The following is a 144,179-nucleotide window of genomic DNA, read 5'->3' as shown; positions in this document are numbered from 1 at the left end:
GATCAAAGCCAAAATTCCATCTTTTTATAGGTTTCAGAGAGTGTCCAAAAGCAATTGACAATGATCCAGTTTCTGATATTCCCCAGTGCCTTTTAAAAATTACATTGACAGGTTCCTGTACTCTTGACTGCCATTCAAGTGTCACAGCCAATACCTCTAAAACTCAGAAGTTCAAGGGCCCAACGGCTGATGAACACACCCGCTGCCTCCATGTCCTCAAACTCTTGACGTGCCCACAGGTCTAAAATAGCCTTGAGGAATTTATCTCAAGAGCATTTCTCTCCATACTATCAATACCTTTCTTCCCTAAACAACACCTTTTGTCTGTACATCATGATTCTAGTGACGTACCAGAGGAGCTGAGCAAAGAAACTGTGAAAAGACTGATGTACTGGCATGGAAGTTAAGAGGAAGAACCATATGAGGCCCCGGATTCCATGAGAAAGGGGACATTACAGTTTCATAAAACAATGCTTTTCAGGCAATTCCAGAGAAATTCGCTGGGAAGCAGATTGTACAGACCGTACGGACACAGATCTACTGACATCATTAACAACCTTTCTATGTGTTACAGTGCAGTTTTGAATTGCATGATGAAAGGAGAAACAGTGCTTGAAGGAGAGGGATGTTTTGGAGAAGAATATTTTTTTGGCTACCAGCAGAGGTATTCCCAGCTTTTGGTGTATATTCCAGGTTTGGCCTGTATTTCATCTGTTAAGGCTGCACTGCCAAGGCTATTTAGAGTTCTGTCATACAAAGAATTACACCCTTCAAGAGCCTACTCATTCTTGCTCTCTCTGGCACCCTCAAAGAAATTACCTCCTTGGCACAGATCTTTCTATATCGGTGATACTCTACTGTGCAGCTGTGCCAAGCGGGGCACACGAGACAGAAGGGGATTTCCTTACTCCTTTCTGCAGTGGGTACGTATTCCAACCAAAATGGGGCATGCCCAAAAAAAGTCACAACACATGTTACTCTTCTTTTAAAATGGATTAATTACTCCATTTGAATAACTCAAATAATAATATCTCAATTTGAATCACTCCTTTTATTTTTATGGATAAGTACTCAGAACAGCGAGCTAGATGTTGAAGTCCTTTTCCCACACACCACATTAGTGTAAGTTTCTCCAGTGCCACGGCATTTTCTCTGTACCTTGCTTGTCACCTGGGGAGGCTGATGTGAGTCAGGCAGCCCAGACTTTCTCCTTCCTTATTGGAAAGTGTTTATGGACAGACAGCCCTGTCTTCTGATGGGAAAGACAACTACCCAGGAAATGTCTTAAAGAACTCTGGGTATTAGGAACTATTTTTTAACATAGAGATGTTTCAATACTCATCGGGATGAGCAATTGCTGTCATCCATAACCCTGCAATTGCAGTGTACGCAGCTTTCCACACAGCTTTTCAGTGAAACCCAATACTGTCCTCTATTTTCAGCGACACCGTAAGCACATGGAGTTTTTTGGCATTTAATCTACTTTCCAGAAAGCCTTCCACAGAAATGTTAGAGCGGGAAGGAAACCTCTCTGCAGTTCTTTATTCCACATCCTCACAGAGCAACCTCTTTACTCATATGAAACCCAGACCAGACCTTACAGATGAGTATCATCTCCAGTGATGGTGACGTCTCCACCTTACTCAGCAGACTGTCCCCGTGTCCAGCGTTGGGGTGAGGTTTTTTTTAGTTTATGCAATCACGGAAACTTGTACACAGTGACACGTGTACAAGCCACTTTTCTCCTGCTCCAGCCAGGGCACTGCTTTCACCACATCTTATTGAAATGTAAAAATAAAATAAATGCAGGCAATTTCATGAGCTCCTAGAGGACAGCAGTTTCAAAAATCTGTAAGCTAGCTTTATTTTTAATGCTGGAGATGAATATTAGAAACATATGAATAACAAGCACTTCTTCTCTTAATGATGCCTTTGAAAGGGTGGTGGGCAGCTCAGACAGGTCTAGCTGACTTCCAGGTTGCTCAGTTCTAGAAGATGGATCCAATGGAGTAAGAAATGACTGCTTTAGAAGCAGCGCTAAACTCACAGTGTCTACACCAGGCAAAAGAGCAGTAAGTTGGGCATACAGAGGCATCAGTAGTAACCGAGCAACAGTTTTTAGAGCATGTATGATTCCAAAAGCAAATCCAACCTACCTTTTTTGAAGCTGAATCCTTCGAAAGACTTCAAACCCCCCAGGGAGAGACCAACCTTCATTCTGACCAGCCAGGCTGCTCCATCTCTATGGTTTTCCAAAACCAGTGAAGCTCTGAGCTCATACAGTGAGGCACACAGAAGCTGACTGTGTACCAAGCTATCTGAAAAGAGAGGAAAGCGGTGTGTGCATCACCTAACTTTCAAAAGTCAGCTCTGTGCTTAAGCATCTGCCCCTTAAGTAAGACTGGTTCCTCTGAGAATCTGATCCAGGACAGGAATCATTCAGGAGCTTCAGCTCTCCCTCTCTAGGGACCCCTTTAACCCTAACTTTTTAGGAGTCCAGAGGCATTAGATTGCTCACTTCGTGCTTAAAAACAGGCAATGTATGTTTTCTTCTTACCAATGCGAGGATGCACAGTCAATTGAAGCACTGTAAAATTAGCATTATATTGAAACAACTTCTATTTAATAACTTTCCCTTATATATGTATATATTTGCAGGCATGAATGTCTTGCTTCTGGCTTCCTATCTATGGGGGAAAAAACCTAGCTCTCTTTACCTCAAATCTACTGGTTTTAATTATGAAAGCTTTTATTATTTTTATTGCTCTCCTCTGCATTCTCTCCCACGTTGTCAGCTTTGCTTTCATAACTTTTGTGGTTGCAGATGACCAGCATCACAATAACTCCTGCTTACAGTTTCTTTCCAAAAAGACTGGTCCAGAGATTTTTACAAGTTGAATGTACTGACACATATCTGCTTGCCCAATGCCCAGCTTCAGGAAAGCCAAAGTCATCATGGACACATCACCACAGGTATGTGGCCCAACTGCTAAAAGATCAGTTCCGTGTATGTCACAGCTTTTTGGGCAGCCTTCCAGTCTGATAGCTTGAGAGGATCCATTTCAAAACAAACAACAAAGAGAAGAGGTAGATGGGAATAGATGGCTTTGAAATAAAACCCATGCAGCAACCAGTTGGTCACTATTTGTGAACTATTTTACCTCTCAACCCTTGCCAGCAAGTGAACATACATATATGCTATGAGAATACCTTGTGCCCTGGGAGCCTGAAGACAGAGTAGGAGTCTCCAAGTCAGGTCAGTACAACAGCTTTGAGAAAGATGTGATAAATCCAAAAGTGGAATAAATAAAGAAATCCTACAACTACATTCCAGGTAAGATGAAAAGGTACTGCTTGAAAACTCTTACGTTCTTGTCTGGGAAACATGAAGAGAATTTGAAAGAAAAGCTATCCCTTTATTGTGGCTATGATGTTTCTAATATTCAGAACGGGAAATATTCAAATGGGAGGAGTGCAGCTGACCAGCTGAGCCACGTCTTGAGGGTGTATAAAAACATAATCGGGGAACCAGGGAGTATTAGCAAAGGTACCAGCAGTAATTAGCAAATCAGCCAGTATCAAGGCAAAGAGGAGGCTCTGTAAGGATGAAAGAGCCAACTGGTGAGTTATTTGGCTGCAGACAAAGAGTTTCAAGGAGGTATTCATGTTGGCTTTTATTCTAGCCCTCTCTTCCTCACTCTTCCTTCCAAATCTGTAAAGAACAGACTGCAGGGACAAGCCAGTCAACTTGGAGATGCCTGAAATCCAGCTTTGACCTCAGAGCTTTACTGCACAAGGTAACACAGAACTGTAGCCATGAGAAGGCCCAAAGAGAACAAATGGCCTTGAAGAGCTCTCACAGATCACTTACAGTTCTTCTACTACCCCACAGCCAAATGACTTTCTGAGGGATCTGATAGCTTAGATATTTAACCAATCTCACAACCACAGATGCAAGGGAAACAAAGGCGAGTCTGTGATGCAGAGTGATCGCTTTGAATACAGAACAATACACAAAGGAACAGAAGTGTCCTGGGTAATTCCGTATTACCATCAAAGAACACTTTCCCAAAGGAAATCAGCACATTGGCAAGGAGCTGTTACCACACCAGATTTGTATCAGGGATGGAGAACTGACATTTTAGGTGCTCTCACCTAACACTGCACAGAGCTGGCTTGACACAGTCCTTGAATGGAGAGACCTTCAGGGAGCCACCAAGAGCCTGCTTGGAACTGGTCCCATGCCAGTGGGATCAAAGAAGTGCCAATAGACACGGGAAATTCTTGCAAAGTATCCTGAGTTCCTTCTAGACTAGTTTTGAGTAAGTGTCATGCAAAGACCTGATCTGACGCAGCAACAATGTTCAGCTACAGCTTGATTCAAACTAGCCCAACACCAGGGAGCAGCCAAGGAGATTTAAAAAGCTAAGATTTTATTCAAAGTTGTTATTGAAATTCAGGGCAGTCCCTCTTTACCAATTTTTTGGCATTTTAGCTCCAGTCTAGTGTGCTCACAGTATTTTCCAGATCAACACCAATACAGGAATGGCTACACAAAGTCACACGACTGCTTTAGCAACCCATCTGTGAAGGGGACAAGGACCTTTTAGGAAGTGACATACAGCTTCTAATGACTTTCCTTTATTTCAAGTGCATTTAGCAGAAGTTTCAGACTAATTTAGAAGCTGTATATTTCCACCTGCAGTAGCTCAAGGCCTCTGAGAGGCATAGTCTTCATCACCAAGAGGACAGGGCCAGGAGAAATCCACAGCAACAAGGAACACATCAAGGCACAAAGGAACAGCAGGATGGAAAGTCATAGGGACTGGAAGGAGTGAGGGCAAGACCTGCTGCTGTGAAGAACCACCTGTCTCCCGGCCAAGCAGCGCTGCTCTACAGTCACTCCCATCACTGCCTTAGCATCAGGCTCAGCTCTCCAGCAATCTGGAATAAGAAATGAGGCCACAGGGTAACTTCTGCTCTTGGCAACTACCTTGTCTATGTGTGAAGCTGAGATGGGTTTTGCCACAAGTTGAAAGCCCCTCACTCAGAGCTGAAATTTGGCACTCCTTCCTGAATATTACTGTAAAGCTGGCATACACATATAAAATTAGATATGTTTCACCAAAGTCAAACCAAGCCTGAGGAAGCTTGGATAATTTTGGATAAAGCTTTCTTAAAAAATGATTGTTACCTTTGTTACTCTCTTACCATCTCTCACCTTATCTTGTCCTTCAAGCAGTTATAATTAACCCATAGAATATTAGTTAGCCTGGCTTGTTTACTCAAGGTTTCTTCCAAGTTTCACATTGAGCAAGAGCAATGCTGCTGAGACCTTGAGCCAAACCTCATGAAATCCATAAAAAAAAGCTGCATCAATTTTTATGGGCTTTGCAACAGGTCTCAGCTATTTCAAGAGAAAAAGTGCTGCATTCCTACAGTCACAGCATTGGCAGAAGGATGACGGCACTTTGGCCAAATGGCACAAAGATGTGGGGACCTAGCCCGGGCTATGATCAGTGGACCTCAGCTGGAATTCCTAATTCCAGTAGTTAAAACTGGGCTTCTGCTCCAGTGTACAGCCTGTCAGCAGAGGAATTATCACTGTCAAGACACTGGAGCTATTATCTAAATGAAATTTTAAAGAGTGGAGTAGCTTACATGGTAGAGGCTCAGAGTCACTAGGCATAGAGCCTTTGCTATTTCCCTCAAGAATATTGTAGAACAAATGCATTTAATTTCCACATGTCTTTACTGGGTGGATGGGAGGAAGCTGTTTAAGTCTATGAACCAAGACCTTCTTAATCATTCCTCCCCATCATCCCTGTGAGGCTGTAGTAGAAGCCCTTCCTTCATTAGACAGTAAACATCTGCATGGGAGACAGCCAGTACTACTGTCCCAGACACAAGAAGATCCCTAAGCAGGTTTTGCACCTTATTACAAAGAAGAAAAAAACACGGAGGCATGAACTCAGAGGAGACTGGGCACCCCCTGCGCTACTCTGCTCCCTAGAGAAACCAACCACTTGTGTCCAAGGCAAATGCTGGCCCAGTTCACCTCTCACTGGACTCGAGCAACTCAGGCATCATCCCAGCCATCACAATGGGGCTGCATGCCTCAGAAACAAGTCTTACAGCGCCTGCACTTTAACAAATGGGAATTATATTTTTCCCCTAGTATTGGCCATTCATATGGGTTACCACATTTCACCCACTCTTCTTCAGAAAAAGTCTTCTTTATTCATCTGTGGGGTAATGTTGCCTAATGCTATCCATCCACCATAGGTACTCACAATCAAAGGTATCTCAGCATCCTCCAACACATCACCGGGCAGCACAGCCAGCATCTGTTAGTCTCTCTTTGTCCCAGCCCAGCAGGAAAAGTGAGTCCGTAGCATTTTCCATGAGCAGGGTTGTTTGTGTTGCACCTCTGCGTTTCTTGATGCATTGAAAGCACACTTTAAGCCAAGCCCTGCACAGGATGGCGACTGATGGAGCGATGCGAGTGAGTAATTGTAATTCTTCAAAGTGCCCTGGGATCATAGCACTCAGTGTGTGTAAATCACTCCTCAGAGCAACTGGAGTAAAGCCTGTGACTGGCAGCGCAGGATCCTGAAATGTATCTAAAGTGCTCGGGAAGGTTTTGCAGTGACACAGCTTTCCCTGCACGGAAACACGCGTGTTGAAGCTTGGTAAGCCTGGTCGTCCATTCCTCTCGATAGCTTTGAAAGAGACCAAGACAAATGGTATATTTGCGCTTAGTCTCTGCTGATGCAGAAGGAATCGTTTTCTGGAATTCTTTCTTTATTACTATGAAAGTACCACCCCAAATATTTATGTTCATTCTTTTTCTGTTTCAGAGTGTGGAATTCTCCCACTGGTCTATTTATTTTTCCTAATACCACTAAATATATACTGAAAACTGACTGAAATAACCCAGCTTCTTTAAGAGACGAGATGTCAGAGGTGATGGGAAGTGTGAGAAGGAGGAACGCTCCTTGAGCTACCAAGGAGAGCTGAGTGTGGTCAGAGAGCCAAGGCTCTCAGTTTTTTGCTGCAAGATGCCATTTCAAATCTAGCCCATATGAAAAATGAGCCTTAAGTAACTGTCCATGCGAAATGAACTGGCAATGCACCCTAGCTAGTGGCAGAGAGGGGTCTACCGCAGCAAGCACAGGCCAGTTTACATTGATTTGTAACCTCTGTCTTCCAGCAGGCAAAATGGGTCTGCCACAACAACACCGCATGCACAAGCACATCTGTGTTTCTCAGGGCTCTGCTGCCGTGCTGCTGGGCTCATTAATGAACCGTCCAGTTCCGGCGTGCCAGGACACTTCCTAAGGAAGTGCTACTACAGGGTAAGACTGAGCAACAAAAGCACAAGCTCCCACCCAAAACACTACAGCTCAACCCGTCACTGGCTTGTACCAAGGACTGCAGAGCCCACAAATGAAAGTGACACTTTGGCATCAGATAGATTCCTAAATGCACAAAGAAGAAGACAACAACATGATTTTTTCCCTTCCCCGCTGGTAGAAGGTTCATATTTCAGCAGGTGCCATTAGTGCAGAGGTTTCAGAGATGAAAAAAACAGGGGAAAGTCAGCAGAGAAGCCCCAACAAGCCAGGGGGGAGACGTACCATATAGAAATCAGTGGGATTCAGGGTTGCCAAAACCAGCACCCTGCCAGGGAGCCACACAGGGCTGCCAGAGGAGTGAAGAACAGCTAGGTATCAAGGGTGGCCCTGGACGGCTGGTCCATCGCAGAAGGCTGCAGTCCCAACGGCTGAATGTGGGATGCAGGGCTGGAAAGGGCGTCCGTTGATGGCCCTGCAAGGGGTGAACCAGTTCCAGGGTGCCCAGACAGGAGCAGGTACGGCCAGAGCCAGTTCATATTTCAGCATGTATCATTAGTGTAGAGATTTCAGAGATGAAATTTCAGAGCCAAGTCTGCAACATGGCACCAATGGGGTCCAGCCAAGAGACAGGGCTGAAGACAGGCCCACCAACACCTCAGTTCAGAAACAGGCTGGGTTTCTGGCCTGGACTGAAATAAGCTCCCAAGCCCATGGTGGGACTGGGCGCCCAGGTGAAGCCAGGCAGGGCCATGAAGACCCATTAGTGCACTCAGGGTCCCACTCAGGTCTTTTCTGCTGTTGCTTCTGACTGCAGTGGGTAACTGGGCTCTGCTGCATGTCTCACCAATGGGCCGTGGCAGCAGAAAAGCAGTTATACAGCCCTTCAGGCTGACCACCCTCTGACAGTAGCAGGGCTGCTTCAAAGGGACTGCTCCTGACCCAGGAGACAATTCTTGCTTTGCTCTCTGCAGCAAAAAATGGACTCTGCCTGACATTTCAGCCCCTGCAAGAGAGGGAAGCTTGGGCTGTAAAGGAAACATTGACTGTACACTGAGCATACTTCACTGGTCCCTTGGGAAGAGTAACTTTGCCAGGTCACAGCATGTGGGATCGGCAGCTGGCTTAAATCAGGTCCAGTTCAGGCTCACCCCTGGCTAACCACATGGTCTCAAAGAGTTTTGCTGGCCAGCCTTTTAAATTGCACTCCCTTTTGTCAGGTTACCTCCATTAGGAGCCTTAATTGGAGGCAGCAGATGATGCTAGTATCAGTGGCCCAGACCCCAGCTGGGCTCAATGACATTTGTAGGCGACCTGCACCTCTGATGGTCGGGCCCAAGTGCCTCTCATTAGACACTAAAATGAGTACATCACACTGCTTGCAGGACTCAAAGTTGTAAATCTTCTGATAGAAGCATATCATATAATTAACTTTCTGATGCTACGGTTTACTCTACAATAAAAGAAGCTCTGACCTTTACAAGTAAGTTTGCTGTGCGTTTCACCATCCTTGCTCACAGACTGATAGCTTTTTGTTGTAGCTATTGATTGGTTTTTCTTCCATTAAATACTCTCGATACAGTACATTTTTTGAACTTTGCCATTCCTCGGTTGCCTTCAGAAGATCGATGCTCTGTAGGGTCTTTTTTCCCCCACCACCAGCCCCTTGACCACAGCAGCCCCGTGGAGCTGCCGGAGCTGCCTCCAGCCACCGGGAATGCAAAGGCCCCGCTCGCTGCTGGAGCAACGCTGCTCTCTGCTGGGGAACCCTCGCCTCTGCCTGCTGCGGCCCTCCCAGCTTCAGCCTGCTTCAGGTTTTTGTTTTGTTGGGCCAGAGCAGGATACCTAGGCTGGGATAAACCCCTTTTCATGTTTACTATGTCGAGTAATGCTTAGGTATAAGAGGCAACCGCAGAGGGAGTATTCACACAAACATATGTGTGTGTACAACTGTCTTCCAGCCATTGCGTGCTCAGCAGGAGAGATCAACGGCAGTTTTCCCCGTGTAGAAATATTCTTTAACATATAACCCTTTAATATAGCTCCAGCGTGCTGCTGCGTTGCCTCCCTTACATAGACACACACAGGAGACAAATGTTCCATCCCTCCTTTCTTGACACAAGGGCTTTGTTCACTTGCTCTCAGAGTCTTCATCCCCTCTTCGATCCCATATCACAAGCAGGACCAGGTCTCTAACTTCCTCCTAGCTGGATTTCAAAGAATCATAGAGTCATGGATTAGTTTGGGTTAGAAGAGACCTTTAAGGGTCATCTAGTCCAACCTTCCCTTCAATGAGGAGTGACATCTTCAAGTAGTTCAGGTTGATCAGAGCCCCCTCCAACGTGACCTTAAATCTTTCCAGGGGTGGGGATTTCTGCTCGATCTGGACAGCCTTTGGTCCACCTCCTCCAACAGCTCCCACTACCTCTTTGTTTTTCAACATCTTAGCACTTAAGTAATGTCTTGAGGCAAAGCACCCTAGACCTTTCTCACTCTGCTGCTCACCAGCCCTTAGCATAGAATCACAGAATTTCCAGGGGTGTCAACTTCACAGATGCCCACCATTAATTGCTCTCAGTAAGATTTCCATGTCTTCATGGAAAGAGCCTTGTGACTCTTGCTCTTACCCTCGTCTCTCCTTCCATTTCACAGGAAACCAGCCTGCTGCCAGTCCCTGCCCAGTGAGGGGTTTTCACAGCACAAAGCCCCACTTCCCCATGTCTGGTTCCCTTTCCCTGGCCAGACAGACACTCTGCCACTATATCCTCTGTCAACCTGTCAGCCCTTAAATCCCCTGATCCATACACCTCAAATGTGTCTCCTATAGAGACCGAGTCCAGGATCTTGCTGATAATGGTCGATGTCAAAGGAAGAAGTTGGGGATCCTGCAAATATCCTGAGGTTTCTGCCGCTTATATTGTTTTTTCCACAATGTCTGTCCCACACACCTTCCCTGACACCTGCCTCTAAAGCCCTGCTGCAGGTATCTGGTCCCTTTTTACAAACTCAGATGGCCACAGTATGCCCCTGATATTCCTATTTCTCCTCACAGATTGTGAACTCAGCCCCAGACCTTCAAACCACCTGATGCTCTCCGGTGTTTGTTTGTCACCTTTCTACCTCCACATGCACGCCACAATACCTTTCTTACTGGGGGAGGAGAGGGAGAGGGAGAGGGAGAGGGAGAGGGAGAGGGAGAGGGAGAGGGAGAGGGAGAGGGAGAGGGAGAGGGAGAGGAGAGGAGAGGAGAGGAGAGGAGAGGAGAGGAGAGGAGAGGAGAGGAGAGGAGAGGAGAGGAGAGGAGAGGAGAGGAGAGGAGAGGAGAGGAGAGGAGAGGAGAGGAGAGGCTTTGTTCTCTCCAGTCTTCACAATATGCCACCTGCTGACCGCAACTCTCCAGTCTTTGGGGAAAGCCACAAGATCCTCTCCTTGAAAGTACCTGAGGAAAGGAAATCTTTCCAGGCAGTAATGGCATTGCCAGGGCTGGGCACCATGTGTGACAATGAAAACCTCTTGGCTCCTACTGCTCAGCTGGCATTCAGCAAATCATGGTCCATGGCTGGAGTCTGATGTGTCCCATAACACAGTGTGGGAACATGCTGGGATGTCTCCAATATCTGCTGCCTCTGAACGGGACTGCCCGAGGCTGCAGCTGCACACAGTAGTGGAGTGAGGGCCCTGGAGAGAGGACTACTCCTGGTGCCTGGAGAAAGCCCAGCCCCACCACCTCATCAAGCATCTTCACATCCCTGAGACAAGCAAGGAGCTGGTGGCTCCCTTGCAGCAGTGACACACGCAATTTTATCAGCTGGAGGGTGTGAATGCAAAAAGGAAAACCTCTAATGCTAAGTTGGGGACCAAACTGATCCCAGGCTGGACAGAAGGGAAACACTGAAATACCTCTTACTTACCTCTACCGTTGATCCTTTTCCAGATCACAGTGGAGAGTAAAGAAGCCTTTTGTCCAAATTAAACCTTTTCTTCTGAACAAAAGTTGGTCACAGATTTCACACATTTTCTTGGGCAAAACAAGGTTAAAACTGGCTTTTTTATGACACTGGAGTATCTTCCTCAGGCTGGATCTCTGCAGGGCTGTCTGGTCTGTCCAAACAGTGTGCGAGCAGTGACGAGTTTAACACTTGCCCTTAGAGTCAAAAGAGACTTGTGTCACTGGGAAGTACATCTAATATGGGGAAAACTGACACTCTCAAATGAGATAAACACTGTTTACTCAGCAGATCTCAGTGCGTGAAAAACACACTCCAGGTCCTTGCAACGTTTGGATTTTTGCTAAAAGCCCCAGACAAACCACCCCAGCGTGCTGCTGCCAGGGCTTTCTGCACAGGTGCACTGGTGGCTGCTCAACCCAGCAAGTGGGCACCATTGGAAGTAAGGATGGGAAATTAAAAGAAACACAGACACAGACATTCCTCCAAGCCAAAAAAACTGTTGTCCACAGCTCAGGGCTCCTGCACACACAGAGCTGCAGGTCAGCTTGCACGGTTTGCTGTGCCCACTGCTCCGACCCCGGCTGAGCTGCAAATGTGGTGAGAGAATTCACAAGAGGATCCATATCGTTGCATTTGAACAGGGAATGAAACCAAGGATTATTTTTTTTTCCTACTTAAAAAAAAATAAAGATCTCATTTCCAAGCTATTACTGGAAACAGTAACAGGTTCTGAGGCTTTTAAAGAGAAAAAAACAAAAAGACAGAACTAAAAGCTGTTTTGCTAACATGAGTAATGTTTTTCAGCATTTGTAATGAAGTTAAGCTACTGATTGTTTCTCCGAGTAGAAAAGAGTAATTTCCACTGAAGAAGTACAGGGAGCAGCATTTCAACAAACTGCAATTCATCAACATCGCTCTTGCTTTTCTGCTCACCTCCAAACCCTCCTCCTTCGCCTTCCTGTATCACACACACCAGAGGTGCTAAATCCTTATTCTCCAGCTGATGTAAAACACATTGGGGCTGCGTTTCTTGGGTACCGCTGTGGATGTAGCGAGGCAGCAGAAAGGAGGGAGAGGGCAGAGAGGGAGATCCAGCCCCTTGCCAGAACACCTGCTGGCAATGTGTGGGCTCCTCACCGCATCACCCAGCCTCACCGGTGGTCCCAAGAGCCTCAGAAACATGCTCATCACTACAGACTCCTCTCGGCTCTCCCTGGAGGAGTACCGAGGTGTTATTAGAACAAAAGCCCTTTGCTTGGGTATTCAAGTCTAAAAACTGTTTTGAAGGATTCCACCTAAGTGGTTTAGCCAAGACTAACAAGCCTGTGGCATAAGGAAGGCTGGAGTTTCTGATTCCCAGTCCCTCGTGTTCTATTTTTAGCTCTGAAATCAGATAAACAATAAAAACCAGAACCGACCAAGCAAACAGAAAACCTACTGAAAATTAGCAGTTGTGTACTTTTGGCTTTCTTCCACAGGTAACTAGCTTTAAGTAATAATAACAACAACAAAAATTAAAAGACACAGAAACTAAATAGATCATGAACTGTTTTACAGGCTTGTCATCCGGGTGGTTAGGAAAACTACATTTTACATCCCGCTCTCAAAGAGTGGCTGCCCACCCAAATGCAGGTGCTGGGCTTGCTTTTCAGATGCCTCTTAACCCTTGACGTACCTACACTTGCTTTTGTGAAGCAGTAAGGGTACCGGCCTGCTTGTTCTTTTTAAGTTTGTTTTAACCCATTTCCATATTTAACCCATATTTTAACCAGCATGATGAAAACTTTCGAGTTCCCAGTAAATTACAGTAAATGCTAAACAAAATATTTTGAGATTCATCAAGCTGGAAGCTTGACATTCTTATTCTGAATTTTAGACAGCAACTGACAATCCTTAGCAGATGTTGCCCTCAGTAATAAGAGCACCTTTGAGTAACCAAGAATCAGCTTTCAGTAGTTCAAAAGTAAGAGCTTACCTTGAAAGAGGGAAAAAATTACATTTTTATTGTCGAACTTGCACAGGCAGTACAAGAAACATATTCCTGGGCAACAAATTGGCACAGATCAATGATAAAACAATGATAAAATGAATCAACAAGTATTTTCAAAATTTCAAGGGAAAATATACTTTTTCATACATATCTAATTAGATTAGTCCATTCTAGCATGTATGCTGTGAAAAAAATAATATTTGATCACATTGTCAAGAAATGCGTCATAATACAAATGTATCAGGAAGCTTAATTTTGGCACTCTTTGACTTTTTAATGTTTGATTATTTTAGGTTTTTGAGCGTGAGAGAGAATCTTTTGATCTTATTTATAGTTTAGTAGTGCCCAAAGAGCATTGGAGGTCAGAAAAACACAGCAGGATGCAAACATTTATTTTAAGCTATCTTGCTTTTAAGACTTTACAGAGCACCCAGAAATGGCCAGTTGTCTTTTTTCATTGCAGAATAATAGTAGCATCTGTAGAGAAGCTAGAACAGAGCTATAATGGATCACCTTGAAACTGAACAACAGCATGGATTTCATTATAGAAAAAACGTCAGAGACATATTTTTATGGCTTAGAGGACAATCTGAAGTAGCCCAGAGATGATGTTTTTATAGACTCTATTACCTTTCAGACTTGACCTAAAAGCTCCATAAGAAGCAAAGTTATTTAAAATAATTTGATTTTTAAATGATGTCCATAAACTATAACTTTGCCACAGGCAGTGGCAAAGTGACAAGCAATACTGTTAACACTGTCAATGCTAAATATTTTGTAAAATGAGATAACTCTCCATTTTAATACCAGCATTAAAGTCCATATATTAAAACTAAACCCTAAAGTGAAAAATAAATAACCACAAGGTATAGAAGTGGTTAATTAATTGGGGCAATTTCCTGGAAATCAGAATAATATACACAGAGTAACTTTTTTCAAAATTTGAAATAAATGTTTCGGAAAAGGTAAGCTTTTAACTGCTAAAATTATACATATAGATACTGTGATATCAAAACTTAAGACATTTGCAGGTTTTAAGGAGAAATCAATTGAACATTACAGAAATGAGAGCAGCAGAAGTGTAGCAAGGCTCCTGACAATGGTTTCCTTTTGCATTTTTTAAGGTTTTTTAACAAGTCTTTGGGATTCTCTCCCTTCAGAACATCTTTTCTGTTAAGTTCTGCCAGAGGGTTCAGGCTCCAGGGAACCAGCGTTGCCATCCAGGTCTGTAGGATTCTTTCCCATGAAAGACATTCGAAGAAAATGATCCCCAGCAATACCAAGAAATTCGCTGTCTCTGAACAAAGCCATTTCTGGAGGTTGGGCATGGTTTGCTGACCTACTTTGGACAAGGATTTATTTCGACACCCAAGGCTACAGCCCGCCTCCTCTGAGGCTGCCGGGCGAGCCCGATGTGCAGCTGCCGACGGGATAGTGATTAATTTGATTGTCACCAGCATGGCTCTGAACATAAGGTTTGTTCAGGAGGCACATAAAAGGCAACTCAGTGCAGTCACTTGGGTTTTGCTGCTAAGAGAGCGAGGGAAGCAGAAAAACAAATCCCAGCACTATTTAAGACTTCAGCCAGTCGAAGACAAGGCCAGCCTCTCCAGCACAGTAGTGTTGTTTGTACTGGTCTGCAGTCACGGTGTGGGTATCGCATGGTACAACTGGCTTGGGGACAATCACTGATAATATATAGTTAGTCCTTCAGTGGGTGTGAAGCCACCATACCTTACCCAGAGCATGAAAATGACAGTGGGACCAACAGAGAGAGTATGTCATAGAGGCGTCCTTCTGCCCCACCAGCAGAACCAGGCTGGTTCTTCAAACCACTTTGACTATTTGCACTGGTAGACACCATGAAGGTGCACTGCAGAGCTGCATGGCAAAACCAGCAGGCTGCAAAGTGGGAGTTTTCAGATTACGGTGAGCTACACTCTATACACATCAGCTACACCCCATGACCTAGGCAAGAAAACCTATGGGTCAAATGGTCAACCTCTGTCAACTGGAAGTAATTTCCCTTACTGTCTAGGGAGGTGTGCAGGTGTGGCAACCACAATGACAGTACAGGGGATACAGCTATAATTTGTAGTGTCTAATACAGGCATTTATGATATTGAATCACAGGACCCGAGTCTTTATTATCTTCCTCCTTTTGTCATCATTTCAAGCTGCTCCAAAGAGACTGTGCAATGTTGCAAAGTCATCTCTCCAACTAATTTACTAGTAATGTTTACTCTCGTTTTGCACATCGCTGCTCAAACTGGAATGCAACAGAGACATTTTCACACCAGTTTGTGCCTTCCAACTTTGTAGCACAACGCCACTTGTCCACAGACATATCTGAAGGAGGTGTCATGGGGGAGGTAAGATGAGGTTTCAAGAACCTACAGTGAGGAATGGAAGACTCCTACAACCATGCCAGTCCAAATCCCAAGATGACACAGTCACGTGTGCAGTAAATGTTCCTCCTAGAGAACAATCAGGCAACATTATCTGTGTTTCAACTGAAGATGAAAAAAACAGCTGAGTATCGAAGCATTGAGGATAAAATGTTCTTCAGTGGCACCTACTTGGAGTGCTCACCTCAGCAAAGGTGCGAGCCTAACCCTGTGGGTAAAACCTAGACTGTGGGAGGGTTTGATGCCAGAGGGTGTATTTGAGATAAAAACCAGAAATAGTACAAGAAGTTTTGAAAACTGTACAAAGTACATATTCTTACAACAAATATAGAATAAATATTTTACCAGGTATTATTTCAGCCAACAGGAGAAAATGAAGGAAAAATATCATGTTTCAGTAAAAATACCTGAAAGGAGGAAACATGAAATCTAGTCTAAGGTAGCCTAATTTGCTAAAGATGGGGATTAATTTCAAGTGGATGAACGTCTATGTCCCTATGACAGAGCTAGTCAATACCCTTTATCTTTCTTCCTGTACCTCTGAATGAGACTTGCCTGCAGTTGTTTGCAGGCAAGGAGAGGTTGATTGTTTACTTTACTGGTTCAGATGAGAATTTGACTTCCTCTTGAAAACTGAAGGGAAAAATATAAAGCTGCTCTTGGCAAATTATTTTCAGAAATAAAAAATTATTTTCCAGGTACTGATTTTCAGGGTTCCTTTCTCTGGATATCTTATTTTTTTTCAAGAAGCAATGCTTATACAAGCAATGCTGTCTAGAACAAAGACCCTTTAATAGTGCTGTGTAAGTTCTCCAGCCATTATTCATTCTATTACAAAGAATTTGGAATTTATAGAAGCTCCATCTCCCCGGCTGGCACAGTTTCCTTATTACAAATTAATTCCCTGCCAAAAATGTTTTGTTTTTATCTGATGATCCAAAGCAGTTCCTTTGATAGAACAGTAAAAGAATTTAATCATCTATTTATTAAACTAACCCACAATTTGGAAGAGGAAAAAGAAGTAGGCAACTGGTTTCTTGTGAGACTTCAAAGTTGAAGTACGTTGTTATAATAACCAGATACTTGGAGTTTGCTCAAGTTGATACTATTTATATATTAAGAACTAATCAAATCTTGTAATTTTAAAGAAAGTCTGTTGGTTGATTTCCCAAAAGCTTGTAAGGCTCCTATGGACAAACCAGGAGCAGGAATCCTTCCAAGTTTTTTTCTTACAGCAATATTATTTGGGTAATGCAAACCTATCTGAGGTCTCACAGCCCAAAGTTACAGGTCAGTGTCCAGTAATGCATAACCATAAATACGATATTAGATATAAGCTGAAAAGTGTTCGTTACCTCCCTGATTTTATTTATTTATGCATGTGGTGTTATGTTTGCATTCTGTCAAGTAGAGTTTGGTAGTGATGCAATGTGGACTCTCTCCAAAATTTGAATACTTCCATAACACCAATAAATGGTCTAAACACTTTCCTACAGTCTGGTATCCCCCACAAAACAGTTATTGAATATGACCTGCCTCCAATTAACATGTCGCTCTGAATCACAGCCTCACAGTAAGAATCCAATGAGCTCAGCTTTTATGGAGCTGAAGCCATCCTGCAGACAACACTGAGACTCGGCCAACATAAAATGTGGGCAATGAAGGCTAAGGGTGGAACTTAGTATTTCACATTACTGCTATCTCCTATAACATAGGAATCAAAAACCATAAACAGAAGTCTGTAAGTGATTGCTAATTCCCAGAGTACCAATAAGGGTGCTGTGATCCAAACTAATTGTTTGTAGAGTGATCCATTAGTTATGAGAAATGTAAAATAGACAGCATAACTAAACCAAAGCTCTGGTTCTAACTCCACTCTGTTTTTCAGATTAAGCTCTAGCTTCCTTTTCACTTGTTCTATAATCTTTCCTTGTACTGTGCCTGTTAATGATTTTTACGTCTTGTGTATTTTCTGTCTAGTACATTGTTTTTCAAGTGTGATGCAAACTTCCAAAGTAATTAGAAGTTTCACTCTGTGTAGAGAGACATAAACAAAAGGAGCACCAACACAAATTTTGAAAGAGAAGGCAGGGTATTTATATATCCTGGTAACACCCAAAAGGACATAAAAGGTTCATGGGCCCATTACACTGGGCATTAAGCAAATAAAAGTGAGATTGAGTTGTTGCCCAATCTCAGACATCTGAGGGTTGGAATGAACTGATAAGCCAATTTCCATTTCTCTTCAGTCTTAAAAAGATTTGGCAGCGGTCTACTTCTTGCTCTGTTTTCAAGAGATTAGAATCACAGAGAAATGGAGCAGACACTTAATTAAACTATTTCCTTTTTTACGTCATTTTCTGTTCATAACCTCCTTCTGCATCTGTCCTCGCTGCATAATATTATAATCCCCATTCTCCTTTCCTCTTTTCTGGCACATGAAATCCTTTTCATCCAGGCTCCATCCCATGGTATCTTTCTAATTCTTCTCTCATTACAGTTAAGCTAATGAGAGTTTCACTGCACTTCATGGAATGATCTGTTTCACAAGCTGGGTCCTAGCTTCAGCTATAGGTATTTTAATAATGACCAGATAAGCACTCACGACACAGAAGTTCCCACAACATGGGTGACAGCCGTTCTACACGCTCACAAGCAGCACTTGTCTGCTGTCTGAGAAATACTCCTATGTTTGAAAACCCTAGGGTGACAGTAAAAATTGTCAGATCATGCAAAATGAGATCACTCCTATTATGATAAATCTAAGTTGTGTGCCTGTTTGTTGCAAGGGTTGAATCATTTAGCCCAGCCTCAAAAGGTTTCCTGCCATACTGGCACACCATTGCTCTATGGAAAGTTTCCAGACCTGTTATTTTCTTGGTCTTTTTCTAAATACATTGCAAAACAAAAATATTCCACAAATCACTCTCCTCCAGTATGTTCTCCACAAAGCCAATTCACCTGAAGTGTTCAAATTGCTGTCAATAGGAAGCGATGATGATGTACTGCAAAACTCCAAGGAACTATAACCAGATAAGAGCTTCTTTTAGTGGGTACACGCAACTGAGGAACTGTAGTAGCAGTCTGTAATAATTGTCACTTCTGGTCACCATGGGAACCAACCGGCGGTCTTCTTTGCAGAAAACAGATCAGCAGTGACTCACTGAGTGCTTGGGAAGCATGATTATTGAGAATCACTAGACTTGTGTGGGTGACAAGGAACAATACACCAGTGATGCCAGTTCAACCACAGTCCGATATAGCAGAAACTCCTCTGCTAGACATGCAGGATGAAACCAAGTAACTTATTACTTTGCCTTTGTGTTCATAAGGGACAAATTTCACCTTTATGTTTTTCTGCAGCTTCAGCCTTGTGTGAACTCTTTGCTATGAGAGGATTTCACTTCTAGTGAATAAAGTACTGACTGAGCTTACACTGGGCTTTACTAGGTCTTCTGCAAAACCCTTAGTGACATATTTAACCCCTGAGTGGCACAAAGGTTTAAAGCCATATCACATCCTCTGAACTACACTGTGATGTGGATGGACATGTGAGACGGGCAGTCTCTCTATCTGGACTACCCAGATAACAAGAAGCCAGGTCCTTACAATCAAGCTCCAGGTCCTGCATTAGGAAGAAAGCAAAATAAATGTACTGTCTTATCAGTGTAATTCAAAGGAGCAGCTGTCTTTGAAGTTAAATAGTTTGTACTACTAGGCTAAACTTCACAATACAACAAGATATTTGGATTGCTTTTCAGCTAATCACAAACTGTAGTTTCAGTTCTATGCTTTGATACTCCAGAATTTCTCAAGATTGAGTTGTCTGAGTTATGTGAATTCAAGAGTAATATTTCTGGGCTGTCAAAGAATACCAAATTGGAGTGTCTGAGATTATAAAGCCTGAATCCACTGTCTTTGCTAAACTATTTTCACTGGCTCCTCAGCTCTGGCTGGAGAAAGAGTGACAACTGCAAAGGAAATGGTATTACAGCCCCAACATTTAAATGTTTCTTCTTTACAAATGGTAATTCAAGATGTTTTAACAAAACCAAAGTATATTCCTTAATAATAACTCTGCCATTCAATGGCTCCTTGTGTTCTGTTCTCAATTCTCACATTGAACCATCATTTGAGTGCCTAAATATCCTTCAAGGATGCCATCAAATGCACAGCTGGCAGCTGGCATATAGGGCTTCTTTTGTGTTCCTCTTCCTAACAGAAATATCCATAGATTGTGAGTTTTGAAAGCGCAGATATACTCATTTCTCCATGAAATGTCATGTGCTTTTATCAACAAAGGCTTAAGAAATACTGCTCACCATAGAGGAATTTTGATGAGCAGAAAATCAGTTTCCCAAGTGGAATTTGGCCAAGATGGAATACAGTGTCCTGTCACAGAGTTTCTAGATCTGTGGGTCCTTGGGAAAATAAAAGGCAAGAGTCTGCAAATCTAAGACAAGGGCATGGCCCCTGCTTTTCAGTTTGATGGGTACAGTCCCGCATGGCATAATATAATGTGTATCTATTGCAGAGGCTCCAGTCCATGATACTGAAACATTTGTCAGTTGATCAGTAAGCTTTTGAGATTAAAAGATGCAGAGGAACAAAAACATTAAGAAACCACCATACCTCCCACACATTCAGAGGATGACTCATTAAGAGGCCAATTCTGCAAAGTGCTCCACACTTCTCTGCAGATCTGCACAGGAAAAATTAAGTAATGACGTAAAACAAGAAAGAGTACCCTTTGCAACTGTCCCACCACCAACTGCTAGGAGCTACTCAATAAAGATCACCTCCTTCTCTCCTTAGCCCACATATGTCAGTAGCAGAACAAGTGATGTCTGAATTTAGTCCTGTATACCTTTTTGATGACTCTTCCCTGAAATTGAAGGATAGAAGCGGACAAATAACTGGGGAGATAAGTGGCATCTGTTGCTGGCTTTTCAAGCATTAGCTGAACTACAACGTATCCTAGGATGACTGGTGTTTTTTCTGCCTTGGGAAAGGCAATTGTGATCAGATCAGGCATGGGCCTAATTGCTTTGTACTAAGTAAACTAGTGCTGTGCAAACTGTTTCAGACCATTTGTGGAACATGATGTGGAAGCTACACCCTTATGCTACAGGAAGCAGGCGGGAAGCAAACCTGCATGTTTATTACCCAGTGTTATTTGAGTTCTCATCAGCTTGCCATCCAAGAACAAGACTCTACCAATGTAATCTACAGTCATTCATTCATAGTGAGATATTTTAATACCACCTCTTAATCTTCAAGCTTATTTCATCTCAGTTCAATGTTGAGCAAGCATATGTCTATTTGTCTTCAGAAGCTGGAAGCCTGAAATTGTTGATAACCCAAGTGGCAGATTTCTAGAGAACAGCAGTAAATAATGTCACAAATACTTAAAAGAGGATAAGCAAGGAATACTTTTAAATACTTCTTTTAACAAGCCTAGTACTTATTTTAAAGCCAGTGCTTCAAGTTCTGGAAATCATAGTCAATGGTTATCCATTGGTCTTAACAGATATCAGTGAAACGGGCAGTAATTTCATGGTTTACAGCATTTCACTTCTTCATGTACAAGTTTTCTGTTTTGCTCTTTTCTTTTAATTTTAGAAGTGGTCATTAATCTCCAGTAATATGTTAATGTGGTGTGGGTTGGGGTTTTTTGGTTTGTTTATTTAAAGTGTATGGCATATCATGTCCTACTAAAAAAGTTTGACTAAAGAATTATGCAAAAGGCTTTAATAATTTAAATACTTGTTCAGCCATATGGAAATGTACAATCTGTTTTATGTTCTGTGGGAAACCTACAGTTTCTATAAACTTAATGAATTTTCAAATCTCCCATCTATTATTTAATACAACAATTTGCTAAAATAGTAACACCACTCATTCCGTTACAGTTTGGTGTACTGGATATGCTTAGAGATGGGATATAAAACTCTAATAGTGATCAAAAATCCTCTACAGCTCAGGAAGATGAAGCACTGGAGTTTAGCCCTGCTGTCCTTGAAAATACTATCACTTTATCCTTACATGAGGAAATGTCATAATAATATTACACAGAATGGAAGACATGACATAACAGTTTGGTTCATTAGTATTTTTTTTCCATGTAATGCTTTATAAAAGAGATAAAGCTGGAGAAAATAAAAACAGACATGTAAATATTATGCTGAAGTACATTGTTCTTATTTAAATAGATTTCCTTGAGCAGTATCTTCTTAAAAGGTGAAAATTAAAGACTAATATTTGTCTCACTGTATAAAAGTGACGGTAGTAATTATAAAGAACCTGATGGTCTTATGCTCGTTTCATCCTATTCTTAAGTTTTCACAGCAAAAATATTAAAATTTGCAATATTACCAAAAAGATGTAAACTTGTCAAATATATTACTCTGAAGTAAATTAACAATTAATTTATAGGAACCTACCATAGGAACTATTAAGTGGACAGTAGTAATGATTTTCTATATAAAATCTATCAAAAATTGTTGGAGAAAATATATGAAGCGTAGCTGATAGCTGATGAAATCTGCAATATGGCCACAGAGAAATAAGTTGCAGATCATCAAAGTTAGCTCTTGTGCAGAAACATCCACCGTGAGTTCACCGATTTCATTTGTCACTGGAGAACAGCAGGAGGTTTCCATAATGCAACCAACCATCATAGGAAACTGATTCAACGCTGTACTTTAAGCTTTACCCATAGTTGGAACTTGCAACGGTTTAGATTTTTTTGGTGCTCTGATCTCTCTTGCTCTCCAGAAGGCTATGTAAGTATAAAAATCTTCAGCACAAAGACAGCTCTCTCTAAAGCACTGGCAACTGGTCTTAGTAGAAGACTGTTCAAAAAAAGAAAGGAACAAACAGCTTTAGACAGACTGGTAAAGCAATACAGTAACACTATACATAAACCAGAGAACTAGGTCATCATTAGAAGCTGAGAGATTTGTAGCTCAGAGGACCCTTTGCAGATTTAAAGGTGCTCATCTGTGTAAGTCTTTTTTTAGCCTGAGTCAGCAGCCAAGACCTGATCTTGCACAAATGAAGGCAAAGTGCACTTTCAACTCTTCTGAATAGCAAAAAATGTCAAGGGATTGATTCTACCCAACTTCAGGCATTTAACTAAAGCACCTCAACATGGACCTAATTAACCCAGGCTCTGTTCATCAACCACAGATGGGAAGCTGCAACCTCAAGAAGGTGCTTCAATTTTGTCCAGGTCAAGGGTGATGGTATTCCTAGCTTAGACATCTCAGCCAGGTTACTGAAATCAAGTGTGATGACCAGCTGAAGGTCTCCCTGTATATGAGTGCTCCTAGCAAAGTCTATGGAGCTTTAACCATTCACATGATTAAAGATAATCAGGATATGTGTGTTCTGCTCTACTACACCTGCATCCAGCAGCAAGACCAGACAGAACTGTTTCTGGCTCTTCACCTAAATTAGGAAAGGGTTCTGCTTCCTATGGAAATTGTTGGTATCTTTATAATTTCCCCCTGCCCACTGGCTAGACATCAAAACAGTTCCCTTTAGAAAGCTGTCAGTGTTTATTTAGTTCAAATTCTGAATGGAAACTTAGCTTCTTTTATTTTTCTTCAGACATGAACTTGTAAGGGACTTTTTTAGTTAGTTGAAACTCTTAAGTCAGGAATAGGGACTATAAATTTTCACTGCCCTGTTCTAGCTGGTGGAGAACAAAGCCTCACAGATTCTCCCACAGCAAGAGGAAAGCTCCAGTAGGTTACTTAATGGGTGCCTCACTTTGGTCCTCAAGGTCCTCCCCAAAATGGAGAGGATGTTTTGTAACTGCAAACTACTCATTTCTGCAAAAAGGTTTATCTCTACAGAAGCTGGTCTACACACTGCTGACGCACCTCACATCTCACGGGATGTCTTAGTACCGCTGCAGGATTAGCTGTGGTGTGGTTGAAGACAAATACAATGACATTTGATTTTTATTTATTCCCAAATGGAGTAATACAGAGTTTCCTTACTTCTCACCAAGATGACTTCACCCACTTTCTGATTTATGTCTGCACCACTGAGAGCTGGCCCCTGGTCCAGCCTTTAGAAGAATTATGCTGCAGCTGGAGAAACAACCAGGTAATTCCCAGACCACCCGAGAGCAGCACAGGGAGCATTGCCACCTTGCTTCTGTTCAACGAATACATGCCAAGCACATAACGTTAATTAAGACATACTGTACCTCCAGCTGTTTGCATCTTGATGTGTTTATTTCCTTCTAATCTTAATTAGAAAGTAAAAGATAAAGATGGTTAAAACTTCGCAACATATCACTAATTTAGAACACTGTTTAAAAAAAACAACCATGCAACAAAGGTACTACTGTTCCAAAATCAGCTACTATTATTTTGGTTAAGTGTTATTTTTCTTCATTTTTTTTTTTGCTTTGCAGGAAATTTTGGAAGCACCATCCAGTGACTAAACTCTGTGCTGTACGTACGTGACAGCAGCGTTTTGCTGTATTAAATCTAAGCAATACTACATGATTTCATAAATATATGTTGACAAATTGCTTATTAAGTACCTATAAACCTAATGCTTTCTCCCACTGTTCAAAAATATCACATGGAAAAGAAACAGTTTCCACTGGGTTTCATATAAGAACAGAAATAAACCTGAAAGCAAGCATTTACTAACTGCTATTACTGGAATTCACCACAATGCAAGTAAACACCTTCTGAACTAAAAATAGCGCTGAGGCTCTGCAAGTGCATCTATCACAGCCTCTTAGTCCTAACAGGGTTTTGTTTTCTTTGAACTCACAGAGTGCTCAGAGCATGGAGAAGCTGTTCAGAAGACAATGTACCACATTGTCAGCATCTGCTCTAAGATCCTTCTGCAAAAGTAAGTGTGTTAAAATTTAAATATACAGGAACAATGTTGTTAACGATTATAAATAGCCCCACTGCCTTAAGAGGCTCCAAGGCTAGCCAGTCTGTCTGAAATAATAATTGATTTTTAAAGGAAATACATCCTACTAGATAAAATTAAACTGAGAAAGCAGGAGAAGTGCAATACGCAACCTTCCAATACCTTTCGGTGCAGCTTTCGTCTGACTGGAAACCATGGCAGCTGCGTCCGATGGCAGGCCAACATACACACCACCGTAGTTCCTGATTTAAAGAAACAGTTAAAGAGACATCAGGGCTTAATTGTAACATTTCTTCCTATAACCTTAACATCACGCAGCAGCATTACAAAGACCATGGATGGTCAGGGAGGAGGGTACCTCTGCACAAGCATCCTCAGAGGAGTCCTCCTCTCCCATGGCTATGGGAAGAGTGCATTTGAAGTGCTGGGTGCTTGCTAAAATGGTGCCAGGAAAAAAAAACATTGAGGCTAGCTGTAACTCTTAAGTGGGACCCAAGCCTGTGAAAGGAGATGTTTATTACTCAAGTTCCTAATATTTTTCATTAAATCCCAACCGTGTTGTGACAATAAACACCACTGGCCCAGCTTCTTCTAGACACCAAATATATCCAGCTGAGGACAGAGCCAGTCTGATAGTTCAACACTGGGACCACTGAAGCACCTCACTTCAAACAATGCATACCAATTAAACAGCACTTTGACCTCTCTTTGTTAATAAATAGGATCTGCATCCCGCTGTTTAGGGACACACTTGGAGAAAACCGTTAGTCTCTCCCCTTCATGGCCTTGCAGAGTGTATTTTCTAGCTCCAAGGCCTGTATGAAAAGCAGGGACTAATGCAAGGAGGTGAAAAACTGGGTCCTTATGAGCCTCTGCTGCGCCTGAAGCTACTTGCAGAGACTCCCATTACCTTGCTCTGCCCCTTTTGGTGCCAGACTAAGAACACCTCCTCCAGCCCTCAGGTCTCTGACCTGATTCCTGATTTGTTTGATGATAGAGTCACACTTTCTTCCATTTCCAGCCTAGCGGAGATCTCCCACAAGTGCTAATGTCATCTTCTGGGCTGGTATGAAGGCAGAGGTCATTGGCCCTTATCAAGCACATCACCTACAGCTGTCAGATAATGTAGTCTTCTTCCACAAAGTTCCTCCTCCCCAGCTCACTAAAGGGGTGGGTGGACTCATCAATACTGGGCTCTGTAAGAGATTTCTAACTCCCTTTTCTTTATTTTTTTTCTTCTTTTTTTTTCTTTTTTTCTCCTCTGCTTTGGTAGCGTTGGTGGGAATTAGGAGGAGGAAAGGAAGGATGTACATCTGGTAGCAGAGCTCACTGCAGCCTATTGCAAATAAAGCCAGTCCCAGTAGAGCACCTACCTCCTTTTGTCATCATCTGATACGGATTCTTCTGCTCTGTAACATCAAAAGATATAAAGCAAATTAGCACATTGTTTCTTTCAGATGCCCCATCACCATCTGGGTAGATTCAGGAGCAAGGGAAGAAGGGGATTATTACTGGTCCCAGTTTAATTCAGGTCATTCACAACTCAATAAAATACACAGGCATCAAAAGAGTTAAAATTTTCCAATCTAATGTACAGAAGAAAGAAAAGGTTTGAGAATAGATGCGGCTTAGTTTTCATGACCCTCACAAGTGATGCCTGAAACAGATAAATTAACGCTTTTCCTGAGCGAGTCCCCACACTGCTCCACACATAACATGAAATATAAAGGCTTTGCATGTAAACAGGAACAAGTCCGGGTTGCTATTCCACCAAAAGAGTCCTGGGCATCCATGGGAATGGGATGTCCATGGGAATGAGGATGAAGACAGATAAGCTTTCACAGCGGCTGTGCCAAAATATGTTACAGACCCTCTCCGTAAAATGAGGTACTGCAATTCCTGAAGTCAGAGTTGTTAGCAAACCAAGTAACTGTTACTAATCCTTTATAAATGGGCAATCACTTCTCTTTTACCTTTAGATGGGGCAGGGAATAAAGTAATCAGCATCAATGTGAAGGCAAATGTAGTATGGAAAAGATAAAAACCTTATTTTTACTCCCTGAGGGTATAGGGCCTGCGCTGCAGTCAGTGCCCCAGCATCAGTCTTCACACAAACAACTTGCCCACCTTTGATTAAATATTTGGACTTTGAACTCTGCTGGCATGGCTGGGCATGGATCAGGGCAGCAGCTGCATCTCAGCTTGGTCTGCAACCTACCAACCTAGCAATAGAAAATAGAGGCAAGATAACTTGAGTGCTGTTAAATCCACAGACATCCTTCACCCCTTCCCTGTGGGGCAACTGTGACAACTGCCTGAGAAGGAGTCCTGCGCCGTGGCTGCTCAGGGAGCTATGAGACATGGCCACAGAAGTGCCCAGGGAAGGCTACCAACAGTGAAGGAGGCACCACGAGCCAAGGAGGGCCCCACTGTGGAAATGCTCACACACAGGCTGTTCACCCAGATATCCTCACCTTAAAGACCAATTGGACTATGGGGGCAGTGCAAAGATACTCCCTATCATGAGCTGATCCATGAATTTCTGATCTGCTCCCTAGGTGATAAAACTGAGAGCTGGCCTTTACCCAGCGTTAGGGCTAAATCCATTCTATAGCCTTGAAAGGCATTTCTGAACTATGATATTTAACAATAATATATGACATTTGTTCCTGTAATTTATTTATTCTACAAGGTAGATGTGCCTACTGTTTAATCATCAGGGCTGTATGACCCCTGAAGTCAATGTCATTTTGGCCCAAAATGCAGAGAGCTCATAGCAAGATGCATCCTTAAATGCAAGGAAACTCCCCTTAAACCTCAGTCAGCGCTCTCCTGGAAGGGTAGCAAATGCCTTAAAAATACTACTACAAATTGGAAATTTTCTTACACTTATCTTCTTTCTAAGTGGCAGAACATTACAGACTATCCTTTCTGCATCACCACAGTAAGGGTAATAAGGGTACACAGGTCCTTTTAATAGTAGAGGCTTGGGGTAAATTTAAGTATGCTGCAGTTTTTCTAAGTGATATTCACGCATTGAGTGGGGTGAGCCTCCTCATCTGCTTTCTTTGCCTACATCTTACCGCCCAAGAGAGACAGAGCAATAAACTCCTCATTCTCTGGCCCTCCTGCCACTCCTCCCTGGAGGACCTAGTGCCATTTCAGAAGGCATCTGCCATCTCCTCTGATCCCATGTAGCCTCAGTGACCTTGCAGTCCTCACGCATGCGGCCAGAAAATGCAGAGACAACTTTCCTTGAGGACTGTGAAGCTGCTCTGAACTAGTGTGGGCCAATTCCAGCTGAAGAAAGTGCTAAGCCTGTGGATATCACTCAGTAGAAGTCAGCCTTGTATTTTTAGTAAAAAAAAAAAAATAAAATAATGACAACACTTTAAGAAAGGGACTTTGGGTGCCAAAAGATCACAAACAATCATTTCTGTTGAAACAACTGAATGTGTCACAGGATTGATTTTCTCAAACAACTGGAAACATTTTCTATAATCTAGATTAACCATTATCCAGAGAAAAGAATCCTTTGAAGGTGCTGGCAACTTCATGCGCAGCACAAAGCCTCTGAAATAGAATTGTAAGAATAATAATCAATATTGTCCAACAGGAAATTAATGTCAATGTTTAAGAAAAAACAACCTCTACTAGGCAACAGGGCTATTTTCTTCTGTTCTAGAAATGTTTTGTAACGGGGCATCACTGGGCCATTACTGTCATTCTCTCAACAAAACAAATTATCCAGGTCTACGATTAAGCAGACTAGTTTTTTTTAAAACATTTTGCTTTCTTCCATTCCTCTTAATAGCTACAAATCAAAGTCTAATTTTGTGGTACCTTTTCCCTTAAATGTGCAACAGCAAATACAATCTGGGATTGTACAGGCCACAGCTCTTGGGCTGGGTGATGACTGGGTGCAATCTGTTGTAGTCCTGCTAGGAAAGAGGAGGGGAGCAGAAATAGGCAGAACGTGGAAGCATGAGATGGGGGGGCGGGGACACAAAAAAAAAAAAAAAAAAAAAAAATTCTGGTGATGGCACTTAAAGAAGAGGCCATTTTCAACCCCTTTCTTGGGACTCCTTTCTAAGCAGGATGGGAAGGAGTGTGGCTGCAGTTGATGCATTAGGCGTATTCACACACCTCTTGCCTTCACACACTGTAGCATAAAGCCCCATTTTGAAAGATACCTGCAAATTTCACTTGTTCAAACATCCAGGTGCCAGCTGAACCACTGTGTCAGGTGCTGCTTCTGTGCCCAGACTGGGTGAACGTGGGTGGCTCCGAGGAGCAGAGCTACAATGACAACACTCAACCACATGGAAATGAGAATGGAAAGAAGCTCCTTTGGTTTCAGCAGTGCTCCCATTGCCACATCTCCCAGACTCACAGGGAGGATATGGGGATATGGGAGTCTAGCACACCCTTTCTCTCTCCCTCGGACACATCTTTAGTTTCTTCTTACGTCAGGGATGAAGAACCTAACATAAAAAAATATCTTTAAATATCACCATTTGCAAGGTCCTCCAAGAAGAGCAAGCTAGGATAAGTTTTTCTGCACCAGGAATAGATGGCAAAAGGAACTTAGCAGTTTGATGTGCTTTGTACTGATGTGCTGCCGTGTCGCTACATCTTCCCTCAGACCTTGTTGACATCTACTGAAGAGGAACTGAGAGCACATTTTTCAGCAGGTAGTGTAGGTGGAGTCCTTTAGCCAGGAGGTGGATTTAACAGCAAATCCACATAACAGCATTCTATTTTCAGCTAGAATAAATGTTTCTTTTGGTAAGGATTTGTCAGTCCCAAGAGGCTTCCTGTCACCCTCATAAGTCTGAAAAATATACTTGGTTCAACTGTCGGTTTTCACATCCATCAGTCCTATGTCCATTTGATGGTAAAAGAAGCTGCCATGTTTCATAATATTTTAAGTATCAAATGACAGGCATTCACATTAATTTATTCCATCCACATTTTTCTTACCTCAGCTTTTACAACTCTGTTCATGCCAAGCATTATATAGACCCTTTCTAGCCATGCTCAGTTGTCCCACCAGAAATGATTCACTAAACTTTGCACAAGTGACAGACTACTCCTCAGTTTCTCAGCATTTCTTGGGAGCAAGGGCTTATGATTTGTATTAGATGGATTTCTTCCCAATATTTTGAAACAGGCTTGAACTGCTGTGTCTTTTCCTTCCCACTGTTACTAATCTTCCTCTGAACTTAGCCACACTCTGAATATCACAGGCACTGCATTTTCTAGCATATGCTTAACCCTCCTATATCTAAGCTTCTCCAGTTAGCAGTGATGAACTTCTCTGTATTAGTGGGGCTGGAGCATTGGCTGAAGCTGGTCAACAGATTCACTGTTGATTTGAGGGTTGCAGTACACAGGGAGAGATCACGTTCCCAGATCATACGTCCTTCTTGTCGCTGCACGGCGCTCAGTCTCACAGCACTTTGCGTAGGAAGATCATACATATTATCATCCCTATCTTACTGGTGGGGAAACTCAAGGCCCAGAGGGAAAAGGAGCTTCCCCATCGTCAGCCAGGAGGGCTCAGAGCAGGATCCAGCCCTCTCTCCTTCCACCCAGCTGCTCACTCCAGGAGACGCTGGTGTCTAGGCAATGAGTCACAGTCAAGAAATGAGAAATCTCTTGAATTAGAATAATCGAATTCTGTATCAAAAAGCATGCTGTAAATAAGGACACACCTAAATACTTTTCTAGACCAGAATCGATATGACCGAAATTTGACCGCAAAACCAATTTGGGTTTTTTAAAGAGAATTTTTTTAATCTTTAGCTGGTAAAAGTGAGAATGTGTAAAATAAAAGCTTGCGTGGATTTATAATGTTAGTTACTATAAATCTGTTAATTTCCATGAAACTAAAATAGTTTTTCTTGTATTTTACTTCCTTTGTAAAAATCTGCTGTTAAATATTAGATTGATTTAGGACTTTTCAGGTCACCACTGCCGTTCCTCATTAGCAGATCTGTGTTTCTAACGTCTGACGAGAAGGCTCAACCATGCTATTACTCACACAGGTTGTTCAGCTGGCTCCACTATACTAATCTGAATGAGTAATAGTCCCAGGACTGACCCTTTCACTTTGTTGATGTCTGCACTAGTAATTAGTTTTTTCTAAGTTATCCCAACGCTTTTTTGAAACATGACAGGTGATCTAACACTAAGTAGGATGTCCCCAGTTTAACTCCTAAAGCCTGGCTCTACAAATGCTTACACACACATAAATGCAGACCTACATATACCCATCCATACCTTTAAGCACAGAAACACACCTACTAAATTCGTAAGTTAACAGTGCTTGCAATTTCAAAGTTTAAAACTACCAAAGAGGAAAGAAAGAGATGCAGTTCTAAGCCAGTTACTTAAATTATCTACATTGAACAACAAAAAAAGGCCCTAATATATATTAAAAACAGTGGGTTTATATATATAAAAGTGCTGAGGGCATGCATGCTGCAGGCTCTACCAAGAAGAGGTTCCCCATAAGCTTGCCTTCTGTAATTTGTTTACTGTCTGACACTGCAAACCCAGAAAACAGACTACACAAGTAACTCAGATCCCAGGAGTACCTGTGAAACAGCATTCATCTGCCAAGTGAGACCTGTCGTTAGTTCTCAGCTGTGCTCTAATAGCAAGGACAAGCCTGTTGTTAAGCTTTTCTCTCCACTTGTTTATCTGACTTGACAGCCCTCATTTCTACACCAGGATTCCTCCATCTAATTAGAGTAGTTACTCTAAATGAACTAAATAAAACTGAAGAATGTTCCTATTGCATAACATGAAAATCTTTCCCAGGCCCCTCAGTCTCAAACTCTAGTGGCAAATAGCAATTATATGAAATAAAAGAAGCCAAGACCTCGGGAGGACTTCTTTAATGTTTCCTTTGATAGGAAATTAAATTTATGGCTGAATAAAGCTCTTCCTGCACATTTCTGCATCAGCAAATGAAAAATGGGCTGAAAAAGGCTTATCTTTTGCTGCTGCTTTTCTGAAAGCCAGAAGTTAGCAAGAGGCAACAGGACAATAGAGGTTCAGACCTTCCACATGTAGAGAAAAACAGGATGGGTAGGGCTGCCCTCTGCTACTCAGCGTCAGAGGAGCTGATAGATACTATCTTCAATGTGGAGAACATCTAGAGAAGGTGGGTACTTTGAAAAGGAAGTCTGGATAGGTTACTGGGTCTCCTGCTGCAAAGAGGGGAAATTTGCCTCAGTGGCTCTTTAAATCTCTCAGAGGGCTTGGTGGAAATTTCTGTGGTCACTTCACACAATGACATGGCCTTTGGAAAAAGGTGTACTGGTACGTGACAGGGAAGAGTAGTCTGAAGTAACTTGACCACATCTGGGAGACAACTTTCTCAACAGAAGCAGAGAGAAGACATTTCTATTAGAGAAATAACAAGGGAAAGAATCTGTAGAAAAGTAAACAAGACATGAAGTTTTTTTGTAGAGATGGAAGCTGTCACTAAAGACAATAAACATCTGGTGGTGTTGATTATATGTTAGGAGCCAGATGAATCATGTATAACTAAATCTAGTATAAGGCTGGTAGGACTGAAGATAAGTCCACAGTTACAAATTTGAAAGAGTGGAGTAAGTACTTACACATCTTTAGTAGTTCCTGTGGCACCTAGAATGAAAAAAAGCACATGTTTACAAGATAATGGCATAATCCTCTAAACCAATAATAGTATAGTAAGCACTTTTCTGCCTTTCTGTCCTGAACAATGCAGAAAGAGCAACAGGAATTTTCTATTGTCAGAGAACAGCTTTCTCATGATTGTCTAGTTTATTATCCCTAATGATTATCTGTATTACCCCTTAAGTCTATCATACACAGCTTTGGGCCAGATTCTCAGTGGGTGAAAATGATGCTGCTGTGGACCAGTGCCCAGGTGCAGTCACTCAGGATGAGAGCAACATAAGATAAAATTCACCCTTTTGAATTTTGGATGCTTCACTTTGCTCAGTCTTGTGGTTTTGTCTGCTACAAAGTCGCCACAATTACCCAAGCAGTTACTCCTAAATGCCTGTTTATTTTGCTGTTTGATTCAGTTGTTGGCACTACATGTGTAAAATGTTGCTCCATTCTTCCTGCCAGATAAACAAAGTTTTATAAAACAACTAGACAGAACTAATATAAACATTGGGATACAATCCATCCAAAGCCCCAGACATCTAAAGGGAGTAACCACCTCTTAATTCATCTTGCTATTTAACAAAAAGGCAAAAAGACAAAAGCTACCACCTGGCCGCCTGATCTCAGCAATTGATTTTTTTTTTTTTTTTTTGGTGACTCAGATGCTTCTTGCTGGGAGAGGAACATTCACTCAAGTACAAACTCTTTCCTGTTCCTCCCAAGTTATTAATGCCATGTTGCTATTGCTGGTATATCATTCAGCTGAGTAACCAGCAAATTATTCTTTCTATTAATTACACAAGCTAGGGTAGATATTGGAAAACCTTTCACTTCTTTTCCTCTTCCTCTCAGTACTTAGCTGGAAGAGCGTATCTGAGCTCACTGAAGAAATTACAGTTGTCAAACCAAAAGATTTTGTGGGTTTGGTGGTAGGTTGGGTTGTGCTTTTTTCAGCCATGGCACTTCATTTCTCGAAAAACTTTATTTTTGCTGCTGAAAAATATCCATAAATATAAAATATCTTTTGTTTCACTCTGATATACAAGAATATGCTTTCTGCATCCTTATTTTAAATGCAGAGAGGAAGAAACAGTCCTGCAAGGCCTTCCAGCACTGTCTACCTGAATGGATGGCAGGAAACATCTCCCTTTACAGCTAACTCTTGAGCATAATATCACTCCCAATTCCTATAACTTGACTATCCCTCCTTTTCCCAGCAACAACATAGACTAGATTTGTATAAGACTGTACACATTAGTTCTGTTAGTATTGCTTCCAGAGTCAGCAAAATCTCAGTACAGCTATGTGTATCAGCAGAAACTCATAATTAAGCTGGAGGGAGTACTTCTATGCACAGTAAGATCAGGTCCTTGCTTTAAAACTTTATTCTGCCTGGCAGCTTTCTGAGACTTTTCGGCTCATATATACTACATATAACTCACTTATACTACGTTTAAACCCCCCAAATTAATTGTGTCCAGATGGGAGGTTGGCACTGCAGCGCTGCATGCAAACTTGATCTCAGCTGATGGAGGGAGACATCTTCTGCTACCCAGGGTCTAGCTCACCCAGAGCCAGCTCAGCTGTGTACCTTCAGGGCACAACCCCACACATCTAGACAGAGCCTAGGCACCAGCAATGCCTCAGACAACATACGTTTTGAAAAGCCTAGCTCCATTACTAGCAGGATTTATTTCTTCTTCCAGAAGAAACTATTCCTGTTCTGTGTCTGTTCTGCACCAAAACCATGACTTTCTCATTTTCTCAGCCTAGGCTCACCACAAACAAACTCAGTTTCTCCAAAAAGGTTCATGGTCCTTCATGAGGCCTTTGCCGAGCCTTTTCTGAGTCTGAGATGAGGTCTCAGCACTTTGGATTCTCATTTAAAGAGCTAATGCCTTCCTTGCAGGAAGTATACCAAAAGTAAAAAGTGTTTAATACACAAACTGAAACCTTAGCTGAGTGAGAACAACTGTGGGTCTACAGTACTGCTACATCTCCCAGTGGAGATACTCAAGTTCCAGTCAGTCACCACGCATGCTTCAATGCCATGTCCCTGTTCAATGCCATAGCTGTCTTCAGTGCATTATGGTACATACACATTCACATTCTGGGGACAGGAGCTGTCTCTCAGACTTGTCAACTCAGGCTTCATGAAATGCACCTCACACAAAAACGTTGAGAACTAAATATGGTAAAACAAATTCACTTTTTAAGAGATCATTTTTACTATTTATAATAAGTAAATACATATAATAAACAAACAGCTTGTTTTCTGTTGGTTTTATAAGCCCAAAGAACTAGGTTATCCTCACTTCCACTGATGGGATTCCATTGATTTTAGTGCTGTTATTTCTCAATTTCACTAGCAAAAGTGAAACAAGAGTTTGGTCCAAATTCACTTGAGTACCACTAAAGTACCTGAATATAGATATGGAAGTGTTTCCAGTTCACAAAGCAGTTTTTTTCCTGGAAGAATTTTGAGCTTACAAATGAACATCACTTCAGCTAGGTGACCCACACGTACCTCTATGTAAAAACTCATAAGGTTTTCTTCATTAGGGAGCCTGAACACTCCTTATACACAGATTTTATTTCACAAGGAACCCAATAACATCTCAGTTTGTACAGAAATGTTTGTTTTTAAAGTCCAATCCATTCACCCTCACCCCTGTTACTTCACTGACATTTCTCTAACTCTTCCATGTTTAGTGAGCAACACATTATTTTACAGCTACTCAAGTTCCTCCTGCCAGAAATTCAGCCAAAGAATCTTGTTTACTACTGGTTCACAAACAGTGCATAGCTGTTCCACAGCAGCAAGGCTTAGTGCTCTTGTAGCCACGATGTTTTAGATATGTGACTTGAGAAAAGCATCACAAATTTGAGAGCTTGTCCATTTTTTCCCACTCTACCAGCTTGGCCTAAAAAAAGGCAGCACTTGACCCTACAACCCTACTCCCAATAGGCTCATGTTGGTTTGGTTTTCCAAAACCTGTCTAACTTCAGTAATAGGGGTAGCCAGGGAGCTGCATTCACAAAAAAATAGGCAGTACTGAGCTATCCTGAATGACATTGCTGCTCACATCATCTACACAGTAGGACCATGGGTGCATTTTGGCATTTTAGAGCTGCAAAAGGAGAAGGAAGGGTACAGTCTGCAGAATAAACGAGGCCCATTCAGCCATACACCACCCTCAGCCCATGTGATTACAAGGAAAAAACATTTCATCTAGCGTAGTAGAGCTGTGATCCCTCAAAAAACCCCATAGCATTTAAACAGTCACAAATGAAGGAGGACAAAAACGTATCCCAAAGCATCTTCCATTCAGTGAGAGGGGGTTTTGCACTTTCAAAACAACAGCAGCGTTTTATGGTGACCCTGCAGGATTTCAGTAAATGCAGGACAAATGCAAGAGATGGTTGAAAGAAATGGATAGCCACAGTCAATATTCCTCTGCGGTGAGAAAAGCATCATGACTGAACATGGAAGACAAAAACTTCAGAAAAACATAAAAGGATGAGAGGCAACCACTGACATGAATAAAAACATGGATACAAAAAATGCCAGTATCTGACGTTAGAGCAGATTATGAAACATCTTCCCATTAATTTCCTACAATATTTTCCTGCAAGTACTTCAAATTGCTACAAAAAGCAAATAAAAACTTCAAAATTATGCATACATGCATGCAACAGTTAAGATTATGAATGAGTTTTCTGTTCTAGGCTCCTTTCTGATTTGCTTAAAAAGACAGCAATATGGAACCAACTCCTAACATCAATGAATTTATTCTATTTATACCCCAGTGTAACCGAGGACAGAATTACATCAATTTACTTCAAATTGATTACTTCTTCAACTCATCAGTTGGCAGTTCTGTACATAGACTTGACCTGATCAAGCATTAATTTTAAAAATTAGTTGATTTTAAATAGAATGGCAGGATGGTTTCCTCGGCATTCCACCAAACTTGAAATTTATAATTCTATTTAAACTTTATGTGAAAGTTCTCCTGCATCATAATTTGGCTGTATTTGAAGCTCCACACAGACTAACAGCTTCTCTGTACATTTAAATTAAGGCTAGACTGCCAGCCTCCATCGAGTACCATAATTCAAGGTGCTGTCATTGCTACTACAATTGATACAGAAAGGAGGAGGCAGCTAAAAATTGTAACAATTCTAACTACTCTAGAATGAAGGGAAATGCCTTAACTCAGAAAAAAAAGTAAATTAATGTTTAAGGGCATATTTTTAAGAGACCGAAAAAAGAGCTATTTGGAGCTTCTAAAACACCAGGAAATAACATGAAAGAAGGATATGTAAAGCAAGGTAACAAAACATCAGGAAAATAGAAATTTGTTAATAGTCTTCTATGGGTAATGGGAAATTGAAAAAATAAGTATAATCCATATTTAACACATAAAATATCTAGGTGAGTTAAGAAGGGTGCGTATACATCAGTTTACTTGGATCACAGAAGTTGCCATTTCTCAACTGAGGATCCTTTTGCCAGTGTCTGATGCTCTGGAAGGAAAATCTAAACTCTGTGAGTTGTACTAGTGTTCTGGAGTTCTGCACCACAGACAGAAACGTTATTCTAGATCACGTCTATTAGTTTAGATCTTGCAGACCATGGGGCTGATAGCTCCTCTGATGTCATTCTAGCCATGCAACAGAAGATAATATCATTAGCTGAACTATCATTACATGTATCGTCTGCTTAGGAAAAATCAAGTTAGGCTACAATAGAAATTTTACCAGAGTAAGAAAATGGGGACTAGTGTAACACGTCTAATGTATTCTGTGAAGCATGCTACAATATTATCCTTAGTCATATAATACGACAGAGAGTGTTACAGGTTAATTATATGTTATGTACCTCTAGCTTTGACATTATTGACTGTAGAATAGTCATAACTGTAGCATTAAAGATGTAGTCATGCTGTGCAAGCCACAAAATTAATTTGTATTTACACAGTATTCACGTCTTTTGGGAAAATATTGAGAGTTACACTTCCCTTAAGAGCTCTAGAATTCTGATTTAAAATGGTACATCTTCTCCTTCCCCTACTTCAAATAATTTTATTAGACACACTTTGTAAAAAAATGCTAAATGGAAAAAACTACATAGTAGGCATCTGACTTCTTAGTTTTATTACCAGTTGTTGGTTATTATCACACCATAGATTGCATAGAGTTATTCCTGATTGACAGCGGTGAAAGTGAGAAGAGAACCTGACCTTTCAGAGCTGTATTTGCTTTGGAAAGGTTTATCAGGGCAACGGTAATAATTCCATTATAATAGTTATGTGTTTTACATGGCATTGTTGGGTTTTACTTGCACTAAACCATTGGAGATCAATGGACTATTTCTAAAGAGTATGCAAAAGGCTGCCACAAAATGCAAGTTCAAATGTATGATGAATAACCATGCACTTAAGTTAAACTACTGAAGAGGCCGTGCCTTCAGTAAAACTAATTGAATCTACAAGCCAAAGCCTGTTGCAAATAGCTGCCTTTAATGCAACAGAAGACACATTTATTTAAGCAAACGAACTTCTAGTTCAATATAATTCACTAAATACTACTGCTGTCAGAACTGGTGTACCGGACATTATCCATTTGTGTCCTGGTACAAGTTCCACAGGGTGGCCAGATCAACATTAATCGAGAAGCTACCACAACGGGACTAATAATCAACTCGAAATTTTCCTCTGAAGTTCTCTGATACTTGCTCTGGTGCTTTTACCCAGCAAAGAGAAATGCTATGTGAACAACCATCACCCCAGCAGCACGAAACTACACCGGTCATACACTGACACAACTTTGTCACAGGAGTCAACTAATGGGAGAGAATTCATGTCTGCAAACATGACAGCTCTAATAAGAGTGCTGGAAATTCAAGCAAATTCATATAGTGCATTCTTTATGGATGAGAGGCCTTTGATACATACACCTAATTTATAATCATTTAACAGAAATTAAGTAAGCAATAATGGCAGAAAAGCCTCCTCTACCTCTAAGAGTGCGAAGTGCAGGGATTAGGGGAGAAACCAGCAACACACCACACAAACATAGACACATACGTACAACTTGGAGAAGGCATCATCATTCACACTCAAAGATATGCTCAGTTCTGCAAATTGGGACTGGCACCACCCGAGACACCACTGAAGCTCTGGATAAAGTAAGTGAAAACGTTAAGGGACGGAGACCCAGTAATTGTAACTGATCTGGCTACTATTTTGGTGTGTATTTTCAAGAGGTTATGAAGCTAACAAGTGCATCTGAAAGACTTACTACAGGAACTGAAACAGGTGGCAATGTTTGCCAAGTGCAGTTAGGATGAGAAATGATCGAGAAATGCTCACATTTATAACTATACGGTGAAAGTCCACTTAATCAATTTTCATATACTTTCCTTTTTTTTGTGGGGGCTGGGGGGAGGAAGAGCACAAACAGCATCATCTTCCCAGATCTTATCTCTTTTGAAAATAACAATGAACAAATAAGGGAGGCAGCTGGACACACCAGCCAGCGGTACACATTAACATGCAAGAAACCTCAATCTTGGAATATCCTCCAACTTCTCCAGCAAGCAGAGGAGAAGAAGTGGCACAAATTCATTTCAGAAGTGGCATTCGTGGCCTTATAGGGAAGCAAAGAGGATGGAACTTACACCCCCGGTGGGATCCTTACGTCCAGCTCCTGGCCTGGGCTCCCCGTGCCTAGGAGGGCTACTGTCGGAGGCGGCGACCCCAACGACTACCCGGCCACCAGAAAGCCTCCGGTGCCCCCCGGAGAGCCACATCACCTTCTCTCTCCCCTGGGCAAGCGAATCAGCCTTGGGAAAGGAAGATGCTCTTGCAGGAGCGCGGGCAGCGACTTCCGCGGGCATCCCCCAAACCGAGGGAAGGGGGGATGCAGCCCCACCGGAGATGAGTGGCTGCGTGTCCCCCGCCGGCCCCCGGCAGGGCTGACCGTGGGGATGCTCGCTCCCTCCCACCCGGCCCGGCCCCGCATCGCCCGTCCAGCGCCGCCGCCGCCCTACCTCGCCCGCCCGCGCCGCCGGCCGTGGAGTTGCCGCAGCCCATGGGCGCTGCCGTGTCCGCCGCTGCGCCCGGCGGTGCGGAGCGGCGAGGCGACGGGAGGCAGCCGGCGGCGGGCGGAGCCCGGTGGGAGATAAAGCCACGGGGACCCCTCCTCCTCCTTCTCTTCCTCCTCCTCCTCTCCCTCCTCTCCCCACCCATCGCCCAGGAAACCGCCGGCCCCGAGCGCCGCCGCCCGGCCCCGGCCCCGGCCCCGGCCCCTCACTGCAGCCCCCGTCCATCCCCGGAGGAAAGCCACCCCCTACCTTCGCGGGCTTTCCCCTAGTCTCCCTGGGGACTGTTAAACCGGAGATAAGGCTTCACACAGGCATGAGCCTGCAGGACCCCGAACGACCCGCACAGGAGTGCAGCAAGCGAGGAGTCACCCCGAAATGCCCCTTGTCTGTCTCACACGTTCGGCGGCAGCTTTGGGACACCCCTCTTTCACCGCAGGGGACGGGCGTCACCACAGGTTCAGGCTGCGACCCCTACACCTGCTATCAATAACACCCACTTTGCTATTTTAAGCAAATATTTATTGGTTGCTTCAGTATTTCTCTTCTTAGAGAAACATGATGGCGAAAGTAAAGACCCACTGAGTTGGTAAGAGCTACAGGTTCGCTTTTCCCAATTAATGTCAAAAACACTGAGAAATGGGCAAGATGAGTTTGCAAAGCCTGCAAGAAATCTTTTTCTTTATTCAAAATTTTTACCATTCCCCCAAAACAATTTGACTTATTTTCTGCTAACCTGAACCTTTCTTCCAGACACAGAAGTAAAAAACTTCCAGACCTTGATGGTTTACTCTCATACAGTCCTCTCAAATGACTGGGAGCTGAAATCCAATGGATACAACTGGATGCAACCAGAAATATTCTAGCTAGCTAGATATTACTGCTACAACAAATCTGTTTAAGGGCTCAGAAAGATGTTTCGGGGATGCCATATATACACCAGTATGAGCATCACGGTTGCATATGACTTTAACTGTCTTTACTACAAAAGGACCAGATATAAAATGCTGCTACCTGATCTTTCAGTCTATTCAGAGAAGGGAGAGAAAGACATCACAGTTCTCTTACAGACTTCCCAAAAAGCACATATCAAAACCAAGCAGCTCCATAACCACCAAAGTCGACACTGTCCAGTCTCCTATGGATTGATGCCTTGGGGAGGCACACCTGCATGGGTTCGCTGATGTCTAACCAGCAGTGTGACCACCTCAGAGCAGGGTGGGAATTTGTAGGACCTGCCTCCTCTGGCTGGCCACCTATTTTCATGATATTTGTAGAAAGTCAATATTTTCAGGGTCTTTGCCTATACCTTCCTGACAAGTTGCCTGAACTGAACAATCAGTTAAAAATTTAATAAAGCAGGGCTATCAGGCACATACACATGGCTACACATCTTCTTCACCACCACCAGCCCCCAAGCATGCAGGCAGCACGATTGTGTGCATTTTGCTTCAGAAAAAAAATCTCAAAGGTTCACTGCCACATTTTTTTGATGATCGATTTTCTGAAAATCAAGTATAGAAAAATAAATCCTCAGGATGAGATTTCAAGTGCCAAGCATCAGCCCAAAGTGAATTTTTAACAGCAGAGTTAAGAAGGAAGAAAGGGTGCTACGAAAGCAAGGCTGAAAGACACACTGCATAAAATCCCATATGGTTTTCTAATACAAAACCAAACAAAAAATCCCAGCAACCCACGCGGACCACAGGCTTGCCACACTGTGGAATAATCAATGAACATGGTTTTAATATATAATTTACCTGGGAGGAAGCAGTTGTGGTGAGCACAGAAACCGAGCCATCTCCTCACATATTAGAAGAAGCAGCTGGGAGGCAAAAATTCCCTGGAGATGCCTTCACACCAAGCCATTACCCTGGCCACAAGGAGAAGATATGAGGTTGGTTCAGAAACCTGCAATAGTATTAAGGATAACAAAAGGATGCTGTCACTTCCTTCTAAGTGCTCTCACCCATCTTACAAGTTCAGTGTATCATACATAAGCTGAGAGCCCTGTGTGCACAAACTAAGGGCTGCACTGAGTTCAGTAAGGCAAGAAACTTCCAGCACACCCATCCAAAGCTGGAGATAGTAGCAGTTCCAGGGGACTTGGACAAAGCGCATGTGACATATTCCTCTCTACACTGTCTGGGATTGGAATGAATCAGCCCCTCCTGAACCTTTTTAAAGAGGAGCCCGTAGGCAAACTTTCTCTCTTGGCAGCTGTATTGTAGGTGCCTCCTATTTCAAATGAAAAGACAGAATCACAGAATGATTTAGTTTCAACTTTACCTGTGTTCTACACAAACTGAGCATTTAACTTCATTACTGAAAATAACTGGTAGCAAAACACAGTGGCATAAGCAGGTTAATAAAATGAATGCTTTACATTAAAGGAATGGAGTCCTCAGAGCAGTACGTTCCCTGCATTAATGAACTTCCAGTGTCTCCCATCATATACCCTGCATACTCCATCTTCTCTGAGGAAGATTTGGAGATGTATGGATGTGAGCTTCTGTAAGTATTTCAAAAGGTGTAGTGAGAAACGACTTTGTTATTCTTTCCCTAAATCAACCTAAAATTTACCCAGCTGGGAAAACAGGTTAGTTAATGGGATTATCCAAGTCTGAAATTCCACTGATTTTCTCTTTTTGGACATTTTGGCTAGTCTGAGTGTTTGAAATCCAAACAAACTGTCTGTCAAGCTGGTATGCAGGTCTATGGAGAAGGATTTTTAAATCCCATAGTTACTTCTGGGAATTAGGAAGCAGCCCTTATTTGTACATGAATGTATACTTTCCCAAAGTCTTTTTTATCTAGGCATACATATAGAAACCTGGTTTGCTCATGATTTTTTCTAACAAAACACTTGCTTCCAAAGGCTTGTATCCCAGCTCATGCAAGTATAGAAAAAATATAGTGCAAATTACCATCTTCTGTGTATTTTCTTTTGGAGAATGTCTTTTAGATATGTATGTTCTCAAAACCACAAGTGTCCTGAAAAAAAAAGTCAGTTCTTCAGCAGTAGTTACATCCTGAGATTATTTTTTTCCTAATCAAATTTACAACAGGGATATAATTTAGACAAAACTTTCCCACTTTAAGAGTTGCACTACAAATCCATTGTCAGAGTTAACAGCGCAACCACCTTGTTCATGGTGGATTCTCCATTCCAGTGTTTTCAAGTTCAAATTCCAGTGTTTTCAGGCTACTGTGTACTATTGTTTCTCCCTGGACAATTTTACAGTCTTGCTACAGCACTGTTGTTCTATAGCTAGCAACCTGGACTAGTAGTTTTCACTGACATGTTCAAATATCATGGTGCTGCACAGATGGTGGTTGTGACCATTTAGCCACCAAAGGTCAGCCAGATAAACCCCAATTTCCCAGTAAAACTGCAAGGATAATTCTGCTTGAAAAAAATCATTAGTCCATGCCTCAGTTTACCATGGACAAAAGCACTCTTGGATCAACTGGGGGTTGTTTGCTTTTAGATGTCAGTAAACAAAGTCAAATGTATCAAGATATCCAATTATTTTCAATATTATAAAGAAAAAAGCAGACCAAGAACTTATTAGTAAAAGCTATCATGATTCCACAACTGTTGAAGGTGCGCACTACGTGGCAGTGGGAAATGCTTCAGAATTTTACATACAGAGAAGATCTCTGCATTGCTGTGAGCATTTTCAGAAAAAACATCGCACTCTTAACAAAAATTTTTAACAAACTTGATTTGGGGAACAGAAGCCAAATGACAATTATAACAAAACCCAGAGGCCACCAAAAAGAAATCCCCCATGTTTCTATAGTATTTCCTAGCAATGCTTATATTGTGATAGCACTTGATGATCACACCAGTCTGGCCCCAACTGTGCAAGGTACTACCTGGACATGTAATGAATTTCCTTATTTAATGGAAGACAGAAAGACAAGAAATAGCTTATGGGTGAGATAACCGAGAAGCCAAAATAGGAAGCAGTGGGATGGGATTACTATTTAAAAAAGCAAACAAACAAACAAAAAGGATAAAAAAGGATGTGCTTAACAGAACATATAAAACCTATAGCACGTCAAAGCAAAGATCTGCCTTGCTCAGGATCCTGTCTCTGACAGCAGCTGAAAGAACAGAGGAAACTCTCATGGTGTGTTCCCCCCAAATTCTCCCATTTTCTAGCATTTGCAGATCAGCCTTCCTGAGACAGACACGGTTGCTATATATTTAGCATTTCTCTTCTATGAACCTGTCCTGCCCATCCTTGAACGCGTGTAAGCCCTCGGCACCCAAAGCATCCTGTGTTCTCCTTCTCAGTCACATGATTTGAAGAACACCCTTTTGCTTGCTTTAACCCTGGCTCCTGCCCTCTTCAGCCGTTCACGGTTTGTTCTTTTTATCAGGATAAACACTGAAGAATCAATCCCCTACTCCACACCATTCATGATTTTTGTTCTTCAGAGTAGTATAAACAGCAAAGAATCAATATGCCATATCCCCCATCCTAATCTTCAGTTAGCAGCAGTGATGGTAAACTGTCATTTCCTGGCAGCTGTATCAAGAGGTAGTTAAAATACTTCAAAAGGGATTTTCTGTGAAAGGATTAGAAAAAAAAACCAAACACCCAAACATTCTAGAGACTAAATTCTGCTAGTAATAGCAAGCTTATACAAGGAGCAGTGCAAGGACCCTGCATGGAGGCAGCAGCCAAACTGCTTTGCACATCACAGACTTACTGCGATCCACACAGTGTGTTCCCCTGTCCCCCTCCCTTGCACTGAGAAAATGTGGATAAAGAGCTTTCCATACGATCTCCCCCTCTCCCTTCCTCTGCCTGGGAGCCCCCCGCTCACTGTGGGAGCTTCTCAGCACAAAACCCACACTCCTCTGACCCCTGAGCTGTTCTTGCCTCGCCTTGAACCCACCAGTGATGTGAGCAGCCCACAGGTGGGCAAGCTACCAGCTAGCCTTAAATCATCTATGCGACGTTATTTATCATGGCAATACAGCGGAGAACAGACTCAAACTACAAGAATTTAGAAGAGAAGGAAAAGCGATTTGCCTTTCTCCTTGCAGTGATAAGGGAAAACTTGACAAGAGTATTTCTTTTAAATCAAAATGATGACTCCTTCTATTTTAAACACAAAATCAAGTAGAACGTATCCTTTTATAATGGTCCGTGGAAGCTGACTTAAAATAAACCACCACATTTATACTTTTCACTTTACAGAAAAGAGCATTTGTCAAGAACAAGGGGTTTTTTTCTTTCTAAGGCAAGAAGATTGTCATACATCTATCTGTTCCCGCTTTCATGGAAGTCACAAATAAAATTTCCATTATTGAGCCAAATCAGACATGGACTGGGTCAAAATCAATGACATTCATGAAACTGCAGCATCCCTTAAAATACCTGGCAAGAAATGAACACAGAACCCACTGGGCAGCCAGGGAGAAATGCAAGCTTATCGCTAAGTGGAGGGCCAATATATGTTGAACAAATGTGACTATTCGGTTAGCAAATATGCCAGCTTTACAAAAAATCCCCCCCAAATCTCTGACAGAATGAATAGTAATTAATTTTGCAATAATTCTTTCTGAATGTGATTATTGTTCATAGTTATGAAAATCCCTTTTGTTTTTAAAAGCTAACAGTCCAGGGCATATGATTCTTAGCTGATTCACAAGGTAGAGATAGAATTCAAGAATAAAACTTTCAAAGGTAAGTTCATAGGGAAGAAATAAGTGATAATTCAACACTAGCATGTTCACATCAGTGTCACGTCTGTTCCTAAAAATGTCTAGATTTTAGCACACAGACCTGCACAGAGCTTTTGAAGAATTTGCTCCTGAGCTCAGCTATTACCCATTCCCTGTCAGATTTTTCTTTCAGAGCCATAAGGATGATTCAGTTTTGGGCTGTGTAACCAAGCATTCTCCAAGCTCATGGGATCCCTGTCTGAGTGAGGATCACTATATCAACCCCAAAGCTGATTTAGAAGGTATATTTTACCAGTGTCCTTAAACAGCTGCATTCATATCAGTGCCAGTAAAATACAGTTCCAATATCTGCAGCACGTTCAGGCCCAGGAGAGTGAATTACCAGCTTTCAAGAAATGGTTACATTTGAGACATCAGAGTCCTCCCTGGGAAAGGCAGAGGAAAACGAGAAAACCTCCCTGGAGATCTTTACCCAAACGCAAATTCTGACCTCCCATGTCTTATTTCTTCAGAATCGGTTAGGTGACTACCTCGCCCTTTCCCTTTCCAGCTACAAATAGAGGATCCCTGTAACTTTTAATTAATAAAATTCTAAATTCATGGGCACATTTTTCTTAATTCCCTTTCTGTTTGAAAAAGATGATTGGCTTAGTGTTGGTGCATTTGCTGCTACAATCCAAGGCAGGTGAAAATAACAAACAACAAACGCTTATACTGTATATTCAGAAACAGTTTGGAATCCTTTCTGAGTCCAAAAGGTTGATATATATGTTGTATTAGATCCTTCTATTAAAGGTCCTATAAAAATACAGGAGATATGTAACAGTGATTTCTACCTCTGAGGTCACTCAAACTTCATTTTACTATTGCTGATAACAAACACTCTCCCGAAGCTCTGTTGTGGAGGAGAAAAGCATCTTACTCTATTTTTTTAATATGCTATGCAGACAGAGTAATCTCTTTCCCCCGTCTCTCACTACATAAATTAATTGGCAAGACGCAGCTAAACCAGCTTTTTCAAACAAAGAAGGAATCACAACAAGGAAAAGATTAAAAAATGGCAAAATGCTAGAGAAATGGGCTTTCTACTGAGATGTCACTGAGATGCTGGTGCAGCAGTGCATCCCTTCAAAACAAAGCACTGCTTCACTTCAGGCATATGCTTAATTGCACTTATGTGTACTTAACAGTCACTTGCACCATTTGATGAGCCTAAACCAGTACTCAAGTAGTGTCAGACAACTTTATCGAGATCCCTGAGAGGAAACTCTCCCTGCCTCAAAAATGTTTATGGGCAAAGGCACGCCTCTCAGGAGAAGGTGCTCTGCCCAACACCCTGTTCCACCTTAGGGAGCCCCACACTTTCATTTCGAGAGAGGCCCTTCTGCACACAAGGTTCTTTTTCGCTCAGTGTCATGGGAAGATGGCATCCCTCCTTTATTTTCTTTCCATTTTCACGCACTTTTTCAGATGCAAATTCTTCCTCTGTTGTTGACACAGATTTTCATTATAGTTTTCCACACATAGTAATTGTTTTTGCCGTACATTGGTAACAAAGCCAAATAGCACAGTCACTGCCTTGCCTCTGTAGGCAGAGTACCTGCAGATTGTAGAAACAGAAGACACATCCTCATGACAAAAAATGTCTTTATCAAACCTATGTATCTGATTATTTAACACCTTATCTTTCGATAGGCTATAGATAGGCTATACATAATTTACTCTGGGTGGAACTTTCATAACTTTTATGTGCCATTTTATTGAAAAAATGGAATTCTGCTTCAGCAAATACCAGCTAGGTTAGAAAAAGAGAAAAAAATCTATATCCGTTAAAACAGCACCTCTTTATCTAAATATGCGTGTAATACAAGAGGATGCTAATCATTTTGATTAATCGAAACTTCTGTTGTAGTAGGTATAGGGTAAACAGAAACTGTTCATACAGTTAGCAACATGGAAGCAGCGTGTGTTAGCTTATTCACAAAAGACACCCACGTATGCCAATTATATTATTTTGCACTGACTGACAAAGAGCAAAAGTATGTTTTTAACATTGAATTTTAATCAGAATGTGATTTTTGACAGATAAAATACTAGTAATTTTTAAGCACTTAGAGAAGGCTTTTGTATACATAATTTGAAATATTTGTAAGAGCAGAGTATTTGTACACATGAAATAAAACAAACCGTAAGCAATTGGTATGTGTAGGTACACAATGTTCTCATAGGAGACATCCTTTTAGCACCTATATAAAGGTGACAATTTCCTCTCCCTTACATTAATAAAGATGAAGCAATTCACCCTTGTTCTAACATGAAGTCAGCTTCTGGATCCAGTAGAGGCAAAGGGGAGAGAGAAACACAGAAATGCAGGGAGTCTGGGAATCTCTGCATTAAACACTTCATCTAGTTTCATTCATTCCAGGTTTAACAACATAATGGAGGCAACACACCAAAACCCAAGACCAGCTGTTCCTCAATATATCCTTGGAATCACTCCCAAAACACTAGTATTTTGTTTACTAGTATTTGAATCTGCAAATGTGTCCAAAAATAACGACTTGGGGCTCTTAAAATGCATGGGATTGCATAAAAATTATGAACTTAGCTTAAAATAATGGCTGTGGAGATTTACTTCTTTGATTTCTAATCAGTGAACATTTAGGTTTTGAGGACTTGCATTTGCTCTTTCCTCCACAATGATAATGCTTAGTCCTTTTCCAGCAAAACCAAAATCTCTCTTATCTTTAGCTTGGGGAAGAGAAGGCTGAGGGGAGACCTTATTAATGCTTACAAGTATCTAAAGGGTGGGCTGAAGGAGGATGGAGCCAGACTCTTTTCAATGGTTCCCTGTGACAGGATGAGGGGCAATGGGCACAAGCTGGAACATAGGAAGTTCCATTCGAATATGAGAAAAAACTTTTTTACGGTGAGAGCGACAGAGCACTGGAACAGGCTGCCCAGGGAGGTCATGGAGTCCCCTTCTCTGGAGATTTTCAAGACCCACCTGGATGCAGTCCTGAGTAATGTGCTCTAGGCAATCCTGCTTTAGCAGGGGAGTTAGACTAGATGATCTCTAGAGGTCCCTTCCTACTCCGACAATTCCATGATTTCCGTGACTTCTGTGACTCATAACAAGAAGCACACATCGCTCGGGGAAGCTCTGATGGGGAGAGGACAGCCCCAGTAGCCCCTCGCAGCAAACCTGCCCCAGAAGGCTGTGACACGAGACCACGTGTGCCAGCAGCACCGATCCAAATGTACAACAGTGTGAATGAGGAGAGATCTGGACTCAAATCTAACAATAACCAGAGCACTTATTTAAAACCAAGCCCCTCTTTCTCAATTTACTTTTCAAAGTACTGAACATTGCTCCATTTGGCAATGCTACAATGCAGTGCAAATCAAATGTAACAAAACCTCTGAAGTACTGTACGCACAAGCAGCTCTGTTCAGGCAAGGGCTGAAAAACTCTGCAGACTTTTATTTTGTCATAGATTTCCTTCAAAGCAATTAAGTCAGTTTAAATGCTGACGAGAACATTTTCCATTGCATTATTATTCATGTTCTCCTAGTCACAGATATGCGTTGCTGTTCTGATTGGGGCTTTTTAATTTTTGCTATTTCATACAGGTTTGATATAAGAGGGCAAAAAACTAATTAGGAACCATTGGTCCCATCTAAGAAAAACTGATGTATATTATTAGGTCCAATTGACTCTGTCTGCTGTACATGTCTGAACGCTTCATAAAGACAGATGCTTGCTGACCTAGAATCTTGTCAGCACTTACGTTTACAGAGTATTTAAAGATAATGACTGTATGTGACCCTTGAACTAAATGTTCTGTTTTTAAAAAGTGAAAGAAAAACAAAGATAAGCAATGCGTTACCATAAATGAATTTGAAAGAACTGGAAAACTATTTACTGATCCAGCCAACATTTATATGCCTGATTAATCTCCAGCAATTTGACAGGCAAAACACAAGTTTCTATGTTTGCAGGGCTGGAGCCAGGTAGTTAAGTGCACAGATAACATACGGCATTGTTACAAAACACCTGCCTGCATCGCAAATCTCACGGTGGAAAGCAAAAGGGCAGGGCAACTTCCCTGCTCCAAGGCAAACTCAGGAGAAGTTGATGTGAGGTGCTCAGTCACGAGGTGAGCAGTTTAGAGCCAGCAAGCTGCCCGCAGCCCGGTGAGATAATTCATCTTGCTTGTACCTTGCTAACAGTGGCCTTTATCCTGGGAAAAAACTGAGAGATTTGCCAACTGAAGAATTACTTTGATAGCGGCATCAGTCTGGCCCTGACCAGCCTTCCTGGGGGCCATGCTCTGCAGCCTTCCTAGGGGTCATGCTCTTACCCCATGTTGTTGTAAGACCAGCGCATCTCTGACAAGACGCTCCAAGAGCTACAAAGCTATCAAAGGTAATAACGATACATGGCTTGCAAGCTCCACTATAATCGTTCAGTTCTGCTCCCCTTGTACTCCTGACTGGCCCCCACGTAAGCAAGCCACCAGCATGCCCGGGTGACCATCCTGCCACCAGCAGCAATGCTGGATGGAGCCTCTCAGTGCACACACTGCACAATTCTGGCTGTCTGGCAAGCCCTGCATTTGCAACAGTAGGTCCAGTCATATGATAGGGAAGGGTTTCCAGTATTTGGCTTTCTCCAGACAGCAGAAGAACTTCTAAGTGGCTGTCACGGGATGAAAAATTGGAAACGTCTGATCCTGTGAAGCTGGAAATGGCTGAGCACTGTGGAGGAACACAGAGATCAGTGAGACGGTTATTGCTGAGCTAGATTGGGGGTACCCAAACCTTCTGCCTGGGCAGTGCATTTTCCTGGTATGCCAGCACTTGCTTGTGTATGCGTTGGTGACACTTCCTTGGCAGCCTGCCCAGAGGAGTCACTCACCTTCAGGAAACAAACAGATGGTGATATCAGTGCCCATTTGGGCGCTGCCTAGAGTTTCCTTATTGCTTTCTGCCTCATCCTTTGTTTTTTTTTCTGCTGTTTCTCTAAAAACACAAACCGACAATCTGTTGCACCACCAGGTCCTGCTCTGCCTTTGCCTGGGGGGCTCTGCTCAAGGGGGACACAACCAGGAGAGAGCTATTTGGGGCCCCTGTGGTCTGCAGTAGCCTCAGTTATGGACCAGGACCCCCTGTGCTGCACCACGTCCCCAGAACAAAAAGAGCCCAAACAGGACGCAGGAAGGCCAAAAGGGATATAACAATGCTCGTAGACTTTTGTGGACTTCTAATAGGCCTTGGGATATGTTCTACTATCTGTTATAAAGTGTTCTGACTTTATCGTGCAGCTTTTTTAGCCCAAGCAGCCGTGGAAAGATGCCAAGGGAAGGTGAATCAAAGGGAGTGATCGAGTTAAGACAACACAGACTTTTCAATTCTGTTGCTCAGAAGGAAACACAGAGTGCAGTGCCTGGTTAGTTCAGGTGATCTCATGATAAAAAATTAGGCTAAAAGCTGACTTTAGACACAGTGACAACATTAAGTGCATTTGCTTCCGATATTTGTATTAATGTTGTATTTTAAATACTGTAACAGAAGGGCTCTGAGCCAGTGTCCCCTCTGAGGCTAAATTGACAGTCCTACCTGCAGACCTGCATTTGCAACATGGTATTCTGAACTTTGGCAACCTTTACACCTAGCAGGTTACTTATTAGCATTTCATAAAACAATTACACACCAGGCATTAGATGTCTCCTATTTTAATCTACAGAATCATACCACATGCATGTTTGTTCTTTTTTTTTTTTTTGATCAAGCACTTGTATTATTCTTTCAGTCACTTGTATTTCAGAGTGAGATTTTTCACTATACCTTAGATACCACTGCAATCCATTGAACCGTCACCTGAAACGGGAGAAGCGTCTGCTAGGTTAGGGAGTAACACACATTATAAGAAGCACAGCTAAAAGGAGAAAGTAGCCTGTATCTTAGCATTTGCACTGCAAAAACTGTGGACAAAAAGTAATAATATTAGCTTAAAATATTTCAATACTTCTCAGAGCACCCATCTCTGCTTGCTCCTCTCCCTTGCAAAGCAAATGCAAACTGTTAAATCAGATGCCCTTCAGCAGGCAGGCTCCCAAACAAAGGGTTGTGCCAACGCCAGCGGAGGCCAGGCACCGCAGGGCAGAGGCAGGCATGGGGGAAGTGGTGGCAATGCCCCTAGCTGGTATTGTCATCAGAGAATCCGCCTTTTGAAATAAGAATATTCTTATTCTGAACCTCGATGGAGGCTGCTGCTGTACTTGGTTACATGAGGGAACTTAATTGTCCTTAAATTACATGGAATTAAAGATGGCAGTTACACTCTTCACCTTCAAAGAGATTTTAATTCGATCCACTCCACTAGCCAGTACATCTGTACGTACCCATTTTGGCGTATTACTAATGTGTTTAATGGAAATAAACAAAGCCATGTGTTTTATGTTAAAACAGAGCATGAGATCCTGGTTACATGGCAATTAATAATTTCAGTGGGATTTTATTTCAGCCTGGTATTATCTTGTGGGTCATACACAGAATCACAAGATACTCCTTCTCCATGTGTCCAAGACTTCTCCTGTGCATTAGATGCCCCATTATTAATTTAACCAGCAATTTATTCAGATACTATTAAAAAAACGTTTTGTGATGTTTCTGGTAGTAAGAGCAGTGACAGCCTTTTTCAAACCTTTCACTTGTAAAGAATTAATGTGAAGCAATTTGTTGCTATTATCATTTAATATGCCCTCTATATTTATGCAGGAGAGCTGCACAACTTAGGGTAAACTATTACACCTCTAAAAGTCATATGTAGTTCAAAGATTTCTTTGTTACTGAGCACGAAGAAGAATAAGAATATTAGACACTGTGTCAAATGCAATAAATAGACTCAGCTGACTTAGCAAACATGTGACTAGCACACTGCTGCTCAGAAATTTCTTGTAAAGTATAAGGTATGAAGCCAAAAAGGAAGTATAACGCAATATGTTCTTTAAAGTTATAATGGAACATATGAGAAAGAAAACACAATGCAATATGACTTACTCTGTAACTAGTCTAACCAGAAAAAATAATTATAGTCAGCTCTCCATTAATGCTGGGTGGATTATCAAATTTGGAAATAAATTATGCTAAGGATGCACAACAGCTGCCTTGTTTCCAAACAGGCCAATTAAAGCTGGCAGGGCTTATTAACTCACTCACAGCACTGTCCAGGTTCAGCATTCCTGCTTCCAGCCCCGAGCTGGCTGTTAAGTGGAAAAGCACTTGGGCAAACCTGGAAGCGTGGCACCGAGACCCTGCGGTCCTGCAGAAGGCACAGTCCCAGCTGCATCTCATGCTGTGGTACCTTCTGTCTCTTGAGCAAAGGCAGTGAGAGGAGGACCAGACTTGACTGGCTGGTTACCAAGGGATATTCCTGACCAGACTCAAACAGGAACAAGGCTGTCACACGCAAAACCCCAAATTCAAGTTTGAAGATTCACTAATTTCTGCAAAACTGCAGTAGTGCTGGAAGATTTTACATCACTTTGCCAAGAGGTACATAAAGCAGACAAATCTCAAGTTTACAGATCAATCCAAACTTTATTCTTCTTTCCTTTAAAATTGTTCATTCTCTCGATTATGAGATTTTTGGGCTACATTCAGGCTTTTGCTGGAAAGAAGCACCATCTTTTCTTAGAAACAGTACAATTAGCTCATGTAATGAATTACTTCATACTCAATGCTCAATTATTTATTGATTTTATTTGATACCATTCCTATTAGTTTTATTAGCAATATGTATCAATTTCATTTTGGCCATTCCAGGGTTTTTCCCCGAAGTTCTCACATTCTAAGAAGCATTTATCTTAACATAACCAAGTCACCTGTAGGTTACAGAATATGCACATAAAAATTAATTGGACTGCTTACTGGAAACGTTCTCCAGCTCAGCTCATACGGCCGTGAAAGGTTTTTTGAACATTCAGGTGATTGATTCTAGGTACTGTGTCTGCTGTTTCCCTGTTCTCTTTCCGTATGTACAATGTTCCCATTAAATCTGACTTCAAAGACATCAGATTATAAGAGTGCTTTTCACTAGCAAGACTTTTTGCAGTAAACTGAGTATTGCATTCAGTATCTGGATTTAGAAGACAGAAGTGTTGTTAGTCTGCTGCTAGCACTGCCCAGTGCAGTGAGCAACTCCTGGACCACATGACAAGATAAATGCCGCTTCTCTTCCAGATGGGGATGAAGTACTGTGCAATGTAAAGCTACAGAAATCCATGAAATCCAGAGGTGGTGTCTTCTCGTGCCAGAGGCTTAGATACCCCCTACCCAAAGGTCTGCCTATGCACAAAAGTACCCGATTTTCTTATAGTATCACTACTGTTGTACAAAGAAATTGTTGAAATGTTTGGTGGTAGTACTATGGGTTATTGTAATTATTTTCAAAACATTATTTGAAGTTACTACAACTGAAGAAAAATTCTTGAGACCTAATACAACTAGGTGACTGGGAAATTAATTGCAATTATCAGTAATACACAGAAAAGGTAATTTCAATTATTAGTAGGCAAAATTTTTTTTCTTTTTAAATTCAAAACCACCTGGACTGTATTGGGAAAGTTCAAAACAAAATTTTTGATCACTATAAATAAGCAATCCACCAAGACTATAGCTGTGTAAGGAATGATGCAAAAAAGAATGACGGATAGTAAAAGCATGACCCTTCAGTGGTTACTGAAGCGCTTTTTGTTTTATTTAAATAAAACTAGTAGAACCAGTTCTGGAAATAGCTATCCTTAATTTTGAATGACAACAGGCTTCCACACTTGAACCTTAGACTAAACAAAGCCACCAAGAGGAACAAGATAAGGCCTTAAGGGTTATCCCTCCTTATAGCTCTGGGAGGGAAGACAATGTGAAATAAAAACACAAACCACCCCGATGTTTTCTTGGTGAAGGAAATACTTCAAACCAATGGGGAAGAGCTGTTGCTGAACTATTTCAAGACTAGAGGGGGAAAGAAAAGGGCAAAGTTCTAACAGAAGTATTTGGGAAATATTAAAAAATGCCCTAAGCTACTTTAACAGATACAAAAAATCTGATAGAGCATGGTCTTCTCTTCCTCAGTGAACTTCAAATAATGTCTTCAGAACTTCTGAAGAAAGAAAAATAAGACTTTAATGCAGATGAACAAAATTGGCTCAGAAGCAGTCATGGATTCTTAACTCTAATGCCTAGCTAGTGCCTAACTTCATATTCTGTAGGCAAAAAATATTCTCTGACCTCTCTCTGAAACAACATTATTATGATAAAGCCATATCTATTTTTGTTTTCTCATTATGTAAATACATACTGTCATACTTGGTATTTTTGGTACTAGCCAGTGAGTTTTATTATGGCTCAGTGTCTTTATTCAGGCAGGAAAAGTGGACTGAACGTGAGAACTCTGTTCTTACTCAAGGGCCTGGAACAGGGAGTCCAGCTTCAGGACCGGTGGAGCACAGTCAGACCAAGCCAGGCTTGGCACATTGGGTTAAAGGTCCTATCGCGCTTCAGAAGCAATACCAGTCAATGTCAGACCCACAGCCAAAATTGTCATCTTAGCTAAAATTACAGGGTTCAATGATCATTTCTCATAATTAAGCCAAACAATCATCCAGCTGATCTGCAAAGTTTTCCTACGGCCACCTGCTTGTGTACAATCAGCAAGAAAAACCTGTATTAGCAATCACCTTTCATGCCATGTAAAATGTTCGCAATTGTTTAAGAATGACAGAAGTGGAAAAATCCACTGGGATTTAGACGCAAAGAGCAGGCAATTATGATAATGACAAAGCAGGCCAATGCTAATGTTTGGAGTTCTTCTACAACTCAAGCTGCAGTTAAAAAAATTATTTTTCTTCTTCTAAAAGAAGGCAGCAACATGAGTTATCTGAAGACTGTGAAATTTCTTTGAAGACGGTAACATCTCGTCGTTTTACAGCCAATATTTGTGTTTGCATATTCTGTTTAATTGGCAGGATTCCTCCTAAACTCTTCGTAAATGTTTTTTTCTTAAATGGGATTCTGGTTTTGAGTATCTCCATTTTTGTCTCGAGCCACACTAGAACAACAAAGCTGCAGTTGATAAGCACAAAGCAATTATCTGCAGATCTGTACCTCTCAATATTTAGAGAAATTGAGGCGTCTAAAAGCAGTGGCCACCCTTCAAAAAGGTGGACATAATGAAATACTCACAGATCAAGCAAGACCCTGCTTACTTTGAATACATTAGCTTTGTTCAACTAAGCATCTTGAGTTAATGTCTAAATGCTGAAGTTATCCAACACAATTAAGACAGCAGTAAGACGGTAATGAAAACACGGCTTTGTACATGAAGGAACAGTAACTTAAAATGAATTTCTTCCAATCCACTAAGTGTAGGGATATGGTGGAGTGGAAGGTGAGGCTCCTGCCTGGAGCACTCTGTGGTCCCCCAGTTCCGCTTGCAGAGTTGCCCATGAACAAGAACGGATGCAGATGCCACAAATGAGGGCTGCTCGTAAGCAGGCCCATCTCAGCCAGCGGCTGCGCTGGTCCTAGAAGGCAGCCGAGGCCCAGGGGTGCTTTTCTGAGCCAACCAGGGCTCCATCAGGATGGGTGACCCTGCCGGCAGCCTCCAGCCCCTGAAGAGAACCACGACACCCTGAGGGACCTCACCCACAGCCAGAGGTCCTCAAGCCCCATAAGCCTAGCCTGGAGGACGCCGTCCTCCCCTGGTTTCCATCACACCCACGCACCCTCAAGGCCAAGGAGAGCTCCCTCAAGCCGAGGGGGGATCCCGCAGCCCGCACTGCATCCCCCTTCCCGCCACCCTACTGTCCAGGCGACGCAGCCAAGAGCGGGGCTGCGGGCGGCCATTCCAGCCCCTGCCGCCCGCGGGTAAACGGGCGCCCTCCATCTGAGGCCTCGTCCCCACAGGCGAGGCTGCCGCGGCGACGGAGTTAATGGCGGCAGGAAACCATCCCCCGCCTGCCGCGCTCCCTCCTGCCGCCGGCCCTCCCCGTGACTCGCTTCCTCCGGCCGACGGGAACTGGGAGGAGTGAGCGGCCCTGGGCTGCCGCCCCCACCCCGCCAGCGGAGCCAGCCAGCTCGCCCAGCCGCCGTGCCCCGCTGCCCGCGGAGAGCCGCGGCCGCCCCCGCGGGGAGGGACACCGCCGAGCCCCGCCGCCGGGGCGTGCCAGCCGCCGCCGCGCACTCAAGCTCCCTGCGCCCAGCCCGGCCGCAGCGCCAACATGCCCGCCGTCGATAAACTCCTCCTGGAAGAGGCTTTGCAGGACAGCCCGCAGGTAGCGGCCCGCTGCCAGGGTGAAGCTGGGGCGGGAAGGGGGCGGGGGAGCCCCTGCCCCGTGGGGAGAGCCCGGCCGCCCGGCGGTGTGACGCACCTGAGCCGGCGGTGCCGGCGGGCAGCCCGCTGGGTCCGGTCGGGGCCGGGGGAAGGTTGATACCTCCGGAGGTCCGGGGAGCTGCCGTCCCGCGGCGAGGACACCGGGGTGTCAGCGGGCGGTGCGGGAGGGCAGGGCGGCGGGTCGGGCTGCCGGCGGGCGGAGAAGTGGGTCAGGGTGAGTTGGCCGGTAGGAGCCGTCGGGCGGCGGGGATGCTGTGAAGCGGGTAAAGGGCACCCGTGTGTGTAGCTTCGGGGGCAGGTTTTGGCCTCTTAGGGGGTGTCTTGTCAGGGAAAACCAGGCTGTGTCTGCTCTTGGGGGGTCTGTGGAGAAGAGGGTTGCACCCCAGCGCGGGGTGTGAGGGGGCCGGGGCATGGTGGCCTTTCTCCTCACCTCCCTCAGAGTGACCCTTCGGGTTTTTCCTCACGCTGTCCCATCTGGGTGTTCGCTGGGTGTCTGTAAGGGTTGCCCTGGAGAGGTGAGCCATGCCGGGGAAGGCTTGGTGGGCATGGCTTGGTGCCCTGGCTTCCTCCAAGGTCCCCAAGGGCAAGGCGGACTGAGGTGCTATGAGTCACCTGGCCGCAGTGACAGGAGTGGGCTGAAGGAATGTCACGGCCGGCGTGCCTGCTCCTCCCTGCTCCTGGTGAGGGATCCCAAGGGTGGTAGTTTAGGTACAGGGGTGTCCCATGAGCACTGATGAGGTGAGGTGGATCTCACTGAAGATGACCTCTTTCTGAAGGAGTCTGAGAAATGAGGACAGGTGGTTGCTGCCCTTTTACTTCCCAACCCCTGCAGGCAGAGGAGAATGTTTCTCCTCTCACCCCTCTGTTATGCCCAGCCCTGTATAGTGCCCTGTGCCCCACTGCTGGGAGCCGTGATGTGACACAGCTGCTGAAGTCACCCCGAGGACTGTGGAAACCCCACAGCAAAGAACATGCCATGTCATGATGTTTTCGGGGGGCAGGGAGGTGTGAGCCCCTGAGAGCTGGGAAAGGAGGATGGAAGGAGGGAAGTTTGGGTGGAAGAGAGAAGTAAGAGAAAGGGGAAAGTGGAAATTTCACAGGGGGGTGGGGAAGATGCACTTGAAGACCAAGTGTGGTACAGACAGAGATACAGAAGTAATTGGTGAAGCAGGAAAAGAAGAAGGGAGGGCAAGATGGATCAGCATGGATCCTGCTCCCAAGTAGCCCTGTGTTGTAATCCTAACTCGGATCAGGAAGAGTAATGAATAGGTAAGCTGTGGAGCAGATTGCTGAAAGGTGTTAGAGAGTATGTCATGAGACATTGTAAAGAAAAGATTGGACATGCGCCTGTCAGGACTTAATGAGTCTTGAGGCTCATCTTGATCACCTCTTCTTATTCTGGTTTTCTGTGATTCCATGAAATCCCATCCTAGTAAGAATGATTTTCATCATCTGTTTGATATGGCATATGCGGAATCTCCATCCTTGTAGATTTTCAAAACTCAACTGGAAAAAGTGTTGAGTAACCTGATGGAAGAGTCAGCCTTGCCTTGAGCAGGGGTTGGGCAAAGTGACATGCAGAGTTCCTTGCCAGCCTGAACTGTTCTGTGTTCCTCAGTTTACCAAAATGTGCTAGCTTTATTATGAGCAGTTACTAAGGTTTTAAGTATTAACCTCCCCATTGCATTCTGGAGCTGAAGAACTTGACACGCGGTATAGTGGAACTCATTTACCTCTTCAGTCAACACTTTCTTCAATGATTAAAAATGTAACAGTGACTGAAAGCAACTGAACAATGCACTGAATTGAATTTGGAGGTCTTCGTCTTTCTTCTGACCTGAAATGAAGGCTGTTAACATCTCCTTTGCAATTACTGGAAATACCAGGCTGTGCATAAACCCAAGTATTTGCAGGATGTTTTGGCTTGATTTGGTCATTACTTTGTGTTCAAGTCGCACAACTTTGGGAGGGAGGGGCATTGTTTAATTTTTATAATGGCCCAGCGTTGCTAAAATGTATTTTTTCATGCAAGGACACAGGGGTGTGTATGTTTCGAGTCTTTTATATTTTTATTACTTTTGGGGGGGGGGGGGAGAACTTTAGATTCATGGTGTAACAGGGCCCCTCTGTGAGCTGGGTGCTACAAAATCAAAGCAAAAATGCAGTCTCTGTCCCACAGAACACACAGTGTAGTAGCTGGTGGGATCCTTTCCTTCTGCGTAAAGTGACCTGATTCTCCTCTGGCCAGTGGAGTCACTTAGAACAATGCAAAGGGATGGTAAAATGAGGACATAACTTCACTTTCTATAAACTGTGGGAAGTATGTAAATTATGGACAAGACAGAAGAGAATTAGGCCAAAGTTATTTCTTCATCAGTTTTCTGAAACTTGGTTTCTCTCTCCCCAGCAATGTAGTACTTTTGTCTTGATTTGTCTCCAGGCACTGGCTGAAAAAGGCCATAAGAAGCGTCTTGATTTTGAAGTGTTTGGCCACAAAATAGGAGAGAAATTTACATAAGCAGTCATGCTAAAACCAGGGGAACTACTTACGTGAGAGTAGAAAATTTTTTTGAATGTTTTCAGAAAGCCAAGATAATGGTGCTATTAATGAGGCCTCCTAAATGTTAGCTTAATATTTGGATTACTGATTTATTTCAGCAGCATTAGCTGCTATTCCAGAATTTGTCAAAACAGCAACAGTGAAAATATACACATGCTGGTATTTTGTTGCAGTGATTTAAAATGGTGTCCTTAAATATAACAGTTTCCAAGAATAACTTCCAAACTGCTTGAATCATTTATTGTTTTTATTATTTTTGAACAATGTGTTAATAACTGAGGCCAAGACTTTTAGAAATTATTTCCCAGAGCTGTTCTACCTCAGCCCGTATTTAGACATCTGAAAAACTGAACCTGCAAAAATTGAGAAAGATTTAGGAATGTAGCTGACATTCCTGTGTTTGAAAACCTTTTCCAGTGTGCAGAAACGTGTGATTTGTAGCCTACTTCAGGCAATTTCTTTTCAACTTTTTAGTCTTGGCTTGAGATTTGTCTTGATAAACACTGTGTCAAGTTTTATAATTTCTGCCTTCCCTAGATTTATTTTTTAATCATCTTCATACCCTGTGCGTTTCACGTGATGCTGTAACACAAAACAAAGAAGATAAGCACTGTATAGATAGAAGATTGCTGGCATTAGTTTTGCTTATTTTAATACATCATTGAAGATAAAACATTTAAAACCAGATATTTTTTAAATGCAATATGTTTTCAATTACTGAAATAATAGCTTAGTGTGGAAAACTCAAAATCATGCCACTGTCCTTGTAGGGAAGTTCAGCAGAAAGGACCTTTGTAAGTTTGGGTTCTTGGTATCCATTTCATTGACTTGGCCTTCTCTCCATTCTTTGGGGTTTATGTTGTCTTTATTTGAAAACAGTACTTTGTATTACTTATCTCCTTACATGCTAAGATCTCAGACTACTTTCCCAAATGCATTGACTGCCAGGGTCTCTAAGGTACAAAGTATTGTAGCAGCTTAGCAGACTGAAACGTTGAAAGCTTTAGTGTTACTCAAGGTATGGAAGTACTCCCATGCAACGTCTGGAACAGAACCTAAGCACTGTCTCCCAAATCATGTACCTTAACTGCTGAGCAACACTAATTTCTGGCTTAGGTACTTCTTGGCAGAGATGAAATGATCCTTAATCTCAGGCCAGTGTTCTTGAAAGATGCCAGTTTTGAGTTTTTCAGGACAAACATAAAGCCTGGGCAGAGAGTTTTGTAGAGAAGAATAAATGCCTTGGGGAAGTACATGTGCCTTCTGTTAAAATAGTGGAGCAACTTAAAACTATCTTAAATCTTTGAAATACATTTTCCAGATTTGAACCTGGATACTTCAGGTACATTAGACATTCCTGTAATAACTTGCTTTGTTACAGGACTGATGTGATTATGAAGGTACTGGACTTTATATGTGCCCCACATGTAAGCAGGTGAAACTGATTAATGTCATATAAATTAGCTGTACAGATGGAAAGACATTGCCAGTTAGCATCAAATAGATTGGATTTACAAAGTTGAGACTAAGGATGGATCGTGACTTTGTTAAAGGGACAGTCTTCCGTCTTTCGTTATTGTCGATCTAGAAAATTCTGGAGCTCGGCATTATTCTGAGATATCTTTGTTTCCTATCTCACGAGCTGTGACAGCAACGTAATTCTTTGTTCCCGATGATTCCACCAAAACAAACCAAGGGAATTCATGTCTTTAAGATAACACAAGTCATTTTGCTCCGTTTTCCCCGTTTGCTGACAAGGATGAGCTATCAGAATGGAGAAAGTACAGGGTATCTCTGAGTGGGTGTATACTTCTCTGCCTGTTGTTGTAGATGAACACTCAGTTGTTTGGTCCCATTACGTCAGCTAGCTTTGGCAGTGGCCCTTTAAGAGTTGCTCAAGACAGTTGAGAGTGAATAATACTCTGTAAATTATCTCATGGGAAGGGGTGCTTTTAACAGTCTGACATTAGAGAAGTAAAGTGAGCAAGCAGTGGTGTTTGACCCAGAGTCCTTAACATGGTTTGGATTACTGTAGTCAGCAGGCAGATATTCAGGATTTTTTACATTCCTGATTATGTTGGAGGGAATGTCTATTAGTTAGAACAAAAGACTGGGAGTCAGGATTTGGCCATAGGTTTTTGCATATTTGCATATCACTTTGCTTCCTTATGCCTCAGTTTCCCTATCCATAAGAGAAGGGCTAATTTCCACATGTTTTGAGATTCTGAATAAACAGAATCATGCAAAGTTAAAGGCTTATTATTTCTGATTTGATTTGTATTTTTTGCTACCATCTATTTACAGTCGTGTATGTTCGTTTTTAATATTTTCACTCAGGACTAAAACCATTTGCTTTTTTTCTTTTATTGAAGACTCGGTCTTTGCTCAGTGTATTTGAAGAAGATGCAGGAACCCTTACTGACTATACAAACCAGTTGCTTCAGGCAATGCAACGAGTCTATGGTGCTCAGGTAATTTTTCATTTGTGTTTCTTTTGTTCGATGTGCAATAGAAGATGAATTGCTATTATGATGCTGTTATTTACATGAAAGTTGCCAAGTACTTGCACCTCTTGTGGTTTAAGAGAAGTTGTGGGTGTTTTCCATCTGATATCTCAGCCCCTCCCCGCCTTTGATGTTGAGAAAAGTCATATGCATGAAAAAAAATCTTACCTGCTTTGTCTGTCTCCAGACAGTTAGTAAAAGAAAAATTGTGGTATGTCCTCATTTTATGGTACATTGGAAGGCCAGCCTTGACAAAATTGCTTGCCTAAATGTAGACACAATACACGGATAGGTATTCATGCTGACTCTAGGCATCTAACTTAGATGCTGTGACTCACCTTTTGGAAGGAACTGTCTATGTCCATTGATTACAGAGAGAATGTACACAGAGTCATACTGAAGTTGAGTACCTAAAGTAGTTAATGTGAAAAATATGGGAGCAGGAGCGGAAAAAAAATAACGCTTCCTAAAGCACTTGCATGACCTAGATGACTAAATCCCTTTGAAAGTGAAATTTGTAAGGTAAATCACATCCAATGCTTTGGAAAATATCATTATAAATCTGAGTGATTTTCAGTGAAGGTAGGATTCCCATGTGCATGAAACTAGGTATTTCACAATACCATATCTAGGTCTTTAAAGACATACACAGCATCTCATGGAAGGTTGGCAAGTATTTATGTAGGTTAGATACCTAAGTTCCTTAGAAACAACAACTTTTCTATTCTCAAACCAGTAAATCAGAGGACACAGAGGAGGAGAACGGGGGTATTCTGAATTTACTGGAAGACTGAATGCCTGATTCTTATGTTATCAGGAATCAGTTCAGCTATAAAAATACTGCAAGTGTATGTCGATTTGGTGGGATTGCTCTCTCTGAGTCACTGATAGTATGACTTGGAAGAAAGCCATCTACCTAGGATCTAGCTACCTACACCTGAAGATCCAGCTTTGGAGAGCTTCAAAGTCTTCATGTCCTGGATCCTGTGCAAATGCAGAGCAATCAGAGGCTTACAGCACAGCTCATGTACTTGGAAAACAATACAGTACGTAGCCAGGAGCTGGAAAGGTGACATGATATCAGCACTCAAAGTCAGTGATGGGCATTTTGGTAGTCACTGAGCTTTTAAGAGTAGCAAGAGTGTGGGCACGTTGGATGGTAGCAATCTGAGACCAAAGGCAATCGGAGGACAAATACGTCTTGATTATTAAACGTCCAGCTTGTGGACTACATGTCCTTTTGCCTGACTGATGCCTTTTTAGGATGGCATTTTAGGAAGCAGTTACTCTGGCCTGTGATTCATGAAAAAAATGCTTTGTCTGCTTTTGTTTGCCTCTTCCTTTCCATCTCGGTTTTTAGCCTTCTCCATTTCTGTTGCCCCACAGTTATGACATTTCCTCTTTCTTCTCACTGTCTCAGCGCATTTACCCATCTGTAACCTCATCCCAGCACCTCTTGGCCACTTTCTTCCTGCACACTTCATGCCTTAGTTTGATCTAAATATTGTCGCTTCTGAATATTGGATATTGTTCCTTGAAATAGCTCATCAGATGCTTGATGCCATTTTGAGATGGGAGGTGCATAGCAGTTGTTAAAAGTCAGACTTTCTAAGGATGTGGAGGAGAGTACCCTGCTCTGCCACTGACTTGGGAAAATTCAGGTTTAGTGGCCAGTTAGGGATTTTACAAAAGTCATTGAATCAATATTTAGTGTTCTTAGTGTTTCTGCTTCTGCCATTTAATTCCTTGGGAATCACTGTGTGTTGTGACTTCAGTTTGGGTTTGTGTTCTCAGGATCCATTCCTGGCCAAAAAATGACACTGCAGTAACAAGAAAGCATAAGTAGATCATAGTAATTACGTTTTTATTCTATGTGTGCTTTAAAAATTCTTGATATTTTGGCCTGAGACCTAAAAGAACACACTAAAATTGGGGCAAAATTCTGTTTTTTAAATAAAAATTAATGGAAGTAATTGATTCAGCCATACACAGTGGTTAGTTCCCAAGAGAATGTTCCTGTTTTGTAGGCTAACGTTGACTTCTGACTAGTTTTACTGAGCTTTGCAAATAGCAAGATACCCTTTTAAGGAACTGCTCCTGAATATTTCAGAGGAAGACATGCTTTCTGGCTGAATGCATCCTTAATTTTTGAGAGGCATACCCATTATTGTAAAATTGTATGATTGCAGTTGCCATAGAAAGAAGTGTAATGCTGAATTGCCCATTAAACATGAATGAACAGTTAAAAATTTATGTGTAATATTTCTTTGCTGCCTAATCACAGCTTGAAAGAAAACCAACTTTTGCTGGTGTGTTGTTAAAAGCATTGTCTGGGCCTCAGTAGCAGCATATTAGGAAGTGCTACCAACCCTTTTCGTTTTGAGAGGGAATGAGATTTAGTAGAGTGTAAAATGGAGAGTTGTGAGAAGCCAGGTTCTGAATTTGCCTTTCCTGACTTAAATTTTGTCTTTGCAAAGTCATTGTCATCCCCTACTCTGTTTTCCTTAGCTGTAAAATAGGAATTACAGTTACTGACCTACTTTGAAGCAGTGACACAAGTTCTGTTTGCACAGCCATAAAAATGGCTGGAATCACAGTCATGGCAGTCAGACAAAACAGCAGTGGGTTGTACCAGTCCACAGTATTGAAAAATCAGGGTCTGTGCTCCCTCAAAACAGTTAGGACAGTTTTAAAAACGTAAATCTTGTTTTCTTCCTAATGACATTCTGAACTTTAAAATTTCCCAGATGTGTCTCAACCATATTTTAAAAATTTTCTGGAGAAGTTTACTACAAGTTTGGTGTTTCTTGTGATGAAAACTCAGATTTTCATGTAATTCAAACCACTGTAGCTTGTGATCAAATAACAATAGTTGGTGGTTCTGAATGGATGCAGTGCAAAGTCTCAGGGGAGTAGCAATTAGTACCAACTGCAAGCTGTTAATTATCCATGTGAATATATGCATATATTTGTCCCAGACCACTGCTTTGTGTGCAGAGCAGCAGTAAGTTTGTAAATTGACAGCTCAAGCTGCTTTAAAAAGGCTTGGATCAGTGCATTTGAAAAGAAAGTGAGAAAGATAGAAATATTTGCCCAAGGTTTTTTCAAAAAACTTAGAAAAGTAGGAACCTTTTTGAACACTACTGTTTTTATTTATTTTATTTTATTTTTCCCGTTAAGCTGTAGATTTTGGCTAGGGGCTGGGTACCTAACCTCTCAGACTTCCATCAAGCAGTTCTTAATTTCGCATACCTGTAACTTTCCTAGTGACTGTAGGGCATTCATTGGGATGAAGCCCATCCCAATGAATGCACCCAGTAAAGGATGTAGACAGACCTTTGAAAGGACTTGAAACTGCTTTTGTCCCAAGAGTGGAAGGATGGATCTGCAGCATCCTATCACAGGGTGGAGGCATTGCAGGATGTTGCAGTAGATATGTGTCCTAGGCACGCAGAGCCACTTGGTGTGGAAGGGCCCATGACACTAGGTGGCAGCTGGGTGAGGTGGCACTAGCAGATTGCCTTAGGGCAAGGCCTTCAATGTGTGACAAGCCCCTGGTTGCTATGCAGGATCAGGACAGTGCTCTTGCCTCTTTGGGCGCCCACAGCAGATGTGATAGGGTGGTGACTATTTTGCACATGAAGTTCTTCAGTGAAAAAGAGGTAGCGATGCTACAAGGCAGATGCAATGTATGATGGCATGATTAAGGAGAAGTTACAGGAACCAAATGTGTGAGCTGTGCTCTAGGAGTGAGGTTTGGTTGAACTGGCAAGCCCATGTGTGTAAATATAGTGAAGCATTTTTATAGTTCTTCATCAAATAAACCACATCCCTGTGAGTACATATTGTACTTCCTACTGTAGTTCTCCCATCTGTTGCTGTGGTACCCTGAAGTCGTTATCACGTTAGTGGTCTTATAGAGGAAATCTTCCTTACAGAGTTTGTTCTCATAGTTATTCCTCCTTGCAAGCAAGCTCTGATGATGCATCTGGAATTACTGCTTTCCGATTTCTGTGAATGTTGTGTTCATCACTCTGGGCATTTGGTTACCTGGGCAACACATAATGCAGGAAGTTAGAAAATTTCATTTGCTTAAGTTGCACGCTGAGGCTCTCGCAATGGTGTATGAGCAAAGCGTGTCCAGTTTACATTCCTGACTTCTCACTGTCATAGTTAATTATGTTTTCAGAGCTTTACTATCATCTCTAGTTCTTCGTCATGCCACAAAAATGGCTTAGCTGGGATCTTCACTTGAAACAAAAAGTTAGAAACTCAGGAGACTGTTGTGTCTCTACTCTCTATTAGAAGGGATAAACAGTTAAGCACATTAGAGGAAAGTAAGATGCAGTATTTTGTCATTGGAAAGAGGTTTCATCACATCATTCCTGACAAATCTGTCTAGATACTAAGAGCAGCGATGGCAGAAGAGGAATACAAAGAAACCCATGTTGTCTTTATCAGTATATCCAGAGAGAGAACAGCATGGGAACTGTGAAGTGTAATTCTGTTCAGCATCAATGTCTCTGAGCGGTTGTCCTGTGATTCCAGAGTCACACGGGCAAAGCAGCAGCAACCTCTGGGGCTCACTGCCTTTTTATGTCCAGACTCTTAAGGAAACTCGTGACAATTACGGAATAGTCTTGGGTTATATGTACCACGTTACATGGGTATTGGGACAATTTGTATCTCCCCAGAGCTATTTCAGGTAGTGCTTTATACCAGTGTTATTTCTCTCCCCAATTCCATGACACCTCATGTCTGCATTTTTCACCAGTGCTGCTTGTTTCATCTTCCTATGTATTGACTTCAGTAGGCTGTAACTTGGTAGATAGGTATCAAGCTCCCTAGGGCATGGACCGATTTTCATATTTATTATGTTGCATAGCTAACCCGAAGTGGTCAGAATTCTTAAACTAGTTCTTGCTAAACTAACAAGTGAGCACTGAAACAGTTTTTCTTTTAATTGCTTTCTTTTCATGTCTGATGCAACAAACCCTCAGATGCCTTTTCAAATGATAAGACTTTTTTTTTTTTCCCCAAAACCTTTTGAAATAATGAAGTTTAAGTTAGTGTTTTGTAAACTTTCAGTTCCACATACAGAAGCTTCAGTAGAGTATTAGGTAGGACAAACACTTGCAATAAATTACAGTTGTCAACACTGAATTTTGTGAAATAGCATATATATTATTGTTCCATATTCATTGTAAGTTTGCATCATATACCTATGCACTTCCTGAGGCATATTCACCATATGTTGCTAACAGAGGTAAGCAGAGCATTATCACATGAGAACTAATGTATTTACAAAGCCATGGGAGTTGTTTTTAATACTGCCTATGAAATTGGAGTTGTCACCATGCCCAGAAGCAAGTTAACATTGTGCTAAGCAGCATCTGGAGATTTGAGTACTACAGGGAGGCATAAATGTATGGATGCCCTGCTGATAGTAATTGTTTTGCAAGAAACTGAAGAGATTCTTTCCCTGTTGAACTAGTCATCGTACTGTAGCTGCTTTTGCTGTTTTACAGCAGAGTTTTGACTAGTGTCTTCTATTTCTTGAAGCTATTAGATGATCCTTGGCTGAACCGTTTGCATTTATGAGGACTGAATGCCATCCTGTGAATCAGCAGCAGGACAAGCCATATGTTACCCTCATCTTGTAAAGTGCTGGGCAGCCCGAGCACCCTGGTGAGGCTTAGCTTCTCTCACCCAGGGTTCAGGTTTCCAAGCTATTTAATATGCAAACCTAAGCCTGTAGGACTGTAACATTTACTCGATTGCTGGAGGAGAACTCTATTTTTTATGAAGATGACATGCATATGTAGACAGAGCTGCATAAAACTTGTATCAAGACCCAGTTCTTGGTACAGTTCTTGCGCTGTGCCTAGTTCTGAAGGTAAATGTGTTTCCCTAGTTCTGAAAAGATGAGAAGGCTGCAACGTGCCTCTCCCTTCAACCACTTACCTGTTTTTTTTCTCATTTATGAGGCATTAAGCTTTCCCAGATGTAAGCCAAATTTTATTACATGTCATTCTGCACATATAGGGTGCATGAATCAATACCTTTACTAGCATCTTGCTTGTTTACATGAAGAAGCTTTTGGTAGTTCTCTGTGCTGGTTGCTTGCAGAGTTTTAAAAATGCCAGCTTTAGCTGGAGTAGGAAAGTAGCTCTGCAGAAAGCTTCATTATATTGAGATTGGAATTGGACATGCTGGAATAGCTCTCTGTCTTCAGAAGTTAATTTATAGCTCAACTTAATCCTTTACATGCCCTCAAATCTGGAGTCTGTTAAGATGACTGTCTATAGAAGTATCTTCTGACTTCAGTGTATTAGCCCTCAGAGTTTATTTTGGAAAAATACGAAAAGAGATCCTAAAAAGGGATGGACTGTATCACTAGTGGTAAATAGTTAATGGCATGGAGGTTTTATTACAGATGGGTTACAGAGAAATCATACTGTCTTCTGATGATATGAACAGCTTGGTGAATAAAGGTGATAATGAAGAAGGTGGAATCAACCCAGAAAAATCACATGCCTTTGCTTTGGCACTAGTTAGAAATAACAGTTGGACATTTTCTTGCTGTCTTATTGAAGGCAGAGTGAGGTACTGAAATAACTTGAGAATTAAACAATGGTTTTTAATCTGTTGTTTTTTCATTTCTGATAGATTAATGCTAGATTCAAGACACCACTTCCATTACGTTATCTATGTGAACTGGTATTAGTGAACTTTATAAAAATCTTTTCCTAGGGCTAGCATGCCCTAGCATGCTGGCCAAGAGTAAAAAAGAAAAAAAAGTCAGCACATCTGTGATCATAACCGATTGCTTGATACCTATTTGCTTATAGTCCTTTCTTCTTTCCCTCCAGTATACTTTTTTACGTTAATTTTCACTGCTAAGTAAAATCATCTAATGAAAATGAATGTATTTGCGAGGCCCGGTACTGGGTAGTTTTGCCTTCATTTAGAATACTTTGATTTCTGTTCAGGATTTTATTGGGTTTCTGCCTGATTCATCATCTCATCAATAGCTCTCACACTCCAGAAACGCTTGGTGAATTCTGAAATGTCAAAGTAATGTGGAAGAGATGTGAGCAGGCAGTCAAGATTGTGTAGTAGCTTTTCTTTTGCTGTAGTATACTGAATTTTAGTCACTTCAGGATGAAAGAAGTACATGTTGCTGTATTCCATGGGAAAATGTCTTGGAAATAGATTAAAACCTGTTAAAACAATTTGCCTGGATTTAGTGGATATGTCAATTGAAGTAATGCAAATAACTTTTAAGTCTTGAGACGGATTAGTGCCGGGAGCTGGGGAGAGGGTAGAGCGGGGGAGGAGGATTAAACCAAACTTTCCCAGATTAGTGTGTTTAGCAATGCAGTATTACCACTAGGTCAGCAGAGCACTTTGCCTGCTTCCTGTTCCTTATGCAATGTGACTTTGTTTCAGTTTGCTAGTTTAATTTGATTTCTTTGCAAATATTGGGGGTGGGAGGTGTGTGTGTGTTTAGTTGTTGGGGTTTTTTTCCTAGTGATAAAATTAATCATTTTGGACCTCTAATGGAAACAAAGTCTGGCAGAGGTTGGTAGGGAGGATGAAGGACCCAGAATTAACTCTTCCACATGGTCAGGGATTGAGTAACAAGTTCCTGGTGTTCTGACACAAAGTACTGAGCCTGTAAGAGAAAAGCGTGACCTGGCATCAATGGGATATCAGTGACGTGTGGAACTGTTCTCCCCAAATTGCCCCAAAATCCCAAAGTAAATTTTATGTCAGGACCTTCCATCAATTTATGCTGTACCTGGAGCAGCATGCCATGAATGTCTGTTTGGGGTCTATATGTGGCTGTTGTCACCTGTTCATATACTTGATACGATGTTAACTTACACCCCTTTGAGACCCTCATGGTTTATGTATTCTCTCATTTTCCTGTCACGTACTGGGAACTGCTCTTGGGGAGTGGTGATCGCTGGAAGATGCTTCTTCCACACAGCTCTACGTTGCCCATCCTCAGACTGGCCCACACAGATGAGTAACTCTTTGTTGCTCATTGGATATTGGGTGAGGAAACGGAAGATCTGGTAGTCTTTAAAAACCAGACTGGTAGAAGCTTTGAGGATGGCTAACACAAAGGAATAGGGCATCAGCCTGTTATTCTGAAGCTTCTTTTAGTCTTAGCAAGTTTAAGCCAGAAGCATTTATTTTCCAAGTTCAGAACAGATCACATAGCTGCAGACTTTGCAGGAATAAGTGAACTGAAACAATAAAGGGAAAAAAAAAGAGGCATGTTTCTAACAGTTTATTTCAAAAGATTTCTCTCGCCCTGACCCAACTGTACCACTGACAGATGGCATCACAGTTGTTGTGTGAGGACTTAGTCTTCTTGCAGCTCTTACTCAGCTCTATCTTTGAGGTTGTGTTTATGAAAACGATCCTAGGTCCGAGAACCTCTGCTGCTTTTTGTAATCTTAAATTCATCTTTGGACTCCACCCACATGCTTACAAACAAACAAAACAACCCTTTTAATGTCATCAGTCCACATAGAAAGAGTCTCATCCTTCCTGTCGTTGCTTGCTAGCTCCCACTTGGAAGGTGGCAAAGCCTCTCAGATGTTCTTACAGCCTGGGGCAGATAGTTGAGGCTCCTTCCTGTCCTTCCCTGAGCCCTTAACAAGGTTTGGTAATTCATTATAAAGCATGACATGCTTTTTCATCCATTGGCTTGGGAAATACTTAAATGCCAAGTGTTTGTGTAAAGCTTTTTAATATTAAAAACTACACAGTCTCCATAACCAACCTGCAAATCTTACATGAATCCTTGGCATTTTTATTGTATGAAAGTGTAATTCTTGTTACTAATTGGTCAGAGACAAGAAACAAGAATAATTCATCACTGTGAGGTGAGAATAGTCCTAGAGTGCACATGGTCTGAGTTTGGACCCAGATTAACTCAATTCTGAGCCCTTGTTTGTACCTTGGAAGGTCTCTGCTCTCTCATCTCCAGCCACCAGTGTTTTAAGTTGGTCAGAATTAGCTCACCCATCTTTTTCTGCCATGTGGTCACATACAGCTGCTGTTACCTCGGCTGTGGCTATGTCTCTCTGTTCTTTCTGAGCACTTGGGTGTTCTTAAGACTCTGGCTAAGTGTTTGGGCCTTGCTGTCCATATTAGCCCTCCTTCCTGGCATGCAAAGGTGGTGTAGAAGCAGCAGGCTGTAATGCAGTGTGTCAGAGGTGGCATCAAGCCAAAGTGAAGGGTGTTTCAGAATCTCTGGCCCAGATAGCTAACTGTGCCATGCTCTGTGTGCTCAGGACGACGAGGGAGAACAAGACAGCACAGAAACTCTGTCCCAGTTTTAATGGTTCTCTGTACCAGCCCCAGCATAGAGGGTGCTATTAAAGTAGTTCAAAGATTGCTCTGAGTTTTACAAACTCTCTATGGCCTTATGTGTTTGGAGAGAGGAATGAAATTGAATGAAAAGTGATTAGTATCCTGCATTACTGAGAAAGAGGAGGATCTGACAGGGGTTGGACAGATCCCTTCCACTTTTTCTTTTATTCCAGTTTTAAGTCATTGTTAACAAATCAGGAACAGAGGAGTTAATACACTGTTGTTAGGAATACACTGAGTAAAGATTGACATATGCCAGTGCTTGTCTGTTTTTTTCTAGCTGTCAAGCAAAATTACACCACCTCTCTGCAAGTCTTGCTTTGACTAAGCATGTCTTAAGGATGTGTGTACTTTCATTGGCCAGTTTAGCCATGACAACACAGAATTATGTGCTGTTTTGTACTCCTGTATCAACTTAAAGCACTGTAATTACATCACCACGTTCCCTGAGTGTGAATGCGTTACATAAAGGCACATCTACTGGTTCTCTTTATTGCTGTGGATTTTGGGGAAAGATGATTAACCAATAAGAAACATTCTTATGCTGGTATGACAGCTTACATGTTTGAGGTTGTTCTAATTTTGTTATTTGGGGGGGAACCCCAAACCCAAAGCTAAACCCCGAATCCTACCCGTATTCAAAGTAGTTAAACAAAATGTGTGTTGATTAGGTCTGAAGTGTGCTGTTCTTAGTGCTTCTCTATGCAGATATTTTGGGACTGGTTGGTTGCATACTATTGAATGATTTGCGTAAGTAGTTGCAGATTCAGTGAAGAAGCTGGTAGCAAAGTAGTAGAAGCAGCAGAGCTAAAGACCTTTCATTATTTCTATTAACATGTCACTTTTGTTTGTAGAATGAAATGTGTCTTGCCACACAACAGCTTTCGAAGCAGCTCCTTGCCTATGAAAAGCAGGTATGCTCAACATATGCCTTTGATTTTTTTGATTTTTTTTCAGCCTCAGCACTTGCAAAGAAGTCTGTCTAAATAGTGTGGTTTCCAGAAGTGCTTAGGGCATTGGCTTCACTTGGTTTCATGTGAAGGCTGTTGTAAAAATCCCTAGTGTGTTCAAGGGAGTTGGGTCATTCTGAGAATCTTTAAAAAAAACCCAACAAAAAACAACAGGAGCAGGGTAAAAGAGTATGTATTAATTAGTTATTGTTTTTCCATTTATTTTTATCATTTATTGCATTTTGTAGGAGTATTCATTACCTTTATAGTAAAACAAATGTTGTATTTTATACTCGCCTCTAGTGATTTATGGACCAAATGTGTGTTTCTGTTTTCAGCATTTTGCCTTAGGTAAAGGAGATGAAGAAGTGATATCCACCCTTCATTACTTTTCAAAAGTTGTGGATGAGGTAATTTCAATTGTCAATATTCTATTTTTGCAATATCGAATGCTAGTATTTTTTCTTTTGGTCTTTGTCCCTTTGATTCTCAGCTTTTCCACTGAAGGCTAGATTGTGCCTGGGTTTTTTTAGAGTTATTTAATTGGGGTGAAGTATAATATCACCCTTCTGTAGTTTTTAGAGCTGTTACTGTGGCTTCATCCCACGTGCTGTCCTCAGAGCAAAGCTGAACTTCCTAAACAGGGGAATTCAAAAAGAGCCTGAAACCAGACGTTTCATCTAGACTGGGGCCATCTTAAATGGAATTAAATTAAAAATGGCATTTACGTTTTGAAGCTTTAAACACTGCAATTTAAGCCAAAACCTGTCAGGGATGGATGCAGGGCAGCTGTGAATTAGTAAAGTTGCAGTTTAGTTGCTGTGAGGTCACGCAGAATCCAGAGGTTTCTGCAGAGGAGGCTGCAGAAATGCCGGCTGAGGGCAGGTTAGGTACTACAGCTGTGTGCGCTGAACACATCTACACTCTGTAGGTTGTTGCTGAGTAACGAGAGTCTTTCTAAATGCTTTTATTAGACCTGCCCATATAACATTTCAATATAATCTTAGTACCTAGGTCTTTATTGCTTAAGTATCATTTGTCACATCGCTCTTTCTGTTGTGAGCGGGACTGTGCCATCAGAAAAGTGTAGTTCTTCTTGTTACTCTACTTTCAACTTTCATTAGGTAAGCAAAAGGCTGTGTTGTGGTCTGCTTTTTGGGAGAGGAGATAGGAGGGTTGTGGGGCAAAAAATAAGTTAAAATCTTTAGAGCCCATGGATAACTGTAACAATATAATGAGAGAAAGGTTAACTTCTCCCTTACGCTTCTCCTGCTGCACAGCTGCTCTAAAGGGATACTTGAATGGAGCACTTACTGTTACAAGTCTGGTGCTTGTCTACGTGAACTAAGAATAAATCAAAACAAGAACTTTCTCCTTCCCAGGTACAAAAGAACCATCCCATTTGGGAGCAGAAAGCTGAGAGCCTCTCTGTTCAGTTGTCAGTCACGTTTTCCCTCACAAGAACTTCTTCCATTCTTCAGCCTCCTTTTCTGGGTGTTAGCTACCCCCTGTACCCGTTTCTCAATTGTCTGTTCTACGGGCATTGAATTGTGCTGGTTTAGTTTTGTATTGTCTAGTGGGAAATACTGACTTCATCCTCACCGGCATAACTCCAGCTAGAGGCCTTCAGGATACAGCGAGCAAGCGGGCAGAATATCATTTCAGCGTGTGGCACACTCCTAGTTTGTAGTATCAGGCACTCGAGCAGTGTGATTGATAGTTGTCCTACCTGAACCCATCTAATATTCTTAGCGTGCCACTGCTGACGTGAGAGCCTTGCCTTCATCCTAAACAGCGTCACACGAGTGCTTTAAAATACATCTCGATGGCGCTGAATTTTAGAGAAATGCTTACAAAACCCAGAATGGGCAACTGCTTTGAAGGTAAAATATTTGAATGGGACCTTTCATTGTGTTTGTCCCCTGTTGTGATTGTGTCCTTGGTAACCCTCATGAATAGAAAGAGATTCTAGTCATGGCAGTGAGACTGTAACCCTGTGGTGTAGAGGCTAACAAAAACTGGTTAATAAAGGCTTATTACAGATTAAATCCTGTTGTGTTAAGCATTAGCATTAATGGTCAAGTGAACTGCCCGCATACAGTACATGGGAACTGTAAAGTTTTTAGATCCTTGGATTGAGTGGATTGAGCATAAAGCAGGAATTAAGCATTTAGGGGAAAATCTCCATCTGTCTCACATATCTTGAGAAATGTATTTTAAGCAGTGAAGTACATTGAAGTACATTATATACTATTTTTGTCTGCTGGGCACAAATGGCAGATGTGCTTCAACAGCTGTGGAGTGCTGGTTTGGTTTTTTTAGTATTTATTTACACTGTGTGTAAATAGGGCATTCCTCTATTCTCTGTTTCAGCTCAATATTCTTCATTCTGAATTGGCAAAACAGCTTGCAGATACAATGGTTCTACCAATAATCCAATTTCGGGAAAAGGATCTCACAGGTAAATTTTATTTTAAGTTTTAATTTTCCTCATGTGTTCCTTCTTGCTTATTTCATAATAAACATAATGTCATGTAATAGTTTATTCTTTGATGATTCACAGAAAAGGTTTTTGTGTTATTTTTCTCTTTTTTTTTTTCTGCTACAGAATTTCATTGACAGCTGCATGCTTTTACTCAGACTTAAATAGTGCAAGTTCACCACATAATGTTTCATATACCATATGGTGCAAGTTTGAAAATACTCAGCTTTGTCCTTTGTTGGGTCACCCTCCTTTTACTTTAGTGTAATTTTACTGAAGTCATTGATGTCATAATGGCCTAAAGAAGGAAAATGTAGCAGTGAATCTGGCTTGCAAACAGTATTTATCCCACTTCAGAAGTTTGGAGTTGTTTGAAAAGCACAAGCAAGAATGATTTTTTTTTTTAACTTCAGAGTATAGTATATTCCCTCCCTTTTAACAATTTGGTCTGCTTTAAATCCTTGGCCATCCAAGTAACCTGATTGCACAAACTTGGAAATTCATTACTTAAACAGCAGAGCAATAATGCAAACATTTGGTGTGGTTTCAAAAGGAGTGAGTTCGTATTCAAGGTCAAGGACGCTTTAACCTATTCATGCAAAAGAAACATTAGATTTTACTGCAGCATTTTATTTTTTTTTTTTTTTAAAGCCCATTTCTCAACTCATGAAACTCAGTTGTGTTTATGTCTTTTAAAAGACATCATTTTGATGGGAGACAAAACAACTACAGGAAAACAGTGCCTAGTTAAGGTTCCTTATATTGTAGCATCTCATTTGAAATTGTGAAGACATCAATAGTTATTTTGTTTATAATATAATGTCAAATATAAGGCAGTATTTGGATGGTAAAATCTTGCTTCTATAAACACTTTCCCACCTCTTTAGTGTGCCTCCACTGAGACAGTGATTCTGCTCCCATCTTTATGGATTCTGCCCCCCGGTTCATAAAAGAAGATATATTAAAAAACCCAACAAAACAAGTGAAGCCTGAAGCGTGCAACCAAATCCTTAATTGCTTCATGACAAAAAATGAAAGTTTCTTCAGCATCTCTGAATGTCAGAATCTCTTTTTTTGTTGTTTTATCCATCCACCACAACTTATGTTTTTCTCTAACACAATCTGTACAGCAGCATTTTTAGTAGAGGCCTGGCCATATTGAAATTTCATCATAGGATTAAGCAAGGAAGATTAACTGTGTTCTTGTTTTTACTTCTGATCTTGTTATGTGTATGTATTAAATATTGTAGAAACCTCTGGGTACAAGTTAGTGACACCTGTGAAGAATTCCTGTCTTTCTGCTTTAGAGTCACAAGGTAGTGTTCTGGGGAGAAAAAGGTGGCATGAAGCTGATTAATGTGTAGGCTGTTACAAATAATCAGAGACCATGATGACATCGTACAATTTCCCTTTATTCTTTTCACAGTTGCATAATGTCTGTTCTTGTGAATGTGCTTTCTCTGTAGCTTTTTGAGAAGGGTTTTGCCAGTTGCAGCATACATTGGTGTGGGCACTGAGAGTAGCTTGTACCCAACACTTGTGAAAGTTGAGTCGCCTCTTTGCTTTCTCCTCCTTCCACCTGCATCAGAAACTCATGGTCAGTGTTTGTTATGTCAGCATCGGAGCCAGCAGCCAGATGTGTTAGATTTCTATTTCTTTTCACAAAGGAGCTTAGCAAAAAATGTTCCATGTTAATGAAGATTCATGTACAGGAAAGGAGCTCAGTTCATATGTCTTTGGGACTTAGATTTCTCCATATGACATAAGCGTTGTCAGGAGGTCGTTCAGAACTGCCAGTCTTTTGTGATAGTGGTGGGGCTGTTGTCATAATGAGCGTGCTGAAATGGTGCTTTTTTGGGTAAATGACACTGACAGAATAAAGAATATTTTTCATAGCGATAACTTGCTCAGTTGAGTAAACTCACTTGACGTAATTTGCTATCTGCCTATTCATTTCTTTAGCAGCTGATCTGGTTTGTCATTTTCAAGACAGGCACAACTTACGCATCTCTGCTTTGAAAAGATTGGAGTGACTTAGGCATTAAATGTGCCATAAATGGTCTCAGTTGATCAAAGTGTTTACAGCTGGTATTACTATGAATATTTGATTTCTCTTTTCCAGAAGTAAGCACACTGAAGGATCTTTTTGGCCTTGCTAGCAATGGTATGTTTCCCTGTTTTGTTTGTTTCTAATGGTGTGCACCTGTTACATCACAGAAGACTTTTTTTAATCTAGGCACACACATATCACATTTCTAAAAAAAAATATTATTCCCTGTCTGCAGAACATGACGTGTCCATGGCAAAGTATAGCAGGTTACCGAAAAGGAAGGAAAATGAGAAGGTAATGAACGTGAAAGGGAAAAGTTTTCATCAGCTGTTCTCTCTGCATCATTGTTCACTTATGAACTTTGAAGAGTTCATCAGTTAAATTCACAGTAGCTCAAGAGTACTTGTGATTTCATTTCCAAGCAGACACAAAGCTTTTAAACATCAATTCAGCAAAGTTATACCTGTTTTTTCCAAGTTAGGCAAGTGATCAGGTATTGTGCTGAACTAGAGCCCTTCACATCCAGCTGAGCTCTTCAGACAGAGGCAATCCAAATGCCTATAAATAGATTTGTATAGGCCTACCGTTGTACAGTTGATATGATGATGCTGTATCACTGGGTACAATTAATTGTGAACTGTCATGAAGCCTTGTGTCTGCTGTTTATAGAGCATTCCATTCTTTTGCATTTACCTTCCTGCTGAATTTCTCTGTATGGATTGTCACTCCACTTACAGTACACGTAACTCTGTTGGTGGGATTGTTTTATGTTTATTCTTTGCCCACTGGACCACTATTCCAAAATAAATCCCTGTATGCCAAAAAGTGTGTGATTGGCCCTATCTTAAGAGTGCATCAGTTCTACGGGATGGTCCTTTAAAGGAAATGTAGTACAGAACAGAATGTGATATAGCGTATTGTGAATTATTCATATCTGAATTCTGCACTTGCAGGCTTGTGTTGTGATCTCAGCTGCAAATAAGCTTCTTGCACTGAGATAAGATACACAATTTTAGTTGTGGTAGTTACATAGTTTATAGTCACAGGGACTCCCCAGATGCTTAAATATCTTGCCAGAGAAGGGCTTGTAAAAGTGCTTGCTTTGGGTTTTGGATTGGCTTTCTTAGTTTCTTATCCTTCATTTTAATGTGGAGAAGTTCTGTAATGAGAGTTGTTTAAAGATAACTTAAAAATAAGCAGTAAATATATCCATTTGGACAGTAACACTTTGTCAACTTCTTTATCAATTTTCATTCAGCTTAAGGCAGAAGTGTCAAAAGAAGTGGCAAATGCAAGAAGAAAGCAGCACCTTTCATCTCTGCAATATTACTGTGCCCTGAATGCTCTGCAGTACAGGAAAAGAGTGGCAATGATGGAACCTATCCTAGGATATACACGAGGACAGGTATGGACAGTAAAGTGTCTATACCACTTAGACATGTCCCTGGGAAAAGTAAAGCATTGTGGCTCTGGATTTTTTTTGAGAACTGACAAATGATAACAGAGGGGGGAAAAGACTTTTATTCATCTTGCCTAGATTCTAGCAACTGATTCTGTTATGTGGCAGATAGTTGAATGTTTAGATGGGAAAGACACCAATGAAAAAAAACTCCAATACACTTGTATACAAAATCAGCCTGGGGTTAATTTTTCACAGATAAGCTATCAGTGCAGCAGCAGCATTTACTTCCACTGTTTACTCTGTCTGCATAAACTCTCCTATGTAGCAGTTCCCTTCCTGGCACATAATGTTCAGCATACTGATGAGGAGAGTACACGATTGGGAACAGAGCATGCACTTGGAGAACTGGAAGGACGGAACAGTAGAGTGGATTGAGCATAAGGCTGGCAAATCCTCTTTCTGATCTTTATTCTGCCAGCAATTTACAGAATCACAAAATCTTCATGGTTGGAAGGGACCTTTGAGATCATCAAGTCCAACCACAAGAAAACAAAACACCACACACCACACCCACCCACAAACAGACACAAACCAACAATCTGAGGCACTAGAGCATGCCCTGAAGTGCCATGTCTACACGTTTCTTAAATACTTCCAGGGATGGCGACTCCACCACCTCCCTGGGCAGGCTGTTCCAGTGTCTGACCACTCTCTTAGTAAAGTAATTCTTCCTGATATTTAATCTAAACCTCCCCTGCCCCAACTTCAGACCATTTCCTCTGGTCCCGTCATTATTCACTTGGGAGAAGAGGCCAACACCCACCTCTCTACAACCTCCTTTCAGGGAGTTGTAGAGGGCAATGAGGTCCCCCCTCAGCTTCCTCTTCTCCAAACTAAACATGCTTAGTTCCCTCAGCCTCTCCTCATATGACTTGTTCTCTAGACCCCTCACCAGCTTGGTGGCTCTCCTCTGGACACGCTCCAGAACTTCAATGTCCTTCCTGTAGTGAGGGGCCCAGAACTGAACACAGCACTCGAGGGGAGGCCTCACCAGTGCTGAGTACAGAGGCACGATCACTTCCCTACTCCTGCTGGCCACGCTATTCCTGATACAGGCCAGGATGCTGTTGGCCTTCTTGGCTACCTGGGCACACTGCTGGCTCATGTTAAGCCGGCTGTCCATCAACACCCCCAGGTCCTTTTCTGCTGGGCAGCTTTCCAGCCACTCTTCCCCAAGCCTGTAGCGTTGCCTGGGGTTGTTGTGACTGAAATGCAGGACCCGGCACTTGGCCTTACTAAACCTCATCCCATTGGCCTTGGCCCATTGATCCAACCTGTCTAGGTCCCTCTGTAGAGCCTGCCGACCCTCAAGCAGATCAACGTTCCCACCTAGTTTGGTGTCATCTGCAAACTTACTGAGGGTGCACTCAATCCCCTTATCTAGATCATCAATAAAGATATTAAACAAGACTGGCCCCAAAACTGAGCCCTGAGGCACACTTGATAGAGCATTTCTCAGGTCTGTACAATGCAGTAGTAATACTGATAATCTGACTCACCAGGATGTCAGGAGGATCAACAAACTGGTATTTTCACAGCACTGCATTCTCATTAACCACTCATTTGCTTTGGGAAAATGAGAATTGGGCTATGAAGACAGAAAAACAGATGCAGTGCTCTGTTTAAGATTGTAGTGTGGATCATTGTCTCCATTTTCCTGTCTTTTGCAGATCATGTACCCCGTATAAAATAGGTAATAAAGGAGAATTCAGTCGCTTTCCCCACCATGGGAGCCTACACTGCTTCTCTGCTGTAATTATATAAGTGAAAGAATTGCATTGGTGTCCTTTACTGGAAGCCAAACATAACTATCTTTCCTGTATTTCATCTGGCAAAACTGCCATATCTCAGTGCCGTACACAGGAACGCCTTAGGATGTCATGGGAATGACTGAGTAGCAAGAGGACAGTTGATATTGATGCTTAAATACTATGAACCGCCACCTTTCAGCCCAAGTATATATTTTGTTTATTAATTACTCAAAACATGTGTCTCCTATTTCACATTTCCAATGAATGAGCAGGCCATAAGGAATTTTTGGAAGAAGCAGTGGCTAATGCAGGGTTTATTTAACTGAAACTTGACCTCAGTGTCTAAGCTAGGCGTCAGTCTATCATCAGTGGAATTTAGAGCTGTTCCCTCCTGAAGTAGGCTTCTGAAATAGAATAGGTGGATCATTCTTGAAGAGAGCATGCTTTCTCTCCTTTGTCTGTAAAGGGAGTCTGTGGTCAAGAACATGTTTGCAGAAATCTGATTTACAAGTAAGAGGAATCCCACATCCCAAGGTTAAGGAAAAGGAGTGGAATCATAAGTAAAATAGGAAGAAATAGTTAATAAATTGCTTAACAGCCAAGAATTTGCTTTTACGTCTCTTTCTGGAGTAGTTCACTGATTTTTATCTTTTTTTAATAAAAAGCTACCTAATTGCACATGGTACCACACGCGCTACCTGTGTCCACGTTTCACACAATTACCAGTAGATCCTAATGATGACTGTGTGCCCTGCAGCAGGTAATCCAAGGTCAAGCCTACACTGAGTGCTTTGCTGCTGTTGCGTGCCTGCTGAGCCATACCAGCAAAGTGAATTCATCTTCTGTCACAAAATGGGCACTTTGGCCTTGGTAGCTTTTTTTAGCTCCTTCAGTAGGACAAAATCTGTGGTAAGTCTGTGGTTGATGTAACTGATTGTCCTGGAGGCTTCAGCTAGCACAGCTACACTTCATCATTTTCCTGACTGACTTTGCTAAAGCAGTTTAAAAATTTTCAGGCTGGAGTTGGTAGTCCAGTGGCTCATAAAACCACTAGACCAAGTTCTGCACCGTGCTAGTATGGGAGAAGGCTACCTGTTCCCTTATTGTAGTCATTTAGCAAGTTCGTTGGAAACATACCTGTCAGCAGCCAATAGCTTAGGTGTGTGAAAAAGGGTGTGTGAAAAGGTGGGAAGTTACAAAAGTGGGAAACACAAAGGCAGCGTAGATGTTTTGACCATGTATTTATTCCCCAAGTATCAGTCATAGTGGGATCGCTGTTAACACAGTCCCCACAATCTGTTATTTGTCTGCCAAAGCCAAGATAACTTCCAGTGCCCTTTTTTTTTTTTTTCGGTATTTTTCAGATCAACTTTTTTAAGAAAGGAGCAGAGATGTTTTCCAAAAGAATGGACAGCTTTTTATCATCTGTTTCAGGCATGGTTCAAAGGTAACACGATACTTTTGTTTCCTTTTGTTGTTCCATTGAATTCCGAGCAATAGTGCTCTAACCTTCAGCGTGTAATGGAGTGTTTCTTTCTCGTGACAGTCCTTCCATGCTTGCATTGCATCGTTGGACATATTTTGATAAAGCAGCAGGTGGAAAGGAGCTATGTTTGTACAGTTAAAGGAAAATGCTGTTAGTGCACTGCAGGGAGTTGTTCGTACAGTGTAGTTGAGAACTATTCAAGTGTCCATGTGCATTCTTACATCCCTGTTTCTCTTCATGGAGGCCAAAGCATGGAGTTTGGGCTTGAAATGGGTTAACAGAACTAATATAATAGAGATAAAGTGCACTCTGAATTAGAGATATTTATACCTGCTGGGTCTTCTGTAATAATACTATAACAATAGCCCATTAAACTCCCAAACAAGGATTTGGGGCCTATAGTGTTTGATGTAGCTACACAAGGCAAACAAAACTCCTCGCCCTAGAGAACATATTGCAACCAGTATAGGCTGTCGGTCCACTGAGTTCAGCCTGCTTTAGCTAAGTCCTTATTTCAATAAACTGCCTCACTTTTGTACTCCTAATTCTGTGATTATTTTTTCTTTCCCCTTCCCTCCCCACTCCCCAACTTGTAGTGAAGATTGACATTTTCTTTACAATTAAATGCCTGTAAATTATATTCGAGAACATTAATTATTTATTTTAAATCAGCTGGAACACTAAACTGAGTCCTTCGCTTTATTGCTTCATACCTTTCATATTGGACTGTATCCAAATCATTACTTACTCTAACTCCGGTGGCATTTTAAATAATGCATACTTGTGAATTTGAGAAGTGTTATAAGTAATCTCCTTGTATAGTAGATTCCTTCACTTGACTGATTCTTTACTTCCTGTACATCTGTACTTACTTATATATCTTCCTATACTCACTTCTGAAATGAATCCCTCCATAGTCTACGTAGCATTTGTACAGATTAGAGGACAGATTTTAAACTCCCTTGAAATAATGCCCTTTATTTAGTAAGGGTAGAGCACCTTGCTTGTGTCTTATAGGTACAGTGAGGATCCTGCCATTGGATCCTCACCATAGAATAAGCTCTTGTTTTCCAAAGTCTGATGGATTTGAATTCTGGATAGTACACACTGGTAAATGGAAGCAAAAATGGGCTGCTCAGTTGGTTTGCTGAGTCTGGGTTTTGTGTTTTAAGTCTGTCACACAGCAAAGCTTGAAAGTACAACTTGTGTAACGTGTAGAGGAGTGTGACAACTTTAGAGAAACTAAAAGAGAAGCTCGCAAAATTCTGAATGAGACTCTGCAGCTTGGCAACTACTGAGACAAGACATGGTTTCATGATTTAAGATAACGCAGCCACTGAAAACTGTGCTGCCCACTCCTTTCCTTCTTTAGCGCTGGGCTTACAAGGCCTCAGTGAGTCAGATCTGCTTGCTAATCAAGCTAAAAGCTTTTTATTTGTCAGATTTGTTTTCTTGGAACAACAAGCCGATGACACCCATTGTGCATTTCAGCAGTGATGTAGGTTAAGCTGATTGTGAAACTGAGTCTTCATATTTAAGTCTTTTCATTTATACAGGGAATATTGTTAACTATAAAAACACATGAGAGGACAGATCACTAAAATACTCTCAGTAACCCATCGGTCTAATTGCCAGAAATGCATATAAACTCAGAATTGTCAGCTTTTCTCTCCTTTCTACTTTGGAGATAAGATAAACATGCCTTAGGAAGAGGAATCCAGGCTTTGGAACCATGAAAATGCCAGGGAAGTTTTGTCGGAAGCAATTTGTGGTGCAACAAGAATCACTGATCAAAAGATTCATTGAAGTAGCACTTATGTAAAAGCTGACAGCATTGTTCCATTTTATTTCAAAATGGAATTTAAATAATTCTTATTCTGAAACTTAATGATAATGTTGAAAGGCACTAGCTTGCAATATATGGTCTAATTTAACTCAGATCTGATGATATTACTCAGCCTTTATAACAGCCTCTTCCATGACTTGGGCTAGGTGGTAGGATGCACACAGCTGCTCTCATTTGGGAGGTGATGTGGGAGCTTAGGAAGTCTCAGCTTTCTAAAGATGCAGAAAAGCTGGAAATAAGTTAACATGAATAAGCTAACACCATGATCCAAGAATGACTCTTCTTTTGGCCAGTCAGATACTGCTTAGTGCTGACTTAAATGCAGCACTGGGTCTCTAGATTACTTTGTGACATGATATCACCAATTTCTACAAAAGACTGGGGAGGAGAGCGGGAGAAGAATCATGTGTACTTGCCGTATACTTTTCCACAGGCTTTTTGCCACTCTCAGAGACAGGACAGTGGACTACATGGATCTCTGGTCCTGCTGTGTTATGTGCTCTACAGAAGGTTTAACCACTTGGGCAGAAGGCAGGGAGAAAGTTGCTTATTGCATAGGTGCAGGTATTAATGACTTCTTAAGGTATGCAATGACAAGTATTCTTCTGTTCCCACCCCGTGAGTTCTGCCAGTAGCCTGGATACATTAAAGCCTACTTTGAACTGTGCTGCCGTACTAGGGCAACATCTATATATGCTCAGCAGTGTAAATTCATACAAGCATTGCTTTTAGAAGCTGTCTCTCTCAAAAAATAAACTTAACTTTTCACTCTCAACACCTGCTCGTGTGCTCATTTCAGTCTTGCAAAACAACCTCATAATTCTGATCATTATCTCTGTATACTCTTTGGGGAAAGAAGATAACTACATTGAGTACAAATTGCAAAAAAAGAAGGCATAGCTACTACATGAGACATACTAAGAGTAGATCTTCAAGCTGGGCTTTCAAATTAAAGAGCAAGGTGAAATCCTGGCTGTGCTTTTGCTGCCAGCCCACCAAAGATAGCCATATTTTCCTTAAACCATTGTTAGTACCTTCAGAGCATATGCATCTTTTCTCTTCAGGCTCGGACGACATTTTCTGGGAGTAGTTCCCTATTGTATGCCTCTTCCTTCCATTCTTTCCTAACTGCAGTGATTTATCTAGTCTTTAGAGAAAGCCTTGGACGTGTAGTCTTACATTTCCTATAAAGTCTATTCTAAAAATAAACTTTATCTTTGTGCTACTCTTCAATATAATCTCAACTGGTATTTTTGTTCATTTTGGTTTACAGGTGTTAGCTATATCCTGGAATAAATTTACTAATAATGTCTTTGGGTTTTTTGTTGTGTTGTGGTTGGTTTTTTTCCCTCAGCATACAGGGAGAACTGGATGCTGAAGCTGAAAAAATGAGGATATCCCAGCAGGACTTAATTGCAGTTAATGAATCTGTTTACACCCCAGATTCTGATGTAACTTCACCTGCTATCAATAGAAATCTCATCCAGAAGGCTGGCTACCTTAATCTTAGAAAGTAAGAAGACTGTTGCTACCTGCTAGTTTGTTTAGTTGCTGACTAGTTGCTACATTTTTATGTTTTTTTGTTTTTTGGTTGTTTTTTTTTTTTAGCTTGTAAAGACTCCTCAGGTAATGATGTTTGAGGCTCCTGAATCATTGTGGTAGCTGTACTCTTCAGCTCCTATATCTGTCATCTTTGGAAATGTGTTTTAGAAGCTTAAACCAAATTAGAGGCATTTGAGACTGTTTTCCTGAGAACAGAAGTTTATTTCTGGTTGAATTCACCTACAAGGATGATTTCCTGCATTCAGGTGGCTAAAAATTAGAAAGTGATGGGGCTAGGGAAGACATAATGTTTACAAAAATAACCAGCTGTATTCTGTAGTTAATACACGTTTTCATAAATGACCTACTTTACATAAACAAAAAGTTTATGGACAATGCAAGTGCATAACTTTGAATGTATACCATACGTACAGTTACCTCTGCAGATTATCCAAATAAAATCTTTCACCAACTTCCACAGGAGCTCTGTATATTGGTAGCATATAGTAACCCTGTTTATGTGATTGGTTAAATATCAGTTTATTTCTATTTTGCTAGTAATTTTTTTTTTCTGAGTGGACATTTATTAATTTCTCATAGCATTCTAGAGCTGGATTATGATATAATAGGGGTCCATAGCTAGGGAGAAGATGGATTCTGAAATACTACCTGCAGAAGATACTTTTGAAAGCAATGATTCTTTGTGCTGAAATTGCTCGTGCTGCTCTTCACCTTGAAAAAAATTTTTTTTTTTTTTTAATCCCGCTTAATAGTATTTCATGTCAGTTACTCAATACCAATGATTGTTTTATTCCTTAACTAGGAGATACTCCAGAGAATGTTTTTAACTTTGAATGTTTGGAATTGGTTTAATTCTTCAGCTTGCATTAAGGATTAGTCTCTGCTGGGAATAAATGCTGCTTTTACCTCTTAATAGAGACTCATCATAAAAAAAATATTCCAGGGTTGAACATAAAGTTCAGATTAGCATCAGTATATGTTTGCAGTTTCATATATTTATAAATGACTTCATATATGGAGTAATTTCTAGATAGTAATGAGTCTTTATCACTGCATCTTCTCTTTAGTAAAACAGGTCTGGTGACTACAACTTGGGAAAGACTCTATTTCTTCACTCAAGGTGGCAACTTGATGTGTCAGCCAAGGGGAGCGGTAGCTGGAGGATTGATCCAGGACCTGGACAACTGCTCTGTTATGGCTGTAGACTGCGAAGACAGAAGATACTGCTTTCAGATCACTACTCCTACAGGCAAAGCGTATGAGACAGGTTTTATTTGAGGACAGCCAGTCACACCTACCCTTTCAGATCCTGTTTCCTGTAAAACATGCTTGCTGTAATAGTAAGCCCTTCTGGGTTTCCAGAAGGGTGTTTCCAAATTAAAAGCATTTTCCTTCCCTTCCTCCCCCACAACTGCCTGAACAGCACAAGTGGTGTCCTTTAGCTGCAGCTTATTCGTGATTTTTTTGTTCCTTTGATGGTTAATAGATACAAAGCTGGTGATGTTATTGTAAGACCTGGAGTCAAACAGTCCTGGTGTCCACTGTTAGCATTGATATGCTCTGTTTATATTTTAGGGGTATAACCCTTCAAGCAGAAAGCAAGAAAGAATACGAGGAGGTAAAAATATTTTCTTAATGCTGTTATTCTTGTATACAAGTGAACTTGAAGAGTTGAATTTCCTTTTTCCTTTCCAGTGGATATGTGCCATCAACAACATCTCCAGACAGATCTATCTCACTGACAATCCAGAGGTGGGAGCTTGTTTCCTTCTTCCAGCCCGTTCCTTCCAATTTGCTTTCCCGTTGTTCTTTACATGGCAACGTAAAGTACACATGTAAAAGAGCTGTTCGGTCTTGTTTTCCTAGGCAGCTGCAATCAAGTTAAATCAGACAGCCCTACAAGCAGTGACTCCCATTACCAGCTTTGGGAAAAAACATGAAGCTCACCACCCCAGGTAACATTCTCACTTGCATGGACTAGAAACTGTGTGTTCGGTTACACTCTATTTACAAGGCAGCAATCACCCGGGATTGTAAAGCCCTGTCTGGGCCCTGGCTTTACAAGCCTATGTGTTCCAGAAAATTCCTCTACTTCTGACGTTTCCTGCTGAAAGTCTTAAGAGATACTAAGTATTGAGGGTAATGCTCATTGCTTCACATCACGGCTTTGAAGCTACTTGCGGTTGCCATTGGGATTTTGCTGTTTCTTCAGAAAGAAACGCAATGCTTTACTTGTAACTGCTGTGCTCTAAGGGAATGATATGCTTATAAGTATCTGAAGGGTGGGTTGAAGGAGGAGGGAGCCAGACTCTTTTCAGTGGTTGCCAGTGAGAGGACGAGGGGCAACGGGCACAAGCTGGAACATAGGAGGTTCCACTCAAATATGAGAAGAAACTTCTTTATGGTGAGGGTGACAGAGCACTGAAACAGGCTGCCCAGGGAGGTTGTGGAGTCCCCTTCTCTGGAGATTTTCAAGACCCGCCTGGATGCAGTCCTGAGTAACACGCTCTGACATGCTCTGGGCAATCCTGCTTCAGCAGGGGAGTTGGACTAGATGATCTTTATGGTCCCTTCCAACTCTAAAAAAAAATCAGTGAAATTCAGTGACTTGTAATGTGGGCAATGCAAAAATACACATTTGTAATGTGGGTTCCTAGTATGCATTGAATTAAATACAGTCTTGCATATTACCTCAAGTAGTTCTTGTCGGTCTGTCACAGGAATATGCCTTCCACAGCTGTCAGAATAATTACTGTTGTTCTCTTGTGCTCATTCAGATCAATCAATAAAGCTCCCCTCCCTCAAAAATTGTTAATAATGCTCCAGAATATACTTATATTAAAAATATATATTTTATGTATCATTTCTTTGTGTCCACGTGATCCTAGCATCTTGCTCAATGAGATCTGAAGAATTCCCACTATCAGATTTGGCTTTCAAACCTAGTGCTGGACCAGAATCCTGCTTTCAGAAGCAGAGTGAGAAATAAAATAGGGAAGTGTGTGTGACACAGACTTCAACGTAAAGAGACTTCTCTGCAAATTTTGTCAGAAAATTGTAAATTCTTACTATTTACTTACTTACTTACTATCTACTACAGATATTTACTCCTAGAAATTCAAACCTTTTCCAAACCTTCTGCCTCTCAGGCCAGTGCCGTTACTGTGATTTATGATTCCCTTTATTATGATTGCTTACAGATTCTGAAGATTCCCTATAGCCATGGGGAATGCCAGTCAGTTTCTTTCTAATTTTATTCACGGTACGGCTGTTTGATTACAGATTTTTAACTAGAAGAGTATTGCTATCTATTTCACTGAGCAAAGGAAATAGCTATTTCATTGACAACTAACCTCCCAAGTCACTTTTAAATCCATGTGCAACCAGAAAACTTTCTAGAAAGAAGGATGCTGCTGGTAAACCCAGTGTACCCTATGCAGTGATGTGTATAGTTACAACTTCTGTAGCTGTGGGAAACTTAGTATTTCATTCTCTTTGAGAAAAAGTGCAGGAGGAAATCTGACCCAGTGTGTAACACTTCTTCTTAACTATCATGTTGTAACAAAACCTTGTGGCCAAGTAAGATCTTAAAAAGATGTCAGGATTGGCATTGACACCTCTTAGAAGTCTCTGCTGTTTGAACTGATAATGTGGCTGTAAATATGGCCACTCAAGGACAGGGAGGCAAACAGCAACCTATTGCTGAAAGTCAGCCCACACTCAGAGTTGATCTGCATTCAGGTTTAATGTACCAGCATTTACTTTTTTCCTAAATAATTTTAGGTACAACAAAAACCAAAAAACTGAGATTTTTATTAGAGTCCTCAGTAATAGGTAAGTAGAAAAATACTCTTATTTATGTTTACATATAGTGGTTTAATACCACTTGGGCTTTTGGAATAATCTTGTCTCCCTTCCAGAGCAAAGATTGATTGAATCATTGATTGATTGAAACATTTTTTTTCCATTTTCACTTTAGCCAGAATGTAAAGAATATGGAAAATGATAAAATAATTTCCAACGAATCAGCTGGCATACAAGACTCCACACAACTCATTGCTCCTGGAACACCGATTCAGTTCGACATTGTACTGCCTGCTACAGAATTCCTGGACCAGAACAGAGGTGGCAGGTATGGCCAGAGACAGTGATCGATCACTTTAACAGAGTGATTTCAGGGGAGAAAATTAGGTTTTGGAGCATGTGTGTGTGGTGACAATAATTTGTAATTAGAGTTTTTATTCTTATTTCATAGGCGTGCAAACCCATTTGGGGAATCTGAAGATGGCAGCAAAGATGAGGAGGAAGGTCAGTGCTTCATTTTTCCAGATAAAATTAGTCATGATTTTAGGCCTAATTCAGCTGTCAGCTATCCAGTGTCTCTTAACTGAAAGCACCATGGAGCAATGGTAACAGATCCATAGTACAGTTGAAGGTAGTTACCTTTCGGAAGCCCAGTCTTTTAAACATCACTGCCTGTGAAAACAAACACCTTTTTCCTTGACAGTCCAAGCTGTATTACAAATTAGGTTTATTTCAAATGTTTAAAGGCAAAAAGATTTGGTTTGCTTGGTTTTTGTCTTGCATTCTTTTTCTTTTTCTTTTTTTTTTTTTTTTTAAAGTAGCTGTTGACTTTTTTAGAAAGGGTTTGATGGGACTTGATTATAAGTCTGCTCAAGTTTGAGGCTGCTCAGTAGCCATTTCTTACCTACGTGTCCTCTGAAATCCACAATCTAAGTCTCACTGAGATATAGCTATCAGCAGCAGCTTGTCTCTTTCAGCAAAGGGAGAGTTTGTCACTGCTGCCCCCTTTCCCTCCTCCCAGTGACGTGTCAGTAAAAGTCAGCAGTTCCCACCTTCCTGTGCCAGCACAGGCAGGGCTCAGACCCTGGCTCTTCTCTTCCTTTGCAGCAGTTACAACCACTGTCTGGAGACAACGGCCCCTGTCAGAAAGCTACTCGGTGAATCAAAGCAGAACCTACTGATCTGAACACTGTCACTTGCACATGCTGTCCCATCGCCTGGTGGGATGGTTGCAATCTGTACCTCCCCACTGTGGGCAGCAGCAGCGTTGCCCTGCAGCACGGGGAGTACAGTGCTTGGGAGGCTGCCCTGCGTCTCAGACTGCTCAAGTGGATCTGCGTAAGCTCAGCTCCAGCTGATGCTAAACAATCTTTGTAGTGTCTTGTGCAATGTAGACACAGCCTTTGAGCAGTCACGTTCAGCAGGAGTCGTCCCGCTTTACCTTGCTCACCACCAGCCGTAAAGGGAGCCTGACCAAGCTCTGGCTTTGTCACATAGTGGCTACTTAGCTGTAAATAGGAGTCTTATGGTGATAGTCAATGAGCAAGGAAGGATTTAATGAAAACCTCATTGGAACCAGCTGCATGGAAGGTCAGAAGGACATAAAAGAAAATGAGGAATGTACAATGTTTAAACATAAGAGTTAATTTGATGGAAGCCAAGGACTTGTGCACAATCTTAAATTTATCACAGTTTATGTGCACCTGATAAGAAGGCAGGCAAGTGAATTTTACTATCTAATCGAATAAGGCATAAACCTTCCAAGCAACTGTGATTTATTTTTTCCCCTCCCTACTCGCTGCCAGTTCAAGCACTGTTTAAAACTGGGTCAGAGCACTGCCTGCCTCATAGCAGGAAGTCACCACCCACGGGTTTACTGTTGAATTTCCGAAGTGAAAAAAAAATAATTTCATTGATAACTTCAGCTACTGAAAAAGCCTTTTATCTTCCAGATTCACTCTTGCAGCAGATGTTCGTGGTTCGGTTTTTAGGATCTATGGCTGTTCAGTCAGACGACACAAGTGAGGTGATTTACGAAGCTATGAGACAAGTGTTAGCTGCTCGTGCCATTCACAACATATTCCGTATGACTGAATCCCATCTCATGGTCACCAGTAAGAACTTGAGGTACTGTAAAATTGCCAACTTGTCAACATTCTGTTCTCTTCACGAAACTTGTGATTAGTATCTTAGGTTTTGTTTTTCCAAGAAATACACTCTGCAAGGGAGCAAGATCCTGAGATTCATTTAGTAAAAATGTCTCTTTTCTTACTCTGTGGTATATATAAATCGTCCTCCTGCTGATTACTAAGTTTTAAGAACATCCTACCAAAATTTAGAGGATGCAGTGGGGCTATAAGGCAAAAAAAAAAACCAAACGCAGTGGAAGATTCTCTTTCCTTACATGTAGTAGCAGCAGGAGAGCCATCGCTGTCCTGTTGTCAGTATTGTCACTGTAGAGTATGTTGAAACAAGACATTCACTTTAGCTGGAAGGCGTCTGTGTCCGTATGCGTGTTAGTGTATCAGCCCATATGCTCAGGATGCTGACCAAATTAGTGATTCAGAAAGGTATTATGACATAGACATGTCAAGAAGCTGAGAGATTGTCTGGAGTTGAACCTTGCCATTGACTGACTTGAAATCACAGATAAAGCTTTGATTCTGTATATTTTCCTCATTTGTAAGATTGCTGTAGTAATTGCCTATTATAAATCACCTTGAAATTACTAAGAATCTCTCTAAAATAATTTCTTTTTCCCCCCCCTCCACATAATTGCAGGTTAATAGATCCTCAAACCCAAGTTACACGAACAAGTGTAAGTAACTTTTGTTTTGAATTTGGTTTTCTACCACAGCATTGAGTGCTCAGTCACATGGACTTGAGCTCTTGACCAGGCTACCCAAATGGTGGTTAAAAAAAAAATAAATTCAATTCTTTATTATACTTTTCCAGTTTGAACTTGCCACTGTGACACAGTTTGCCGCTCATCAGGACAACAGGCGACTGATTGGCTTTGTGGTCCATCTCAGTGAGACTCCAGGAGAAGAATCCATGAGCGCATACATTTTTGAGAGCAACACGGAAGGGGAAAAGGTTTGCATAACATTTAATAAAATACTTTATTTAGAAAACAGGTCTTAGGCTTCTTGGCTTACACATCTGGGAAACGGTGTTATAGAAGCAAGAGCAGCTCAACTTCTTGCCAAGCAAACATGCCTTAAAATACAAGCCTTTGATGGCTTATGTCTGAAAAGGACCAAATTTATAGACAATGCAGCAGCACCTACAAGGAGGACAAGCACTGCTGGGTGCTTGCTGCATATGATAATAACAGACTATTAGAAATAAGGAATGTGCTGGAGAGTTTTTGTCTTAAAAAACAGTAACACTCTTAACATGCACTGGAAAAGATCATAGAGTCATAGAATGGTTTGGGTTGGAAGGGACCTTAAAGATCATCGAGTTCCAACCCCCCTGCCATGGGCAGGGACAGCTCTCACTAGAGCAGGTTGCTCAAAGCCCCATCCAGCCTGGTCTTGAACACCTCCAGGCATGGGGAATCCACAGCTTCCCTGGGTAAAATCCCTCAGGTTTGGAAATAAAGTTTGGTGAATAAAACTGAGATGAGTTACAAAGATTTACCAGCCCCAGTGAACTTTGAAGCAGATCCTAAGATAATTTTATGCAGTTAGCATAGTGAATTGGTATTCCACCTGTACTTTTAGACCTGTATTTAAGACTAAGTTTGCATTGACACTTTAGTCCCAACTAAGGAACAAAAAACCAAACCAAACCTGAACTTCACATATATTTCTTTTTTTTAGATTTGCTATGCCATTAGCTTGGGAAAAGAAATCATTGAGGCAAAGAAGGTAAGTTTGTTTTCCTCCCCATGTCTGTGTTGTGATGCGTCATATTCTGCTTTTGGTACCTCTAGTGCACCCAGGAAAAAAGAACTATTCCAAACTGCTACTCCTAATGCCAAAGTTTTGCAGACATCATTTAACAGCCTCTGGGTAGTTCCTGCAAAAATAAACTCAGTTTGACTTTGCAGTAGCTTGATTTGAGATAAAATTTGCCACCCTAAATCAAATTCAGAACTATACAAATCCAATTGTTCATGTTTGAAAGGAATCTGTGAGCAAAGTTTTCAAAAAAACCCCAAACTCGTTAGGATGAAGTGTAAATCACACACATTGCTGTTTCACTTTTAGAAGCTCATACTCCTTCCTCCCTTAGGGTGGGGACACTATGTGTTTTTCCACTTAAAATGAATGGCAAAGTTAGTTTACCCCCTTGTAAGTAAAACTTTATTGATAAAAAGATGTGACACTAATACATTTATATTTGCTGTGCGTTTTTGCTGCTAAGATTTCAGAATAAGTTGGGGGAATGAGCTTTTAGTCCTAGGCAGTAAGCACAGGTATAATAAGTAATTTGTTCAGACAGTTATTTTTCTCTATGTTTTTCAGTAATTATATCAATGCCAGATAAGAACAGCAAAATAAGGCCTCAAAATGAATAACCCTTTTTCTTTTATCTCTTCTATACCCAAGGGGTGGTTTTACTGAACCAAAAGGGATTATTTATGTTTCAAACCTTTAGAAAAAAGGTTGTCATAAAAAAAAAAGTTTCAAAACCTTAACAGGAGAGGTTGCTGCAGCCTCCTGAACTCTCTTGTTTTTCTTCAGGACCCAGAAGCATTAGCTCAGCTAATGAAGTCTGTGCCATTAACAAATGATGGAAAGTTCATGCTTCTGAATGATCAGTTGGAAGAGGACGGAACCATACATGAAGGAGGGGAGGAATCAGAAGCATAAAAAAACCTCTTGTCTTTTCCTGCAGCCTGTGTGGGAGCGGGAAAAGCAGGGAGTCGTTTTGCAAGAATCTCTGGTTTTCAGTCACCTGCACACACACGAGGCCAGTGTCTGTCTTCTGCTTGAGCCAGCCTGGCCTCTTCGCCGTGGGGCTTCCTCTGGCTTTACAGTGGAACAACAGCAGGACTTGGCCTTTGAGGCTTTTGCATTTGTGAATGTGTAGTGTGTAGGTATCTCTGGGAAGCTGACAATCTTGGGGAATGTTTCAACATTGGCCCCTTGCTGCTGGCAGCTGGGACAGGGCAGCTGGCAGCCACAAGGGGGTTAATGGCATTTCTTCAGATTCACATGGCCAGCAGCCTACCATTCCACCAAAATTCACACAAGCTGTAAGCTGTCAGCTCCTTTAACAAATATCAGGCCTCAAACTTCCTACCATACTCAGTTTTCATAGTTTGCATGATTATGTGCATCTGAATGAAGGTTAAAAATGCACTATTTACTTTATTTTCAGATGAAGTTATTTTTAGTCTAGTTTAAATGTAACAAGATTTATCTTTTGTGCTAGCCTATTTACAAACCAATTTGTTAAACACTAAATTTTTTCCTATTAATATAATCTATTTTTATATTGCATCTAGAATAAGCTTACAAAACAAATCCAAGTGCCTACTCTTACCTTCATGGGGACCGCACTCACACATTCTGTAATTAAATAATGGACATAATGTACCTCCTTGACTTACTCTTCTAAATACCACTGACATGCAGACATCAGAAGTAGTCAACAATTGGGGCACATCCACCAGTTGTGTGCAGGTTTTCTATGGTTAGGTTTCTTAAAAGTTAAGTGGTCAGAGACGAGATGATAATTCTAGGACAAATAAGTACTTTTATAATAAGAAGTCTTTGTATTTTTAACATTACAGTGACACGCAACAGCTGAGTCTACCAGCAACCTTTGGTTTTAAGAAACTGAGCAATAAAATGCTAGATTGTAAGTCTACGATGTATTGACTAGTCTATTACACAATAGATATATATTTGGCTAATAAGTTTAGATCTTTTCCCCCTCCAGTTTAACTTGAAAACATGAGAAACTCTACTTTACAAGAACAAACAAAAATAAACAAAACAAACAGGACTTACTTTGCAGGGGGGTGGGGGGTATAATCCAGGGCATAGTTTGTATTAATCAAGATATAAGGTAACTGGAATCAATGGCTGAAATTCCTCAAACTTAATTTAACTCTTCTCAGTCACTTACTAGGTAACTAAATTTTCTGTAAGCAGAGCTTGTGCTACAGCATCTGAAAGATCCCAGTTTGCAAGTGTTTGACATGGAATAAATTCAATTTAGCTGGTTGTTGAATGTTTAAAAGAACCATGGAAGAAAACTGTTAGTAACTGACACAGAAACTTCTTCATAAATAAAAGCTGAAGCTGTCATATTAAAACAATGAACACCTGATGAATTGATGTTACTGAAGACACTAAGAATGAGGTTCTCAAAATTGCATTTATTAACAGTTTTATGTACATAATGTTCTCTACTCACAAACCAAACAGACTGAGGTAACAAAATACCCTTTTGTACAATGAGTCAGGAAACACGAAGTGTTACATTTGGTCCTTTGTACCTGAGAAGCTGAAAACAGCTGTTGTTGATGGCCACCAGATGAAAATTCAAATTTACTTCTGACTCCAGACCACATTAGGACCTCCAGAATCTACGCTTCAGCTCTGGAAGAGCAGCTGCTACCACTTAGGCCACAGCCTTGTCACAAGACTGAACACAGGAGGGCAGTGGTGGCAGCTGCCTTCTCAGGGAGAGAGACTGGCCTTCAGCCTGTTCCACCCCTGACATGAAGGGGGAAAAAAAGCTAGGGATCTGTTTTATGTCCCTGCAGCAAACTCATCATCCTCACTTTCCTTTTTCACCTCTGGGAATTCTGAGTGAGCACATGCGGTTTTAGTTTGGGGGATTTTTTGTTTTGGCTCCATCATCTCAATCTCCAGACAACCAGTTAGCATCCAGTTTGTTCCTGTAATCGGAACAGGAGGGCAAAAGCAATGACAATAGTAGTAGCACCACAGCAAGAGTTTCACACCCTTTCCAGATCCTTGTTAGGGAAAAAAAAAAAAAAAATGATTTAATGTGACTGACAGAGGGGTGTGTGACATCCCAATCCAGGACCCACCTCGTATTTCAGATAAGAAAAGCTTTCTGCATATATATGCTGCTACATGACAAAAAAGGAGGAAGGAAATACATAAACTACAATCCTGTATTAGCAAGAATAGCTGTTATCACTGTACATATTTGTGTATGTATATATTTTTGCCACATATAGTATACATTCAGGTCTCCCAGATTAAATGGTTCTATAAAAAAATAGGCTTATGTCTTTCCTATAGAATTTCCATCACCAGAACCACATGAATTTAACCACCATACATTAAGATAATGCAGTTGAACACAAACTGAACTGTGCAAAGTGTTACCTATCCAAGACACTGTCTTCCTGGAAAAAAGGGAAGAAGGGAAAACAGAAGTACAGATTTAATTAGGGCACAGCCTTGGCTGTACATAGCTACCCAGCAACTCCATCCTGGGGGAAATGAACACCATCTACACAGGATTCTGCAGTTGCTGCGGAAGAAGGAAATGTGGTGCTTGGGCCACCCCAAGGCAAGAACTTCAGTGACTTCAGGTGGGATAGGAATAGGGAATACATACACTGCAATTGCAACTGCATGGGAATGAGCAGCAGCAGCAAGAACGCTGGTCTCAGCAGCGCTACCGAGTGGTCACTGCGGGCACAATTTGGTCAAAAAAGAAAGTGTACACAAATCACCAAGGCAAAAAACCCAAACCGTATCAAAATAAAAAAGCAAAAATATAAATCAAGTAATGCAGCATTCTTTAGGGCAGTCTCTGCAGTTATAATGAATTAAAAAAAAAAAACTTAACGAGCCCAGCTGATTTGAACAGTCCATAAAGCTTGTGTGTCACGTTTTCAGAACCAACGAAAGGACTTCCCTATCAGTCTGGTCTTTCCAGTTGCAGGAAAACATTTGGCCCAGCTTTGTGAATGTTGAAGTGAGTGACAGGAAAGGGTGAATCAGAAGTATGTGAGGAGTTGTCTTTACCAGTGACCCAAGGGGAAGTGGAACAATTTGAACAATTAAAAATTACCTTTTTTGTAAGTAGAAGAGATGAAAGAAGCTGGCAAGTATGGTCTGAAAATACAGCTAAGTGCCAAAAAAACCCACCCCAAAGTAATTTTCAGTTGGACTGACTGGAGTAGTTTATTCTAGTTAGTAAGACATAAAAGTGTTTTATGTTCTGGGAGATTAAAACACAACTATATCTGTTAACAAAAGTGGTGTTTACTCTTCAACTAAGTCTTGCTACTGACTTCAGTTAGGAATCTGAGTAACTCTTGCACAAATCTAGAACCTCTACTTGCAGGCATTGACGGATGGTATATTTATACAGAGTTCTCACAGTGTTCAGCAGCTTCTGAAGCCTGCAGTGCAATTATTGTTAATAATCAGGCATGTAAGACTGTATGAACAACACGGACAGTACAACAGACCTACAAAGGCGAGGAAATACAGAATTGAGGCTGAAACTTGCAATTAGGCACAACATATTCATGAAGTGTAAGATCACTTAATAGTTACAGACACCCATCCCACAGTGTCTGGTCATAAAAGGAAGAGCTGATTGTGGTTCTGTCTTGGCTCTGGATTTCCTTACTTCTGTAGATGCAAATCAGACCTTCAGTATGAAATGAGAAGTAATTTATTATGTTAACTTTCCTGGTTTTCCCACTTTCTGATATGGGGGGAAAAAACAACAGGGGAAAACAAATGCCTGATAGGATCCTAAATTCCCACAGAGCAAATACGATCTATGGTAACAATAAGAGTTTGTGGAATAAAACATTAATAAGGATCTTCATTTTGTGTAATAGCTTTAACGAACATTCAGAACATGCACTGTTAGACCCACAGTGTAAACTGTGACTGCATTAAATACACCAGGACTGCATAAAAACATGGCTGAATTAGTTTTTGGATGAAAGATATGCACAATGTCTTGATTATTTTTTTTTCCTGGTTGAAGAGATGCACCACTTCAAATCTTAGACCAAGGGCCTATGAGTCTTTTTTTTTTTTCTTTAAATGCTGTGTTAGAGATGCAAGAATGCATCTAAAAATTAGTAAGATTTTTTTTTATCTGTACTTTAAAATAACTACCTCCAAGGTCAACATTTTATATAATTATTTTTCAATCTAAAGAAAGTGCTGTAAATAATGTAAACTCCTGAAAAATAGGAGTTTCTACAGGAAACACAAACACACACAGATCTAGCCTCACTGGCTGCTAGTACACTACTGTACATTTTCTCTTGGGTTTAACAGAGCAAGTAAATCAAATCTAGAGCTTCTACCCCTACAGAATGTTACTGATAACGACAAGAACATGAGTTATTGGAGTAAGTAATCATCACCCCTACCAGCCACATCATTTCACAACAGGATCTGCAGGCGTAGGGTTGGAAAGATCTCCGTTGCTTGCTTTAACAGATTCTTCTACAAAAATAAAAAATAAAGACACAGGTTGTGTTTAACCTTGATACAGTATGCCATGGTCCACATATGCAAACTGACCTTGCAGAACAAAGGGTCCTGGCCCTATGAAGAAATCTGTATTTGGGGTGAAAGGTTTCCTCAACTGGTAGAACTTGTGCAAAGATCACATCTACGTGCTCGCACATTTTGCAAAGTCTAAGTCCAAATATTAGGGTAGAAGGCAAAGATATCACCACGTTCAAAGCTTTTCACTCTGCTACGCATTTCAAGCTTTTCTCACCACAAAACACATTCTTCAGGGAAATGAACACATTATCACAACAGTGAATATTTAACCTAATATATAATTAACTGACGTACTACAGAATGCTCTCCTAAAGAAGCCAGGGTACTATGTCTATTCTTACTCATCACAATGCTTGAATTGTTCTACTCCAAAAACCAACTATTTAAGCAACTTCACTGAATATGAACAAATCTAAATTCATGCTAAGACTTCTTTCTTTGCAAACTGTTTTCCTAGTACAGAAGAAAACTCATCTTTGACTCCGTGGCTGTAATCTCACAGGTCGCTTGTGTCTTCATCAGAACTAAAATAGAAAATTATTTACCAATTCCATTTTTAATATACGGCTACCTGAGTTTCTAAGTAGCTTGTGAATGAACTGCACTTCTATATCTTAATCCTTTGGAGCATTCTCATTTCTTTGAAAAAAATTTGCCATACTGAAGAGAATCTTCCAGAATTTGTGAGGGAGAATATATAAGCATGAATGTAACACACAAAACACCCACGTTACCTAGTCAAGCGACCATACCACACATTAAGATCTTACTCTTTGAATATAATCCAATGGTAGATCAAAATAGATCACAAACATCTGAAAGTCACCTATAGTATCTGCATCACCTGCCTACAGAAGTTGAAAAACAGCTGGTAAACAGGTGAAAACTATCAGTTTATTTCACACCAGCTCAGGTTGTGCAGAAAAAGCTGTCATTGTCAAAACTGGTAATTTAGAGGGTGAGTATGATGCTGAAGTTACTGAATTTAGTATTAACACAAGTATGCAATTCTCCCCGTCCCAAATTTTTTTGGGGGTTAGCTTTTTTTTTTTTTGCAGTCATCCTGCCCCCACCTCCCAGAAGCGCAGCTTGAAATTCTCCCATTCCAAAGGCGGCCTCTGTGAGCTATTCTTGACTCCTCAATCATTCTTGACCCCATAAAACTCTTTCTGGAATACTGAATCAATCCACTAGCAAGAAAATAGCTACAGAAAAAAAGTGCTTTCCCTACTAAAGCACACCCTCTCATGAACCAGAATGTTCTACATATAGAATTCACTCACCTTCTTTTTCTTTCTTTTCCTGGTTTTCTTCTGCTGCAGTTTTATCTGCTCTGAAAAAAATTCTTGCACTGCTCAGTGAAAAATAAAGGAGTTCAAATTCCTAAGAAAGATACAGAAGAGGAGTGCCAGTGTATCACAAGAACTATTTTGTAGACAGACATAAATGGGATTTTTCAGAAACATCTAAGGCAACTAGATTTCAATATCTAATCACTTAAATGCTTTTGAAAATCTTCCTCCATTCATACCTTGTTCACATCCATTTTACAAAGCAAATGTCAGCCAAAAACTTGAAAGGGTAATTTAAGCAAAGCAGCATCAGTGAAATAAATCTGTCACTAAACTACTGAGGCTGAAAAAGACATTTGTAGCAGTGAGAATTTGGAGCAACTTGTCCATGGAAAGTCACATAAGCCAATAATTTAAATGACCACAAGCTTGATCGGTTTCTGAACAAGATTCAGTGATGTGGTTTTTTTTTTTTAACAGCAGAGGACCAAACACAGTGCACACTCGTGGGAGTCATGAGGAAATACAGGGCTTTATCTATTTCAACAGAGGTGCTTTTACAGAATATAATAATGGACTATTTATAAATAGCCAACTGCAGACCTGTCCCATAGCCCTCTCAAATCAAAAGGTGGAGGGTACAGAGGGGGCATGTATTTTACACCACAGATGAAACCTGGACTGCTATGCTTCAAAATTCAAATGCATCTTTCCTCTCTCTGAGAGCTGGTGCATCATTCAACTTAGCAGCTCAGAGTTAACACCCCAAGCAACCCCGAGGGTTCAGTGTGTCATGTAAAGTCTTTATTATCAGAAATTTAACCAAAAAGTTATTCTCTCCTATTTAAGCATTTAGGTTTTAGTTGCATTAGATTTGAAACTCTATGGGACAAAGGCTTCCCATCACTCAGGTCAAGTTCCTGACTCACTCCACTATTAAAAATGCTTACAACATACCCTTTGGAACATACACCTCAAGTCTTTATACTCTTTTTGCATTGTTGCTGTAGACAATGCTCTTGGTTTTTTGCTCTTGATAAGCTCCATCAGCAAAAAGATACTTGAATTGTGATAGTTAAGCGCAGAACTTAATACAGAACAGATAACTAGAGCCATGCTATACCTGTAAACAAACTTCCAGTCGCTTGTGGGTAAGGTTCATAGTTTGTAGTAGTTTTTCATCTTGATTAGTGGACTGCACGTTCTGTTGCTTAGCTACTGCTCTTATTTCCTTCACATACTTCTCTCTAACAGACTGGAACCAGTGCAGAGAATCAAACTCCTGGTACTGATCCAAAAGTTTCAGAATGTAAGCCACACCTACAGTCATTAACAAACCACATACCAAAGTCAACATGTAATTCGTAAAACATTTTGTGTGTCTTTAATGGATCAGCCTAGGCTGATAATTCCCACAAAATTAAAATTTAAACTGCAATTAATTTACAATTAAATCTAAACAGGAAAAAATATCATAATAAAGAACAAGCTTCTATTTTTAAAGCCTCATAACTTATCCAAAGAATTGTATACCTTCTCATCTGCTGAGATCTGCAAACTTTGAAAGAAATTGGGGATCATCTACATACAAAATTGTCTGCTCCCATAGAATCACAGAATGATATGGGGTTGGAAGGGACCTCTGGAAATCATCTAGTCCAACCCCCCTGTCAAAGCAGGTCCACCTAGAGCAGGTTGCACAGGAACATGTCCAGGCAGGTTTTGAATGTCTCTAGAGAAGGAGACTCCACCATCTCTCCGGGCAGCCTATTCCAGTGCTCTGCCACCCTCAGCTATTTGATGTTTAGCAGATTTTGAACAAAATGACAGCCCTCAAATCTGTTATGCTGAAGTGAAGACAACTCAAATTTAAGTTACTGATCTTTTTAAGTATGGGAATACATAAAATATAAACAAAACTTTTCTTGCAAATATCCGTTACATGGCTTACCCAAAGGTGAGTCAGCACGCAGAAACTTACCCATGGCAAACCCATCATCAGTGAAAGCTGCTCCGCTTTTGTTCTTCTTATTCAGCTTCTCCTTGCAACCGATTGAATGCTCTACAAAATTGAGGGTCTGAAAGGGTGAAAAGCTGCCTTGGAATCATCGAGAGAGATTTAGAAATTTTAAAAGGTTTTCACATGCGTGCTGTTACCTACAAATACAACTCCATGCCCAAAACTATGCTAATCATGGCTCCCATCATTAGGCATTTTTGTATGAAAGCTTGTCCTTTTTCTAGTTTTTTTTGGAAACAAAGTAAGATAAGCTTTGGAAAGCATTTGCATAAGCATAAGTAAAAAAACAAAGCTACATCCTCATCCTCACTGTTCTTGTCAGACTCCATTACTTTGCATTCTCTTGGCGATTACTGAAGGTAAACACGTAAACGAGTAAAGGATAATTAAAATACCCCAGGTTCCTGGAAAGGTCAAAGATATTAGTGCTTTAAAACTACAGTGTGTTATTTCACTCTATTTAGAATGCAGTAAAAATATTTCAATATTTAATAGATCCAGGTAGTAATACAGAGCAATGGCTATGTGTCTGTATGCAATAACTACTATTGAGACATGGAAATGTGTGTACATTAACAACTCAAAAACCTACAACAGTTTCAGATTTAACTACACCCAAGTGCCTTTTTAAAACCAAAATGGATGGTATATTCCTGAAACCATTTATCAGAAAAAATTCCACAAACAAAAAGGAAAAAGAACAAAAGTATGTCATGAGCCTTTACTTTTCCTCACTTCTATTACCATGACATACCTGTCCTCTCAGTCTTAAGTTTATGGCTCATCAACATTCCAAAATTAGTTTCTGAAATGGGATGTCAGATCATTTAGGCCTCCAAACTGAACTGCTTCCAAATGCCTGGAGTGCTGCACTCAAGTGCCGATCACCTGAATTCAGGTTGAATTTTTCTAAACAAAGCTCATTAGCAAAAGCAGTTCCAATTTCAATAGGGAATGTCCCAATTGTACTGCATTAAATCATGACATCAAAAGCACCTAAAGATACTTAATATGATGCAGAAAGAGTGCACACATGAAAGCACTGAAGAACATGGTTTTAAACTCCATCCTCGCTGTTCCAATTCCTCCTTTTCCATCTCGGCTTCTCCAAATTTGATTCAAACAGGAGGAAAAGGAATTTTTTAAAGTTACTTTTTGAGTGGTAGTACATGAACTGATGTAAACAAAGAAAAACATGGCTTTGGACAACTATCAACAAAGCCATGCTCAAAGCAATCCCAATAATAATCAGGGAAGAAAGCAGAATATGGTAATCAACAGCCTAATATAAAATATTTAAACACAAACCTGATCTGCTAAATTTTTTAAGTTAAGTACTGGTACACACAGTGCAAATACTCACCAGCGGGGGAACAATTATATAGAAGTTCCGCAAATGCATATTTTTTGGACTACGGAATTCAGGAGCAAATACATCCACAAGCATTTTGAAATACTCCGTTCCTTCTGCAAAGTTACGCGTGAGGTCACTGAGGACAGAGTCCAACTGCCTGCAAAGGACAAACAACATGTTACCTGGTTGCTGCTATAAGTCTCCTCGCTTACCCACCCTTCAAGGTAACAACCCTCTCTGCACCCCTTGGCTGCACCTACAAACCAGTATTCAGATCAGTGTCCAAAATCCCACCCTACCTTTAGAGACACCTTGAATCATATTTCTTGATTTAATTTCCTCAAAGAAGGCTTATGAATTCTCTCCTAAGGCCCTGAACATTCTAAAACTAGATGTCAGACACATGGCAAGGAAGCATGTTAGCCTTTAAACCACAAGGATTTCATCAAGAAATCAGGTTCTAACAGTCAGTTAGTACAAATCATAGAATATCTCAAGTTGTAAGGGACCCATAAGGATCGCGTCCAACTCCCTGGTCCTCACAGGGCTACCTACAACTAAGCCATATGACTACAAGTGTCATCCAGATGCTCCTTGAATTCTGACAGGCTTGGTGCCATGATCACTTCCCTGGGGAGCCTGTTCCAGTGACTGATCACCCCCTCAGTGAAGAACATTCTCCTAGTGTCCAATATGAACTTCCTGAAATGCCACTTAGCACTCAGCATTTTTAAAACAATTGCTTCTATTTTTTCTGCTTCTAAAAGCAGCAAATATTTTGCGTAAAATCAGTTGCACTTTTAACACACACACCCACACCCACCCCCACCCACCCCTAACCACTGAATTTACAACTTTAAAATTACAATTCTCTCATCCCATCCCTGCCCCAGACCTCAAAAGCATGATGTTAGGGTACCTTGCTGCTTTTTGTGTTTCTTCTGAGAGTCCTTCTTCTTTCACCAGTTCTTCAAAGTTAACAATATCTTCCAGATCAGGAACAAACCTGAAAACTCACTGTTCATTAGCATTATGTTCAACTGTCTATGTTCACTGAACTACTACCATAATTTATGATTTAGTTCATTTAGTCTTCTGGGCTTGAACTGAAGTTGTATCATACAATCTTCTCTTTCTAGCACTTGCTGCACTTAACTATAATTTTACTATTTGCAAGAAAACCAACTATTTCTTTATATGTAAAAAGTCATCATGTTTTAATGACCTTATATAAACACAATCCTCCATACAGAAAAAAATATCAAAGAGATGTTTTTTCCAAGTTTCTCAATGCTTGTATTTGTTTTTCTGTAATGCAACCTCTCAAAGTGATTATCATCAGGAATTACTGATTTAATTTAGGACTAATAACTTCAATGTATATTCTATTAACTCTTTGTAGGTTTTTTCAATAGTATTTGTTCTCATTTGGGGTTTTTTAAGGCAATGATTGTACAGTTCTGAATTCCAGCACTGACTTTGATAATTCCACTTCAATGAAAGCACAAAAATGGACCTTTTTAATCAAAATGTATGGGAGATGAGTAAGAACTTAGGGAATATCAGCATGAACAGGGAGCAAAGGAATGAGAAGGAGCAAACAGAAAAATGAAATGTTTGTGGAAGTACCTGATTGCACTACTACAGCAGTGAAGTCCACCAGATCTTATCATTCGTACATAACCCATAGCGTTGCCTTTAAAAAAAAAGTAATTTATAATTTAAATATATACATACACATACACTCTTCATAACACCTATAAGCTCTGAAAGGGAGCCTAATAGTACAAGGGGCCAAATAGTATTAATTCTTTCCACTGGGCACATTAAACACTTGCAAGTTCAGATTAGTCAGATCTGCACCATCAACGGCAGAAAATACCATTGTGATGTTATACATCACTCAACGTTAATTCAGCTGGATATACGGCTATTTTCTGAAATACATGAACTTAAATGTACTATTTTTTTACTGCGAAATACACTCAATCTGGATAAAAGTCAGTTCCATAACAAAGAAAAGAAGAACTTTAAAGAGAACAGGCATCTATTCAAGTTGCAGCTATATTTTAGATTAAAACATGCAAGGGCCATTTCTGAGTAATTAGACAACAGTATTTATTTCAAATGGGGTACTTGCCATCTTACTGGAGTTAAACCTAGTTTTAGCTTGAGCTAAAAGGTCAGTAACTAGACTATAAAGATCTCTTCCATTTAATACCATTTCTAACATTGTCTTAGATAGCATTTCTTACCAATTTGACTTATGAGTTGTCTGAACTGGTCAAGATAGCTCTGGCCATCTGGGGTTATTCCAAGTTTTCTGATGCCACGGTTGAACTTATCTGCTCTTTCAAAGGGGTACTAGAAAAATATTATAGAATAATTTGTAAGAGTAGTTACCTATTCTTAAAAAAACATAAATTATCAAGGCAATACAATTCTATTTGCAATGTATTCCTACCTTGCACCTACAGCTTTTTTTTGGGGGGTAATAAATTATACAGCTGCCTGTCTACATTAGTTCACAAAATCCATTTGGCTAAGTAACTTCCACAAGCTGAGAAGTGAAATAGAAGTGTTACTGTGAGCAAGAAAATTTTCCTAAAAGAAATAAGCATTTAACATACAGAAAAGCTGGCAGCCTATTTTACTAAATACATTGTCTCCTGCGTTTTTGAGAAATTAGCTTTTCAGCAGCCAAAATGAAACAAAGCCATCCTGGGTACAGACATTTGTAAAAGTGCATTTTGCTAGGACAAAGGCTGTCACTTTGCCTGGAGATACCCATTTAAATAGTATGTTATGGTGTAGTGCAACTTCAGTCACATGAAAGTAGGAGTTCTTTTAGCCAAGTTATTCTCAATCCCTCAAAAATTACTATACCTTGTGATCATTTTGATCCTTGACTTCCCTGAAGAATCTGATGTCTTTGATAAGTCTAGATTTGATATGTTCATCATACATGAACTGGCTAAAAATATAAAACTTTTTCCTCAGAAATTGGTAAGTGAAGTTTACCTAGAAGAAAAAGAAATAATCAAATCAAGAAAGTTAGCAAAGTCATGAGTATACTTAGCAACCCGTTTTCAGTAGATTCCTGAGTAACATTATGGAATCTTATACTCAGTTTACTTCAATTTGGTATTCTCAACTTGCCTTTTTAATTTCACTAGTTTAAAAGAATAAATAAAACTCTTCTGCTGGAAGGTCTACTGTCTTCCAGGAAGGCCAGAGGGACCAAGGGACAATTAGCTATTTCAGTTTGATGACCTGTCCTACACAGCCATTACTGTATGTCTGGAATATCCTGTAACTGTCCTTTTGAAGCGAAACAATCATTTCAAGTTGAAAAGGGCAGACAACTCAACTTCCTCAATCAAGTTGTGGAATCTGATAACCTTCCAAGACACCTTTTCACTTCCTCAAAGTTTTATAAAACTCTCTCCCACAGGGCAGAAGCACACTTCCACCCTACACATCTCAATTACTTCTCATGTCTGCATACACAACTTTACCCACAATCAGAAGTGAATAAATCTACATCACCAGGAAATAATGCCAGTAACAGTATTTTTTTAAGTATCTGAAATGCTCACTCTCAGAATAATAGTGTAACGGAAGTTATTTCCAATAGCACAGGAAATGACAGAAACCTTATTTTTCTAATCATTTCCACTTTTAAAGTAATGACTTGAGAGTCGGTTCCCTATTTCAGCAAGTTTGTTTTGTTTTGGTTTTTTATTAGGGCCAGACAGGGAAAAAGCAAGCAGCAAAGAGGTAGAAAGAAGTCGAACAGCAGAATGGCAAGCACCAACCGGAAAATAGGTTTGGATACAGTGCCAAAGGTGAGAACCGCAATGATAAATTCCTGCTGCACTAAGCAAGCCACAGGAAGCGACCTTATTTACTTTGCAAAGAGGTAAATGCCTTTGGCTGGTTAAAACGACCACCTACACTACAGACATCACTAGAAGTGTTGCAGTAAGAAGTCAGTCTTACAATAACTTTTCAGAGATTTGTAGCTTTCATCTCAAACTGAAAAGCTGATGTTTCTTAAGCTTGACAAGGACAAGATGAACTTAAAAAAATAACACTGCATTTTTCCAAGATTTGCTTTACTAGACACGTACTTTTGCTGCAGTTAAGTGTCAATACGCAGGAACTTAGAAAATGCTAGTAATTTATACAGGCAGCTTAGATATCAAAATTTGTACTATGCTAATTTGAAAAGTATTATTTATCTTTAATGAAATTTAGAGTCGTACCAGAACATCTGTATCGTATTCAATATGGTTTTAGATATCTTCATTAACTTTTATGTAACAACTGGAAGTGGCGTAACTCCCAAGAGATTTTTCTGATATGGATCTGTGTTGTGTCCAAGAGACAGATTTGTTTTATTAATACACAAAGAACATTATTATTGCATTATTAAAGCTGCAAAAAGAAATAAACCATTAGGAGATGCAGGAGTTTGGAGGCTTTTGTGCACTATTAAAAAATAACCAACAACAGTACAAAAACCACTCACTGTTGTGTTCATGATTCCTGTTCCATGAGTTCGAATTGAATTAGCAATGTGTCGGATATTGATAGTGTTCAAGTGTTTGTTATTACTTGTTCTTTCAATGAAGATCTGGGAGGCAACACGGGGAAGGGAAAAAAAGTTATTTGTCCAAAACTGACTCTGTGATAAATTATCTATCTAGGTAGCCCATATCCTGTTTGAGAACAACTAATTACCGGCAGTTAGGAAAAGAATCAAGATAACAGAGTATGCATACAATAAACTTTATCTGGTAAGTTCTTCCAATTTCGGCAAAGCATAGATAAACAATTCCAAGGTAGATGCTGCTCTCGAACTCTCATATTTATTGAGAATATCCCCTACATTAATTGGTCAAAACTCTTTCAGCACCCATTTCGTACTTTTGGCCCCACTACACACCATGGCAATGAGTTCCACTACTGAATTATGTGCTGTGAGAAAACGTACTTCCTTTTATTTAAGGAAGCCACTCATTTTCATAATGAGACCCCCATTCTCACATGGTGAGAAACCACAAAGGGTAGTTCTCTGCACATGTTCTCCACATCATTTCACTACTTCATCTCCTTAACAACCCATTTTCAGATACCCTCTTCTCAAGCTGAAAAATCACGTACTTAGTATGTTCTTACATAGCAGCCAACTATCCTTGCTGCCTTCTCCTAGCTTCAGTGAAGTATGTGCCATGGAGTGCCCATAGCACACCACACTCAAAGCATGCTTAAAGAACATTGTCTACCTACAGATTCCCCAAAGATGTTTTTATAGAGCAGCAATAGCTATTTTACAGTTTGTTATTATGTATGCTTAGCTTGGGTTTTTCTTACACTCATACTGCTCTGCACTTCTCAATCCCTTCAAATCAGAGCCAAATCTAGGAAAAAAGTATGGGCTATACCTTACCTGATTATTCAGATTGTAGAGGTAGCGGGATACAAAAACATGAATATTTCTCATGATTTCCAAAACATCCAGGCCCTGAAACAATATTATCTATTGAGAACTATTATAATAAAAATTCTTAAGAATTACTGACTAAGGTGCACAAATACTATCTCTGTAGTTACTAGAAAGCACTTCAGAAAGCAATGTTTTTGCTTTACAAAATGAAGAATCTCTTACTTTGTTCAGTGTCTGTAAGATAATGCTTAGAGGAGAAAGCAGCTCAGCTCACATTAACATTTACACTTCTGCCTAGTTTTTTTTCCAACTTCCCATGAAAGTAAGGAATCCTCCAGTCTACTCCACAAGCCCCAATTTAAAAAATAAAATAAAAACTGATTTGGCCGTTCTCAGATTTCAGAAAATGGAATCTTGCCTTAGAGACTTCTATAGACATATAGATTTCTACACAGACATAAGCAACTACCTACTTTCTGATACTGTTTTGCCCAACCTGTCTAGAAGACTGAAGTTTTGTATTTACAACACAAATTTTATGATTGTTTTGCTTGAAGGAGTCCCTTTAGTATCATCATGCATAGAAAGGATGCTGTTTAATCTACACATTCTCTTTTCAGTTATGTCAAGGATTTTATTGAGATTTTGCTGGGGCTGGGGGGAAATGGAGTGTGGGGTATCTTTCTTTGTTATGCATGTTAAGAAACCAATGCTGTGAAATGATTTAATTCTTTATAACAATGTGATGGCCAAATATTGTCAATAGAAAGCCAAAGCCAGAAACAGAAACTAATCCACAGCACTTTTGTACCAAGAAGCAGCAGGAGTTCTTAGCTCTATGCTCTCTTCAACTTAGGAACACAGCCATCACGAACATTAGAGAAAAGAGGCTGTATTTCTAAGAGCTTTCACCAACATGCTAACCCAAGTGTGGGAATGAAGCTGATTGCCAAAAATATCCAAGATACCAAAACTTTTGAAGAAAAGTCTTTAGAAATATGCAAGTTGTATTTCTTTTGCACCAAACCTCTGACAGTGAATGCCTTCACCATTAACTTGATGAAACGAAAAAGTTTAATCTATATGTAACCGTGTTAAGCAGTTGCTAAGAGGCTCTGAGTCACCCTCCTATTAAACTAAGCACAGATGTCCTAAAGTCCTCAATGACCAACCTGCAAAACAGTGTCTCTTGATGATCACTAAGCAGAGAAGTAAGCAATAAATGAGGAAAGACCCATCATTCAAAGGTCATTCCAGACTCATATTCTGGATACATTGCTTGCCAAATTGCTGATAGTGCATTTTCAAGAAAATGTTCTGACTTTGTGTAGGACTTAATAAAATTAAATCAGTTATGTTAAAAAATGAATGATACTCCAGAAGTCCAGCATTAAATGAACCGATATTATCTCCAAAAGTAGATAAAGATCCTGTCTCAGAAGTCAACGAGAAATCAAAGGCCATTTTTTCTAAACAGGTCTCTCCTCTCGGGTACTTTCATTTTAACAACTCAGTCTTTTGAATAGCTAGCTAATATGACAGTGAACAAATGATATTAACATCCTGTGGGCACTGTACCTGTTCCAGAGTCTGGCTGGGAAGATGTGCTTCAGTCATACTTAAACCATAGCGCTGAGTCGCTAGGTTTCTCATTTCACTGTAGGTAGCCCAGTCATGAAGAGCCACAGTCGTTAAGTTATAGAAGGTCTTGTCCAAATAGTGAGTTACATAAGCTGTAAACACATAAAAGGATGAACTAAAATACTACTACCTATTTAGTTATGGAAGTGTGGAAAGAAGTTAAAAGATATACTAAGCCAAGCGTAACAGAATCAAGAAAATGTGTAACTCCTCACCTTTTATGTCAATGAATCGATTGAAAAAACGTATTGGGTTCAGAAAGAAGAAGTGAGCTAGATCCTTCATACCAACTCTGAAGGGGTTTCTGTCATCCAGCTTTAGATGCGTATGAACTGATAAGCGCAGGTCCTTTTCTATCTCTTTACATAATTTATCCAGCAAGTGCTATCCAGAGAAGTTAAAAAAACCAAACAACAAAACATCAGTACACTGTCCGCTTACAATGTTCTGTTAGCGGAACTAACATCTCTCTCTCCAGAGATACATAAAAGACTAGTTAAACTAGAGAAGACAGGTTTGCTTTGGCAGGACCACACAAGTCTAAGTGAACTGCTACTTGGGAATCCGAAGAATATTTAATTCTTGTGTTCTTGTTCTTGCACACAATAGCAAGAAAAAGCTACACAGCTCAGAAAAGGCAAAGGTTTAGCCACTTAACGCCATTCTGTATTTGATTAAAACTTCCATGTAGGAGTTTAACCCAATTTAAACTTAAGGATTCTCACTTCTCATCTTAAGAGGAACCAGAGACTTAAGGCTATCTAGATAATAATAAGACCTAGCTTAGTGAGGAAGAGTCTTGCAATAAGCAATTTGGCCTGATTTTCTGCAGAATATATAATGTTTGGTTTTGAACTAGTCAAACAAGAAGAGTGGTTCAAAGGTTAAAACCTAGGACTTGGGAAATCTGAATTCACATTTTCTGTCAAATATCCTTTGTAATTCTAGATAATAATTCACTCAAGAGGACACCTACATTTATAGAGACTTCACTACTAAAAGCAATGCAAGTACTACTGTTCTTGGTATGTTTATTTCAGGCATTCAAACAAGCAGAAGCTAATCTGACAAAAAGCACTCCTTTGTCTGCATAGTCAAACCCGTAACTGAGGTTCTGCCAACTTACATAACTTAGATTGCAGTATTTTCATCTTCCCAGCCAACATTAACAACAGATCTAAAATAACCTAAATCAGTGAACACTTTCTTATTTATTAAATTACTTCACACAAATTTCAATGGTCTCTCTGCTATTTTTATAGAGCGTATCATGTTTGGTACAATAGATGCTGCCCTATTAGACATTCCAAGCATACTGTTGTCTTTCATTTCCATTCACAACAAGTTACCTCATTGAGCACTTCCATGATTTCTTTATCATAGCATTCCAGAAGAACCTCGTAAGATTCCAAGTGCCTTGCATGCATCATAGCAGGCACACAGTCCCGTAGTGCACTAAACATATACTGAAAAAATAAATTATGCTTAACCAACATTGACAGACACGTCAACAGCATCTCAAATAGTGTTCAAAGCTAACAAACAAATCAAAATAAAGCTAACAAATAAGTCAAAATTGCTAGTCTTCCCTCTTTTATTAAAAATAGACTTTGCAAACCCTACTGAAGTTTCCTATCCTTAATATATTCATCTGAAGTACTTAGTTGCTACTGATCCATTTACTGGAAAGTCTTAATTATTAGCTATTTCATCTGACATTATTTGCACTTTATTCATTTTAATTGACCATGGCATGCACAATACTGGAATAGATGATTGATTTTCATCAGGATTAGCATGACAAAGCATGATTCACGTCTGCAGCAAATACATGATACTTCAAAGAGGAGGGGAGAGATGGGGGGAGGTGGAAAAAGCTACAGGGCAACTACCCCACATGGCATCACTGAACACAGCGATATGTGCTTTAGAAATTTGTAAGCACAATGTGGAAAAAAGGTTTTTAATGTTCAAGTCTAGCAAAAAGTGTTCATTTCAAATTAGAATGAATGAAGAGAGGAACAAAAGAGATAGACACACAGAGACCCAGAGTTAACAACAGGAACCTGAGATTTTTAGAGCAATCTAACAGATATACTTTAGAGTTAGAACAAAGATTGCTTTTATATCCTCTGGATTGAGAAGAAATTTCTGTTTCAGTAGTAACTCTTGCCTGGGTTTTATTTTTTTTTTTTTAAGCTTTTTCCCAGAGTTTCAGTCTAAGCTTTATCCTCTCCTCTGAATCCCTCCCACTACAGTGGCTCGTTAAACTAAGTTGCTAACATTATTACTTACATGCAGCCTAGCAGAATCTACTGCATTTTCATACACATCATCTAAATAGATTGGAAAGACTGCTCGATGCCAGTATAAGAAACAACAGTCACATTGTGCTCGAACTCTGGAATACAAGATCACTTATTAGAATTGGAATTAGAATTAGAATTGGAAGAAGCCATTCTTCTAACACAGTGATATTTATTTTAGTGTTTAAACTAAAGATAACCGCTTTTCAAAACTTTTCAAGTTTTACAGGTTTACTTTAACGATCCAAATTCATTGTCCTTCAGAAGGAAGTTCTTTAATAAAGAACTTTTTTTTTTTTATAAATAGCCTAGTGGAAAAGGTACCAGCTTTGGAAAAAAAAGGTTTACTCAGTCTCTGAAAGAATTAAACCTTACATTACAGCAAAATCCTAAGTAACTATTTTCTTATTGCATGCAATTAGTAGCCTAGAGGTCAAACACATATTCCAGTTTTCTCCTGTAAGTCAAAAAAAAGAAGAACAGGCCTCTCCTAATACAACCCGTGTACAATACTTATCCCAGGAATTTATCCCATGAGCCATCCACTGAAGGTGTTTATCTCTCTCCCCATAAAGTATGTATGGAACCAGACATTCACCTGGCTTATAGATGGACAACATCGTATAACTTGAGTGTCCACAGAGACTACAGCAGCAGTAAAACATGGTGTCACATGTGAACTAACAGCTTGGTATCCCAAACAGACTGGTATTAACTCATAACTTTTGGGTTTGTTTTGAGGAAGACTTTAGCTTAACATAAAGCCAAGTCATCTAAGAAAGTGACAGAATTTCTAAACAGAGAAGTGGATTACCTAATTAGCAATAGTTAGGTACAATGTGACTTGCCCTAAGATCAGCGAGCTTCAAGCTTAGCTCTGATCTACAGATCAGAACTTAGCTCTGGTCTACAATACATGCAAAAGTCACCACCAGAATGCAGCTACCCAATTTTGCAATTCGCACAGTGAAGATCCAGCTCTCCCAGTGACACTACACTGCCTTCTACACGTTATATGTCACTGCTTACCGCTCTGTAAGTTCACTGATCAAGTCTAGTTTTTTCAGAACTAGCTGAAGGGGAATGAGTTCTTCATCTTTAAAAGTTTTCTGTGCAAATGAAGGAAAAAAAAAAGAAAAGATTGTATTTCTTTATAAGGTACTACACCAAACAAGTAAAAGTCTGGAACAATCATGGCACTTACCATTTGTGTTCCCACACTTAATGCAAGGGAAACAATTAGTCGCCTCTGTTTTGTACTTGGCCCATTGAGGGTGTTCTCAGCCAATACCAAGGCGGAGAGGACATCCAGGCGTTGCTCACTGTACTTTTTATCAGAAATGACTCTTTTCTAGATGACAGAAAGACACAGAAATTCAGAGAAAAGTTACCTAAACCCAAAAGCAATAGCTAACTTCTTTCCAAAGCTTATGGAATTGTCATAAATTGACTAATTCTGCAAACAAATTGTATTTATGAACAGAACTAACTGAATGCAGATTCACTTACTCTGTCAATTCAGTAGTATTACCTATATATATACAAACTTGGAATATGTGCAGTTCAGCCTGAACGTGGATCAGGTCATACGCTATACAAATACTGTGCAAGCTGCACATGACTGCACACTGATTTTAGTTCTAAGGTACACGTAATTTTTTTTAAAAATTTTTAAAATCAGTGACTCCCTGTTGTTGGTAACAAAATCCAGTTTACAGCTGAACTGCCAGAAGACGTGTAAACATGGCAATAATGATAACTTGCAATTTTCTACTAGTTCTGATTTATCAGAAAGATTAAGTGGAAAACCATTTGCATGAACAAATGAAGGGAACCAAGTCCTCTGGCTAAGAAGTTCAAGTCACACTGCTACTCACAAATACGTCTGTATCTCAGAAGATGTACAGTTTCATGAAAAAGGTAAAGAAAATCTCTTCCGATTCTAAGTATGTTCAACATGAAGCTCCTAACCTTACATGCTAAAGCTATGTCAGATATACACCTTACACCACTTAGAAACAAAGTGGAGCAGGTTAAAAAAGAAAAGATCAGTACTAATGAACTCTTCCATTTACCAGCACTTGCCTCTTGCATCTGAGTAGTTGTCAAAATATCAAGAATTGTTCACAGATGTGTTTTCTTTGATATCCACTCAGTACACCAGTCTCAGCATATTTCTATGCATTTAGAAATAATTTGTAGTGCAATTACAGATAACTTTCATAACCTTTTCCATTGTTATCTAAATATATGTGAACTGTTTGTTTTGAAGACAGTTTTTCTTAGTAGGTTTGAAGCTTGGAACTTCTTTAGTTCATGCTACTCCTGATATTGAGACACAGAGATATCTCAGCTTTTTAGAAGTACAACTTTCTTTCCTTATGCTAGGAAGTACGGAGATGCCAGATACATAAATTGAAATTACAGCCAAATTTCAAGCATATAAAAACAAATTTCCAAAATACAAAAATCTACTGTTAAAACTGTAATCCATTTACGTGAGCATGGTCAAAACAAAAAAAAAGGAAGATTTAATAGCTGCACTGATATCAATAGCATACCTCCTTTATAATTCTACTACTGAATGTGATGAAAGAATAAAACAGTCACTAATACATCAAAACTAATATGCTAAAATCTTATTTTCCCCATTTTCCCTGAATTCAGAAATTCAGATTTGATAAGCAAAATGTGTAATAAACTGATCTTGTTTATAGAAAGATACAGTGTGTAGATATAACAGTGTCTCACCATCAGAATTTATTTTACCCCATAGAGAAATAAGTGAATTTATGCCCATAGACTCCTGTAATCCATCATGTATTAGCTGCTGCTGTTTTGCAAAGCAAAGATTTAAATAAATAACAGCCTGTTTGCTTAGATCTGTAACAAATTGCTTTAAGAATGTGCATCAGAAGAGAGGTAAGAAAAGGTCAGTTTGTGAAAGCCACTAGAAATAAAAACTAAGAAGATCACAAGAGGAACATGATAAGAGATAGAGCAGTTCAGAGGAAGAGAGGACCCATTCTTGGTCAAAAACAGATAGCCATCTATGCTGTACAGTTTCTACGGCAAAGCTCTGACCTACTGGAAAGCTTATATAACTGTTGATAGGCAACACTACAGATTTTCCCAAATCAAGAAAAACACTTTAAAAAAATTCATTTTAAATTGAACACTTAGCTAGGAAGATTAATTATTAGAACTTGGATTACATACCTTTGCTACAGAAATAGAGTGAAGAGCCTGATATTGCAGATGCTGAGTGATGTGCGTCACAGAATCTGCCACAACCATGCTTCTTCGGTAAAACATGTGTTCTATTGCCTGAAGTCAATACCAAAACACAATAGTTCAGGTAGATAATGACATTCTTGCCTTTGGAGTTTGGCTTTATGTTGGCGGGCTCATCCATACTGAAAATACAGACTCTTCCCACTTTGTAACATACTGTTAGTAGCAGTTGCAATTAACCCTTAGAAACTGAGAAAAATCAGATCATTCAGAAGTGTAAAAAAGTTAAGACTGATATAAGCTTTTTGGTTTGGGGTCTTTTTTTGGTTTTGGGATTTTTTTTTTTTTTTGCTTGTTTTTGTTTTTTCTTGTTTGTTTTTTAACTTCAGAAAGCAATACTGAACAGAGCTGGACTAGTTATCTCAAACCAGTATTTTCCTTTTGGAAAAAGTACCAGGAGAAGTGCAAAGTCCTGCACTCGGGGAGGAACAACCCCATATACCAACATACATAGACTGGGAGCCACCCAGCTGGTAATCAGCTTGGCAGAAAAGGACCTAAGGGTCCTGGTGGACACCCAGTTGAATGTGAGCTGGCAGTATGACCTTGCCATAAAGAAGGCTAATGGTATCTTTGGCTGCATTAAACAAAGTATTGCCGGCACATTAAGGGAGATGATACTTCCCCTCTACTCAGTACTGGTGAGGTCACACCTGGAGCAGTGTCCAGTTGTGGGCTCTTCAGTAAGAGTCATGGACATACTGGAGAGAGTCCAGCCAAGGACCAAGATCATTAAGCACCTCAAATATGAAGAAAGGCTGAAAGAGCAGGGAGTCTTCAGCCTGGACAAGAGAAGGCTTGGGGAGGGCAGAATCTTATCAATGTATATAAATACCTGAAGGGAGGATACAAACACGACAGAGCCAAGTTCTTTTCAGGAGGAGCCCAGTGACAGGACAAGAGGCAATGGGCACAAACTGAAACACAGGAGGTTCTCTCTGAACGTCGGGAAACACTTTCTTACTGCGAGGGTGACCAAGCACTGGCACAGGCTGATTGCCCAGGGAAGATGTAGAGTCTCCATCCTTGGAGATACTCAAAAGTCATCTGGACACAGTCCTGGGCAACTGGCTCTAGGTGGCCATGCCTGAGCAGGGGGAGGTTGAACCAGATAACCTCCAAAGGTCCCTTTCAACCTCAATCATTCTGTGACACCAACTAAGGAAGGTGACTAGAAATTTATATAAATCACTTCCAGCCTCCCAAATCTCCTGCTTTTAACCAAATCCAGTCTTAAACAAGAAGCCATGCAAAAAATACGCCCCCACTCAGTTGTGTTGTTTTGGGGTGTTTTGGGGGAATGGGGGGTGTTGTATTCATATGTAATTTTTGATTAGTGTTGTCTGTAAAGGCCTACATTAAATAAACAGTTTTTATCCAGTGACCTACCTTCAGAAGTTCTACAAGTCTGCATAGAGCTTTCACCGAGGTTTTGGTCATAGGTTTTTGCGTTGACATGTAGAGATTCATTGTAGTTTTGATGATGGTGCTAAGACCATATGCATAAAGAAAACCCTAAAAATAAAATGAGTAAAGGGGTGGGAAAAAAAGATTTTTTTTTTTCTCAACATATCAATCAAATAAGTTCTCTATGTTTTCTTTCATATGTTACAGAACTAACTTTTGTCTCTTCACACAACAGAACCTACTGCTCCACCTAATAAGCAGGCCTGAGATCCCAAAGCTGAATGAGACCATTTTATGGGGCAGACATTATGAAACTGCCTACAAGTCATTAGATCAACTGATCATTAACCTCTTCTAGAGACATTGAAGTTGAACATAAAACAGTAAATTCACCGCACAGCCTCAAAGGTCTAACAGTTTCAGACCTATTCTAAACCAGCCCACCAAAAAACTCCTATCCACACAAAAAACAGCCTATCACAAAAAAAAAAAAAGACACCCCTACAACTCCTAGATTTTGTGGAATAAATACACTGACAGCATTTACATAGTTCTAAACTAAAGAGAACTGTCCATCCCACAATCAAAAAGCAATCATTTCTAAATCAATGTATGCTAAGCTTTTAAATACAATGTCAATTACATACAGCAGACAAAAGTGTTATTCAACTTATTACAAAGTAATAGTGGTAACAATAAAAAAAGAGACTATAAAAAGACAGCAAGTGGCCTAGGAAACTCAATTTGCTACACAGCAAAATTTACATAAGTTCACTGCAATTTATTCAAATATAAAACCCACAGATCCTAGTACATATATGTCTTTAGATATGGAAGGTTCAGGATCATGCTTCTATCACACACCTATTCGCATCTGGTTTCTGTCAGGCAGACATATATAACAAAACTAGCAAAAAAAATTCAGAAATAAGATACATCTTACATTAAGGCTACATGCTGTTAGTAGGCCAAAAGAAAACCAGCTGCCTCGGAATGTTGTAAGATTCTTGCAAAGTACCATCACTAGGCAAAGCACAATGAAACAACACAAAACCTTTACTGGAAGTACATACTGAGCTAGATAAAACTAGATTAGACACAGGTTCAGTCCAATTTATGTACCTCATGACTAACCCAAAAGAAAAAGTCCTAAAGCCTTTACTACAGAGAAAATGAAGCTTTCTTGATTTCCTAAGTCAAGGGAAAAATTCAAAATTTTATCCACTATTTAGTCAGATTAGCTTCCCCCACACGCTTTATGGAAAACACCTTTCACAAATTTACTTAGAAGAGTATCTACCAGGCATTTGAAGTTTTAGAAGAATTCCCACATTGTAAAATAACACAACAACGATCATAGAACATCTGGGATTTCTTTTTACATTCAACAACTTGCACCAAAACGTCAATTTGCTGCATCACTTGCTGTATCACCATATTAAAAGACTGCACACCTGGATGAAGACATTGCAGCGGTTAGAAAGATCTTCTGCAAACTTATTCATGCGTTGCTCCTTTGACAAGATAGATTCCATTTTTGTCATCCATGAGCTCACAAAAACATAATACGACTGCATATCTCTGGAGAAGGAAACAAACAATGTTGCTCACTTCAAATAAGAAGCGTATGAGGATTTCCTTTTCTCTTTCCAAAGCTTAAATTCTTCCAAGGGAAATATAGTAAATCTTCAGTCCCCAAAGTAATAACTCTCCATTCCCAAAAGTATCAGAACCTCATACTCATTTACATTTTCATTCTGTATTGGTAAGGATTAATCTGCCAATTATATCTGCACAAACATACCCCAAAGATTCAAAATCATCTATCTTTGAAGAGAACAAATGGCTCTCATAGCAGTACATGTACTACACTTCTTTAAATTAAAACAGTAAATAAAACTCTAGAAAATGATTTTAAACACTAGACAAGAGTCCTACACTTATTTAATCTTTTTCCTCCAAGTTTAAATTTTTCAATATGATTATATATTATATATCTGTGTATAAAATAAAATAAAACTTGTCATTACATCAGTGCCAAACTGGACTGCTCTTAAATAAAGTAATTCTCCAGAAGTTAATCTGTTTGGATTACACTAGTTGTAATTAAATGTTTAAAGAGAGTTCACTTTTAAAACTGCTATCTATTCTATGCTACACAATGATGACACTCCAATACTACTTATTGTAGCAGGCATAGCAGGAATGTATTTGGGTCATTGATTATGACAAAAAAATTACTTTAAAGGAGTACATTTAAGGCAACAGTCCAACTATCAAAGGCAATGCAAGAACTTGTAAAAAGGCAAGGAAAAGTTATTGGCAGAATTCAAATCAGCAGATGTAAAATCTGCATCATATTACAATATCCTCAAAATGTCTGTGAATACCCAGATCTTTTTTTCAACCTTTTCTTAATTGCTGCAAGACATAACCTGTACCACTGCCCAAAACCAAAAGCAAAGCAGCAGTACAATTACACTCCATCCAGGAATTAAAGCCCAGGGAAGAATTCAGTCAGAGCTCTTGACTCTTCCTGTGGATATAGGACATAAACCAGGAAGCAAATTGCATGAAGTTCAACCAAGCCAAGTGCAGGGTCCTGCACCTGGGACGTGGCAACCCCAGGCACAAATACAAGTTGGGTGGAGAATGGCTGGAGAGCAGCCCCGAGGAGAAGGACTTGGGAGTGCTTATGGATGAGAAGCTCAACATGAGCAGGCAGTGTGCACTGGCAGCCCAGAGAGCCAACCGTGTCCTGGGCTGCATCAGGAGAAGTGTGGCCAGCAGGTCTCGCGAGGTGATTCTGCCCCTCTACTCTGCGCTCGTGAGACCCCTCCTGGAGTACTGTGTCCAGCTTTGGAGTCCTCAACACAGAAAGGACATGGACCTGTTGGAACGGGTCCAGCGGAGGGCCACGAGGATGATCAGAGGGATGGAGCACCTCTCCTATGAAGACAGACTGAGAGAGCTGGGGTTGTTCAGCCTGGAGAAGAGAAGGCTCCGGGGAGACCTTATAACAGCCTATCAATACCTGAAGGGAGCCTACAGAAGAGCTGAAGAGGGACTCTTTGTCAGGAAGAGTGGTGACAGGACAAGGGGCAATGGTTTTAAATTGGAAGAGAAGAGATTTAGATTAGATATAAGGAAGAAATTCTTTACAGTGAGGGTGGTGAGGCACTGGAACAGGTTGCCCAGGGAAGTTGTGGATGCCCCATCCCTGGAAGTGTTCAAGGCCAGGCTGGATGGGGCTTTAAGCAACCTGCTCTAGTGAGAGGTGTCCCTGCCCATGGCAGGGGGGTTGGAACTAGATGATCTTTAAGGTCCTTTCCAACTCTAGCCATTCTATGATTCTATGATTCTACGATTCTAAGCAGTGGATTGAAACAGAAACGGGGCAGTAGTGAAAATGATCTGCTGGAGGCCCACACAGACATGGAGTTGCTTCTTCCCACCCTCCCTCCCCTCCAACCCAGTTCTGCCCACTTGCATACAGGGCTGAAGGACAATCTGCAAAAACATCCGTTTTTACTTCTATTCCACAGATCCCATTTTCCACCTTCTTGTTTTGGTCTGCAACATGAACAGACATCTCAGCCTTGTTATCTCCCTATGCAGCATAGCACACTTGTCTGAGACTAACAACTTTAAAAAAATCCCATCTCATCTTTAAACTTATTTCAGAAAGCACTTAGAGAGGGAAGTGACCTGCAAGCTACATGCAGAGCATGAAAGAGAAGCCTTTTCAGATACAGATAATTTCTAAGACCATTAAACAAGCAATTAAAACAGTGACAAGGAAAGAAATGCTTGTAAAGAAAGTATCACCAAGCAGAGGAAAAAACCCTTTATAAGCCTACTAGTGACTTACTTCCATAAACACATAGAAATCAGAGAGCCCCAATAGAAAACAGAGCAGCTCCAGTTGCTAGTTACTAGTTAAAAAAAAATAAATTGAAGTTTAAAGTATGGGAGTAGAAATAACTGAAGCAATCAAATATTTAGAACTGTCAGGAACTTTTGTTATTTAGTGACATAATACAAATTTTTCTGAAAGCATAACGTGAAAAAAGCTTTGTTTTGATCAATGCTTTGTCAGCAACATTAACACACATATTGCTGCAGTGAATTGGAAAGGTTGTTTAACGCCCCTGAGCAACACTACACAACATGCTAGTACACTGAATGAAGAAACCCACGTGTTTATAAACTGTTTTCCAAACATCACCATGAAGCAGTATTTAGGAAGCGTACTTGGTAAGTGACTGTGCCTTCTGCTGTAGAAAGTTCTCCCTTTGCATTTTAACTGTATGAATACTTTTCTTGTCCAGGAGTTTGGCAGCAGCTGGTATCTTCTGAATCAGAAAGTTGTCAGCAAACCAGATAATGTTAGCAGTTAACGTGATAGCTGGTACCTGGGGGAAACAAACAAAAGAAAAAAAGGGGGGAAAATAGAAGCAGCAATAAACATTAACTACAACACATACTGTCCGACCATGCATGTTTCTTATGCCTTTTTTGAATTATAACACACAATTCAGTTTATTTCTGCATAAGTAGTTTCTACAAAGCATTAGGTTCACATTAAAAAAGGTTTCTCCCCTGGAAGCCCACTGAGGACATCACAGGCAAAGTAATTTACACTCTGAGATTCTGAACAGTATTAGAGAAGAATTTCTTAATACCACCTGGTATGAAAAAAGCCCCAATCGCCTTTGGACTTAGAGGTCTTTCAAGATACATGTTTATAGCAAAGGTAAAAACCCAAAGCATTTATTCAGACCCACAATACTCATAATTCAAATAATTTTTTGTTCTCAGCACTACATTAAACTTGAAGAACGTTTCAATGGCAATTTCAAGTTATTTTACCTTGCTGCTAAGTGAGTGGACAGGTTTTTCTAGCATCTTTAAAAGAAAATGGAAGGGGAAAGGAAATTATGAAGTGTAGAAAAATCTTAATTCTGCTTTCTGACTTGTTTTGGTAAATTGTATCCTTTCTTTTCCCACATCTTTGCTATGCTGTACAATTAAGAAAATTATTTACTTCATTACTGAACATTTTTTTCCTCTCTTAGTTACTGACAAAAGAATAAAGCATTCACCTTTTTACAGACATCCAACAATGACTTGTAGAATTTCTTGTCTATGGTCCGAAAAATCTGAAAATGCAGTACAAAGAGGCCACAGATGCCCACATATTTATCTCTCTGGTCAATTTCTGAAGGTTCACCTGCAGAAATACACCAAAAAATATTATTTTCTGAAGTCTGCTCCAAGACAAGTGATACAAACAATTTTAGAAGTGGTGAATCTGGCAGGATAATCATGAGCTTGTTTTACCAAGTTTGGCTTCAACATTTGCAAAAGTTGTGCGAAGAGTATAAGCAAATTCTTCAGCAAACGTGCTGTTCTTCGACACTGACACTCCACCATTTACAGAATCAAATTGTTGCTCTATACAGGCCTGGGCAAAAAGGAAAAAAAAACCATAATGATAATGCTGTGAATTTTGAGCCTTAAAAGAATACTGATTTTGCAAGAGAATAATACTGCAAGAGCACATTGAGTTATGTCCTATAGCATTAACCTGAAGCTAGTCTTAGACTTCCCAACATACAGGTTTTTTTTTTTTTAGTAAAACATTAAAAACCTCTCTTATGCCTAACATTCAAACAAACACTTTATTTACTTAACATTTCTGTTATTTTTAAAGGCAACACATGATGTGCTAGTGATAAGAAACCAGATGCATATTTGCATTATTACATTATAATATGTAACTAACTGTCCATCAACTAAACCAAACTATCATGCAAGCTGCTTGTAGGATGCGGTTCATGAACTTATAGCATAAAGCCCCCACACCACTGGTGGCTGTTTGAAAAAAATTACCAAAAGCCACACAGTCAAAAAAACCACAAACAAAAAAAAAAACACCCACACTTCAGATTTTCCAAAGATATTAGAAAAGTCTTTAATGGAACTGTATTCAATATTTTTCATGCATTTTTGTTAGGAAGGGGCATTGGTGTGACAGGAGGGGAAATTTCCTGAATGAATACGAGACAAATCCTACCTATGTCTCAAGTGTATAATGAAGTCTTTGTACTAATGCAACATTAGAGAAATCTAGACAAAAACTTGATAGCTGATAGCAATGTCCTTTGAAAGAATAAGGCAAATTGTCTTTATTTATTTACAATTTCCGTTTTGGAGGCCTTTAGAGAACAAAACCTCCTTCCCTAAGCCATTTAAGATGTAACAGTAAGAACTGAGCAACAGTCCTGTTCAGTTGACTCTGCTGTGATCAGCATCAGCAACGCTATCCTCTGCCCACTATCCCACAACATCTGATTTCAGTGTCTCAAGCACACACTTTTCTGAAAATAGATGGCATCTTATATGAACACATTTAAATTAACTGTACTGAAAAAGTAATAATCCTTCTCATCCACCTGTACGCTTGCCTGTTTCAGGGGTATACACCAGTGAAGCACTACTCTGTGACAGCTACCTGTCCCATATGCTAGGAATCAGACAAAATATGAGGTCACACAACATTTTCAAGATAACAGAAGACTTCTACCTGCAGCTAAAATAAAGGGGATCTATGCTACATAAGCCTGACCACTATTTAAATTTCTGGTGAAAAATCAGACTCCCTGATAATACATAGTCTTAATGCCAAGTTGTCTGCGTTTCTTTAATTCTGCAGAACAGTAAGCATTAACTGCAACCATTCAAAGCCTGGCACAGTTCTAGCACTTGAGAAGAGCAAGGAAGGATCATACAATAGAGCTTTTTTCTTTTTTCCATGCACAGATGCAAATTCATCCATCACTACATCCAGAACAAAACGAAATAAACCCAAAGAAACAAAACATTCTAAGAAGAGTGTCGCTTTAATGTAATAGTTTCTTCTGTCATACTGGAGAGCATTAATTTCACTACCTGAAATATCATTCCATCAAGTAACTGGCATTCCAGTTTTAACAGCAGCTTTTCAAATGGCTTCAGTTTATCTTCTTGAATCCCAAACTTAGAAGGGTTGTGATGGACAGATTTTAGTAGCCTGGAAGGAGCAGACATAGAACACATACATACAACACAATTAAAACAGGCTAACAGTCCTATCATACCCTGTACTATTTTTATAATAGATTTTAGTCACCCACACCTGTGCCCATCAGCAACTTCAAAATAAAAAACAAAACAAAACCTACTGTATAAGGTCTGTATAAGCTATTTGCATTTGAGTAACTCCCATTTTTTCAGGTTTTCAATGAAACAGTAGTTTTTCCACTAATTTAACTACCTTTGCAATTGTTGACTCTTCAGCTTTTACTTAAGACAGTTTTCTTACTTAAATCTGTATGCCCCTCCCCATGATCAACATGGATAGTCGTAGACCAGTCCTGTGCAAAATTAAGATTTCTTATTGAATATATTTTAAACCCCACCAACCATAACTCTGTCAAGACGTTTACTGAGCATTGTAAGTGTAACATTCAGCACTTTTAAAACTTATTGGGCTGTTAGAAGGACAAAGTGGCAGCTGAGCCCTGCTCTTCATTGAGGTTTCTTGAAACTCCTCGGAGCTACTAAAATCCATGTTCCCACACTGACTTTCTTGGAACAAAGACACACACACATGCTTTTATCTTTTATGTTGTGGGAGTATGTTTCACACCTTCAGACACACACCTCTTATACATGGTCCAGTGATCTTTCAGAGTGGCATGATTGTCAATTATTTCATCAAGAGTGATCAAGACTGTGAGCAATTCTCCCAGATGCTCATACATTGCCTGTTTAAAACAGAAAGGACTGTTGTAGTTATTGACAAGTTTATTACAGTCACGTGTGTAAAAGTGCAAGTACAATTTCACTTCCTTGCAACATATTATCAGCCAACAAGACATCAGCTAGACAGTTAAATGGGAGATTTCTTGGTTTGGTAGCTTAAAGATTTAGTATTTCTTGTAGTGACACAAGGCACATTAGTTTGTGTACAGGCACAGCTACAAGTTCACCGATGTAATTTGACATTGAAGATAGGATTTTCAAAATTGTCTACACGCAGGAGCACACGGTGCATACAATAAGGGAGTGTGCAAACACTTTTCAGCTAAGAAAGCTAGACAGCGACAGACATGGAGTTACCAGTACTTTCCACATAAAGGGCAGAAAAAGCACTTAGCAAAACAAAACCTTTAAAGGAGATTCCAGATTGAAAGTTGCACTTTAAATTCACTTTCTTGATGCTTTTCTCAGGATCAATGATCAAGACATGCATATACTAACATAAGCAAAAGGAGGTCCAAGTCATTCCCACCTGAAAATGAACTCCAGACGTCTCTATAATTTTAGGCGCATTCCTGTAAACAAAATAAATATTTTGATGCCTTTTTAATCCTTAGAACAGAGCATATTTATTAATTCTGTATGACAGTGTGTTCTTTGTTTCTTAGGGTACATTTTTCCTTCATTAACATATTTACTTCAGAAAACAAAATAATTCTCAAAATCTGATTGAAAGAATACTCTACATGAAGTCTGTGTGCTATGATCAAATTTAATATTGCATTTTTAAATGTAGTGCATGTGACTGGTTCAAACCACTGACTGCAGTCAGGGCATATATTTATCAGCAATTCCCAATTCAGTTATACTGACAGCAAGTAGCCTTCATAAATACAGCCTTGTGGCCCAAAAGTACAAAATCACATTTAATCAAGCCATGTCCAAGCTACACATCCAGCACCATACAGAAAGTCTACCTTGTGATGCAGTATAAAACAACAAATAAAACTGAGAACGATGATTCTCTCTTATCTGGAGGGGGAAGGAGAGAGGAATCAAGAGCCCTGCTGTGATAATCAGAACAAAACCCAGCAATTCTATTCAGAGCAAAACTCTCCTCAAAGTTTTCAGAGGAGCTGAACCCAATAGCCCTTCTTAAGCTCAACTTCAGGTGTTAAAACTGTGGTGGTTCTGTGAGGGATATATACCAAAATTTACATATTTAAAACATTAAACTGTGAAAGTGATCCAATTTTTAGAAGATTCTGTAGCTAGTGGTATCCACTGTATCAGTCAACAGAAGGAATCTCTCTCAAACAGAGCAAGGATGAAAAAGTAATAAGACAATGTCTTTGTCATAAAGACTAAGAGCCTCCAAAGCATCAATTCTATCAAAAAAGGCAAAAATTTAAAATTCTTGCATCTCACTATATAAAAGCGATGTCTTTCTAAAAATAAAACAAATCCACTTTCATAATGGCTTATGAAGCTCAAACTTGCACAGCAAAGCACTCTCTGTATCTCTAAACATTGTTCCAAAAATGATCATGCCTTAGGCAGAACACTCATATTTTATATATTTAACTACATAAAAACAGTATAGTATTTTAGGGAATAATTACTTGTTGCTGGTATAGAGAACAGCCAACTGATGCACTACATTCACCGCCACTTCATAACATCGGGTAACAAAGCAAGACAGCTCCTGAAATACAAGAAAACAAAAATGCATATATGTACAGACCCTCCTCATACACAAACTGTCATTACTTCCAAAACACTGAACATAAACCACTGAACTTGCAGCCCGAGCTCCAACTATAATCCTAATCCAAGTCAGTGGACAGACCTAAAGCAGGATGGAAACCATCATGCTAGTAACTAACAGCTCCAAAAAAGAATCTGGAACTAAGCTAAGAGGTTACTGAACACAAGCTCCCAGTACAAATTGGACTATTTTGGGACCAATATGAACTTTGGACATGAAGAAAAGCATAAGGAAAACAAAAGTTATTTCGCACTTGCATATAGCTTTGACAATCTAGATAATAAAATTCTAGTATTGATACCCAGGGCCACATTTTAAAAAGGATATTCATTTTTTAAAGAAGGTACAAAAAAGAGTCACCATAATAGGTTCAACATACTTTAAATATCTTGCTGTAAAAGTTTCAAGAGTTGTTTATCAAAGACAATAAGTAGTGACTTGACAACAGTGCCCAAGTACCTTCAGAGAGAATATCCCTGATAGGAAAGGCTATCATTTTCCCACTAGATTCAACAGTCACCACACTCTGGGAGCTGGTGATAACTGAATTCAAATTAGAAACTAACACAGAAGCCTGTACCTTCTGTAAGAGTGATTAGCCACAGAAAACTGCTTTAAAAAAAATAAAACAATGTCTTTGAGAGGTATATTTGACTACAGCCAAACTTGAGCTCAGTTACATAATACAAAATGAGAAGAACAGATCAATTCTAACCAGCTAAAGGACTATCTTAGTTTATATACAGAATTTTAAGAAGGCACTCCTTGAGCAATAGGGTAAACAAATCCAAGTTTCTCTTAGATGCAATAATTTTGGCTCATGAATGCATCTATAATCCCATCAGGAAAAAGTCAGCATGTGATGAGTCTAGCCAGTCAGCACACAGATGGCTTAACTGCAGCCAGCCCACACTGGCTAACCAGCCAGCCTGTCGTTCCTGCCAGGAGACTGGCTAACAGTTAAATTCTGTCTTCCTCTCCATCAAAAATAGATGTTATTTGGGCTTCTGCCTTCTATTAGTCACCAGTTTTCACAAAACATAGAAGTGTCGCTACTTCTTATACTTGCATTGCTCTATCAAATGCAGCTGAAACAAGCCAACAGATTCCAATGGAATGGATTAATAGACAATTGAAATCATCTTTCCTGGGGAAGGGGCAGCAGCTGCCATTTTTAAGCTTCCAGGAAATAGTCCAGTTAACAGCACATACAAATTAGCAGCTACATAATACAGATGATTTTATCACTTTGTCAGAGTACTGTCTTCTGCAGGATCAAGAGTACCTAACTGGTGTTTCACAGCACTATTTTGATAATTTAAAAAAACAAAAGTTTTAACATAGAAAATTTGAGGTTATAACATCTCGTTAAGAAATCCTGAACTCGGAAGAGCCAATAAACCAATAAGTGGACATTAGCTCTACAAAAGCAACATTTCACTTTTGTCTTCTTCATTCATGTTTCTACACCACTCTTGGAGACATGCACATAACGTTTCCCAGTCTATGGATACAGACTACTACTAGAGTGGATTTAGGGAAACACAATAGTTGAAAAAGAACTCAATAAGGAATAAGTTTTCCTCATAGCTTTACCCAAAGCAACACACACCTGTTCATACATGGGGCAACATCCTGCATTTCCCTTCTTTCCCAAGTTGCTCAACAATCAGCAAGCCGTTGTAGCATACAGACCAGGCGGGCTCACAAGCAATACTGCTATATTTTTGTATGGCATTTACCCTATAAACAAACACTTCAGCATATACCCCCTAAATAAACATAAACTTGTTCTACAGAGCATGTTTGCAATGCGCATAGATATCCAGACAGCCAGTTACCCTGCTCTCAGCTTCCACCCAGACAAAGCATCCTGGCAGGAAAAAAAAAAAGACATGGCAAAACACAAGTGAACAGTAGTCTCATTTCAGAACCACTAAAAGGTCTCTCAAATATCTGGTCGGAAAGAAATAGAGGATGAAGGAAGAAACTGACAAAGTCAACTGGACAAAAAACTTGGAAAATGGGGAAAAAAAACCCCAAGATATCCTAATAACTAACTGCACTTGACCATGGTAAAAGAGGTTGAGAAACAACTTCCTATAGCATTCAACCTTTTATGACTCAGTAAGTGATCTACTGCTATGCTAGTACACAGCAAAATCAGGAATTTTAACCTTTGTTAAACTAGAATTTGTTTTAACATTCTGGAAGCTTCCCGTATACTCTCTACTTCAACATAGATATCTCGTTACAAGCAATATTGCATAAAAATAGAAACATTTTTGGGAACAGGACAGTCACTTAAGCTATACTGAAGACAAAGAAATTCCACAGTAGACTGAAACCCAAGAGCACAGGAAATCCTCAGAAAAAACACAGATCCTGTTTCCATGCAAAGAACCCTGATAACAACCAAACTGTGTAAGAAATGCATGTTCTTCCCTGAAAGTTCGAGTGAGGCACAAGAAAATTTTTCCAGGTACATGTTTTAATTTTGCATTCTTCTATCAGCTAAAAAAAGATGTACAAACAATTAATTCATTTCAAATATTCAATGAAAACTAAAACTTGCTAATCAAAACCATAAAAATAGGTATCTTTAATTTCACCATCAAGTGAAACAACCTCAGTTTATCTTCTCTTACTGAAATTTTAAGTAAATTCTAATTTCTTTGAACAATGATTACACAAACTAATTTCTTCTCTCAGATTTCCACAGTTTTAGACAAGTATAAATAAAAACAACCCCAAAACAATACTGTGTGATACATCAGCTGGTTGCGACAGGTCTGCAGGCAAAACATAATGACATATCAAAGGACTCCAATGCCTTTCAGCAAAATGCAAGCAGGATACTGCAGACTTAAATCCACTTTGCAAGTAAAATTAAGATTCTAATTGCTGTTAAAAAAAATAATCAAAACATACTCTACCTGCAAGAAAGAAACAAATCTTCCCATCTGTATTTGGCAATCTCCCTCCACCATGCTGGAATCTGTGGCTTGAAAGACAAACATTTGTCACTACTTTCAAAAGCCTGTGTTCCAACTGTTAAATAAACATTGAAGCTTGCCCTCCAGGCCATTTGTTTGACATACAAGTGGAGCACACTACTATAAGTATACTGACGGAGCCTTGAAACTTTTACTTTTGCTTTCCTAAGCTGGATTTATTTTTGAAATTTCTCTCTCATTAAAAATTACATCGTTTATAAGCTAGACACAATCAGGAAAAAAAGTCTCCATCACCTGAAAGAAAATAAAGAATGAAAAGTAATTCTTTAAAGGCATATATATTAAGTAATTTAATATAAAAGTTTCCATTTTAAAGAGTTTGTATGAAAGCACTAGATATTCACATTGCGAGGAACATCCTTGGCAGTTATTCACTGCAAGAACATACTACAGCATTAATCAGAAGAAAAAGCTGTGCAGCAGTCAATTTAATCAAGAAATTGATTTTCCTTTTCCTATATAGCATCCCACACAAAAGAACCAGCTCATCACCCATACCTTCAAAGCATTACCTGTATGACAAAGTACACTAACAGGATACTACGAAATACAAGAATTACATCGCCAATGCCAAATTGTTTCAGTCAGCTGGAGCAGTTGTATTACTACCTGACAAAATACCACCATCTTAATGTGATGACAGATTAATGCTCTAGACTTAAGCCATTTTTGCTCAGAGTAGCCCAGTAGAAAAATCTCAAGATTGCAAGTTTACCTGCAGGTCTTACTGCTTCATGAAATATGTTATTTTAGAGCAACCATCAGATACTAAAGTAGTCTCCATACGTCTGTCAGATAAAGCTCTGGGACAAGATTCTAAGTATTGCATGCTTCCCCATTACACATTTTATGTAACATTTAGTCTGTTTAGTGTATGCCCCAAAAAACCCCAATCCAACTAACTATATAAAGTTCCTAGACTAGCACTGGCCACTCCAAGGACAAGATGAAAAAAAACAGAAGGAAAGAACAAAAAGGCCAGCACTGTATTTATTTACATTTCAACCATCCTTGAACTAGTAACTTTGCCAGCTGTTCTAAGAAAGTTTGCTGTTATCAAAAAATGCTACAAGGAGGAATATGGAAGTGGAAAACATAATTTCTGCATCCTCACTCAACTCACAGAAAGCTGACCTTACAGTTCCTGCCATTCTCAAGCATCGTCTGCAGAACACCCATCAGGAACAAACTGCTGCTGTAATATGTTAATCTGCAACAGTCTGCCTTTTTTCATCTTATGAGACATGGAGAGGTTTTGAGGGATCCCCTAAGTATCATTTTGGCAGCATATCACTTTCTTTTAAAATATTTAAGTCCATGTCTGATAAGAAGTGCGAATCTGCTAAAGGGGAGGGAACCCACCACACTTTTTCATGTTCCTTAGATGAACCACAACAGTCATCTTATGAAGCACTTAAAAGAATGATAAACAGTCCCTATCTCAAAGATTTCACATTTCCCAATACTTGTCAGAGTCAAGGCTCTTGAAAAGCTTAAAAAAAAAAAGCTTACTGCTTTTCCCTTTCTCTCAAATTTCTGAAATAAAACAGTTAGGTGATACATCTCTAAATCAACTCATTAATATATTCAGTCCTCAGGGCCGAGATCTGTGCTTATTCCCAGACTAGTATCCTTTAAGGTGGAAGCTCAAGACCAACCGTTCAGAGGAGTTATCAGTTTAACTCCAAGACACAAAGCAGCTTTCACCTAAAACAGGGTTTCGTGATTTGTCAACTCAATTGCCTTACAATCACTTATGCCCCTGTAGCATGTCATGGTCTAAACAGTAGCACGAGTACTATCACCTGCATTTGAAGTGCAGGCGACATGAACACACTGCGACTTCTCTTTGAGCAACTACGATTGCATAAGTAAATTAGGCAGAATTTGGTAGTCCAGGTTATTCATTAATGGTTTCATTGTTTTATTACAATCAAATTACAGATTTATCGTTTTACCACAACCAACGTAAAATCTAGTCCCAATAGGAAATATGTTGGTTTAGGATATGTTTACATGTGAAAAACAGGTTTTCAATGCCAAACTTTGAAAAACAGCTGCTACAGTACATAAACTCAGGCTTCTATGTGTTACATTAAATATAACCTCAACAGCCCATACTTCCTAATTCTCATGTAAACAAGGCTGCAACAGACTTCCTGTTAATGTAACAGATAAATCTTATTGTTATCTTAAGCTAACAGTTACAAGACACTAACATATATACCTATAACCTCAAAGTCCATTATTTGGTGTTCAAAGATACAGAGAAAGCATGTATCCATATTATAAAGTTACACTTACTGTAGCATTTAATATAACCTGAAACAGTAATGTAAAACTACAAACTCTTACAGTAAAGGGAGCTACTTACCTCCTTCTCCATAAAACAAGAGGCCATTATAAAATTTAGTTTCTGCCTAACAACAAAAGCAGAAATTTGTTTTTTAATAAATAGGATATATGTAATCATGCTATAAAAATTTAGACATTATATCTTGTTTCTTTACTGCTAATTAATAAATTTATATATCAGCCTGTCAATCTGCAAACATTTTCATACACAGCAATAAAAGACAGCTGAATTTACCTCATATTTTAACTTCTTGATTTCACAGCAAAGGGCAGCATACACAGTTATTACTTTGTTTAGAACCTAGACTCAAAGGAGAAAAAAACCACACAGATTGCAAATAGATTCACGTTTAGAGCTTGGGTTTATCTAGAATAATTCTTTTATATGTTTTTTCTTTTGAGCATAAAGCACTTACCTTGTTTTCTGTCTTTATGAGCTCCAGTAAGGAGGACTGTTCATACGGCAAAAGCTAAAATAAAAAAAAAAAAACACAACACAAAAAATACCCCAAAACAACCAATTAAAAAGACAAGAAAACCAAAACCACAAAATAAAAAACAATAAACATACAGCTTTAGAAAACATTGATCAAAAATACACTTATCCAACAACTATTTTTTTCCCCAGTTTAATCTCAAATAAGTTCAGTAATAAGAGAGCAATAATTGCACATTACTGGCAACCTATGCTGCAGGAAACCTTTGCTCTTCACATTTACATGTTAATACCTTTCCTTTTACTCTAGGCAGAAAGGCAATAACCAGCTATACTATATAGCATTTACAACAATTTACTTATAAAACTTGGAAAGCAAAAGCACAGTCATTATGGTGTACATAGGAAAAACAGCTCAAGAAACCTAAAACACGAATTAAGAATCCCAAATGCAGGAAATAGGATGCATATCTCTATGCAGCCACTGACATTTTGTACTGGTCAGCCATGACATTGACTAGTTCATATACATCCAGCACTGTGCTGACCCTACACATAATTTATTCAAATTATTCAGACAGATGATTACTTAAGAGTGCATCTTGAGCACAGACAAGTTCCACATGGTAACAAAAGCATTTTTAAATGATATCTGCAAATTCTGGGAAGGAAAAAAAAATAATGCTCCACAGAGGGCAGAGAACTCAGGACCAAGGAAACAGCCACCTCTGGAGGACAGAAAATACTATACTAAGGCCGGCATTAAGTCAAACCACAACTATAAATACACACACAGTTGGCTCTGCAGTTGTAGAAGTACTAGTGAGCTCTTCTGGAACCCCAACCCCCAGATAAGAACACCAACACCCACCCACAGGGAAGAAGTTTGCTGAAATTAGGCTTCCCAACACATGAAGAACTATAAATTCACTTAACTTCCACTAGTATCCAGAAGACTGGAAAAGAGTAATAAGAAAACATCTGCTCTTATGATATGCACTGATCTATTAATTACTTGATAATTAAAATGGTATTGGATAGGTTTCTCAAACACAAAAGTCAAAATTTTGAAAGCACAAATGCATCAAGCTTTTACTTCTCAGGTTTTGAAGGGAGGGAGGAACTAGGGAAATAACAGTTGCAATACATATTAAATATATGAAGACCTTTAATGCAATGGGATCAAGACTGAAGTCCCAAACATCTCCAACAGATTCATCCAAAGCATCTTCAATTCTCTTCAGCTGAGATGTATATTCCTCAAGAAATTTTCCGTAATTCTTCAACTGCACTTCAGCATGAATTTCTGAGAATTGATAACATTTGTACAGTTGTACAGACTGTTCAATAAACTGCAGTATAAAAAAATTTATTAAAAAATATTTAATCTGTTGCTATTTAGCTTGTAGTACTGGATTCCTCATTTTGCTGCAGCATTTTTTGTTAACACAACTGCATCTTTAATACAAAATTCTTATTTAAAAACAATCATACAATTCAGTGTCAGTTTAAAAGACATCCAAATACTACTTAAAGAATATCAAGCATCTGAGGCTTACAGAAAATTTTTTAAAATTGCATTTATTTTCAAACTAAGATCTTAACAGACCTAATAATCACATCAAGATGCTGAGCAAAGAAGCAACTGTAGAAATTGTAAACAGATTATTCTATCCATTGGCTGAACCTGTACATATGTAATTATATTAGAACTTTGAGGCAATGGGTCTGATCATTTTGTCCTGAGCAGCAGCTGTATTAGTAGCAATCCCCCTTCCACACTCTCCTTGCTACCTCTCAGCGAGTCATCTGGGCATTACACGGGAAATTTTTGGCTTTCAGTCATTCCCCCTACTTGCAAATTCACCATCTTCAAGCAGAACTTCTGTTTAGCACCTGGACACTGAAATGCACAGCTGTCCTGTTACTGCTAGGGGCAAGTAGATTATTATGTTCAAAAGGTAACATTCAGCTGGTCAAACAAAAAGAATAGTGGCATTAATTAGCGATGTAACTCTAAAGACAATTGGTCCACAGAAGTTTCATTCACTCTGTTCTGTTCTTTTTTCTTCCCACATTAAGATACTCCCCACTTCCCCCCTCCAGTTATATACAACTACAGGCTTAGTTGCATAATCTGAACTATGGAGTGAATGATTACAGCTCAAGGTTTGTGTGCTCAGTAAGGAAGTACAATCTTTTCCCATCTGAAGACTAAGCTGTCTTCTCCATAATTAGATAACAAATCTGTTAGCTTGTGATCATCTATTTTTTTGAAAATAAGATTATCTAAAAAAGTTAAGAGAATATAAAACAGCTGAACAACTGAACTTTTCCTAAACAAGAATTAAACTCTCACAGAGCTTTATACATGCTTTTTTCACATTTCAGCAAGTAGTGCTCTAGAAAGTTAAAAAATGTATATTCTTTTATTCTGCGTTTTTAACTGAGCCGAATGGTAGTTGATGGCTACTTCAGTGGGAGAGCACTGCTGAACCAACTATCACTTTTGGAGAAAGAAAATGCTTGACTGCGACACTGCACCAGGCATAAGGGGAGTAATGAATAAGGACAATTTAATAAGGAAAAGACGAAAAGGACTATGCACAGGAAGGCCGAGTCCGAGAAGGAGAAATGACTGCAGCGAAGTCCCGAACTAATTCTAAGTTACTACTTTGAAGCTAGCAGCAATGCAAACCATAAGGGCACATGGACTACAAAGCCTATCCAAGAAGCACAGTAAACTCTCACACTAAGGTCTGCATTAGTGTCACTGGGTTGTACCTGCACCTGCAGCCTAGACAGTGCACAGGGCACTGTCAAAATAAGGCGACTGAATTTCACATGAATGGAGAAGCAGCAGCACTCAGCAGCAGCTGAACTCCATCAGCAGTAAGCACTCCGGACACTGACGTGCAGCCCTTAAACTGTATCATCATTTTATTCTATTCTATCAAATTAATCTCATCTTTGAGGTTCCTTCCACAAGCTTTGCTGCAGAAACCCAGTAAAAAGACAGATGGACATAGAGCCCTGCAGAACAGAGTTTAACTAGCCACCACGTCAGCTCCAGTACTTTACTGCTAGAAAATCTGGAGTACGGAGACTTCTAATTATAGAGGTGTGCTGCCATATTCCCCCAATCCCATCTCCTCCCTTCCCACAAAAGGCAAACTAAGAGCACAGAAACTGACAGAAATATTGGGGCTTTGTAAGAACAACAGAAAAAGCTGCTAAGTCATACAAGAGTAGGAAATTAGCACTGCTGTTCAAATCAATTCCTTATGAAACAGGTAGCCTTTCCTCAAACAAAATCTCACAGCAGCACTCTGCTAGAGACCTACAAACTGTCACCTTTCCAGCAGCCAAATGATGGATTCAAACTATGTTACAGCTCAATATCACTGATGTCAAATATTTCCAAATATTTCCACTTAACTATTGATAGCCATTGATATGCCACCTTGTACAGATCATATATAAAATAAGAGACAGGTATGAATAGTATCTCACTCTATTAGAGAGAAAACAGAGTGAAAGCTAATAGCTAGCCAGAGATAGGCAGGGTTGAACTGATAAAAAAAATGACTTGGAGATGGGGGAAGCTTTTTAAGATGAAGAAAAATTTTCCTAAATAAACTGGCTCACACGGAGAAAGAAAAAGAAATCACAGAAAGCAGATATTTTCTTTTTCTTCAGAGCAGCAGACATACTTCATAATATATCCGTTTACAATAAAGTTTGATTTAGTTTCTCCTCAGGTGATAAAATGAAAGCATTACAACTGGAACAATGCGAGAGACCTACTCAGCAGTAGAGATCTCCCAATTTAATCTTATCTTCTCCCATAAAATCAGCAATATTCAGTGGACTTATTGCCACAGCAGGATTTGCAAGTGCTATGTCCATAAATATCTAGGACAAAGACACAATAAACCAGTCTTACTCAGTATCTTGCGTCCTCAGCTGAGGACATTATAATTGCTAAAGGTTAGTGATATAGGTATAAACTGAGAGTAGACTATAACAACAACAAAGTTTTTCAAGTCACAGGATTTTGCTTTGGCTTTTCTCTAGGAGAATGTTGTGTGCTGTTCTCAACAGAAGATCAGCCTGTTTGCTCATTGTCAGGATGATGGTAATGGAGCATATTATGTCATGTAAGGTTCTTGTAGCTGCACTTAATGCCACGGTCAAACTACTGGAGATTTGGCATTTTGGATAATAGCTATGTTTTTCATTCTTCAGTTGGAGAACTGGTAAAAACCTCAGCTCAGGACAGCTTCCCACTGAAATCCAGCTAAAATGAATATGGCATAAACAGTACCATCCCTTGGGATAACACTGTAGAGTGAAACAGTTGGTCCATGACTGACATATTTTCACAGCAACACCTGGTGTAATTAATTTGGCACAGTTCAATTTACAGTGTGTAGCACGGTGTGACAACCACATACGTTCCCCGTTTAGAAAGTAGGTCACCTCCACGGGCTGAGAAAACCGTGGATTTTGACGGGCACACAAACCTACTGTCAAAGACTTACGCACCACAAGGTCTTCTTTAATTATTTTTTAAAGGTGAAACTGCAAGTGACCGCCCAACTCCATACCAGAAATTCTTTAGCAAGGTAAGCTGCCTACAACTAACTCATCTCGATATGATTTCTCTGGCTAACGGAGGAAGCAACTGCAAAAAAAATATCTGCGAGTAAGTGATGGGGAAGGAAAGAAACACCATCCCCACGACAAGCGTCCGCTCCTCCTGCCCGCTTCGTGCGGGAAAGGAGTCAGGCCAGCATGCCCACTCCTGCCAGGCTGGGGGCACTGGGGACGATTCCCCCAGAGGGGCTCAGGGATGGAGGGTTGGAAAAGCCGCTCTCCCCCCCTAAGCGACCCCCGGCAACCACGGAGGGGGAGGGAAAAAAGCTGACGGCGACGGGCCACCCCCGCAGGCCTGACCGGGGAAGGAGCAGCCCTGGGCTGGCTGCGGGGCGAAGGGGCGCGGCGGGCGCCCGGCTCCCCCGCACAGGGCAGGGTCCCTGAGGGAAGGCTGGGGAGGGCGACCTCACTCAGCCCCCGCCACCGCTTCCTCCTCCCTCCCTCCCGTTCCCAGCGGGGGTGCGGCGGCGACCGGGGCCAAGAGGGGTCCGGGGCCGGCAGAGGAGCAGGGTCTCCTCAGCCCCCGCCTCCCCCCGGCCCTATGGCGGTTACCGCCGCAGCCCCCCGAGCCTGGCGCCAGCCCCTCCCGCCCCGCCCCGCTCACTCTGCGAGCCGTCGTCCAGGCGGTCGAACTCCCAGTCCGGGGAGAGGGTCTCCAGCGCCATCGCCGCCACCAGCGGCTACCCCCGCCTCCCCTGACTCAGGCGCACGGGACTTCCTGCACCGCTCCCGCGCCGCACTCTGGGAAACGGAGGCGGCGAGGGGCGGCTGGGGCTCCGGTGGGGCGGGGCGGCCTTTGTAGGCTACCGCCCCGCCCTCTCCCGCCCCTGAGGCGATACCGCCTGCCCTGAGGGGTTCTCGGCTGCCGGCTCCCTTACGGCGCGACGGGCCGGTTCTCAAGTGCCGGTGCTGCCAAGCGCCCGCCCCGCGGCGAAGGTCAGGGGGAGATTAAAGCAGAGGAGGGGAGGAAGGCACCGCGCTCCCTGGTGCGGGAGGAAAGCGGGGCGGTGGGGCTGCCAGGGTTCCTGTGGAGCGGGCAGCGGCGCCTCAGAGGTGCGGTGGGTCAGAGAAGGCCTCTTTTTCCCCCCTTCTTTCCTCTGACCCGGTCCCCGCATCTGTGAGCTGGTCGTTGCGGTGGGGCAGGGCCTATCTCTGAGGTGCGGGAGGTTTGGGGAGCTTTACTGCTTTTCCCCTGGTGTGCGGCGCTCCAGCCCGAGTCCCTCCCAATTCCACATCTCTGTCACGTTGCTGAAAAGAGGGATAACCCTTCCGGGTGCAGTCGATGGAGTGTGACACACACACCCCTCTCCCCCCAGCACTTCCCCTTTCTGATGCTGGAGGAAGGGGGCGGTGGGAGGAACTACCCCAGCTCCGGAGCTGGGAGACAGCTGCAGTAGTGTCACCTCATCATCTCACTGTCGTTTATTGTCACACAGAACCATGAGGTACTTACCTGAACCTGCAGTCACTGTTTTGCTTTTTTTACAGGGCCCTGGTGGGTGTAGTATCAGAGAATAAAAATAGAAGTACTTTGGAATGTAGGAGAAGTAGCCGTTCAGGGCCATTAACAGTGGCCACAGCAATTACATTACCTCAGCAGAAACTGTAGCATCAGCAGGAAAGGAAATGGCTTCAAAAGCAGTGTCACCAGGAGCATCAGCAATTTCAGTGGGGAAAGAGCAACAAAAATAGCAACTCCAGTGAGAGATGTATCAGTAAGTGCAGGATCATCCATAAAAGCTGTCTCTGTAATGCAGCAGGTCTGAAAATAGCATCTCCTCTAAGTGTTTTCTGATTAAAAGGAATCCATCCTTTGGAATCTATTGATTTTAAAAGTTTCTAGGAAAGAAAGATCTGGTTGGCAGGTTTATTGTTGATGAGTTTTTACCTATTTAAAGTGCATTCTAAGAGACCAACCTGCATCAAAGAAGAGATAAAAATTTGGATTTGCGTGAAACGACAAAAACAATGTGTGGAATAAGACTATGTTTTTAAGGGGGAGAACTCTGCTTTGGTAAATGTCAAATAATCATAATGTAAATATGTGTCCTCCACTTCCTGGCTTCAGTGCAAACTTCAGATGTTCATATTTGGGTTTTTAAGTCCCTAGAAGTTTAATTGTGCGGGACGTTGACAGCTGACAGTGAGCATGAGTGTCTCTAAGGAGATAACGATCACACAAAATGAAAATGAAGACTTTAAGGATTGCATTCTGTCTATAGCCATGCAGATGCAGCTTTCATTGAACTCAGTAGAGCTGCTATACATTTATTCAAAGCCAAGGTATGTCTTCCAGTTTTGAAAAACAAAACAAAACAACAGAAAACGTTTCTCTAAAAGGCATATATGTGGTCTTTGAAACAAATACTGGTGGTTTTTTTTTTCAATTCCGGAAGACTGCACATAAACAGAGGTTTTCAGACTGCTTAAAAAGTAGTCACCAGGCTTTTTGACATCTGTCTTAGAAAAACGTGTCCTTGAATTCTGCAGGATGGTAAAGGAGAGAAACTTGTAGAACTGGCACTTGGTAGGGCCCTCCCTTTCCCACATCTGAACTGAATTTGTAAAGAGTAAAATACTGTAGGGTTGGTTATTGCAAGGTTGTGAGATCGTCAAAACTGCATGCAGGGTAACCCAACTGGTTGGTCTATACAATGGCCACACCAAAGAGTGCACTGTGATCCTCACAGCATAAGCTGATGTAACCCTTATTTTGAATATGGAAAAAAGAAAATTATTTTAAAAGAAAATTCATTGAAATAGTGCAATTTTTAAAAGGAGCAGGAGGCTTTGTAAAGAGAAAAAAAATCACAATTAGACTCAAGTAAGTACACTAGTTAAATTTTACGCTGCCATTCATGATACAGTTACTTAAATGACTTATTACTAGGTTTTCCTTTGGCTCACTAGGTGGCAGTGTTCTCTTGCTTACACTGAAGCTATTTAGATCAATTCTGATGCTGCTGAATTTATTTCCTCTGAAAATCTGATTTAGACTTTTTCGTGAGGCTGACTGTTTTAGTGATAGCAAGTCTAGCTCAGCTTTGATAACTTTTCTGTGCTGTTTTATCAGTGAATGGCTTTATGCTGTTTGCTCATGTGAAGTTATTGACATTTTATAAGTATAATTTCTGGAAGTTGGGTGACACTCATGGCTTCCATTTGTATCAGGAAGCTTTTATTTGGTACAAGTGTATAGGAGGTTGCTAAGATTGCTCAAATGTCTGTTAGTGTCTTCAGATATTACAGTAGTCAGAAAAGTCTTTAGACTTTATTTAATACAGTGATTTTTGGTAAGCTGAATGCAGGCATAGTTGAGGAAAAAATATTTTATTTTGACCAGACCATAATGGTTATGAAAGTAAAATTTCATATTGGACTTTCACATGAACTGAGTGAAATGTGAACATAAATATGTTCCAGCTGAAATTACTTGTTACACTTGAGTACTAGAAAGGGTAGGTAAGAGAATAAAGTCCAAAGTATAGTAGAATTAATATGGTACCATGACTGTTTTATTCATGAAGTGGCTAGATATCTATGGATTCATAAATCAATAGGGGCTTGATTCCATCAGGTATTAAAAATCTCTTTTCCTTTGAAATTATCCCACTTGGAAATATCATTCAACATTGGACAATACAGTTACTGAGTTTTTTAAACAATATTTTTATGATGTTTGAAAGCTTATTGAGAACTTTAGCATAGCATTCAAACAGGAACCATTTTTATTAAAAAAAAATTAATGCTGAAAAGCATCTACAGCAAAACTTGCTTCTCGTGTATACAGGCAAAGCTTCACCAAGATTGATAGAACTGTAGTTACTTATAGGAGAAAGAATTTGGCTTGCTGGATCTGCAGGAAACCAACTATGCTATACATTCCTTGTCTGTGGAACATTTAATGCTCAACTCTGAATATTTCAAATAAAATAAAGTTCTTGCTCAAAGTTTTTGTGGCAGGATTCCCAGAAAGGATTTAGTATTTGAGATTTGCTCTTGAACTCTGTTCCACAGAGATAATGCCAACTTTTGCAGAAGTAGTTTCTATTTTATTGTATGGAATTTGAGAAACTTCCATTTATGCATATGAGTAAGGCATCTGCACGTTTCTACTGGTTAAACTGGTAAAATAATTCCCTCTCCTCATCAAATACATGCCTCTTTTTGGTTACTCTGGAAAAAATGAAATGTCAAGCATAAGGTTTTAAATGATTGTCTAGATTACAGAAAATCTGTATCAGTAAGTTGTGAAAGCCTTACTATCATGTGGTGTCTGTCCTGAAATGAAATTAAGACCCTGTAAAATAAATGAATTAAGCAAGTTTTAAGTATAAATGTTGCAGAGATAAAACAAGAAATAACTTTCCCATGAAATCTTGTTTCAGCAAGTGGAAAAACATAAAAAGTTTCTGTTTTATAAAATTTGAGTTGAAACTTGTCATGCAATTAACATAGTTAGGGAATAACCAGTACAAAGCCTTACTTTATTTTTTTTAATTACTCAATCTTTAAGACTGGGTGAACTCTAAAGTACTCCTGAGGAATTTGAGTCTGGACTATGACCAAATCTTTATTCATCATGAAAAGCCCCATCAAGGCTGATTTCCAACAACAAGAAACCAATGCAGAGCTAATTTAGTTGATTACTGAATCCCAGGGCAGGATTTTCAAAAGAAAGCAAATCCTGGAAGATTCCAAGCAGTTTCCCAAGCACTTCAGTATGTGCACGTACTCGGCGTCCTGTGGAACACAGCCTTCCCTTCTTGCCAAGTCTTGATGATATCTTCAAAGGCACTAAGTAATTTCTGCTTCACAGAAATCAACAAGGATTTATAATGTTCAGCTGGATTAGGTTTTGCATTGTTCTGTGCATTTCTGCACATACAAACACATTTTGCTTCATGAGCATGCTGTCGAAGAAGCACGTTTAGCTCCTGAAGAGTTTTTGTATACCTATCCCCCTGTCTGGTTTTGTGACTTGCTGACATACGTCTCTGGAAAATTAGGGAACAGAATGGGGGAAGCCCATGCTGGAAAGCTTACTATGGATAATTGCAGGTTTTTTTAAAGCTAAACTTTGACTTTAAGAAACAAAGACCAGAACTGGAAGAAAAAAAAAAAAATGAAGAGAGAAAATGTATAAAATGTGCTCCAAACCAATTGCATAAATTTACACTGACACCACTGGAGCTAGGATTTCTCCCCAGATTAACAAGAAACTTTGATAATTTGCATGGTGCTTTTCTGACTGGGATACAGAAATCAGTTGGGAATACTTTGTGTTGCTTTTTCCAAACAACATAAAGCCCGGAGCAGTGCATTGTAACCATGATAATATTTAACACTGATGTTGGAGTTTACTATGTCACACAAGACCTATTGCTTATTCTCAGACAGACGGGACAACCTAATCATTTTCTGGATGACAAAACCTGTACAATTTGAATTGACTGTAAATGTTTACATTCATCCTTGACATACTAAATAACCAATTTGTTAAATGGTTTTTAAAACCCATGCATATGAGTTCATCACCCTGATCATAAGGAAGAAGCTGATGGTATGCAGGTACCATCCTTGCATGGGATTTAGCACACCCTTATCCCTGTTCGTCTCCCTGCCCCTCTCTTTACTATGAAGTGTAAAGCCCACATCTTACTCCCCAGATCTTCCTTATACTGTGATTCTGCTGACAACAGACACCTTTTGTGATTTTTCCCTTATGTCACTTAACGTTTTAGTATTCTGTGAAGTAAATGGAGATGTGTTATTGTCTCAATAGGTTTGGAGTTGTGTTTTGGAGATTAAGGTAGTATGCCAACTAATTAAAAACTTGGTGCTTTACACATGCATTGTATTGTCTATGTTGTGTGTGTATAACAAATAGAGCCAAAAGTCATGACAAATTGCATTCTTAGGAAAAACAGGTATTTTGCCGTAAGCCTGTGCACCAACAGTTAAATGCCAAGTACGTGTTGTTCTAGTTGGAGAGGATTTTGGATCATGAACCAGGATTTGGAGTGTCATGAAGTCCAGCAATGCTTGAATCCAGTTCCAAACTTTGCAGTATAGGACTGTTTTGATGCCAGCTTTTATAGTAGAAGTTGTTTGCACTCTATTGTATGGAATTTGTATAACTTCCAGCAAGTCACAAGAAGACTACACATACACTGATTCCTTCTTCTGCCTGAGGTAGTGAAATAGTTCCTTTAGTAAGGGCTAGATACCTATGCTTTCTATTTGAGCATATAGTAGTTTCAGTCAGTGGCATGACTGTCTTGTGCGTGCCTGTGTACAGTCCCCGTATTGCTACAACATGACCTGTCAAGCTGTTCAATTATTGATCTTTCTTAAAGAAACAGGCATTTCAGACCAACAGTGCCTATAGCAGTTAAATGATGGATTTTAGTCCAGCAAAATCATTAGTTTTAATGATTTTATTGTACAATTTAAAGGGGGTGTAAAGAAACACTTTTAACATTAAAATTTGGTAGACTTTATGTGAGATAATTAGAAGATACGAGGCTACATACCCACAGAAGTAGCCAGTAACAACAGAATATGTAATATTTTAAAAAAAAAGCCACAAAGCAAAATCTTTTGGCTTTCATAATGAAAATGTGGAATTATTGTACACCATTCTTTTTAAATCCATAGTACCACAGATACTAGAGAAGGAACCACTTGTAGAAAGATACTGTCTCCCCTTGTTAATGGGACTTTTTGATGAATTCTACTAGTTCAGTTCTAAATGTCTCAGAGCAAAGAAACTCACTAATTCCATTGGTTGACTACTCCTTAATCTAATAAATCACCTCATACTCCAAATGAAGGCCTCAAGAGAAGAATCTTCACTAAAGTGGGCCAAGTACTCCCCTAGGTTTTTCACCCCATAGAGAGGACATTATAGGAACTGACTGGTGATTTTCTTTTGTTGAAGTTTCATTGCAAAAGCGGAGTCCAGTGGTTTATTTTAATTTAAAAGTTTTTATTATGATTTCTCTTGATCCCAATCAATGCCACCAACACTTACGGGACTGCCAAGAGCCTTGCATAAAGAGCAGGGTATAGTTTTGCTGCACAGCAGTAAATCGGTGAATGCATTATGTTATGAGAGTCATAATGCAAGCCCTTGTGTAACTTTACTCCATGGGGGAGTTGTGTTGTGCCAACCTGACTTACTTTGGGACCTCTCACAGCACATCTCCTTCCCAGGTCCCCTGAACACGGCAGGAGCAGCAGCCCTCTTCTTTCAGGTGTGTTTCAGCATTTGGAGTACCCTGAGGAAGAGGGTGGGGGCCTTGGAATGAAACCTTGGGGACTGTTATCGCACTTCTGCAGGAAGGTATCAGAAAAATGAGTGAGGCACGGATGTTTGCAAGTGCTGGGCAAGGCTTTGTCTACTGCATTTGCCACCGTAGCAAGATATCTGCAGGTCATAAATTTGGCCTAAGTGTTGCTTCTGACCTCTCTGAGGTGGTTCACAACTCGGCCATAGGATGACCAACTTCTCTGTTTTCCTTCCTTGTT

The 144,179-nt window shown here is 40.4% G+C and overlaps 3 protein-coding genes across 5 annotated transcripts; 1 reads left to right on the top strand and 2 right to left on the bottom strand.

Annotated features, from left to right (window-relative positions):
- Nucleotides 1-21,329: 21,329 nt before the first annotated feature.
- C2H12orf75 (chromosome 2 C12orf75 homolog) lies at nt 21,330-39,400 on the bottom strand. The gene is made up of 6 exons (XM_074169109.1): nt 39,342-39,400; nt 32,251-32,275; nt 25,987-26,022; nt 24,776-24,855; nt 23,925-23,965; nt 21,330-22,557 (listed from the first exon to the last, which is right to left on the bottom strand). The coding sequence occupies exons 1-5, from the start codon at nt 39,382-39,384 to the stop codon at nt 23,961-23,963; spliced, it is 189 nt and encodes a 62-aa protein (XP_074025210.1). The 5' UTR covers nt 39,385-39,400; the 3' UTR covers nt 21,330-22,557; nt 23,925-23,960.
- A 16,984-nt stretch (nt 39,401-56,384) lies between these two features.
- Nucleotides 56,385-94,167, top strand: APPL2 (adaptor protein, phosphotyrosine interacting with PH domain and leucine zipper 2). Of its 2 annotated transcripts, none has more exons than XM_074165937.1 (21): nt 56,385-56,438; nt 61,430-61,528; nt 71,809-71,868; nt 72,243-72,314; nt 74,278-74,365; nt 76,509-76,550; nt 76,672-76,730; nt 77,695-77,841; nt 81,014-81,096; nt 84,336-84,494; nt 85,612-85,800; nt 86,120-86,162; nt 86,240-86,296; nt 86,411-86,499; nt 88,524-88,676; nt 88,800-88,852; nt 90,301-90,475; nt 91,130-91,166; nt 91,304-91,444; nt 92,176-92,223; nt 93,043-94,167. In XM_074165937.1, the coding sequence occupies exons 1-21, from the start codon at nt 56,385-56,387 to the stop codon at nt 93,169-93,171; spliced, it is 1,977 nt and encodes a 658-aa protein (XP_074022038.1). In that variant the 3' UTR covers nt 93,172-94,167. The 2 variants fall into 2 exon arrangements, with proteins under 2 accessions (XP_074022038.1, XP_074022029.1); XM_074165928.1 differs by having other exon boundaries at nt 76,654-76,730.
- Nucleotides 94,168-97,705: 3,538 nt separating this feature from the next.
- Nucleotides 97,706-137,311, bottom strand: WASHC4 (WASH complex subunit 4). Of its 2 annotated transcripts, XM_074166870.1 has the most exons (34): nt 137,251-137,311; nt 133,154-133,293; nt 131,968-132,021; nt 131,787-131,852; nt 131,571-131,616; nt 129,116-129,183; nt 126,034-126,116; nt 124,944-124,986; nt 124,313-124,416; nt 123,560-123,680; nt 121,949-122,072; nt 121,711-121,838; nt 120,860-121,020; nt 118,058-118,186; nt 117,859; nt 116,588-116,713; nt 115,124-115,231; nt 113,109-113,255; nt 112,934-113,013; nt 111,894-111,999; nt 110,948-111,064; nt 109,814-109,982; nt 109,536-109,690; nt 107,961-108,035; nt 107,040-107,144; nt 105,392-105,526; nt 104,761-104,869; nt 104,135-104,201; nt 103,425-103,511; nt 102,515-102,662; nt 101,113-101,209; nt 100,255-100,451; nt 99,123-99,222; nt 97,706-97,770 (listed from the first exon to the last, which is right to left on the bottom strand). In XM_074166870.1, the coding sequence occupies exons 1-34, from the start codon at nt 137,309-137,311 to the stop codon at nt 97,706-97,708; spliced, it is 3,522 nt and encodes a 1,173-aa protein (XP_074022971.1). The 2 variants fall into 2 exon arrangements, with proteins under 2 accessions (XP_074022971.1, XP_074022980.1); XM_074166879.1 differs by lacking the exon at nt 117,859 and having other exon boundaries at nt 118,060-118,186.
- Nucleotides 137,312-144,179: the final 6,868 nt, after the last annotated feature.

The sequence above is a fragment of the Numenius arquata genome, chromosome 2 (genome assembly GCF_964106895.1).
Source record: "Numenius arquata chromosome 2, bNumArq3.hap1.1, whole genome shotgun sequence".
Lineage (NCBI taxonomy): Eukaryota > Metazoa > Chordata > Aves > Charadriiformes > Scolopacidae > Numenius > Numenius arquata.
Note: the sequence above shows the minus strand (reverse complement) of the source record. Positions and strands in the feature narration are given on the sequence as shown.

Excerpts from the sequence above, each read along its gene's own strand:
- C2H12orf75 (XM_074169109.1), bottom strand. The coding sequence starts at position 39,384 with ATGGGCTGCGGCAACTCCACGGCCGGCGGCGCGGGCGGGCGAG. Across the intron at positions 32,276-39,341 it reads CGGCGGCGCGGGCGGGCGAG|GTGCCACAGGAACTACTAAA; the intron begins GTAGGGCGGCGG and ends TTTTCATTCTAG. Across the intron at positions 26,023-32,250 it reads ACAGGAACTACTAAAGATGT|AGCAGAAGAATCCGTATCAG; the intron begins GTAAGTACTTAC and ends TTGATGTTACAG.
- APPL2 (XM_074165928.1), top strand. The coding sequence starts at position 56,385 with ATGCCCGCCGTCGATAAACTCCTCCTGGAAGAGGCTTTGCAGGACAGC. Across the intron at positions 84,495-85,611 it reads GGCTACCTTAATCTTAGAAA|TAAAACAGGTCTGGTGACTA; the intron begins GTAAGAAGACTG and ends TCTTCTCTTTAG. Across the intron at positions 85,801-86,119 it reads ACTACTCCTACAGGCAAAGC|GGGTATAACCCTTCAAGCAG; the intron begins GTATGAGACAGG and ends TTTATATTTTAG.
- WASHC4 (XM_074166870.1), bottom strand. The coding sequence starts at position 137,311 with ATGGCGCTGGAGACCCTCTCCCCGGACTGGGAGTTCGACCGCCTGGAC. Across the intron at positions 132,022-133,153 it reads TTGATCCCATTGCATTAAAG|CTTTTGCCGTATGAACAGTC; the intron begins GTCTTCATATAT and ends TTTTTATTTTAG. Across the intron at positions 104,870-105,391 it reads AGGATCAAAATGATCACAAG|TACCCCTTTGAAAGAGCAGA; the intron begins GTATAGTAATTT and ends ATATTTTTCTAG.